The sequence below is a fragment of the Idiotropiscis lumnitzeri genome, chromosome 20 (genome assembly GCF_059441095.1).
Source record: "Idiotropiscis lumnitzeri isolate Australia: NSW breed Sydney's pygmy pipehorse chromosome 20, RoL_Ilum_1.0, whole genome shotgun sequence".
Lineage (NCBI taxonomy): Eukaryota > Metazoa > Chordata > Actinopteri > Syngnathiformes > Syngnathidae > Idiotropiscis > Idiotropiscis lumnitzeri.
The window spans coordinates 2697805-2841983 of NC_142410.1; the positions used below are offsets into that span (position 1 = coordinate 2697805).

Here is a 144179-nt window from a genome sequence, read left to right on the forward strand (position 1 = left end):
TGCAGAACTTCAGATTTCAACGCATTGACCATTGAGTCAATGTTGAAAAGCGTACAAAACAATTTTGGGCTGGTTCTCAAAAGAGCACCAGAGGTTTTTCACTGGTGCTCATATTTTTCCTGACCCACCAACCTCACTGGATGAACATGAAGCCACACATGACTCAAAATTAATTTTCCTAATGACATACCCCGTACGCTGCCACATTTTTGCAGAGTGTACATAATCACTGTGACATGTTCCGTGCTCAGTGTGCTGTAACAGGCCACTGTTAATTTTGGACTTGTTTCCTGATCTATTCTGCTCAAGAAAAATGCCAAATAGCGCAGTAAAGTACTCCAAACCCATCTCAAGTTTATTACAGTGGTGAGTGTGACCAGTTAAAATTCCACAAACACAAATTGGTTATGATTCATTCACTGATTTTGGTTTGTAACATCAGTGAGAAGGCAAAAAAAAAAAGATAATTAATTCCTTAAGTAAAAGGTGTTGCAAATTATTCTTATAATTTAGCTGTACATAAGAGAAAAAAAATAACTAATCAATGAATCGTTCCTGTGTAAAGGTCCGATCACCTCATTGGCAAAAGCGACGTACCCTGAAGCTGCTGGAAGATGGCGTCACAATTTGGTGCCAGTCCCGCAAAACTTTCAGCCGCGCCAAGGAGCAACAATCCTGTAAGTGGTTTGCATTTTTACTCCCTACTTCTGTTGAGACATGTGTTGGCATGCTATTAAAAAAATACAAACAAAAAACATATTTTTTTCAAGTGAAAAGCTGGTGAATTTGTGATGATTTGTCACTGGTAAGACACACAGCATTGTGTCCATAGTGATGGGAAAATGAAGCTTCATGAAGCACTTGTGATATTTTTTATCCTTTAGATAGTGCACTTGGTTTAAAGATGAAGTCTAATGCAATGGAAATTTATTACGTTTCCACTACATCTTTAAACCAAAAATGCCAAATAGAGGAGTTAAAAATGAGTATTAAAAAAGTACTTCATGAAGCTTCATTTGTCCATCACTAATTTGTCTGTATTTATAAAGAAAAGAAAAGGAAAAGTTGTTAAATAAACAGCCCTTAAAAGCTTCAGGGGAAAAAAGAAAAACAAACAATATTCCAAGCACAAAACATTCCTGACAGATAGAAATTTGAGTCAGTAATAATTCTGAAAATTCAGTACAAATATATATATTATTATCAACATTATTGGACTGACATCTCTTCTTATTCCTGCCACTGTTTTATTTCAAGGCTATTTTAACATTATTTATCATTATAGTTATTGTCCGCTTGCTGTGCCTGCAGTTTATGTTGGCTGTAGTGTTTTAGGTGTCTGTCGTCATCTTTTGTTGTGACAGAATGTATGCTAATGCAGCAATGTTGCAAACTTCAAGACAAATTATCCTTTACGATTAAAAAAAAAAAAAGAAGAAAATCCTGAACTTTTCAAGTAGCCCATGTCGACTCGTTCTGTGAATTCTTTAAATTTAGCTTTTCACATGGTGTCTATTTTAGTTCCGTGTAATTGGTACTTTCTTCATTTCTCCTTAGCTGACTGAAGGGCAAGGGCGGTGTCTTTATTATAGAGTCTCCAAGTTGTATTTAAAATGTTCAATGTCAGCTGATTCCCCCCCAAGAAAATGTTCAAACATTGAGGTCAAACATTGAGATTAGAGGGCATGCCGTCACTTCTGCTCTTATAACCCGCTTCGTGCTCTATAGTTACTCAACAGCTGAAATACCAGGTTCGCTTCACTCGACTATGGGAGGTCTAAAATTGTTACAAGGCCTGATGTAGATAGAGCTTTGAGGGTGCGCTGTTTACTATATAAAGTGCACTCCACAATTACCGGCAACCCTGGTAAAGAGTCGTTAAAGATAAGTCTTAAATGTGTTTATTTTTTTAATTGCAGAAGAATACAACTGACTATTATAAAAATGGTTCACAGAATCAAGGAGCTATAGAGGACAGTGCAGAGTAGAGGATCCAGGTTGCTGGATGATTTTGAGACTCTTTCTGTATAATCTATATTGAGAAACAGTCTAGCAGAAGATGAATTGCTGTTCTTTGGCTAAAGGGATTGTTGAAAGTATTAACACCAGGAGTGCTAATAATTATGGCAGATATGATTTAATCTAAAATAAGTATTGCTTCATACTTTGCCCCCACTAAAGGAATACACTTTATTGATTTGTTTTCTTTCTTAGTTGTTTTTTTTCACATTTTTTAACAAAATTCAAAATATGCAAGCAAAAAGAGTATCAAATGTGCAGGTGATGTAGAAACCCCTTACGGGTTTATAAAAATCCCACTCAAGGAAATGGAATAAAATGTAAACAAAATTACAATAACAATAAAAATACAAACAATATAGTGTAAAAATCAACAAACATGAATCTACCCATTTAAAATATTATTGAAACGTTAAGAGAACAACAAAAAAAATAGATCACTTAACAGGTTACAAGAAAATAAGTTTCTTCATCACTGAATCTCTATGACATCAAAAAGCTTCCTTGAGTTTCATCCAATATTTAGATAAAAATAAAGAAACGGATAATAAAATGCAAATTTGCATTCCATAATGTATTATAATGAAAAGTGCCCCCGAGATGTATGATACATTGGAAGGTAATACTTGAATAATGATTTTCTTGAGAATTACAAAGGAAAAATGCTTGAAAACTTCGTGGCATGGTTGGATTTTCCTCTGGTTTAAATTTCCTATATGAATAAAAAAATGCATTTATTTATTATTCTAATTATTTATTATTAAAATAAGAAAGCATCTTATCCCAATTATGATGGGCACAGATTTTCCCTCAAAAGTAGATTAAGATTGTTCAAAGATCGACCTGGACAATGTGACGGAGCAGCTCCGTCAATAAGGACAGCACAGCACAGCATGGTCCCCGGAGACACAATTGCGCACACGCATGCACCGCACATTCCCATACTGATGCATTCAATTCCATCCCGTGTAATACATACGCACCCACCTGGCACCACATCAATACCACGTCAGTCACAGTTTTAATAGAGCGACCGAGGGTGCACACTTGGTAGTTTTATTATGAATGGAAGCATACATGGACACACACGCACGCACGCACATTCAATTGAACACTCACCAGTCACGAGACGCGGCAGAAAACAGACACGACATAGAGGAAGACCAAACAGCGGGGGAGCTTCCGCGTTTCTTAAATATGTTTGTTTCGCGCGACAATTATGTCAGCTGATGCCCAAGGGGAGGGGCGAATCGTATACGTATATATATATTTTTTTTTTATTTAATTTTTTTTTAAGCATTTTTTAAGGTGTGCCACTACTTCGCACCTATATATAAATATATATAGGTGCGAAGTATATATATATATATATATATATATATATATATATATATATACACACACACGTTTTTTTTTGTTTTTTTTTTAAGGTGCGACGCTACTTCGCGGATTTTCAGTTTTCGCGGGTGGTCTCGGTCCCCATTAACCGCGATAACCGGGGGTTCACTGTATATAGTAAGTTGTTTGGAAAGAGAGGAATGAGAGGTGCTGCAGTGCAGGTAGTACTGGAGAGCGAGACAGTGACGCATTTTGCAACGTAGCTGATATGGTAGTTGTGGTTGAACTCCATTCAGTGGTTTTGTAAATATATAGATAGACACCCTTATTTTTGTAAATTACTATATTGTCACTTTTTGGGTTTTTGGACTTTTGGGGGACTTTTCTCTGTGTTGCACTTTGGAAGGGCTGCACAATAAACATCACTGTTGCACATATTCTGGCTACGCCATTTGTTTTGGAGGAGGTCGAAAAGGAACCCGCGACAGACAAGTTCAGAAAATCCTTAAAAATTGTTTCAAAAAATGTTGAATAGAAAGCATAAGCAGGTGAATCACAACCTTAAGAGAGTGGCGTGATTTAAGAAAAAAAATGGAAACCACATGTTTCCGAGTGTTGCAGGTTGAGTTGAGCGACAAATTAAAAAAAAAAAAAAATAACAACAAAAAATATTAATTTCGTCCATCTAATCACAGGTGTCAAACTCAACGCCCGGGGGCCAGATCTGGCCCGCAACCATATTTTATGTGGCCACAAAGGGAAAATAATGTGCGTCAACTTCCTGTTTTTAGCTCATTTTCTTCACTTTTACAACATTGAGATATGACATATTGCCATTTATTTATTACCAATCCTCCCCTTTTAAAATAAATTGAAGAATTGTTGAACTTTACTTACTGGCTTCTGATTTCAAAATTGGCTTTCCATCACTTGGTTGTGTGTATGTAATAACGTAAGGTTATCAAACATTTATACGGGTCCACAGTCGTAACGGCCCTCTGAGGGAAACCGTAGTAACTATGATGTGGCCGTCCACAAAAATTAGTTTGACACCTCTGAAGTGCTAAAATGTTTTCAGTTATTAATCTTATGCCACACAAGCTGACACAAGTTGGATAATTGCACAACAATACAGAGAAGTGAATTGTATAGGTACATAGTTATGATTATGGATATTACTAATCCAGGAAGGAATATACCAACAACAACACACCTGTAATTATTAATTAATAACTATTTAAACGCCCCAAAAAAAAGAAAAAACCTCAAGGCATGTGGGGTAGTGGATACGCCGTTAAACTAAACAAGCAGTTTATATTTTGAGCCTCATCAAAACACAATGAACAACAAAACTGAGAATCACAGATTTTTAAGTTCTTCCAATAATTGAACAGTTGAGATGTCACAAAAAGCTTTGCGCAACTTGATACTGATGATTTACTCACACAGCATGATCCTGAGGAAGAGTAAAAATAATGAGATAAGATGATGCCAAGCAGGGAGTTACTCTATCTGAGCATGTAATGATTTCTCTGATGGTAGCAAAGATATAGAATTTCTAGCAACTATTCATTGTTTTTCATCTTTTTTCATCCCCCTCACTCACACAGTCTCCATCACGGAGGTGGAGTGCGTATATGAGGGATGCCATTCGGAAACATTGCGGCAGATGCTTGGCGCAGTTCCTGAAGGCCGGTGTCTGACGGTGGTCTTTAAAGGTCCCCGAAAGAATCTGGATCTTCTCTGCCAGAACCATGAAGAAGCTTTTCATTGGACCCGCGGCATCCGGACACTGCAGGAAAGAATTGCCAACATGACCCAGAAGGAGAAACTTGATCAATATCCTTTGCTAAATCTTTTATTGGAACTCATTAGAATGTGGTGAGAACATTCTTTCTGGTTGGTGTGCATCACATATACATTAGTGATAATTACCACATTTACATGCACACATTTAAAAACCTGAAAGGAAAAATTCTTCATGAACACACCTCAATCGGAATATTCAAGAACAGGGGTGGGCAAACTTTTTGATTGTCGGGCCACAATGGGTTCTAAAATTTGAATGAGGGGCCGGACCAGGAGAAAATGGATGGAATGTTTTGGTAAACTCACCTCATCTGAGAAAAAAAAATACATTTAATTTTTAATGAGAATGAACAAAAGCATTACACCAAAATATATGTCTTTGACACCCCACAGAATTTAGAAAATAAAACATTAAAAAGGTTTTTTCACTTAATGTTTTTAAAGTTCGGTGGGCCGGATTAAAACGTTTAATGGGCCGCATGTGGCCCCGGGCCATAGTTTGCCCGCGCCTGTTCGAGACCATTCCGATCAAGGTTATATTCCGAAGGAGAAGGGTGGTGGTATATCTTGATTTTATCCCATCCAAGAGCATGAAAACACTTTTTCAAAAATGTCAAAACAAACTGGTTTTACTAAATTCGCCGGTGATGTCAGTTTTTGTTATTTTGGTCGTTTTTGTGCGCAAGACTGAACTGAAAAGTGTGGTCTGGAGGTTACATTGCACAGCTCCATTAAAGTTCAATTAACGAAACAAGACAAACTGGAAAATTACACAAAATAACGCTTACGGTTAAAGTAGAAATGGACAGAGTGAACTCGCGACGTTTTTTTCCCTATTTCCGGTATATTCGGTCAATCTGCACATGTCAAAACAGTTCGTTCTGATAGGAAGTGTGATGCATGAACATGCAAATTCTAATTGGATCGGTATTTTTAGTTTTCATGACAACAGTGCATCTGATCATAATTTTAATCCACACTCTCATTGGATTAAAGAAATTTTGTCCATGTAGATGTTGCCAATGTTTGTTAGTTTGGTTTCAACACAACCCTTCCAAATATCGACGCTGGGCACTTGACCCCGCCCTCCGGCTGCGATCTTAGCATCGTTACGGCCTCAACCCTGCGGCCTTATTCTTAAAAATTGTCGGCCCCTGACTCCAGGTTTTTCAAATATCATCTGCTGTGTAAAAAATAATCTGCCTAGAATGTGACAACTTCCTTGATCATAAATGTCACCTGGATTCATGCTTACCTGAGTCGCGCTGATCGGAATCATGACGATAAGATGAGCTACGATGAAGTGCAGACATTGCTACAAATGATCAATATTGACTTGAGTGACCAATATGCTCGTGAACTTTTCCAGGTGCGTATTATTATTTCACATCAAATATATTCTTAACACAGATCATGAAAGGTTGTATATATATCTTACTGTCAAACGATTCTTGGACAGAAGTGTGACCACTCAGCCGATGGCCGATTGGACCATGAGGAAATTGAAGTTTTCTGCAGAGAGTTGTTGCGGAGACCTGAGCTGGATTCCGTCTTTATGAGCTATTCTTCCAATGGGTGTGTCCTATCGACGGCAGATTTGAGGGATTTCCTTCACGATCAGGGGGAGGATTCATCATTCACACATGCCCAAAGCCTCGTAATCACCTATGAACTTAATGAATGGGGTATGCTGCCTAACATAAAATTCATATAATATGCGTTCATTAACACTCCCGTCAATTTGAGCCATTATTATTACACCGAACAACAGCAGATTTTAAAATGTGATGGCTTTATGTGTCCCTAAACGATTTTTGAAACAAATTTAAAAAATATATTTTTTTTTCCTAGCATAAAAACACTAATTTGAGTTAGTTGTTTTTAGGTATGCGAGTGACAAGGCACTCGTTTCCACCATCAACTGGTTGCGAGTCTGGTTTAGTTATGGCGACTCATTTTAGATTTGACAATTTCCAAATTACTTTTTCATGTGGCAAAAATACTTAATAATACCACCAGATGGTTAGGGTCAGAAAGTGCTGGAACTAGCGTAGGCTAGATTATTTATTTATTTTTTTTTATGTAGTTAATAAATCTATAAGATTAATGCAAGCAGATAATAAAATACACATTCACTTTACTTTATTCATATAGCGCATTTCACAACAGCAGGAGCTGTAACAAAGTGCTTTTCACATGGTGTAATATAGATTAGCCTGAGCGAAAGTTTGTAATTGTAAACACTTGCAGTTTTATAGAACTAAATAGTTATTGATATTTATCTGTTTCCAAAATATTGTGAGATATAATTAGCATGATCAGTGTCTTTATATAAATGAATATCATCAAAAATAACACATAACTACTGCTGTCAAATTTTTAACTAAATCGCAAAAAAAAAAATCCGTAATTAATTGCGATTAATCACATTTTTCTATTACTATTTTTTGGAAAGCTTTTAACGGGTATTTACTTAAATAATCTTTTAGTTAATGTAAAATCACCAAATATGAAGTGTATTTTAAATCAAAAACTGTTCTAATAGTTTTTTTTATCCTTGAATACGATCTAAACAGTCATCTTTAAAGGCATTTTTCTAGGAAAAAATTCTCCAAACTTATATACAATTATTTCTGCTTCAAGCACCACATGTGCAAAATATGTACAGCTAACATGGTACCGTGTTTGAATTTGGCTTTGCAAATTATTTTTGGAAAGTAAATAAATACAATACAATACAACTTAACTGAGTTCAAATATTTAATCACGTGATTTTTTTATATTAATCTTGAATAAATGCTTTAATTTTGACAACCCTAATAATGTCATTTTACTGAAGTTATTTGAGCAAATTTGTGACTTCAGACGTCCAATTAATTAGTACGCAGGAAGTAGCTTGCCGTTTCAAAAACTGTCAAAACCACCATACATCCCCGGCGCATTTCCAGTTGAACTATAAAAATTAAAATAGAATTGATCAAATCGCGTTGATAAATGAATTCTCTGTTGCCGTGTTTTGTTTTGTTTTTGTCTTTTGCCCAACACAGCTCAGAGGAACCATTTGATGACACCTAATGGTTTCACCATGTACATGCTGTCCAAAGAGAATTCCGTGTTTGACCCGGAACACGGTCGGGTTTATCAAAACATGAACCAACCACTGGCACACTACTTCATTTCCTCTTCCCACAATACATACTTGACAAAGGATCAGCTGACTGGAGAGAGTGGCGTCGAGCCATATATCCGGTAAGAATGAAAAGGAATCCATTGTCCTCTGAAAGTGTATTTATAGTGCCATAAAAGATAAAATAATTTTTTTTGCACATCACACATGTTGGCTTTTAAACTGGTCATCTTCTTCTTTGGCCCAGAGGCCAGAATATCCATGATTTCCAAAACAAAAATGTGGACTCGTCAGACCACAGCACACTTTTTCACTGTGTGTCAGATGAGCTTGTGCCTGGGTGTTATCGATATAGAGGGATGCCACTTGAAATAACCTTATTCTTCAAAATTGTGTTAACGTCGGTCTTAATAGGTCAGAGCTGGTGATTTTCAAGGGGAAACTATCCGAAGTAGTGACTTTTTAAAGACTTAAGAAATCGCTCCTCCAGCCAACTCTATGGTGTGCCGGCTCAGCCGGTACTACAAAGGATAACGTTTATGCATTAGACCAGATTTAACCAGAGGTGACCATTTTTAACGCAGATTTGTCAAGATACTCTGAGTCTTTTGATTATATTTTGATGAAATCCCTGAATTCCTAACAATTGCTCACTGACAAAAGTTGTTAATATCTTATCAAATTTTGTGAACCTCGCCCGAGTCTCGCTTGTGAACAACTGTGCCTAGTCGTAATGCTCATTTTGATGCCAGTCATGACACTGCCATGTTTCCAAACAACCTGTTCACCTGTGGAATATTCCAAACGTGTTTTTTGAGCATTTCCCAATATTCAGATTTTGCTAAACTGCAGGGTAAAATCTAAAGTCACATTTCATCATTTAGACACATTCGTAAGTAAGTGATGTGTTTTGTTTTAGAGCCCTGAATCATGGTTGTCGCTGTGTGGAGTTGGACTGTTGGGACGGTGACAAAGGACAGCCAGTCATCTACCATGGATACACACTCACCTCCAAAGTGCCCTTTGTCGAAGTTATCGAGACAATCAATGAGTATGCATTTAAGGTAAGGACAAAATGCATTTCCAGTCAGGATAAACAATGCTGGTGCTAACCTGTTGCCCTCCCCGGTGAACATTTTTTTTCTCCTCTCCCGCCTTGAGCATGTGAAGCTTGTTGTGTCAATGATTTGGGTAGATACATTAGATTGCTATCCGTCCATTCTCAACACTACTCATCCTGTTCAGGGTTGCTGGAGCCTGTCACATCTGTATTCGAGCGAAGCAAAAACACCCCAGCTCTGTCGTACAAGATGGTTGTGATATGTACATGGTCTCGAACTATCAAGCCATCATAGCTTAAACTGAAATGTATCCTTGTGGACATTGGTCAATGTTCAATTCATGTAATGTTGCATTTTACACTATTCAACAATGTTTTTTTTCTGTGCCCCGCTCTCTTTTCTGATCTCTGATTTCCCACTTTGCTAAATCATTGTGTAGGCATCGTCATACCCTCTGATCCTTTCCTTGGAGAACCACTGCTCTGTGGAACAACAGGCAGTGATGGCTCGACTCCTGCAGAGCATCCTTGGAGACAAACTGCTTACCAAGCCCATCCGCGGCCTCTATTCCAACACACTGCCTTCACCGGAAGTATGTTATGTAACAAAAAAAGGCCAGGTTGAAAATACAGTGCTATTGATTTAAACGAAGCTGGAGCCTCACTTTTAAGTTTTTGTAAATTCCAGGTGTTATTCCCAGAAACAGTGTTTCAACTACCTTTCTTTCAACAAGAACATAATCCAATAAATGATTAGACAGTAAAATATAATACTGTGGTTAAGATAATTACAGTACAGTCGTTCAACTAGATAAGCACACTGGCAGCCTTCAGTGAAGTCCGATAGTCCGACTTGAATAAATACCCCTCTTAATACCATCCTTTATGACACCTCGGCTGGACAAATAATATACAGAAACACACATATGTACTACTGAGTGTTAAACGACCTAGCTCCTCTTGAAAGGTCTGTCTTGAAAATGGCCTCGCAAGTGTATCTGCAATTAAATTCACACGTTTCCCCCCTTCGGCCATTGTGGTATAAAAAGCAAGAATATATTTTCGATTTTCGAACGGCCGCCAGTTATGACTTTCTGTTGTGTTGATTCCGCATAGCTCTGCCCCCTTACAAGTGAGTATCCAATCACAGAATGCGATCGCACCTCAACGTGACGCCAGCGAGAAGCCCTTACGATTATCAACTTGTGATCTGATTGGCTATTGCAACTGTCTATCAACTGTAAAAGCCCCCTTGAGACACAGTACAGACGCCCACACAACTGTATTCGGAAGGCCTCGGAGGAATAGTGCGTGCTAATGGTATTATGAAATCTGCCTAACACAATTAGCTAGCTGAATTCTGATTGGATAAAAACTCTAATGTAAAATTTCAACACCAGGATATAATAATACATCAATATGAAGATGATGATTATGATTTCTTGATTATGTTAGGTCAGTAGAGAAGGATCTTGACCGCCCACCCACCACTGATTACGCATTCATTAAACACATGAATTGGCCTTTTGAAATGTATTTTCCGAAGTTGTTTTGAAAATAATAATTTTCGAGTGATTTTAATAGTAAAATTTCTCACAATTATTTGATTTATTTTATTTTATTTTTTTGTTAGCGCTTTATAACAATGTGACAAGATTTCTCGAAAATGTCGAAATATCACTTTTTGGGGCCTCTGTGATGGAACAGCAAACCACCCACTTGAATTTAACCTGGGCATATAAATTCCTGTTCAAAATATGAAACACAAGGGTTGGACACATTGTTCCTGTGGGTACTGTGGGGGTAAGATGGGGTTGTGTGTACTGTTTGCAGGATCTTAAGGGTAAAATCCTGCTTAAGGCAAAGAAAGAGAACACTGCAGAAGAATGCACGTCAAGCTCGTCAGACCTCAGCTCATCAGACGATGAAGCCAACCAATCTGAGCGAAGTACCCATAAAAAGAAAAAAGATGACAAGGTCTAAAGATGCCATTGTTTTTGTCTTGGTGACAATGAATTGGGAGTGACCAATTTGCTTGTTGTGACTCTAGCCAGTGGTGTCTCAGATGAGTCCAGACCTGTCAGAATTGGTCGTGTACACCCGCAGTGTCCACTTTAAAAGCTTTCAACACGCTGCCAAAGCACCACCAAGCCACATGTCGTCATTTTCTGAAAGTGAAGCCCTCAGACATGTCAAAGACTCAGGTATTGTATACATTATGTATTGAAAGTTACTTACTTGTGTAACAATTTAAACACCTACAGAAGATTTGTAACAGGTACTTTATCTTGGCTGAGCATCTTTCCAAAATCATGTTTTCTTTATTATTTAATTCATTAACATGTACACATTATCAATACTAGCATGGTATGTTGCGTGGCAACCTAGTTAACTCTCAAATTAACTTATTCACTGACAGCCTCGGTAAGATGAATGTACTTTTTGGCTTCAATACCCCGTCAATGCCAGTAAATGAGTTAAGTTACCTTCAGACTTCACCGAATCACGCCTCTTTGGTCGTTGCGTACATGTTTTCAGGTTACGAATGGTCAGTGTCTTGCAAGTTTGCAAGAAATGTGCATAAAAGACATCACGGCGTGTGTTTTGCATTGTACAAGGGCCCCGCCTCCTTCAAAATGGTGGCTCCCCTGGTAGTGATGCCAATGATGACGCACCGTGCATAAGTGCTGAGCGCCAACGGGTGAATATGGACTAAATATGCATGCAGTAGTGTTAGTATGAACATTTTTAGTTATTTAAGCAGAAAATACCCAATGTTGTATGCGCAAGTAAAACTTTTTCTTTTTTAATTTTCTCGATTACTGTCAAACAGAAAATAAATGCACAAACAGGGTGTTAAGTAATTTTCCAGGACCGCTGGAAAATGGAATCAGGACTCTTTAAACGCAGACACAGGAGGATGGATTTTGCAAAGATATTTATTTTTACAAAAAGACAATATATATAATAATACGCAAGACCGAAGAAGTGCAACAAAAAACGTTGGTGGAAAAACTCACACCAGGGGAATAACGACGGGAACGAAAAATGCTTGCAAAAGGCAAGGAACAAAAGAGAACAAAAATCGCTTGCCGCAGAAGGGCAAGGAAAGCCAATTAACGAGCAAGCTCAACCGAGAAGATCAATAAACGAAAAGAGAAAAACACTTACAATGAACGCGAACAAAGTACTCGGGATGCAATAGCGAGGTGTCTAGTAGGGATGGGTCCAGCGACACTGAGGCGTCGATGCGTGCGCCGAGCTTCCAGGGCAAACCCTGTGTCGGTGCGCGTACTGCTTTAAGAAAGTCACGTGACCACTACCGGAAACGTGTCGACAAAGCGGTCGCGCGCCAAACTGTGTTTATAAGGAAGCGCATCTGTCAACAGGATGCACGCTCAAAACAAGCATCAAGTTATTGGCGCGTTACTCTGCGTTAAATATCCGCAAGATGGGAGACGTCACTGGTAAACGCAAGTTTTCTGCCGTGTGCGCACTCAGACGTGCAGCGCCATATGTCAGCAGGACACGTTGCACGTACGGAAACCCGCTCTTATACTGGAAGTCCATGGAGGCAACGTTCCCTCACCTATTTATATTGGCCACACAGGTGTTGTGCACACCGGCCTCTTCAGTGCCTTGTGAGAGGATCTTCTCAAAGGCGGGGGAAATTGCCTAAAAAAAAAAAAAGAAATAGACTGAATAACAAAACGCTGGAGAAACAATTTTTTTTTAAAATAAAAATCTTTAATTACAATGAGTCCATTGTCATTCACAACACTTTTACTTAGGCATTCAGACAGATTTTCATTAATTTATCAACTGCGTCTCGAATATCAAAGATTTTTTTATGAAAGTATGTATATGTAAAAATAATGTGAATGCAAATGCCTAATCAATGGAATTGGATAAAAATAGTTTGACAGATCAGTGTCAGACAACCCTGTCAAATGTTTCCTGCAAGTCCACCAGGTGTCAGTATTTAGCAACACAGTGTCAACACAGTGTGTCACTGTGTCGAAACGATACAGGATGCCTCATCTACCCATCACTAGTGTCTAGTAATTCACAACTTGGAACCATGAGCAAGAGGAATCTTCCGACGCTGAGTTGTCAGCGTGGAGTGCTTAGAATAGATAGTGCAGTAATCAATGACTTGACAAGTGACAGGTGGGCGCGTCTCTCCAGCCATGACGACATGAACAGGAACAAGGCGCTGGAGGGAAACGCCCCCACTCCAGCTGGGCAAAAATAAAACAAAAACATGACAGGACAAAACGGACCATGACACAAGGGAAGTGGCTTTGTGCATGAAATCAAATGAAGAAGCATGAAAAATCTTACATTGTAAATGTAAGGCGACTTTATGTGAGGGCTAGCAAATTAAAAAAACAAAATCTGCAAATCATTGTAATCCAAATGTAAAGTTCATTTTTTAGTTCCTGGATCTCGATAAGTCTATTGATTTAATTCAGTGTTTTATTGCAATAAAAGTCATTGTGAGTGAGTTATTCATAACCGGGAAATACGCCGATGAATTTGGATGGCGATGCTTTGTTGCTCTTGGAAATTAAAACTCAATTGTTTTTAAAGACTCATTCCACACTTTTTACTCAAGACTATGAATGCTGTCATATTGCGCAAAAACGCAAAAGGGTAAGATGTATCATCCCCAAAGGATATGAATTCACAGCGTTCTGTGAAAAAAATCCCATTGGGAAAAAATAAATGCTTGCAGAATAACATATCGCTGCTGTCCTGTGAAAAACGCGTCCATTTAAAATTATTTTTTACAAAATTGGACATAAGTGGTTAGTAATTGTGCTAATATGATATAAACAATATTTACTTGAATTAAAAAGATATTGGAAAACAGTACATAATGCAGTGGGGAAAAAAAAGTTTATTTGTGGTTTACATATTTGGTGCTTTGTCGCAGTGAAGTGAAAACACTTGTCCGTGGTGTTTCTTTCAATTTGTATATCTGACTTGATGGATTGTGTTTCTTTTTTTGTTCCCCTCCAGGGATGCATTTTGTGCGTCACAACAGCCACCAACTTAGCAGGGTCTACCCCTCAGGACAGCGACTACAATCTTCCAACTATAACCCTCAGGAAATGTGGAATGGAGGCTGCCAGCTTGGTAGGACCTCTAAAAATTCAGTCGATCAAACCAGTCAAAGCATTCAAGATATTAAAGCATTCTGAGGTCTTATGTTTATATTTTTGTTTCAGGCTTGTATTAAACACACCCAAAGCTAAATAAACCCATGTCCCAGTGTTTGGTTTAAAAAAGTTTTCTTGACAGCGAAATCAAACGCTGTTATGTTGTTTTCTTCCCAGTGGCTCTTAATTTCCAAACTCCTGGGGAACAGATGGATCTAAATAGAGGCAAGTTCTTGCAGAATGGTCAATGTGGCTACATTCTGAAGCCTCCTTTCATGTGCCAGCCAAACACCACCTTTAATCCAGAGAATGTTGGTGGAGGTCCTGGCCATGCACCTGTTCTCTTCACTGTTAAGGTGAGAAAAGAATCATACCAGCTGTGAGTGCCAGTCAAAGCACATTTTTACAGCGCCCGTCATAAATTCATCATAAAGTGATTTAATTACCGTTTTAAAGCAGGAGGGGTCAAACAATAAGTACCTTATTCCACAGATTAATTAGTTTATTAATTATTTCAGGTTATTTCCGCACAGCAGCTCCCTAAGCAAGAGAGGAACAAGCCTTCAGCCATTGTGGATCCTCAGGTTTGGGTTGAGACACATGGTGTTCCAATTGATAACAACAAGAAGAAAAGCCCCCACATCCAAAATAATGGTATGTAATTGAGAAATATGCTCATTACTGAGGGTGGGCTCAATGGGTCGGCATTAGTGCTACTGCAATATAGTGGTTTAGATCCTATTTGGCAGCCAAGCCTTAGTTGCTGGTGTGCCACAAGATTCAATCTTGGGGTCCCTGCTTTTCTCATTGGAGTGGGCGGCTGAGGCTTAGGAGGTAAAACGGGTTGTCCAGTAACCGACGGGTAGCCTGTTAAAATTCCGCTGTGTCCTTGGGCAAGACAATTCACACACCTTGCCTTCAATGTCACTCACATTGATGTTTGACTTGGGGTGTATGTTTGGTGGTGGTCGGAGGGACTGCATACAGGCAGTTATGCTTCCATCCGTTACTTTTAGTTTACCACCAATCGAGCAGAAAGTTGTGAGTGCATGAATAATGTATTCATTGTGAGTGTCTTTGGGTGTCCAGAAAAGTGTTATATAAATTTGATGCATTATTTTTTTTTATTATTATTATTATTATTGTTGTTGTTGTTTGTTGCCCCTGAGTTCCATCTTAAGAATGCATGATATTTCCAGTCACTGCTATGCTTATGACAGTCAAATCTATGTCTTGCTCACCAAAATGAACACATTTTGTTAAGGCCATTTATGTCTGGTTTGGAGTAAAGCAAAGCTTTGAAACTTAATGAACGTCAATGAAAAGAAAAAAGATGTTATGGTATGTGGTCCCTATGGCCCTTGTACAGCTCATCCTGTTGACTTGGGACCCCTGGTGTATTATCTAAAGCAGGCGTCGGCAAACTACAGCCCGGGGGCACATGCGGCCCGTTAAATGTTTTAATCCGGCCCACCGAATTTGAAAAAAATTAAATGAATAAACCTTGTTAGTGTTTTATTTTCTAAATACTGTGGTGTGTCAAAGACATATATTTTGTTGTAATGCTTTTGTTCACTTTCATTTAAAATTAAATGTTTTTCTTTTCCTCAGAAAAGGCGCGGTTACTAAAACACTCCATCCATCTGCTCCTGGTCCCCTCAGTCAAATTTTAGAACCCATTGCGGCCCGCGAATCACAAAGTTTGCCCACCCCTGATCTAAAGCCAACAATCTCAAATTTGCATTTTAAATTGAACTGGCAAATTGGCACTGTTAAATTCTGTTTGTTTTATTTTAGGCAACTGGCTAAAGTAAGGCCTTTTCTTTAAAACTGCTCTTCGAAAGAGTAATACATACCATCAGTACATCCTGGCTGGATTATTGTAATGCACTTTATTTTGTAGTCAGACGGTCCTCCATCAAACATCTCCAGTTGGTTCAAAATATTGCTGCACTCCTCCTGACTTTAGCTCGTAGGAGGGTGCACATAACTACAATTATGGCCTCCCTTCACTGGCTCCCTGTAAAGTTCATTTTTAAGATTCTTATGTCTTTAAATCTTTTGATGGTCCCACACCACTCTCTGTCCATCTGTAAATATCACCTTAATGCACTTTTTTTTTTATTCTTAGGGCTTACACTCGAGAAGCAGATTTCAAATTGTTTCGTAAATGTGTGTACATGGATGTGAGTTTATCTGTCATTCTTCTATCATTGTTTCAGGTTTTAACCCACAATGGGACTGCACCTTTAATTTTACCATTCATGCTCCTACCCTGGCTCTTGTTCGCTTTGTGGTCGAAGATCATGATTATACTTCAAGCAATGACTTTCTGGGACAATACACACTGCCTTTTACAAGTCTCCGCACAGGTACAGTAATGTGTGCAAGTACTCACTTTTCAGCGACAAGTGTGCGTTCATTGAGGTCAACTGTCATTTGGACCAAGAATGGGACGTAATGTCATCTCCTACCAGGAGTGTTTAGCATTCCAGATCTTTGCACCCAAGAAAAACAGCATTATGGGCAGCGAATATCCCTTGGCGATCACGTACTTACACAGAGCACAACATAAGAAGACAGCCTCTTCTGATCGTAAAAAAAAAAAAAAATGCCTCATGTACATAGTCTGATCAACGTGCATGAAAACCGTTTTTAACGCGCGTTCGCCTCACGTCCATGGCTACGTTTATTTTCTTGAATCCGATTTGAATTCAGAATAAACCTATGATCAGATGCAACTGTTTTCATGGACACTAAAATCCGATTTGTACTTACGTGTTCATGCGTTACACTTTCAATCGGAACAAATTATTTTGACATTAGATTGACCAATATACCGGAAATAGCAGAAGAGCATGTCAACAAAACATCTGTCCATTTCTACTTTAACCAAAGTGTTATTTTGCGTATATGTCCCATTTGTGCTGTTACGTCGAGATAATACTTCCTAATTGAGCTGCAAATGTAGGAGTTCAGTTTTACGCACGCCACGTCTTTCGCGCGCTCTGCTTCTATGAGTAACCGGGAACAACAGAATTGCGTATACTGCCATCACAGACATCCAATGTGAAATAAACCATTTTCATTTTAAATGGGCATTTACACTTATTATACCAAATATAGCAGGGGTGGGTAAACATTTTGATTGGTGGGCCACAATGGGTGCTAAAATTTGGAGCAGATGGATGGAGTGTTTTGGTAACCTCACCTCATGAAAGAAAAAAAAATACATTTAATTTTAAATGAAAATGAACAGAAGCATTACAACAAAATATTTGCCTCTGACATACCACACTATTTACACAACAGTTTATTCATTTAATTTTTTTCAAGTTTGGCGGGCCGGAATAAAACGTTTAACAGGCCGCGCCTGAAGTATAGGGTTCATATTAGACATTTTTTTTGTACAATTACTTTTAAATTAAATAAAAGAGTTGCGTCTCCTAACATGCAATACTTTGGCTTTTACAGGTTATCGCCATGTCCGACTGCTCAAGCAGGATGGCTCCAGCCTTTCCCCCTCCTCACTCTTCATCCATGTCAAGATCAGTGACAGTCAGAATAGCCATTCCAAGTCATCCAAATGACCGCCCTGAACATCTCATGCGAATAAGAGCTAATTCCATTCGTACCTCATTGAAGCATCAAAACAGGAATTGTATCGCTTTTAAAGCAGCACAGTAATTGGTCAGAAGTTATATTAGAGGTACTTTGGAAAACATACAAAACGGGGGGCGTTCGTTAGAGTTCGTCCATTAAATTGAAGCACTTTCTTTAGTATAATACAAAATTAATATAAATACTATAATTAAAAAAAAACTAAAAAGCTTTGAACTGCTTATATATATATATATAAATATATATATATATATATATATATATATATAATATATATATATATATATATATATATAAATATATATATATATATATATATATATATATAAATATATATATATATATATATATATATATATATATATATATATATATATATATATATATATATATATATATATATATATATATATATATATATATATATATATATATATATATATATATATATATATATATATATATATATATATATATATATATATATATATATATATATATATATATATATATATATATATATATATATATATATATATATATATATATATATATATATATATATATATATATATATATATATATATATATATATATATATATATATATATATATATATATATATATATATATATCCATCCATCCATCCATCATCTATACCGCTTCTCCTCACTAGGGTCGCGGGGGGTGCTGGAGCCTATCCCAACTAGCTTCGGGCAGTAGGCGGGGGACACCCTGAACTGCTTGCCAGCCAATTGCAGGGCACACAGAGACGAACAACCATCCGCGCTCACACTCATACCTAGGGGCAAATTAGAGTGTTCAATCGGCCTGCCATGCATGTTTTTGGAATGTGGGAGGAAACCGGAGTACCCGGAGGAAACCCACGCAGGCACAGGGCGAACATGCAAACTCCACAAGGATGGCCGGGATCGAACCCACGCCCGATGCTGTCTCTCACTATTAGGCCATCGTGCTAACCAGTCCGACACCGTGCCGCCCCGGACTCCGTCCAGGCCGCCCTTTATGACCGATTCTGTTCAGAACTTTTATGGAAAGAATTTCTATGTGCAGCTGAGGCATTGAGGGGTTCCGGTTTGGTGGCTTCAGTATTGCGTCTCTGTTTTTTACAGATGACGTGGTACTAATCGCTTCTTCAAGCTGTGCTCTCCAACTCTCACTGGAGCGGTTCGCAGCCGAGTGTGAAGTTGGGATGAAAATCAGTACCTCCATATCTGAGACCATGGTCCTTAGTCAGAAATGGGTGGAGTGTCCTCCGCAGGTCGGGATGGGATTGTGCCCCTAGCGGAGGAGTTCAAGTATCTTGTGATCTGCTGTGATGTGGACCCTGTATCGGTCTGTCGTGGTGAAGAAGGAGCTGAGCCAAAAGGCAAAGCTCTTGATTTACATTCCATCCCTCACCTATGGTCACTAGCTGTTGGTCATAACTGAAAGAATAAGATCCAAGATACAAGCAGCCAAAATGCATTTCCTCCGCACGGTGTTGGGGCACTCTTTTAGAGATAGCATGCTGGTCATCCGAGAGGAGACTCAGAATCGAGCCGCTGCTCCTCGACGTTGAGTGGAGCCAGATGAGGTGGCTCGGGCATCTGATTAGGATGCCCCTCCCGGTAAGGTGTTACGGGCATGCCCCGAGGACAACCCAGGACACGCTGGAGAGACTATTCCTTCCTGCTGGCCTGGTAACGCCTGGTGATCACTCTGGAAGAGTTGGAAGACGTGCTTGGGGAGAGCGATGTCTGGGTTCCCTGCTAAAACTGCGATGCAACCCCGGAGGAGAGGTGGATAATGGATTGCTGGAAAAATGTTGAGAGTCTTGACTTGAGAGAGAGATCTCGTATTCTAAGATGTTTATATGTTATGTGTATGTAGAAGTAGAGATAGGGTTTAGTTATTTTGATCCTTTTCTTTTTTTAAACACTTCTGTATTTTTCATAGTAGTTATGAATAAAACATTAAGTATAAATTTTGAATTATTGAGATGTAAAAAATGTTTGTTTGTTTCGGCACTTTTGGATAATTTAACATACCCTGAGCGAAAATAACCCGGGGACAATGGTTAGTGTTAATATTTGCTTGAATGCTTGGAAACAAACAAAAAAAAAACTTACTGCTTGTGATTCTGTTAAAAATATATATAGTAGCCTCCATAGTATTTATTCAAGGAGATCAACTGTCCTTTTAAAATTAATATGAACATTTGTGGGAATTAAGTCTAATATTTTATTACAAATGCAATTATTTTTTAAGGACTTTGGACTGAAATTCACTGTTTCCTTTAAAATATTAACTTTATGCTGTGCAATATGTTCCGAGATGTCAGTATTATTTCAATTTTCCAGTAATTTTCTTTGTGGTCGTGTTAAAACCTGCATGGTTGAAAGTCTAATGTTGAGTATTTATTAACCATGACACAGACAATTCAAACTGGACACCACGGATGTCAAAATGTTAATAATTAAAATATCAATCATATTTACCGTTTTTTGGGGTGTAGTTATTTTTGTGTTGCTGTCCAAAAAAGAATGGTCTATTGTCTCCTGTTTTCACAAAAATCTTTTTCTACTCACGCGTAACCTGGAAATTTGTTTGCGACCACCAGAGGTAAATAGCTGTAATCAAGGAACAAAATGTGTTGAAATGTCAATATGTTGAGGGTTAAGTAAGTTATGACATTTTAAAGGCTTCAAAAAGCAGGTAAAAATGTTAGCAACGTTATAATTTTCTTTTCGCAGGGTACAAATTTGATGCAACTTCATCTGCGTCTCCCCAAATACCTTAAAATTATGTAATAAACCTGTTATAGCTAGTGTTCAACAATTTTTGGGCGGTCAAAGATGAGTTATAATAATAATAAATAGATTTGGAAGTGCCTTTCAGGACACTGTACAGAGTAAAATACAAAGTAAAAACACAAATAGGTGTAAAAACATCAACACATGAAACAAACTCAATAAAATACATAATGCACTAAATATTGAAATGCCCTGAGAAAATCATGAAATTTAAAACATGCCGACAGAGGCGATTCCACTGTATATCAAAACTAAAAAAATAAGCGGAAAAAAACATATTTTAAGCAAGCTCGAGCTAATTATTCTGAGACGAGTACTAAACAGACCTGTGCGACGGCAATCACACGGAAATTACCTTAACAAAAAATGGCGGAAACAAGACAGTTGTCACAGGCTTGCACTTTTAAGGGAACCATGTTTTTTGTTGTTTTTTTGTTCTATATGAATAGAATATACAATATATGTAGTAACTGTTAACCTCGTTTGCCCAAATTATGGTCTTTTTTTACCCAAAATCGACGCAAATGCTACATCCACACTTCGGCTGTAATTTTTAGGAAATTGTGGCCAATTTAAAGCTGTAAAAATAGTTTGAAAACAAATACAAACACAGATACACTGCCACTCATGAACACAACATATGTTTGGGTAGTGTTACAGAAGTACAGCAAAACTACTTGAGTTCCCTCGTTCTGCTGAAGTTGTGTGGCGCAATTGTCACCACTATTTAACCTCTTGGTGTTTGCGTGTTTTTTAGACAATAATGAGTGGAAATAGTAAGGTTCACTGAATTAAGGTATTTTTTTTTCATTCAAAATCGAGCCGTGTGATGCTTTGTTGCAGAAGGACCCTTGATTGTGAAATTATTTGACCATATTTGGACATACGAGGTTTCCACCGAAAAGCGACCAGATTGCAAAAGTAGCATTAGCTATTCATGCCGTATGTAGCCGGTCCCGATAAGAAAGGAGGGCGAAAAGGTCCCTATCTTTGACATCAGCACTTGACCAGAATAAAATCTTTAGCTGACAAAAAGTGGCTGTGTCAAAGGAAGTTTTTCCATCAACAGGCCAGCAATGGCTCAGCAGCAACACCTGAGAGTTGCTGGGACAGACCCCATTCTCAAAGAAATTACACAACAATTTTGGCTTCATACAGCATTTGTGCTTCAATTGAAAGCCTAGTGATCGGCATCCTGCCTCCGTCCACATTATGTGACTGCTAAATCCAAAAATAAAGCCATTTATTTGCAATGCCATTCAGCTTTAGTTAATTAGTTTATTATTATTTTATTTGAATCCATCTGGCATTTGGGTCGCTGGTGACGTACTGTCGCCGCCTTCTTCAGGACGGCTTTACGATCCAAAATGTTCATTACTAATCTGATAGTTTCTTATGAAACTAAACAAACCCTCCTTGAACAGCGCACAAGTGTAGCCAATGATAGCCTTGAAGTTGACCACAACCAGCCGTTACTTCTTTCAAAAAAGAGGCAATTTCCTCCAAGTTTTTGTGTTTCTTTCTTCTGGACGGGCGCAGTTTTCAGCATATCCTTTTCAAAGTGACAAAAGGAAGAATTTCTATTTTTTTTTTCAATTCTGTAAAGGAAGAAAGGTTAATATTGATTTCTTACAAGAGACTGTCTTCAAAAAAGAGAATATTTTGGTCGACAGACTACACATAATTAGGGGAATCTTTTTTTTTTAATCATGGCACGGCAAAGTCAGCAGGGGTCGCTATGTTAGTGTACAACTTGTCGAGTGAAGTTCTGTCCTGCTCAGCTGACGCCGTTAAAAGAACACTTGTCATCAATGTCCATAAAACGTGTTATGTATGTTAGTTGGGTATATAATGATGCTGAATTTTACTCCAACTAATATTTCTAAATTGATTCCAAAAACATTTTGCACACGAGATTATTTTCTTACCTTTATAAAGAGATTCTCTTAATGTGTTTATTGGTGCATTTATTCCTTAAAATATAAATACAATTTATATCGAGATTATTCAAAATCACTGGTTACTTCTTTTGTTTCTTATACCACTGGGAATGGAATTTATTACAGAGTAAAATTCTTTACATTTACCAGGGAACGCGTTTTCCATTAAAAAAATCTGTATAATTAAGGAGCTGACCATTACAATTCAATAAGTCCTTCACGAAAATAATGTTTTTATCAATTCAATTTTGTAAATTTGTGATTTGTTCGTTTTAAGAATACATTAATTATACCAAATAATAGAGCTATGTGGGGAAACGTTACGTGAGTTACATATTTACCATAATAACAACGCTTGTTGATAAAATGTTGACATTTCGACGGATAGTTTCGAAACATTATAGCTGCATGAAAATAAGAACCACAGACCTCCTAAATTATTAAATATACTTTATGGCAGGGGGGCGGCACGGTGGCCGACTGGTTAGCACGATGGCCTCACAGTGAGAGCTCACAGTGAGAGCTCACAGTGAGAGCTCACAGTGAGAGCTCTCACAGTGAGAGCTCACACAGTGAGAGCTCTCACAGTGAGAGCTCACACAGTGAGAGCTCACAGTGAGAGCTCACAGTGAGAGCTCACAGTGAGCGCTCACAGTGAGAGCTCACAGTGAGAGCTCACAGTGAGAGCTCACAGTGAGAGCTCACAGTGAGAGCTCACAGTGAGAGCTCACAGTGAGAGCTCACAGTGAGAGCTCACAGTGAGAGCTCACAGTGAGAGCTCACAGTGAGAGCTCACAGTGAGAGACAGCACCAGTCGTGAGTTTGATCCCAGCTCCGGCCGTCCTGTTTGCATGTTCTCCCCGTGCCTGCGTGGGTTTCCCCCGGGTACTCCGGTTTCCTCGCACATTCCAAAAACGTGCATGGCAGGATGATTGGACACTCTAAATTGCCCCTAGGTATGAGTGTGAGTGCGGATGGTTGTTCGTCTCTGTGTGCCCTGCAATTGGCTGGCAACCAGTTCAGGGTGTCCCCCGCCTACTGCCCAAAGATAGCTGCGATAGGCTCCAGCGCCCCCCGTGACCCTAGTGAGGAGAAGCGGTATAGATAATGGTTGGATATGGCAGGGGTGTCAAACTCATTGGACGGGACACATCGTAGTTATGGTTTCCCTCAGAGGGCTGTTATGACTATAAACCCATATAAACGTATGATCACCTTACGTTATCACATACACACAAAAAATTGATGGAAAGACAGTTTTGAAATCAGAAGCCAGTAAGTAATTGTTTGTGAAACAATTCTTTAATTTATTTTAAAAGGGGACGGCTGGTAACAAATAAATGTCAATATCTCAGAGCACAATGTTGTTAAAAGTGAAGAAAATGTGCTCAAAACTGTAAGGAGACGCACATGGTTTGCCCTTCGGGAGCCACATAAAAAGAGGTCGCGGCCAAGATTGGCCCCCTGGCCTTGGGTTTGACACTAATGCTATATGGGATAAAATACCATATTGATCCTGGAGTTTTTATATATTCTTTCAACCATTTCACTTTAAATGTATAATTAAAGTCTATACAATCCAAACAGTTCATATCCACCTTCAAAATTCGGCGCTGATAGCAGGGTCTTCTTTAAAGTTTCATAGAAAATTTTTCGCTTACACGTGGCCAGTGACGTCAGTTGCCTACAGCAAATCACGTTTCAATACGCGCGTCACAATATTATTGTACTTCCTGGATATCCTGGACTTACTTTGAAGTCTCTACATAATTTGTCCCCTCCCACTTCTAAAACTAACTTCAACTAGATGGCTACTCCGGTACCAAGTTTGGGTCAGCTTATTTCAGAGGCCACTTGTTTGTTCAAACAAATGTTTGGCGATGAGGCTCCTAAATTTGCAGCGTGTGCTCCCGGAAGAGTCAACCTGATCGGGGAGCACACGGACTACAACCAAGGCTACGTACTTCCAATGGTAAAAGATTTCGTAGCTACTACCTTAATGACAGGGACCGAAATTATTGTGTGACCAAAATTGCGTGTGTGGGCCAGGCATTACCCCTGGTCACTGTGGTGGTTGGAAGTGCTTCATCTGATTCAGAGGCTGTTATTGTCACTGCGAGCGAGCACGCCGATGAGCCAAAGAAGGTAAACTTGAAATTGCCAAAGAAGGGATTCCCATTTTCTGCCGAGCTGCCAAATGAGGGATTCGCACTGTCTCCAGGGTTACCACACTGGGCCAACTATGTTAGAGGCGTTATACATCACTACAGAGGTAAAATACACACACAAAAACCTATAGGGCCAATTCACGGAAAAATCTTTAACATTCTGGCCTCTCAATAGCACCACTCCTCGCTCTTCAAAACATTGAACGCGACCAGACCAGAAAGTTGTTCTCTCGCCGCTGTGCGTGTACTAAATGTGATCGGGCTGTCCATATATGATTTGTGACACCTGCACGATGTGAGTCGCGCATGCGCAAAGGTTCGACTATAGTGATCGCTAACTACGGCAACTTCACTAGGACAAAACATGTATTGTAATGATTTTTCTATGAGCCGTGCAACTAAACTCAGTAATCCATGCACCCATCCAATTGATTTACAGTGAAACCTCGGTTATCGCGGTTAATGGGGACCGAGACCACCCGCGAAAACTGAAAAGCCGCGAAGTAGCGGCGCACCTTCAAAAATGCTTAAAAAAAAAGTGCGAAGTAGCGGCGCACCTTCAAAAATGCTTAAAAAAAAAAACAAATAAAATAAAATAAAATATTATAATTCATGTTATAACAAAAAAAAAAATTATTATTAAAACTTATTTTTTTATTCCCCAGCCATTATTTTTGTATTTATTCAATTACTTCTTTTTGTATTTATTTAATTACTTCGACTTTTACCTGCTGGTACGCCGTCCGGTGTGCCCTGTGAAATGAAAGGTGGCATTCTTCATTTATTTATTTATTCATTTATTCATTCATAACTGACAGCCTCACGCTCCGCTCATGCCCGGGCAGAAGTTGTTCCTCTTCGGCTTAACTACCACGCACGCCGGCCGGTCTCCTCCGGAGCTCTCGCACGGTCCCGAACGGAGCGAAATGTCGCCCCGCTAGTGCCCGGGCGGAAGTTGTTCCTCTTCGGCTTAACTGCCACGCACGCCGGCCGGTCTCCTCCGGAGCTCTCGCACGGTCCCGAACGGAGCGAAATGTCGCCCCGCTAGTGCCCGGGCGGAAGTTGTTCCTCTTCGGCTTAACTGCCACGCACGCCGGCCGGTCTCCTCCGGAGCTCTCGCACGGTCCCGAACGGAGCGAAATGTCGCCCCGCTAGTGCCCGGGCGGAAGTTGTTCCTCTTCGGCTTAACTGCCACGCACGCCGGCCGGTCTCCTCCGGAGCTCTCGCACGATCCCGAACGGAGCGAAATGTCGCCCCGCTAGTGCCCGGGCGGAAGGTGTTCCTCTTCGGCTTAACGGACACGCACGCTGGCCGGAGCTCTGGTACGGTCCGAACCGCGCGAAACGTCGCCCCAAATCGTGCCCGGGGGAACGTGCTCTTCTTCGTCCACTCTCCTCTTCGCCCACGCTCTTCTTCGGCGCACGCCGGCCGTCTAACCGCTCCAGCGCCCCGTCGTGCCGCTCGGCGAAACTACAATGCCCCCGAATATTTTTTAGACCCGCGAAGCACTGAACCCGCGAAAGGTGAACCGCGAAGTAGCGAGGGTTCACTGTATATTTTAATCAATATCAAGCAGAATTAAACAAGACACTTCTCAATGAAACATGAAAAATACAAAACCGAGCAAAAATCTATATTTTGGTGCACATACAATTCCAAAATTAGACGTTTTAAGTTAATTTGCTCAAATATTTGTTCCGAAAATCATTGCAAGAGTAAATTTAAAAACCAAAAACGCACATTAAAGAGCATCAAGGAGCGTAAATCGAGTGCCGTTTGATGTATCATCTGCGGAAGTCCTGAAGTTCCTCGATGGTGCACAGGGTTCAAGCTTTTCTCAATTCCAAGAGCAACCGGGGCATTAAAAAAACACAGAAAGAACCTGTAGCTGCAAACTTTTAATTAGACTGGAATGGGTTGGGGGAGCGGACATTTTTTTTTAATAAGGCTGGAGGGTCGATGGCCTGCCTTTCATGAGTATTGTATTTTTTTATGCTGCCAAGGCCACAAAACAATATTCCCTTACATGTTTCCATCGCGGTGATAAGCTTTGTTGCCAAGATTCACCCCTCACAAAGCATCGCCCAGCCTGACTCATTCATTTTCCTTTTTGCTTTGCATTGACCATATATGGATGGATTTGGGCGTGGAGAGGGCTGTATCCGTGTTCAGGTTTCCAAGTACTGTGACTTGTCAAGGGGAAATGATTACCCCGGAGCATAATCACAGAGACAGAACTGGAAAAAAAATAGAGGAAAATAAAGTCGCAGTCATCACAGAAACCGAAAATGTTCAAAATACAGAAGGGATTGACACACTCATAATAGGCTCCACTTGTGTTCTTATGACAGAATCTTTGACCCTCTTCTTCTTTTTAGCTCACCCTCTCCCAGGTTTCAGTGCTGTTGTGGTCTCCAGTGTGACCCTGGGAGCAGGTCTCTCGAGCTCGGCCTCTTTGGAAGTGGCGTTTTACACATTTCTGCAGCAACTCAAGCCAGGTCAGAGGTCAACAGTCACACTATATTAACAAATATTAAGATGATGCTGTTTTTGTTCAGTGTTCTCAAAAGGTTTTTAAAATCAACACAGCACAATGCAACCTCATATAATCGCAAAGAACCAGTGGCGCAAAAAGTATGTATGTGGCATATGTGGCGCATAGGGGCGCCACGCTAAAAGGGGCGCCAAAGCGATGAGAGGAAAATCATTTTTGAGTGGCCGTTTTATGTATTAAACAGCTGTTTGTTCACGGGTATGGTTTGACCTAATCACTAATACTAATAGAGGCATGTCACTGATAGGCGCCCCTTCTGCTCCGTGACTGAGACCGGCATTTACAATGTCAAAATGTGCAAAAACTGTGATGTGTGTTGACAATCCTAAGGTGATGATAAGGTCCAATGTACAACCTTTTGATATGGATGGACTGAGACATATGTCGAGTGAAATTAATCCCCTTAAGAACATTTATAAAAATCAACTGCAAAGGAGTCTGATGGATTATTGACAAGTTAAAGTCATCTAAATACAGGACTAAGCTACATTTGTGAAGGATAATGGACAGGATTTGTGATAAATAATAAACAGTGCTGAGGAGGCCTTTGAACATACATGCAGAGGATTGTAGAATATGTCACAGGAACTTTTTTTTTTTTACTATTCAGTATGCTCTAATTTTTCATTAGATGATAGAGACAAAGTATCCAAAGCAATTGCATGTCAGCAGGCGGAGCACACTCATGCTGGTGTGCCTTGTGGCATCATGGATCAGCTTGTGTCAGTTCTTGGGATGGAAGGGCACGCGTTGCTTATTGACTGCAGGTATGGTACATTTCAGGCGCACTCTTCAAGCACAAACACCTCTAGATTTGATAAATTTTCACCTGCAAGATTAATATATGTTGATTGAACTGTAATAGAATGTTCTCACAAATTGCACAAGTGGACAAAATTATTGATGCCCCTCTGTTAAAGGAATTATCCAGCACAGATGGCCCATTTTTCACTTACAAGCTCAGTTTATATATTTTTTAATCAGCAAGCTAAAATTAGTTATCATTTTCTTTTTTTATCCATTAATTTTGGAGAAATTAGGAAATAAGTGACGACTTGAAAAAAAAGCCTACTTTCATGAAGAATATGGCCACGCCCCCCTCCGCTATTTTTGCCTCGCCAGGAGAACATTGGTTCAATGTGAGCGCGATTACTGTCTCGGTGTGCGTGTCAGTCACGACAACTGGGAACGGGTCTTTGCATCGCTCGAGGAAGCAAAAAATAAAGCTCAACAAAAAAAGCTTAACAAAATATGAGCCTTGTTTAGGTCTAAATTGCTAAAAGTAGCAAAAATCCAAATTCTTCTGGATGACCTACAATTACCACAGTGCAAAAAAAATCATTCTAAATTTACTCAAATTGATTTTTTTTAAGCAAAAAATATAAATAAATCTGCCAAGAGTGTAAGCACAATTTGCTTGGCTACAATTTTTAAAACTAGTCTATATATCTAGCCCCATTCAGATAGTAATAGGTCTTAAAACTAGAAAATAAATTGTCAAAAGATTAGCAGATGGACTATTGTACAACTTTGTGTATTACTACTCATGGTTAAAACACAATTGAGACCCATTGTCATTTGCAGGTCACTGGAGTCCTTTCCCGTCCCATTGACAATTCCAGGTCTTGCCTTTCTCATCACCAACTCCAATGTGAAACATTCTTTGGCAAATAGCGAGTATGCCTTGAGACGTGCACAGTGTGAGAAGGCTGCCTCCATCTTGGGGAAACCCAGTTTAAGAGACGTAACCATGAATGACCTGGAAGGTTTGAATAACAATTTGATTATCTTTTTCCAAACTATTCTTGTCAGCTCTTTATATAGTCAAGTCATCATCATTCTTTGTTCCGATCTTTTCTGCTTTCCTCATTCCTTATATACTTTTTTCTAGTGGTGGTGTATATGGGACTGTTAGGGTTCTTCCATGACAGATACTGCATATTTTAGGATTGATCCAATGGCAAGTAAATACAGGCGCAGTATCGAAAATACTAATACCCTGAGCTGGGCAGTTCATCCAGGGGGCGTAACAGTCCGGTCCGGAATGATGGCCATCTTCGGGGCTGGGGTGGCAAATTTGAAAAAAGTGTTCAATTAACAAAGGACGGAGGTTGATTTTAGTCCGGCCCACGAATCGGCCCTCAGGCGTGTGATGAACCAACTCGCAAAATGGGCAAACAACAAAAATTGCCTCAGAATGCATCAAAAGCATCACTACCAACTGTTTGTGTATGAAGAGACGTGAGACAGCAGTGTACGTTCAAGCGTGCCTGTATTTCCTTATTCTGATATCACATAACCCGCGCCACTCACCTGCTACTGGGGCATACCATTACAAGCGCAACAATACCTCAACCGTACATACTTACTTGCTTTGGGCACGTTGGAGAAGAAGAAGACAAATAATAAGAAGGAGACGAATAAGACCGTAATACGCCCTTAATAACGTAAGCGGATTTGAATACTAAATTAGCCTGCTAATGATGTTTAAACCTCTGCTGTTAGCATCTCTCGACTGGCGGCGTCACGCACGTACGTTTTTTTCGACAATTTTTATGAGTAAGGCCAAAGGGTCGAGACCGAAACCGTTCCGAGATAGCGGCCGGAAGGCGAGGGACTAAACGACAAAAAAGGGTCAAGTGCCCAGCTCTGGTCATACCAATACTTTACTCAATTCAACTTTTTTCATAGTGCTCTTAAAAGCAACCACCGTCGCATACAAAGTGTGTACACGGAGCAAAAATTAGACATACAACAGGAAACAACATAAAATCAGTGAACACAATAAAACACTAACACTATGCTGAGTCGCTTACTGACTCAAAAGCGGAAGAATAAAAATGTCTTTTAAGACAGTTTTTATAGCTGGGCAGAGACAGGCCTCGCTGAACATTAGGCGGGAGGTCATTTCAAACAGAGGGATTGCCAAATTGAAATATATTTCATATTACTAGTTAGTTGCAGGGCGGCACGGAGAATGACTGGTTGACCTTCCTTTGTGGAGTTTGCATGTTCTCCCCATGCCTGCGTGGATTTTCTGTGAGTACTCCGGTTTCCTCCCACATCCCAAAAACATGCATGAACATTCTAAATCAGGCGTGTCCAAACTTGGACCTCAAGAGCCACTGTCCTGTCTGTTTTCCATCTCAGCTATATCAATAGCATAAAACTGTGAGGACTGGCAGTGATTAAGTTAATACCATGCGAGCTACCAACCCACTTGGCGAGCTACTGGTTGATTGCAATCAACGTGATGGGTACCCCTGATCTACAATGTAGCATTTTCTCTATTGTAGTCCGTGTCAAATTGTTGTAAGGAACCAGCACCAAATGTGGCTTTTCTTCTCGTAGAAAGGCATCATGTGTACTATTTTTTTTATTTTTGTTTCTTTTAATTTTTTTTTACAGATAGGCTCCATCAGGAAGTTCAGTTTGGAAAGAACGAAAACTATCCCATATCACTTGTTCCTTCCCGGCACAGTAAGAAGCTAACATTGTCTTCCCACTTCATTTCAGAGTCAAGGGATCGACTGGATGAAGTTACCTATCGTAGAGCATCTCATGTTATTGGGGAGATTCACAGGACTGTTAAAGGTGCAGAATATTTGAAGAATGGTGCCTATCAAGACTTTGGCAAAGTCATGGTGGAAAGCCACAATTCGCTCAGGTACTGTGAAATAAACCTTGTTGCTGTCCCTGTAAAATGCTTACAAAATGTGTTCCCGGACCTCCGACTCGACATCCATTGCCTGAAATGATGTTCTTCAATAAAGAATAATTGTGATTACTTTATGGCTTTTTCCTTTTTGTCAGAGATTTATATGAAGTGAGCTGTAAGGACCTGGATGATCTGGTGTCTGCTGCCATGGAGGTGGAGGGCGTGTTTGGCAGCAGGATGACAGGAGGCGGATTTGGAGGTTGCACAATAACTTTGCTGAAGGCCGAGGTCATTGACACGACGATACTTCACATACAGGTAAATAATGCATATTTTGAACATGTCAAAAAATCAATTAAAAAAATCAAATTAAAATGGAAATAAGAACATAACAAACATACAGTGTATATACAAACACCTATGTATGTATCTCCTGCTAACAAACGTCTGAGTTAACTATTTTTATTCATAGCAGCCTGCAGGAAGGTTTGCAAACACATATAATTTTTAACTAGTTTTAAACAAGTTCATTGTTGGGCTCTCCTGGGCCACACTTTGTGTGAACCACCCACTTATAATTTCATCTGTACTTAAGGGTGAAATAGTGAAGCTTGCAGTCAACCTTTTTGGTAGCGCACGCACCGCTGGCTGGATCCATTTATTTCATGAGAGGTCTCTAGCTGCAGGCCAGACGGTCGTTGACGCCACCTCATGGTTTTGAACCCCAGAGAGTGAGGACAGACAGTTCTTTCAGCGGGCCGGTATGCACAAATACGGAGTACCAGCACTTCTCAGTTGTGGCCTCAAGCATAATGGGACTTTTCACGACATATTGGGACATCACATGAGCTTACAATAGCCTCTCTTTTTCTATTTCTGTCTTGCGCTTTGTGATAGTCATTCTCCTGTGCTTTTGCTACACTGTATTGAATTTCTGTAAATTACGGTAAATTTACTACAGGATCGTACCGTGTTTTTTTTTTTTTTTTATAGTCATAGACGTGGACTGGCTACTCTATTCGTCAATACAATTGACCAATACCCCGAACTGCTGGTCAATCGCGATCGACGCAGTGGACACATGCAATAATGCAGTAATTATGACATAATGTCAGTAAACTGTATGTATCTAATTATATTGTATGGTAAATATGAATTTTTAATCACCTATATACAGACATTATATTGCACTACCATAAAGAATGTCTGTAATTATAGTAGCATAAATTTAAAAAAAATAGAACTCATTCAAGTAAGGCTGTGGTTCAAAGTACATCCTAAAAAATGTTGTTTTTCAAGTGCCACCATGGTGACAATCGTCAAAATACAGTAACGTAATGGGCCTAAGTTTTCAGAAAAATGAGGCACAGGTTTCATTCCTAAAATGTAAACCTTATTACGGTATGCATATACAGTATGTTCCACCATTTGTTGTTGCACAGGGATGAATTGTTGGTCATCACTTTCAGAATTAGTAGGAAAGGCTTCTGAAGCTTTCCTCTGTAAATATTAAAGCTGTTGGTATAGAGGGGTAGTACTTCAAGCGCATGCGCAGAAGGTACTTTGCAGTTGCCGCCATGCCACCGTCGGCTTCCTGTGGTGTGTGTACTGCTGTCACCTTTCCGTCCTGATGTGCCGACGTCAAGGCAGACGCAACGGTCCGCCAAATTGGCCAACGTCGGATTGGTGTGTCGTGACCTTTAAGGGTTTGGTTCAACAGGGGGTGGATTTTTTTTCTATGTCATATCTATAAATTACAATGCATGGTAATATTTGTATAGCACAATCTTTGTTTAGATAGATAAAATTTCAAAACAAAACAAAATTAAGAAATCTCAAAACCTAGAAAAAATTATTCTTGTTTAAATCAGCATCAAAAGTAAAGTATGTCACATTAATGCGTCTCTGATTAGAATTTACCATTGAACAGTGAAGCGATACGGTGAACGACTGGTTAGCACATCCGCCTCACAATTTGGTGGTGTAGGGTTCGATTCCGGTTCCAGCCTTCCTGTGTGGAGTTTGCACGTTCTCCCCCACCCATATGGCTTTTCTCCGAGTGCTCCAGTTTCCTCCCACATTCCAAAGAGTAGGTTAATGGGACATTTTAAATTCACCCTAGGTGCGAGTGTGTGTGCGAGTGGTTGTCCGTCTGTTTGTTCAGGGTGTAACCCCGCCTACTGCCCAAAGACAGCTGGGATAGGCTCCAGCACGCCCGCGACCCTTGTGAGGAAAAGCAGCTCAGGATGGATTTTGAGCAGTGTCATTGTAGAACACACTATTCTGAGTCTTGAAAAATCTGTCAAAATTCTCTTGAATTGCCAGCACTCAGCGTGCTGTGATTAGTAGAATTTTCAGGCATTAAATGTGTCAAATACAAAACAAATATGATAATCTAACTGGCTTGGTCAAAATGAACCTTTCAAAGGTTGCGGTGTGAAAGGAAATTAGCCCCAGCGTGTAACCACCATACATCCATGTTTTCTATCTGGAGATAGTCTCTTAATGGAGATTTATTTCATGAGCACAGCTGAATCTCTATGTTTATGTGAAATTGTAATACAGTACCTCACTGCTTTGAGATGCTCATCATGTGTTCTGTTGTGTGTATGTGTGTTTGCGTGTGTGTACGTGTATGCATGCCCTTTCTGTTCCTCTAGGAGCGATACAGTGGAACGCCAACTTTCTATGTTGCAACTCCTTCAGAGGGTGCCCGTGCTCTCCAGGTGTCCTGAATTCTGCCAATGCATAGAAACACCTTTTAATTTACTTCTAATGCGTCCTTTTTTTGTTCCATCAATCTATCCCATTAAAACTCAGTGGAGCTTTTCATGCCACTGTATTTTAAATAGCAATGTGACAACTAGCTGTAATTTTTATGGAATTATTCTAAAAGATATGATTTCATCAGTAAAGCTAATACCATAGCTGAATTTGTGTATTTCTTGTTCAAATATATGCGCGAGTAGGGACGATGAGTCATAGTGTCTTTCATGCCTTGGGCGACTGCACGCAATAATTGATGCAGGCAGTTATTGGTGGGTGCCCTCACATCAGAGACATTGCCATTTGTCTATAGATCACCAATATGCATGTTCTATCTCACTTGCTCTGCGCATGCTGACGTTCAAAAGTCTAATAAACAGTGTTGTACCAAAATATGAATGAGGAAGATTTGTGGGGAAAAAATGCTCATTTGATGATTAAAAATGTGAAATTAGGTGTAAACAGGATAAGCCCAATAGGAAAGATTCTGCTATAAGGCTATCACACCGTTGGCTAATATGTCAACCATTTTCCAAAATGGCCACCTGAAATTTCAAATTTCTAAATATGTGAACATTTACCTGATGGTAGTCTATACAATGTTGACAAAGGTGTAGTAAGCTAAGTGCCTTTAAGGACACTAGATCCCACAGAACCATGTATTATGTTGCCTCAGAGACAAATGTGATTCCTCTTGCGTGTAGGGGTGACATATGGCCATTACCACACCTAATACAGAGTATTTTGATCTTTTATTCCAGCCATAGATCAATATAGTTCCATGCAATGCCGAGTTGTAAACAGCACCATTTGTTTTATTGGGACGTGTGTAAAAAGGAAGGCAGGCCACCAGGCACCTCATCGGGACTCCAGGATCGGTCAACAGGGCAGAAAATTGTCTGCTTGGTGCTCCAGACGAACCAGGTGGCCATAAAAGACGGCCAGGCATATAAAAAGCTACTTGGTCCCAGGCCCATCTTTACCAATGGGCTTGCCTGGACTAGCCAGGGCACATAATGGACCTATCAGAACCCCCCTCAAAAAAAAAAAAAAAATCTAAATTTGTTGATTTTTTTTTACCAATCATTTTACATTCTTGGCATGAGTTGCCCAACCCACAGGTGTGCGAGAGGGCTTGACAGAACAAAAATACATAAATTGAGCTTGTTATTGAAAATGGGCCATCTTGGGTCTTTTTTCCTTTAACGTCAATGAATTTTCTTTAATTCAACGGCATCGATGTCCCCTAAATGCTTTTATTTTGAAATTGACTCTCGCACAACGTTCTTAGCGCCTTACCGTAATTCATCATATAAACTGATTTTTATAAAACTAAGCGAAGCATGATTCCAATTTTAAGTGGCGTTACCGCAATGACAGGAAGTGCTCCTCTTGCAACAACCCTGCCACGTCTCTGCAGCAGCAGACGGGATGGGCGGTGGGGGGCGAGAGGAAGACAGAGAGAGGGAGTGACGGAGGAAATAGCGAGGAGAGGAAGAAAATAGGAACCTCAACACCGTGCAATGCCAGGCAGCTCCGGCTTGATGTCTTGAAGCAGCTAGGAGGATCTCGTCGAAGTCCTCATTGTTTGGATCGTGCTCTTCATCCATGCTAAGCTCAGGCACAATGGACGAATTCGTTACCGAGGAAGAAGAGCCTTGGTACGACCAGCGGGACTTGGAGCAGGGTAAGATCCTCCTTCTTGTCCGCAGCATCCCAACAGGAAGCCGGCCGGTGGCATCTCTCCCTGGCACCCGCATTATAAAGACTCCATCTCATGCGCACGACTGGAATGGAATTTTAGAAATGGGATCTTTCTTGGCAAATTTAAAAAAAAATTGTCGACTTGAGTCTTAAACATGTCTTGATGGCAGGTAGAGTGTGTGTGTTTCTCTTTATCCACACAACAAAGCACCGAACGTCTGCCAAGTAGAGCATTTGCTGACCTGGAAGTGGTCAGTCTTATTATATTGTGTTATTTTTTTATATATAGAGTTAGATCAAATTAACTAAACAAAAAACTACTCATGGTCTCGTAACCAGTGAAGTGATTGCATTTTGCTTAATTGTGAACCTGTTTAGCCGATTGGTCAGGGTTGTAAAGTATAATGCATGTTTTCCATGCAAATGCATCCACTATTCTGGAAAGAGGCGCACAATATTTGCTCTGGTTTTTTGGGGGGAGGGTGTGCATTTTTCGTATTTAAAAATGCACCCAAAATAAAAAATAAAAAAATGTTTTGTATGACTGCTCTTGAAGGCTAGGCCAGGCAGCTTTATTTATATATGATACAATACAAATAAATTTATATAGCACATTTCACAATACCACATTTCATTCCAACCTCGTGCTACACATATTTAAAATACAACATTTAAAGGCAAATAATTTAAGGCGCGTAAAAAAAAAAGTACAATGAACTTTATTTGGTGTACTTAATAATGATACTAGTACTACTGTTGGAGTCGAGTCACCGTGGAAATGAGAAGTAGTTAGTAAATTAAAAAGCCAAACCTTCTCCAATGCGTGTTCGTTTTTTTGTGCTCAAGAAGAAAAGGGTCAAATAAAGACTCAACAACTGATTAGATATTTAGTTTCTTCAATTTCTGGAGTTCAGGAAATAGTACAAAGACAGATATCTGGGCAGCTTTTTCTTAATCTCACGAGAAAACTGCACTCGGGCGAGCACAGTCGAAAAATGCAGCAATTTCAGCCCAGCTTCAGTTTTTATAGGAGTTTTTTATGTCAAGGGTAATGTAGGTTGAATCGGTCGTCCTCGCTCCCTCCCACGGCACGGGTCCACGTCCAAGGGAAGGTTTTCCCCAGGTTAGTCATCGTCTGGATAGTTGATGATGGTCGATTCCCATCTGGTCCCGTAGACTGGCACGCCAAGGCTGGCCTTCTCCGGCGGGCCGTCCCTCCGCTGGCATTCTTCTGTAATCTTGTCGGTGTGCATGTGTGTGTGTGTGCAAGTGTATGTGTGTGTATGTGCTTGTGCTTGTGTATGTGCACGTGTATGTGCAGGTGTATGTATATGTCTGTGTGTGTGTATGCGTATGTGCATGTGCTCCGATCTCCAATTGTTATGTCTTTCGGAATGTGTTTTTCTTTTGATAGCGTCTGTGTGAGTCCTCCAGTGCCCAATTTGGTATGTTTGCATCCCTACAGCCAATGTGGAGGATGTGCTTCGTCATATTTGTCCATGAAGTGCTGTGAGTGTGAGTGCAGGTCATGGAAATGCTACATGTGCAAGTTTCTCTTACTACTGAAGATTTCAATAACGTTCACTCATTTAAACTAAGTAATATAAATTTAGCATATGAGAATAATCTAATAAATCAGTAAACATCAGGCCTACAATCCCAGTCATTCTTGTGACCCGTGCTTCTAGTTTCATTTGATAAATGCTTCTTGTTTCATCAATGTTTAAAATATTCAGTAAATATGAACCTGCTAACATTAATTATCGACATTCTGTCCCGCATGTGTTTAAAATAATGCCAGTAATCGTAATAGAATCCTTCACTACTACTACTAAGAATAATAATAATAACGTGGACTCCTGCTCGCCATGACAACTAGTCAACCCATTTTTACTCAATGTTTTCAGATGCAATGATTCATTTTTTGCACAGATTTTCCTCTAGCTTACCAGGTCTTCATAATTATGAACATAGTATAACAATTATATTTAGAAATATTTTTAATGTTTGGATTCAGCAACAGGTGTATTTTTTTTTTTATCAAACGCCATAGCTATAAATTACAGTGCATGACGTGGAAGCTTTCATAGGTCACACTTTAAAACAAATTAAAAAAAAAGAAAATATCTGAAAAAACAGATGTGCTACAAAAATACATTGGACTCATGAAGCCATCTCTGATTCAAATTTGCTGTTGAACATTGAGAATGTGTCATGCTGTGATGCTGAACTCCACTTACCTAATTTGTAGTCTCTCTTTAATGCTCAGTCACTGTGCCAAGTCATCAGAATAATATATTCCTGAAGGTGAACTAGTGCTGATGCAGAGACTGTGCAATAGGCTCATGCACTGCACAAAAATGACTTTATCAGCAGATGCCAAAAATCCTCACATTGGATAGAATGGCTGTGTCCTATGAGAGTCTTGGTGATGGAATCAAGCCATTGGCAGTTATGTCAAGCGTATGAAATGAAGACAAAAGACTATAGGAAATGAATTATGACTATTTTCATATAAATTGTAAATTATAGATCTGTGCATTCAATAATGTTTGGGCATCAGAGAAGGCGTTGAAGGCCCTGCCTGCATGCCACTGTGATATATTTGTAGTTATTTAGTGCTATTCAAGAGTATAATGGCTCAGCTTTCCAATGTCACACAACCCAAACTCAGAAAACTGGTCAGCCGTGATTGGTCGTTACCTAAGCCCTGAGCAACTGTGATGTCATTTTCAGTCGACAGAAAAGTTGCAACATGGACGCTACCTGACGTGGATTTTGCTGCTTAATTCATATTCCATCCATCTATTATTTGAACTGCTTATCCTCACAAGGGTTGTGCAACAGATCAATATAATATCAATCAGAATGTCGTTTTTTGACTAGTGGGGTCGTGTAGCGCACATTATTTAAAAGGAACACTTTTTACTTGACTTCCCCTTTAAATATTGTTACTCTAAGTTCTTTTGGGAATTTTGGAAATCTACCTTTGTTTTTTCTGTGTTGCATCTGAATGTCGTCAACTGTTCTGTTTGTAATTGTGGCTTTGCTCACGTGAAGCACATTTAGTTGCCCTCTGTATGAAATATTCTCTATAAAAAAGCTGCCTTACCTTGTCAAATGCTAAAGTATGACCAAAACCACTTATCAGTTGTTGTTGTGAAGTGCGGAGAGGTCTGTTTCAAATTTAGTTGGAGAGTGAAACTTGGTAAAGGTGCTTGCTGATCAGTATTTCATCCCGATTAACCCGCGCCTCGATCATCAGATTTAATCTTTTTTCAACTTTCTCGAATAGATCCATGTTTTTTGCTAGGTGGATAATGTTTGTAATCTGAATCCACTGGTTCCTTTTTACATAGTGTCTCTCCAAGAAAGCATTAAAGCGTCTAATAGTTTGATTCTCTCAAGTAGCCAAATGAGCAAATAATACCTAACTGAATTAAAAGCTTTTGTGTGAATTTCTCAGCTGTCAAACTTGGAATGGTGTGAGCTCGTGGAATTCCTGATGTTGTCGTGGCTCATGTTACAGCTCTTAAAACAGGAAAACAACAAAGTGTTAGACTTGTCATCAGCATGCATCTTTGTTTGGGCCTATTGTGTTGTTTTTTTTTTTCCAAGAATCTCCTCTGGCTGCATTTCAGGAAGCAAATGCTTGGCTATTGTACGAGCTGAGAATGGACTTTGGTTTAAATCAAATGAGAGGCCTCCCAGGTTCTTTCAGTGCTTTAAGTGCTAACATTGAGCAAGCACGGATTAGGGCCGATATACAGAATTACTCGTCACCTATCGCACAAAATGAATGTGTGTCTTGTTATGCACATTCCAGTCCCTTGGGTGTGTGCCAAAGTAATAGTGTCTTTGGAAGTAATCAACATGGAATGGAAACATTCGTTATGTGCCGTATTATTTTTATTGAGATATTCAATCACGGGAATTAGCAAAAACATGCAGGAAATGAATACTTTAAGCATGATGCAATAATGTGTGACGTTTTGAGCTGCATTGGCTTACGCTCCAGGCTTGTCTGGAGCAAACACACGTGTGTGCGTGTGTGTGTGTGCGCGTGTGGCAATCGATTGTAATGTTTTCTAACGCTATTATGAGTATTGATTTGTCTTCTATCTCTTTGGCCTTTTCTCTAGTCACTTATGCTTAAAGCTGTTTGCCTCCCTGGCGGCTAAAAAGGAATTACAAATGGGGAGATGCTAAAAGTGCTTTGTTTGTTTGGTTTAGACCTTATTTGGTTGACTTGGTCTTGGTTCTAGAAAATGTGAAGCAGCTTTTTATTTTTCATTTTGTGTATTTAAAAAATAAATAAAAGCAAATGTCGAGAAATAATCAGATTTTAAACCTGTCAAAGTAGTCCTGAATTTATATGTGAATTCTGTCAAATGTTGATTTGCTGCTATGCTACGAAAATAAATTAATTTAAGTCTGTAATATTGATTAAAACAAAACCGCAGTCGCGAAAATGCTCTTTTTCGGGCTGTGTTGGGATAAGCAGAACATAAGTGCAGTCTCATGTGGTAGTTTGAAAGACCTCTCGGTGAGATCAGAGTCGCCACATCATTGCCTTTCAGATTATGACCTGACTTTGTACTTTTTAATGGGTTGTATACAAATAGACTGGAATGTCTACCCACCCTTCTAATGTGAAATTCAACAAGCCAAGCTGCCCATTGATGAAAATGTGAGTGAGTCATAATTCACAATAATCACAACCACACCTAACACCGACATGCTTGGCAAAGCCATTTTCACACAGATTAGCGTTAGCTTAAAGCATTAGCTTCTGATAAGTGGTGAAGTTGTCGAGAATGTGGTGGCGTGTGTTTGTGTTTTGAGGGGTCTTTCACAGGTGCTACCATTGGTCATAGTCACTAAATCTATACTTCTCATTGTGCCAGTAGTATGGAGCTCAAATGGGGTGATTTCAGCAATGTAATAAACACAATGTGAAAAGTGTGCTATAATCTTTGGGGTAGTTTCATCAAACCAAAATACACCCATTTAAATTATGAAAAAAACAATGCATGCTGTCAACGACAGCTGCAGTTCATCAAAATTTAGCTGCCGCAGTGTTTTTTCTCTCCCTGGGAGTTTAATGCCTTCAGTTTTTTTTAACCTAACCCTTTTTGTCACTTTCATATCCCATCTTTTTTCACGACCTGAATTTCTCATCTTTCTATTAATACGCCATCATCTCATGCTTCATCTCGCTTGTCCTCTCTCACCTTCTGTGCCCTTTCTGGGTGCATGCATTATTTATTCAACATCTTCTTAATCTTTTCCATTTATAGACCTCCACCTGGCTGCAGAGCTGGGAAAGACCTTGCTGGAAAGGAACAAGGAACTGGAGGATTCGCTGCAGCAGATGTACATTACCAATGAAGAGCAAGTGCACGAAATTGAGGTAGGAGAGTGTGGTATTATTGAGTGCTTTCCTCTCAACTGACTTAGTTTATATTTATTAGATTATTGTTTTATTTATTGATATTAGATTTAATTGTCTTTAGTTCACAAGTTAAACTGATGAATGCAAAAATTGGGGAACAAAAGGCGCTACCAAACATGTAGGGAAAAAAAAACTATGATGAAATATGAAACGCTAACAAAATCACCACAAAAAGAACGGAAATGCCATGATGGCGCTTCACAGAGAAGATGTCAAAGCTTTTAGGAACCGGGATAAAAAATGTAAATGGTGTAAAAACTGCAGCAAAGGCAGAATGCAAACAGCATCCAACATCATCATCATCTTTTTCTCCTTGTGATTTTTTTGCGGATGGCAAAATACGTAATGGTGCATTTCCGAGTGTGGACCAGAATATTTAACACTTACATGTACTAAATAAATAAAATCCGGCATCTTGCAGTGCTTAGGACTAGGACCTGATTGACAATAGCTCCCAGGTGCATGCCTCTGTGCTCACTTTGCCCCCTAAGGGAAACAAGAAAAACAGGTAAAAGCCAGCTGGGAACAACAAACATAACACAAATCAGATACATAACATACTGCGAGAACAACCCTCCTCCACATGTTACTTTATAGTTAATACGGGGCAGTGATTTAATTTAATGCATTGATGACTTTACTGCAGACGGGACTGGGCATTTATTTGAGAGCAGTCTTTTTTTTTGTGTATGGGTAGCGCTAGACTTGCCGCTGCCTGCTCAAAGAATTTTTATGCATGTGGGATAGAATTCAGTTCAGCCACAAGTTGCATAGAAAAATTATTGATGGATGGATAGTCCATAGACAAAGTCAGTTTTATTTTTATGGCATCGTTTTACATCACAAAATATCGCTTATTAAGTGCAGCGGAGTAAGTATTTGCCATTTTGGTTACACTTCTGGAAGGAAAATAGAGTCCAGAAGAAGCCTGTTTCAAGTGGGTAGAAAGAGAGTCAGGTTAATGACATTCACTGTCAGGGATATTCAACGTTGGGGTGAAATTTATGGATGAACCTAAAATGTATTATAACTTCTACAGGTGAACTTAGTTTAACCTCCCCTAAACCTTGCAATACATTATATATGTCTAATTGTTAAATGTTTTAGTGCTTTTTTCACAACTCGAGCAAGGAGATAAATGGCAAATTAGACAACATTAATTGATCCATGAACCTATACATATACCAATAATGCCCATCATCACAGGGCCAGGAATCTGACACGCACAAAAAAATCCCCAATGAATATACGTTAATAACTTTAACTGTTCTGTACTTTAATCAACTGTTGATGAACGTGTTTATTGTACAGTACCTGTCAAAACAGCTGGAAGTCCTTCGAGACATGAATGAACAGCATGCCAAAGTGTACGAGCAACTGGATGGTACTGCAAGAGAGCTTGAACACACCAACCAAACACTCGTGATTGACAGCAAGGCCTCACAGCAAAAGATAGAGAGGTATAATCTTCGCACTGCTCAAACGTTTCGCGGTTCTACTTTAAAATCAATTTAATCTTGTCTTTTGGATCAGGTTAACGGGGACAATTGAGACGTTGCAGAATCAGGTGGAGTCCCTTTCAGGTCAGGTGGAACAGTTGCGCTCTGTGGAACAGCTCAGAGTCAAAAGGGAGAAGAGGGAACGACGCAAGACTATCCACTCCTTCCCTTGTTTGAGGGAACTTTGCACAGCACCCAGGTATGGAGAGCTCGCTGCTGTCTGGTGAGCAATGACAAAGGAGTTAAACAAAAATAGACAAGTTTAAACAGGGGTGGGCAAAAATTAAAGAAGATAGGATATTGTACAATTTATTCCTGACAACACAAAAATGCTAATGTCCCTACTATACATCCACTCCCCATTCGAGCGGACATTTTTCTTGCCAGTATAATATGAGCAAAGATCCAAGATACTGTATACTGGTTGATAAAAGGAGTATTTTTGTGAGTTTTTTTTTTTAGAATAGCCTTTTGGGCTACTCATGGTCCTTGGGGGCTAACGAGCACCCGCTGGCACCAGGCATAATCTTTAAGGACAATGCACATTAATATATCAACAAAAAGTCATCCGCATAAGTAGGCTGCATTTAGTTGGCTAAATGTCTCTCGTCATCCTTCCTCCTCTGTGTGTGGTGTATGTAACTGCTTACCCCTTCCTTCTCTGCTCAGATGGGAAGGAGGAAAAAAAAAAACGATACATCTCTGCAAAGCCAATCATATTGCAGTGCAACATGCCCTGCTTAGAAGTCCTGGATTACCAGTGACGGGCAGTTTTCGCATTTATTATACCTTGACTTTTTATAACCCTGGTAAACCACCAAACCGACTCACGGGCATATATTCTTTATCCTCAGCGAAGAATACCTAATAATACTGCTGTACTGAGAAGCCAAGAGAGGAACTGAGACTTTAGTACAGTACAATATATTCCGTCTGTCAGTCTTATACTGTCCCCAAGTGGTCATGACTCACACGCCACGTTCTAAGCAACACAATGAGAATGTTTCAGATTTTATCCATCCATTATCTAAGCCGCTTATCCTCATGAGGGATGCGTGGGTGCTGGACCCTATCCCAGCTGTCTTCAGGCAGTAGGCAGGGTACACCCTGGACTGGTTCCCTATTGCAGGGCACAGATAGACGAACAACCATATGCGCTCCCACTCACACATAGAGCCAATTTAGAGTTTCCAATCAACCTACCACGCATGTTTTTGGAATGTGAGAGGAAACCGGTGTACCCGAAGAAAACCCACACAGGCACGGGGAGAACATGCAAACTCCACACAGGAAGGCGGGAGCTGGAATCGAACCCTGCACCTGTGCACTGTGATGCCATCTTGCTAACCAGTCGCCCCACCGCGCCGCCCCCTTCTGATTCCAGTGTATTTAATTATGCCATTACTGGGTGTTTTTCCCAAGTATAGAGTGCAAGTTTTCATTAAAAACACATTACATCTTTATTTTGTGGGGGAGCTGGAGTGGATTAATAGCATTCCCATTAATTTCAACGTGGAATGATTATCCTCACTGTTCCATAACAGTATCTCCCTAAAAATCGGCACATGAAATATTTACTTGTTTAATTTCACACTTGATAGGTAGAAAGCCACTCCAAAGACTCAATTGTTTCTATGCAAGCAATTCTCCCTAATATCTCGCCTTCATGGCTTGTTTTTATAATTGTGTCAGGTACGAGGATGAGTTTGTGGTGGGCAGGGCTGAAAGTTTTACTTTGGAGCCTAAGCGTCAGCCATTCGAGGAGGAGAACAAGCATCTGAGAGAGGCGGTGTCAGCTCTGCGAGCGGCTATGCGGACAGAGCGGGGCCGCCGAGAGGGTGTCGAGAAGGAATGTAACCTGCTCCTTGCAGACTTCTCACGCCTGCAAACACGTGTGCAGGTGAGTGTTGTGCTATTTGTTTGATGTTACCACAAGCCACGATCTTAATTATGTTATTTTGCAATTTCTATCCAAGGATGCAGAGAGTTGCCAGGCAAGGGTGTGGGAGTTGGAAGTGGAGCTGCAGGAGTTGCAGCAGCTTCGCCGCACCCGAACTTTCCTTCTTGGAAACGAGGATGACGGCGTAGCCCTGACCCAGACTGTCCTCAATAGCACCCCGGAGACCGATACCTTCCTAGAGGGAGAAGTTGCCGATACAGGAGGTGGTGTTCGGGAGGAGGCGGAGGGGGGCAAAGGTGTGGACGGGGAGGCTCTGCCTGAGTCAAACCCCGTGAGGAAAAGCTGTAGCGACACGGCACTCAACGCCATAGTCGCCCGGGATGCATCCGGCCGCAGGAGAGGAAGCTATGCACTTCACGCCAACAGCGTGAGGAAGAGAGGGATGTCCATCCTCAGGGAGGTGGATGAGCAGTACCACGCATTACTGGAAAAATATGAGGAGCTCTTGGGAAAATGCAGGCGCCACGAGGAAAGCCTTTGCCATGCGGGCGTCCAGACGTCCCGACCGGTTTCCCGAGACCCTTCCATGAAAGACTGTGCTATGGGCCACGCCCCTGCACCTCCACCCACCCCTACCCAGTCCCCCTCCACCCCAGAAGCCATCGAGATGATCGGCAAGCAAGTGGAGGCGGTGGATAAACGTCTGGGGCAGAACGCTCCAGAGTACAAGGCTCTCTTCAAGGAGATATTCTCTCGGATCCAGAAGACCAAGATGGATATTAAAGCTTCCAAATCTACAAAGTCCAGCAAATCTAGCAAATCAGGCAAATCTAGTAAATAGTGACGTGTCTAGCTATAGAGGACGGTTGTAGTACAGTATCAGTGTTTAGTGCTTCTGCGCTGTGAAACATACACGAACCACCAACTGTAGTACACTGTCATACTCATCCATGCATTATCTAAATCGCTTGTCCTCATTCGGCTTGCAGGTGATGGAGCCTATCCCAGCTTGCTTTCAGGTCAGACCCTGGATAGAATGCCACTCAATCGCAGGGCACATACAAACCAACAACAAATCAAACTCACATTAGCACCTATAGACAATTTATAGTCATCCATCAAAGGGGAAGTCAAATAAAAAAAATCTTTACAGTAAGATGTTCTATACGCCTTCACTAGTCTAAGCACAGTATTGTGATTAATATTGCGTTTGTGGAATATGAATTAAGACGAAACATCCATCTGTTTTTAATCCATCTCAGGGGGCTGCCATTTTGCCTTATCCAGTGCCAAAGGACCAAGGTTATTTCAGGAATAGTGTTTGAGTACTCAAGGTAGAAAAGTAAAACGCATAACAAAAAAACTATAACTAAAACTAAAATTGACAAACTAAATGTTTTTGAAAAAAGTACAAACATAAAAAATAACAAAGCCTCCCTTAGAACTAATTAAAACTAACGAAATAAAAATTCCAAAGCTATCATAACCCTGCTAAGGATTCAGCTGGCGAATGTCACATGACCTAACCCAGAAAACAAGTGAGCTGGGTATTTGAGCCCTTAGGCAAGGTGATGTAATTTTCTATCAACAGCAAGTGTCGTTACAAATCAAAACGGCCGTCACCTGAGATGGATAAAAAAAAATGGGTGGATTTTTCTGCGTCATTCATATTTCCACATGCACAATATTATTTCGAATACTCGCGTTTGAACGAATGGGGGTCCTTAGAACATATTGTCAAGACCATTTTTGACGTCCCTTCCCCTTTACGATAACGTGCATGCGCTTAGAGAAAACCCATGCACGGTGTGAAAAATATGCGAACTCCACACAGGAAGGGCGCCGAAATTAGAAACCAGAACCTCAGAACTTTGAGGTTAGTCCAATAGTCCACCATGCCTGATGTCAGGACTCATTACAAACAGATTTCTATTTAAATATGATGACAAAATATGAATATGCGCAGTGCAGTATATATTATCTATAAGGAAAAAAACCTAGAATCACACTTTAGTCTTACAATGAGAATACCAACAAGTAGAGTGAAAACTGCCACCAAGGCGGAACAGTCCTACTTTGAATCTAATAGTGACACACTTTGTTATTGTTAGCAGATGACTGAAATGATACAATGACGGAGACGCATCAGAATTGGAATCGGACAATAGGACGATTTGCATTCTGTTCCCATAGTCACTCAAGTGGCAAAACAGGGGTAATCCTCTCTCTGCATTTAATCCGAATTTGCACGGAAAAATGAACGTGTCTTGCTCGTGCGTAACTCTGCAAAAGTTGTGTGTAATCCTTCCACGAACAAAACAACAATGGCGATTCAAACAATACTTCTCAACCAAAATTGAGTGTCCTAAATTTTTTTTTGCATAATCATGCCAACTAATGAATCTAAAACATCCCTGGCGAAGTTTAAATTATGAAACGGGAATAAACTGTATTGAACAAACATGCACATTCGCTTTTACTACTCTACTATATGATGCTGTCTTTATTGGATTACGGACAGTACAGGGGGACCTCGTTTTACTTAATTTCTTAATTTGTCTGTCATTCACCTACATTAATGACGTAGTACAGTTATGACAGTGAGTATTTGTTTGGAAGCCACTTCATAAGAAATAAAACAATCAAATGAACTGAGCATGCCTTCTGGTGTCGTGTGACGACGTATCCTTACGCCGCGCGCTGTTCATAACCTCAAAATGTCCACACAAACCGAGGCTCCCCCATATTCCATAGTACACTAGAACATGAATGCTCACCACTATATACTATAACTGACGTGAATACACTTGGAAATATTAGTCATATGTTAAACCATGTTGTATTTGAAACAATGAAATCTATTAATATTTCTGGAAAAAATTACTTCAAGTTGAGCCTACGGTGCTAGTTTTCACATTCCTTTTTTTTTAAAGGTATGAATAAGCTTTTTTGTTCTCAATTATGGCGTCATACCTTGCTTACCTTCAGTAGGAGTTGGATGTGAATAATGTGACACGATCAGAATGCTTAAAGTGTGTGACGTTCTTGCTGTTGACCCCATACGTACTGCGCAGGTTGGTAGTGGTAATGTGACTTTTGGATTGTCCCATCAGGGTTCCCACACATAGTCACTCACATTAAGAATAATCTTTTGACATTATTTCATTCCATCAACCTATGTAATAATAAGCATGTTGAAGCCAGGGCTTTGTCTATCACTTTCAGCCTACCTGACTAACTAACCTTAAAAAAACTTTTTACGTTATTAAATGCCTTTTTGGAGCTCATGATTGCCTATGTATATTATAAAGCTTTACTATAATGAATGTTTTTACCATGTTGAACACAAAACCAAGCTTCAAAACATGCTCAGGCACATTTGACACCCACAATATGAAGTTGTGAAGGACAGTTTTTTTTTTTCCTTAATTCTGGTGATAAAATCAGGGATTATGAAAATCCCCCAGTAAATAAAACGGGATAACTGTGATGTATCAAGTGCATTTAAAGCAAACTGTTAACCCTGTTACAATTCATCTAAGCGAAATATCAATGCCTAATTGCCAGCTTTTTTCTGTGTTTCTGTTTCATCTTTTGCAATTTGGAATCGTCTCGTGCCTCTTTGTGTGCTTGTGGGAGTGGAGGTGTACCTCTGTTTTTATTTGAACTACTACAATGTCATACCATATATAAATTGCTTTATATTTACTACCCATTTCATTATGTGTTGTATTGTTATTATTGATACTCATTGTAGATTCATCTTGTCAACTTAATACCACTGTCTCAACAAAGAACTATGATAATAAAGCCTTACACTGCATTAATTGTTAAGTTGCTGGAATTGGTATTTGCATGTTTTAAGAAGAAAAAAAACATGTCATACATAACCATCCTTTTATCAAGGGGGTCACTTTTGACCTCATTTGTGATTGACATCATTTTCTTTGTGTTTTGTAAGTCAAATGACCTTTATCCAGCAATTGGGTACACTAAAATAACTGTAAATTAAATAATTATCTATTTCAGTCCGTCCTGCACTGTCCTGTCCTGTGTACATTGTTGTTGTATGTGCTGGATTTTTTTAGGTCAGTTTAAGATGTATGAACACAAAAGTAAAACACCCTTATGGTTATTCAGGTAGTCAACACAAACAACAATGATACATAAATTTGGGTTAAAAAAATCTTTATTATTTTCTAGAGGTTTAAACAGCTACGGGATCAAACTAACCTAAAGCAATAGTTACAAGTCTGCAAAAAAAATAGGTGATGTTATTTTAGTTAATCCAGTAGTATTAAATTAGTCTATTTTAAATTATCACCAGAAAAAAAAACTTCATTTTCGATTTTTCAATTAAATTTGTCCATTTTAAATCAATTTTCACCAGAAAAAAAACGTTTCTATTCATTCAAGGATGAAAACGTTAGGAAACTCAAAAAATGAATGTTATTAAAATAATAAAATACATGAAATCGATCATTTGAAAAATATATTAATAAATTGAAAAAATAATTTTGGCAATTCAATACACATCTTTAAAATGTCATTCCACTGTTTGGGAGGAAAAAATTGTACTCAATTGAAACGAATTAGGTCCACGTTTCGAAGTTGACGTGGACGCTCAGAGACCTCATTTAGCATTCGGCATTAGCACATGTCCTTGCACATGTTTCTTCATTTTTTTAATCGTTTTGCAAAGCCGTATGATTCGGCTTCAATCTGACCACTGGACAAACCACGCCAAGATGTTTTCTCGATGCGAGTTGTGTTATGCAAGCCGCTCAAATATATTTGGTTAATGAATGCGACGTAAATTCGCCCTGCGCACTGGTATAGTTCACCCATTCATATTCTCAACCACATAACTATCAGTCTCCTGGTTGCGTGGGCCGGAGAATAAATACTAAGTGCCGGAGAATAAATACTAAGTACATAATGAGCCTTACATTCAACGGCTTACGAGGACCGCGTGGCCTAATGGATAAGGCGTCTGACTTCGGATCAGAAGATTGAGGGTTCGAGTCCCTTCGTGGTCGATCCTTTTTGGCTCATTGGAAACTCATATTGATTAATATTATTCATATATACAAATAAGATAGAAACGATACAATACATTATTAAAAGACAGACAAATACATCTATAGGTCGTTTGATTCGCCTCTGTTTGTGTTGGCAGAGTGGTACTATGCAGCAGTATAGTGTCCAACTATTTTCAGGATCACCATACCAGAATTGCTGTGAATTTAATACAAAGCAAAAAAGATTCAGGGAAACATTACTTAACAAACATACATGCAACCAAGTAGCAATACATTTGAGAGCACATCTTTAACAGTTTACATCTTCATACTTATCTAGTCCTACCACTTAGTTCAGGCCGGGTAGCACTGGACCCCTGAAATCTGATTTTACCCCCTAGGTGCCACCCCAGATGATTGACATATCGCATATTACTTTTACATTTTTTATTTGAGATTTCCTTCATAATTTTGCATCGAGAGCAACTTCCAAGAAATTTTATTTTTTTTACTCTTTCTAATTCAATAGAGTCAACTGTGATTTTGACATGGTGTTTAATTTTACTAGTTTCAAAGATTATAAACGTCATATTTAAATGCAAAGATAGTTTATTTGCATTAAAAACATTTTTTAAAACAATTTTAATTCATTTTCCGCAGCATTCAAAGCTGCTCGAGATTTTCACCGGAAGAATATAATATTGTGTCATCAGCAAATAGAACATTTTAAAATATTTTAGAGTAACAGTAGATATCAAGGATATATAGTGTAACGTCCGAGTTTAGGGGCGTTCTCAGATCACCACGCTAAAGCCTACAATAGTATGAACAATTTGGTAAAGACCTTTGGGGAACCCCATGAGTTATCTTCAACTGGTTCGATCGAGTTTATGTTGTTTAATTGCACATACTCATCTCTTATCATCTAGGTAATTTTATCCATTTGTATGCCAAACCTCTTATTATGTATCTCTCTAGTTTCCCCATTAATATATACAAATCTATAAAAAAATCCAATAGTAGATTGTTTTTTTATATTCTGGTAGCAAATTGTTTTTTATATTGTGGTAGCAATTTCTTCCACAAATTCCATTACTGGAAGTGGATCTTTTTTTCTCTGAAACCATATCCGTTGTCACTTCCGACTCTGTCAAAAAAAAAAGTTCCTGAATTTTTGAGAACTGTGGCTGCGCTGAATTGGTCTGTTAGTTGTGAATAGATGTTTGTCTCCACTTTTATATATAGGAATAACTTTTGATGTTTTTGATGGGAAGCAGCCAGTTTTGAAGAACAGGTTGCAGATGTGTGTAAATGGTTGCACAATGTATTCTTTGATAGAACGTTTCTTGCGAAACCCGTTTTCCGTCATCATCTTTATATTAGTAAATACGACCTACCTACAAAACTTTCATAACAGAGTCCTAACAGTTCCTAACCAAATCCTAACACTTCCTAACCAAGTCCTAACACTTTCCTAACGTGAGTTCCTAACACGGAGGATTTCCGGCAAAGAGGGGTAAAAGAGCCAATCATCTTTCGACTTCCTGACTTGGGGGCGGAGCAGATGAACCAATCATGGCCCTTTGTTTAACTTGGGCGCGGGGCAAATGAACCAATCATGGCCCTTTGTTTAACTTGGGGGCGGGAGGATGAACCAATGACGGCTTGTCTCATCGCGCTACTCTCCACAATCGCTTCCTTGAATGGAAGCTCCGCAGAGCAACCCTCGAAGACCAAGAGCGAGGGAGAAGTCACATAAGAAGCGGCAGAGGAAGACCACTTTATAATTGCAGCAGATATTCATAAAAAGCATGCAAATATACAAAGTATATACGAACACTTAGATCCCACAACATATACAATTGTAAGGAAACACTCCTAATGTCTGCTCATGGTACAGAGGGGTGATAAAAGTACTGTAATGGTAAAAGTACTGCAATGATAAACAAATACTGCAATGATAAAAGTATTGAAACAGTAAAAGTACTGCAATGATAGAAAATACTGCAACGATAAAAGTACTGAAACAGTAAAAGTACTGCAACGATAAAAACAATGATTTATTTATTTTAAAAATGTTTATATTTTGTAAGTTTTTGCTTTCCCTATATAAGTTTATATATACTGTTCATGTTTCGCTTTTTTATCATTTATTTATTTATTTTCTAATTTTTTATATTATTTAATTTTTGCTCTCTTCTCTATACTAGTTTGTATATATTGTTAATAAAGATTAAGATGTCCTTTAATAGTCCCACAATGGGGAAATTTGCAGTGTTACAGCAGCAAAGATATAGATCACACAGAGGCGGCGGCGTAATGTAGCCGTTAATGTATAACATTAGAAATTAGAAATTAGAAATCCCTTTATTGTCATTGTACTCAAGTGTGCAACGAGATTAGAGGGCTCCCCTCTCCAGTGCAATACAACAATAATACAGACAAATATATAAATTAGATAAATAAATAAGAGAGTGCAATGGAATTTAGTACTGAATAGTGTATATAAAAACACATCACAATGCTGTTCTGCAAGGTAAGGGTGCTCTCATGTGTGCGTGAGAGTTCAGAATGGTGATGGCTCTCGGAAAGAAACTGTTCCTCAGTCTATTGGTCCTCGATTTGATGCATCTGTAGCGCCTGCCAGAGGGCATCAGGTCGAACAGGTGGGAGTTTGGGTGGGTATTGTCTTTGACGATGTTGAGAGCCCTTCTGAGGCACCGGGCGGTGTAGATGTCCGACAGTGAGGGGAGAGGGCAGCCAATAATCCTTTGCGCTGTTTTGACCGTCCTCTGGAGCCTCACCCTGTCCGCCTCAGTGCAGCCGCTGTACCAGGTGGAGACACAGTACGTCAGCAGGCTCTCGATGGACGAGTGGTAGAAGGCTAGCAGCAGCTTCCTGTCCAGGTTGAATTTCCTGAGGACTCTCAGAAAGTGCAGACGCTGGCGGACCTTCTTTACCACTGCTGTGGTGTTGTGAGTCCAAGAAAGGTCGTCGGAGATCTGTACTCCCAGGAACTTGAACGTGTGGACCCTTAGCAGCAGACGTTCATAAAAAGCATGCAAATATACACAGTATATACGTATACATACAAATCCATGGTACAGAGGGGTGATAAAAGTACTGTAATGGTAAAAGTACTGCAATGATAAACAAATACTGCAATGACAGAAAATACTGCAATGATAAAAGTACTGAAACAGTAAAGGTACTGCAATGATAGAAAATACTGCAACGATAAAAACAATGATTTATTTATTTTATAATTGTTTATATTTTGTAAGTTTTTGCTTTCTCTATATAAGTTTATTTATACTGTTAATGTTTTCCTTTTTTATTATTTATTTTAAAATTGCTTTCCTATATAAGTTTATATATACTGTTCATGTTTCGCTTTTTTATCATTTATTTATTTTATAATTTTTTATATTTTTTAAGTTTTTGCTTTCTCTATATAAGTTTATATATACTGTTAATGTTTCCCTTTTTTGTTAGTTATTTATTTATTTATTTTATAATAGTTTATATTTTCTAAGTTTTTGCTTTCTCTATACAACTTTATATATACTGTTAACGTTTCCCTGTTTTATTATTTATTTATTTATTTAGTTTATAATTGTTTATTGTATATACTGTTAATGTTTCCCTTTTTTATTATTTATTTATTTATTTAGTTTATAATTGTTTATATTTTGTAAGTCTTTGCTTTTTTCTGCATAAGTTTATATATACTGTTAATGTTTCCCTTTTTTATTATTTATTTATTTATTTATTCCTCCACAAAAATATGAATATGGTTAGTTACAGTGTTTATTTGCCCAGACTTTTTTATGCTAGAAGTAAGGATTTAATAACATTGTGTGATTATAAGTGATGCCAGGAGTGACGTTAACAAGCCTAGCGTATTTTTTGATAGGGTCAAGTTGAGAATGAAAAGTTAGGTGGAGAAGATTTGGAAGATCTTTTTAAAGAGAACCAAGTCAGGAAAAGATGAGGCAGGCAGACAGCCAGAATTCAGATCTGATAGCAGATCCCTTCCTGGGATGAATAAAGAGGAGAGATGATCCACACAGCCCATCACCAGGTTAGAGCAGAGAAGCAGTCACATGCTCACTTCAGTAGTCATTTGAAGTTACATGCTTCCTTGATTTTCGATATTTCTAGGTCTATACTAGTATGGAAATAATTGTGTGGAAATATTTTTGTCTTAATAGTTATCTGGTTTATCTTAAGATGTTTGGATTAATTATTTTGCATACACCACCGATCTACAATCTTCTGAAAATTATTTTGTGAAATACTAATTACAATATTCAATACATACATACAAATACAGAATAATTATAACAAATGATTTGCCAGATGAATTGCATAATCTATTCACATGATACACATCGTATTACTCAAATGTCACAAAAACATTTATGTCTTTAATACTGAGAAGTCTGGGAATTAGAGTCTGGAAATTTTAAATGTATAGGAACCCTTGTTTTTTTATTTTTTCAATATCATTTTAAGTGTTGGTTTCTGATGTGTGTTGTTTTTTAATGGTGTTTGTATGTTTATTTTGCTTACACTAATATTTTAATACAATATAGTTCCATTGTGGGAGGACACAGCAGACAAATGCCGCAGCTCCCTTCCTGGGAGTAGTCCAGAGAGAGAATGTACAATACAGCACAGCCCATCATCACCAGGTCAGAGCATAGACACAAACAGTCACATGCTCAGTAATTAAGTTTAGTTTTAGATATTTTGAAATCTTGGTTACTGATTAGTGTTGTTGTTTAATGGTGGTTGCATTTTTATTTTGATTATACTATACAATGTAGTTCCATCAGAGGAGGATACGGATGCCTCTGAGGTTGAGACTGTCTATGAGCAACGAGAGCCAGACCAAGAGCCAGCTGTCCCCACGATAAATTTTGCTCAGACGAGAGGACCCGGTCGTAGTCGATTTACCTGAAACTTGCTACTTAGCTGCAGTTATTGTCTACCTTCTGGATACATTAACTAGGAATGTGTTGGTCCATTTTCATGATTTTTGTAAAAATTTGTTATTACTAATGCATAATTGAATAATTATTGACAAATTGTTTTCCATTTTCAACATTGTTAATAAATTGCAAATTATATTTATGTAAATCTCATCTCTTGTGTCCTTAGTATGTACATTTCAACATTTGACACTCCGATTGCAATTGATAAGTCGAGAAACAATTTGTTATGGGCTGTGGATCCACTGCAAACAAAGGTCCCACTATAGAACAAATATTTAAATATCAGATTAACATGTTAATTAAACGTATGTATTATTCATATTTATACTTGATTTACATAACTTTTTAGCACCACAAGTGATTTGCACCTTTTCAATTCATTGTAATAGTTATTTCATAAATTAACACCATTAACTGAGACATACATTTGCTTTATGTTAGTGTTCTAATTTTTTAACTTTTAGTCACTTGTGTCCCTTGGGTTATAATTGCAACATTCTTTGATTTCAAACAGGTTCTGAATATTGTGTCAGAGTTGGTTATTTTATGCTTTATGCATTATTTCTGCGGTTTCAAATTTCACTAAATTATACAATTTGAGGGTGTTTAATCTGATGAATAATGGATGAGTTGATTCTCCATAACTTGAATGCTTGATGATTCATACAGGTCTTTTTTAAGTTTCTAGCTGTGTATTTTTTTTAATTTGTTTGCCCATATCTCCACACAATAGGTCAGGTATACCAGTAATAATGTACACTATAATACTTATGAGTCGTTTATTAAGAAATCCTTGGCTTTATAAAGGATACCTATAGTTTTTGATATTTTACTTTTACATTTTTTATTTCAGATTTCCTTCATAATTTTGCATCAAGAGCAACTTCCAAGAAATTTTATTTTTTTTACTCTTTCTAATTCAATAGAGTCAACTGTGATTTTGACATGGTGTTTAATTTTACTAGTTTCAAAGATTATAAACGTCATATTTAAATGCAAAGATAGTTTATTTGCATTAAAAACATTTTTTTAAACAATTTTAATTCATTTTCCGCAGCATTCAAAGCTGCTCGAGATTTTCACCGGAAGAATATAATATTGTGTCATCAGCAAATAGAACATTTTAAAATATTTTAGAGTAACAGTAGATATCAAGGATATATAGTGCAACGTCCGAGTTTAGGGGCGTTCTAAGATCACCACGCTAAAGCCTACAATAGTATGAACAATTTGGTAAAGACCTTTGGGGAACCCCATGAGTTATCTTCAACTGGTTCGAGTTTATGTTGTTTAATTGCACATACTCATCTCTATCATCTAGGTAATTTTATCCATTTGTATGCCAAACCTCTTATTATGTATCTCTCTAGTTTCCCCATTAATATATACAAAAGCTTTAAGTCTATAAAAAAATCCAATAGTAGATTGTTTTTTTATATTCTGGTAGCAAATTGTTTTTTATATTGTGGTAGCAATTTCTTCCACAAATTCCATTACTGGAAGTGGATCTTTTTTTCTCTGAAACCATATCCGTCTGTCAAAAAAAAATGTTCCTGAATTTTTGAGAACTGTGGCTGCGCTGAATTGGTCTGTTAGTTGTGAATAGATGTTTGTCTCCACTTTTATATATAGGAATAACTTTTGATGTTTTTGATGGGAAGCAGCCAGTTTTGAAGAACAGGTTGCAGATGTGTGTAAATGGTTGCACAATGTATTCTTTTTCTCGCGAATAGAACGTTTCTTGCGAAACCCGTTTTCCGTCATCATCTTTATATTAGACAATACGGCCCACGTTGCACAACAGCAGAGTGGCGCAGCGGAAGCGTGCTGGGCCCATAACCCAGAGGTCGATGGATCGAAACCATCCTCTGCTATTTTCGTTTTTTTTCTTTCTTTTTAAAAGAAGAAAACGTTGAGACGATTCAGGTGGAATTGATGGTTTTTTGAACGAGGAACTACTCTTATTGTGCTGTAGTTGTGCCGGATAACATATTTGAGAAATGTTTAAATGTCGCACACTGCAGTATAATACCCACACGGTATTGCATTCCAAACAGTCATGGACCTGCTATGCTACATTCTGCTCCCGTTGGTAAATGTTAGGCTAATGTCTAGCGTTAACAAGCCATCACGTGTGCAACAATTGGCGGGTGCACGTCTATTTCACATTACTAGTTACCGGCATTTGAGTTATACGTTTACTTTCAATATTACAATCTGCGTTGAGTAATAAATTTGTTTTTTTTTTAATCGGGGATAATTGATTTGATTATGATTGAACTTGAAATGAGTATCTTCAACTATATAAAGTGGGGTATAAAGTTAAATATTTTGCCTCTATGGTGGGAGCTCACTTCTTTCGATTAATATTTTTATCAATAGCAAGATTTATTTTTAAATATTAATATTTAAACTGATATTTGGTCCAGTAAATAATCCCAGACTATGCACCTTAAATAAAATGATTAAAATACTCAAATTAATTCAGATTTACGGGAAAGTTAAAATTGCCAATGTGTTCCTCTTAATAATCACGCAATGTATTTTATTTCTTAAGTACACTTGATCATTTGTCGAACAAATAGTGATAGAAAACCTGATAATTGGTCTACAAAACAGATAAGATTGATAGGTTACTCGATAGGTGAGTCCATCTTTTTTTTAACCTTTTTCATGACAACAAAATTAGAATGAAAGTTCAGTTAATTGAAATTCTTTTTTACCTCATCGAAACAAATGTTTGAGGTGAAATAAGTGACGAATGGATATAATAAACAAGCACATCAGACGCTTACTTAGTGACGCGTAATGTAGTTTGTCCGAATGGAGTTGACGATGATTTGTATTTTGCTATCTCACAACCAAGCAGAGTGATTATTTTGCATTCTGCAATTGATGGCACATTCATACAAAATATATCTAAAAAAAACCATGACTCTTGCTTGTTCGCAATTTTAATTGCTGCTTTACTTCTGGTTGTTATTGTTTACAAGTTAGAACTCAGTAACTGTAATAATATAAAAAACATGAGTAACTTATTACTTTGTACTGCCGAAATGTAATATATTAGTGATGCATTACTTTTGTAATGCATTACCTTCCATAAGTAGGAATGCATTTGTTTATTCCAGTGCAGTATTTACATTGAGGTTCCGTCGCACTTTTTTTTTTTATTACCATTATGAAATAATCTGTTAAATCTGTTTAGATATTCATGGGTCATAGAATGCTATAGCAGTGAATAAAACAATTTTATTACAAAAAAAATAGAATAAATACATTAAACAGTGACATTTGAAAGCAGGCTGGAACATTAATCAAATTCCAGTCGCCTGCTCTGCTTGGTCGCAGAATGGATCTTCTTCTGTCTGATTCTCTCCTTGTTTCTCTTGTCTAGCCTGAAAAACATTTTCCCCATCTAAGCGCCTTGATGGGCATAATCACAAAAGAAAGACAACGACAGTATTTCCCAAAACAGTGACTGGCTTTTAGTCGCGGTCTAAAGGGTGATCATAACCATTACGATCAGAGGATACACACACAGCAACAGCAAGTGCTGTTGTACACAAATATATGACGAAGACCCGAATGCCAGAGGTGGTTAGTCACGAGTTACATTTACTTAAATTTACTTGATTAAGTTTTGGGAAATGGTGTACTTCTAGGAGTAATTTTAAATCACTATACTTTTTACTCTTGCTTGAGTAGATTTGTGAAGAAGAAACTGTTCTCTTACTTCCCAACATCAGGCTACATTGGACTTGTTACTTAAATCCCCTCCGCGTATGTACGTGTCTGTCTTCTCTCTCAGCAAAAGGTGCATTTACCATATTTTGTGTTTTCAGAGAGACACCTCCGCCAGGCTCTTCCAAGTGACGGTGTTTCACCAATAAAACGTAGCCGTAACGCCGCAGTCTTGTGAGTCATCACGTGATCATAATCAACTTCCGCAGCGGGAAAGAGTAGTTTTCGGAATGAACGGATCCAAAATGTCACACATACATATACATATATATACACATACACATATATATATATATATATATATGTATGTGTATGTGTATGTGTATATATATATATATATATATATATATATATATATATATATACATATACATACATACACACATATATATATTTATATATATATATATATATATGCCGACTATGCGGACACAGAGGAGGAACACCACTGGCCTCACATCAAAGATGTGCCATGTTCCGCTTGAAAATGGTACAAAACACAAGCTACACTATGCAATGTCTACTTTGTTTGCCTAAACAAACAGACATTTCAACGTTCTATAACCCAACATCAAACTTGAGGAAACCATTAGCTATATTCGTTTTTTCGTCTTCGGTTCAATCCGACCATCCTGTGTGGAGTTTGCATGTTCTCCCCGTGCCTGCGTGGGTTTTCTCCGGGTACTCTGGTTTCCTCCCACATTCCAAAACATGCATGGCAGATTGATTGAACACTCTAAATTGCCCCTAGGTATGAGTGTGAGCGCGGATTGTTGTTCGTCTCTGTGTGCCCTTCGATTGGCTGGCAACCAGTTCAGGGTGTCCCCCGCCTACTGCCCGAAGATAGCTGGGATAGGCTCCAGCGCGCCACCATTTATTAAAGTACTTGAATTTACCTTAAGATTTTAAGATATATTATTATTACATTACATTTATTCTTTTGATTGGATGGGCTATAATTTGCCTGTATTTTTGTATTTTTGTTTGATTGAATCATTGTTTAAAAAAAATATATAATTAGCCGGTGCTACAGTTACTGAGTACTTGAGCAGTTTTTTCACCAAGTACTTTCTTACTTTTACTCAAGTAATTATTTGGATGACAACTTTTTACTGCTAATTAAGTCATATTATACTGAAGTAATAGCACTTTTACTTGAGTACAATTGTTGCCTACTCTTCCCACCTCTGCTTAATACAACACAAAATAATATATACCACTATTTGTATTTTAACACGAATAATACAGTGAGGAGATATTAGAGAGGGAACGTAAAAATAATAAACTGAAATAAGGTGGTTGCACATGTTTTTGGCGCAGATGACACCGCTCATCATCAAAAGAAAACTATACCTGCAGTGAAGCAATTGTGGTATGGGGTTGTTTAACTAAGGCATTAATCACGGTGGCGGAAATTGTCACGAACACATTTTTGGGAGTTGTATGGGTACATGGGTATAGGTCTCATTAATGGTGGAAAACGTTTTCAAGAGTCACCCTGAGATGCTAAATTACAAAGCATATGCTGTCTTTATTAATCTTCCAAAACAGTCAATAACATTTACACTTAAGTTGTAACACAGTGTATTAAAAAAAAATAAAAAAACACGGGCCACACCTGAGGAAATATGATGTAAAATTGTTACCTAGATTTCCATAGGGCAATATCTTCTGGACTGGCCTCATGTGGCTTCTTGCGAGCTTCAGCAATGATGGATGAGACCTTCCGAATGCAGTCATTGAAGTTCCTGTGCTGGCTCCTACTCAACTCTGAGGTCACCATCAACTCGCCAGCCTTGTTGATTTGATTTTTGTTCTGTAATGCAAAGCACAAATGTTGTAATGTACACATTAGTTAGTTACAGGTTCACCATAAATATGCAGGGCACTTAACCCTTTTTTGCCGGTCAGTCAGCGGCCGCTATCTTGGTACCCATCCAGCCTCGACCCTCTGGCCTTATTCAGAAAAGTTGTCGGCCCACGAACCCTTAAGTGGGTTAGCGGTTTGACTTCCCCACTGTTCTCTCGGTCTGTGGTATTGAACCCCCCCTCTTGTAATGGTATGCCCCAGTAGCAGGTGGGAGGCGTGAGTTATGTGACGTCAGAATAAGGAAATACAGGCATGCTTCGATGCACACTGCTGTCTCGAGTCTCTTCATATACAAACAGTTGGTAGTGGCGCTTTTGACGTGTTCTGAGGGAATTTTTGTCGTTTGCCCATTTAGCAAGTAGGAGGGTGGATTCATGGGCCAGGCTAAAATCAACCTCTGTTAATCGAACCCCCTTTTTTTTTTTTTATTTGCTACCCCTAGCTCCAAAAATGGGCGTCTGGCCGGGCCGGAGGATCGGACCGTTTCGCTCCCAGGACGGACTGCCCAACTCTGTTAATATGAAAATATAGAGCAACGACCCAAGTAACAGTTTTTGTTTTTTTAGCTTACCCTTTCAATGATTTTCTGTCGCACATCTTCTGGGATCCAGTCTGCAGTTAATACATGGAATCTAATCTCTGTTTTCGTGTTAACTGTGGGTTTAAATTGGCATTGTCAACTAAGAACACACACAAAAAAATGCCAGCGTTCTCAGTTTGAATACCTTTATTGACATGCTGACCACCCGGACCACTGCTTCGACTGTAAGACACGGTCAGACGGTCTAAGAGCGTTAAAAAGTGTTAAGACAATGTAGATCTCATGGCTTTGTAATTTGGTTGGAAAATATTTACCTACTGGAACGTGTACTTGTACATCCTGAAAAATAGTTAAACATAGAATCGTTTGATTTGGCATAATTAAACGTAACAACCGTGTACATATTAGTTGAATACAAGCACCATTTCAATGCAACAAGCTATTTGACTAACCTGCTCGTTATCTGGCCCTCGGTTTGCATAACCAGCGTTCGGCTGCAGACTGCTGTTCAGTTGAGTAGTCTGAACACACTTAAGCTTTGCTGGCTGCGGAATTAACATTAAACGAGCTCGTACATTCGCGCAAATAGACATACAGCGTTTGGTCATGTGTGCCGCCATGATGTCTTGACGTCACTGGAAATGACGAAATTAGGCAGGAGCGAGACGATCGACCCATTCCCACATCGGTCTAGTTATACAATTTGTATTTAAACATTGATATGCATTGCATTAATACTAATAAGTGCAAATTAAATATATGTTACAAAAATTAAAACATCAGGTTCCACCGAGATTTGAACTCGGATCGCTGGATTCAGAGTCCAGAGTGCTAACCATTACACCATGGAACCATGCGTCATACGCAGTAGAAACATGATTATCTAAAAGTTAAAAATGCTTGCTACGTTAAATGTTTTGGAAAATGAGGGTTCGAGGCAAACAACAAACACACAATGAAGGAGACAGTGCTTCATGACTAAGTACAATAGTGATTGTGCGTGAACAAAAGTAGAGAAGCGGAACTAACAAACGACGCTATGTTGCACATGGTTACTACATCCGGGTGGACACAGGCTGTGGGCAAAACAAGTCTGTTTATTTTACAATTAGTTACCTCGAATTTCCGAGAAACAAATGCGTTGGCCGTACACCGCAATCGCATTTTCGTAAGACGTCAAAACTAACCGTTTTGTAATCATTATCTTGAAATGTGTTTATTTTTAGTTTTTGTTGCTAACATTAGAAGATAAGAAGCTAGTCACGTAACATCATCAATTCCTCTGACCTCCATTAAGTATCTTAATGACATGACTTAATGTCATTGAGGCACACCGTTCGTATTTAGCCTGCATCGAAATGATTCGCGAACATTTTAGCCACCAGGGTAAACACTCGAGACTCTTATCTTGTACAGTCTAAAATGGCGTGTCGAGACAGGAATCTTATGCTAGTGTTGCAACGTAGGAAAAGGTACAATGTAGCAACACTGATTTGCTTTCAGGAAGTGGAGTCATGAATGACCCTAAGCGCCCGTTAAAAAGATTTTGTTGCAGTCTATTACTCCTAGTCAACATTTTTTCGTTTTGATCCCAAAATGCCTGGAATGGTGGTTTTTGGTCGTCGGTGGGGAATCGCTAGTGATGATCTTGTTTTCCCTGGAGCCTTCGAACTATTCATCCGCGTACTTTGGTATGTGTGAATCTAGATTTCGTCAAATCAACATTTCTGTTGCATAGTTAACACGTTTTTCCCTTTACTTACACCCCCCTTTATGTATTGTTCTTTTCATTTAGGTGGATTGGCACCATCATCTTGTACTCTTATCACAAGGGTCATTTTGATTGCAACGGGAAAGGTGTCCTTCACATCTATCTGATTGGAATCTTAGTGGTGCTGGCACTCATTATTCTGTCGCTATGTGCCATTGTATATGTCAGTGCTCAAGGTAAACCTCAAACCATAAGAATAACTTCATCTGCTGTTGAAGTACACTTTTATAGTTAATGCGGCAGTGCAGTGGAGTGGTTTCTCCAATGACTTAAAACACGTGCATGCTTTGTTACTTTGTTGAATGTGAGTGTCAATTATTGTTCCATGTATTTGCCCTGTGAATTACTGGCGACTAGTCCAGCTTCGACCTCCACCTCTTGCCTAAAGTTTTAACACTTGACCTCAATGAGGACAAGCGGTGCAGAAAATGAATAGATGGACAATAATGAGAAGTTAGTCTTAGCAAGATGTATCCTGGGTAGTTTGTAAATTTCCTAATGGAAGTGCTGTAAAAGGCTCATAAAACCACTTGAAACTGCACATTCAAAGGTTAGAGAGCACAGTTATCTGAGGGTTTCAACTGACTCTAAGCCACGTGTTAAGTAACGGTGGTTCCGTTCAATGACTTTCTTAATAGTAGTCTTACAACACCCAAATCCAGCTGTTAGTTTACCTCACCTTTTCTGCTGTTTAGTTAATTCAATGAATGTCAATAATTCTTGTGGTTTCAGGTACCATAACAAACCCTGGGTCACGACGCGCCATGCCTACACTGGTGTACCTGCGAGCTCTTCTTTACGTCCCAGAGCTGGTGTGGGCCTGTCTGGGGGCCGTGTGGGTGTCTGATGATGGCAAAGGTTGTGACCCGGCAACCGTGGGGGCTGTCATCGCAGCAGTGGTTGCCAGGTAATATAAGATAATAATACTTCTACATTTGTGCGCTTCACCCAATTGTGTTTGAAAAGTTGTTTTGATACAGCATTTCTCCTTTTACAGTTGGATCATCCTGCTCTTCACGGCTCTGGGAGTAATATTCGTCTTTGACCCACTGGGCAACCCTCGTCCATCTGCTGCTGCCATGGAGCCCCTGGGAGTGCGACACTTAGAGAGCAGCGGGGGAACTCAATTCCTTTCCACAGCGCGCTCGCTCGCTATCAAGGTGTGGGAGAGCAGGCTCCGACTTTTGTGCTGTTGCCTGCCGCAGGACGAAAGCAACAGAGCGGCATTCTCCAGCATCTCGCAGCTCGTCAGTGGCTTCTTCTCTGTGAGTCTCTTCCTTCGCGTCTATGAGCCCTTCCATCCTGAGAGAGCAAATTTTAGGGAGGTGATATAAAATGAGGGGAATCTGCAACAAGCAAATGGGGTGAAGCCAAAAGCTGTTTATCTTTCACATCTCTAGTGATTGATTGCTCATGACCGGACAAATAATATGACTGATGAATGAGAGACACACGAGGAAAAATTAGAATTAAAGAGAGAGAGAAAGAGTCATCCCAAGGCACTTAAGTCATAATCAGCTACTGTCAATCTTACTGTTTTTTTTATAAAGAATATTTTTTGTAATTATGACTTTACATGCATTAGCATATTTTGGGGCCTCAGAATACTCAACTTTTTTGTCATTCCCGACACTCGCGCGGTAAAACTACAAGATAATTTCGCTCTGTGTGCTTGACCAGGCGAGACGTCACACTGCAAGTCTGTCTCTAAACTGAACTTGCCCAATCGTCGCGTGCTTCTGTCAAATTCCGTTCTCCGCTAGGAAAAGGGGAAAAAAGAGACAATGAACATGCTCTTGGATGGTGGAAAGAGGGCAATATGGACTGTCGAAAAAAGAACTTAAGTTAACAAACATGTTTAAATGCAACGTATACTCTCCAATATTCTCTCTCGACTGACAATTCCTTTTTTCTGAATTTTGATTGTTTGTATACGTGCGCCAAGCCCAGTCTCTCGTCAGAAGTAGAAAACCCAAACCACTTCCAAACAAGTGACGATGCTACTCCTGGGAACAAATGTTTCCCCCGTTTGAGCACAAGCCATGCTCTATTGTTGCGCTACTGTAATTAGAATAACTTTGGGATGGAAACAAGTGGGAGGGCGGAAGGACTCCAACAACAACTAACAAAAAGGCTAAAGGTGGGAAGCTTAATTTTATTATTTTTAAATCATAATGTAAATTAATTTTAAAATATATCTGTATGTCGCCCACACCTAACACAAATATGAAACTATGAAATGAAAACCAGATATATGGCAGCATGCCTTCTTGTGCCACCTGATTTGAAGACGGATTCTTTCGCTGCACGCTGTTTGTAACATTTAATTGTCATATTTCATTTCATGTGTTGCAGGACACAGACTTGGTTCCCAGTGACATTGCTGCCGGTTTGGCTTTGCTTCATCAAGAACAGGACAAGATGGAGAGAAGCAGAGATCCTGATGTCACCATTGATCACAGTCCATCCTCTCCCATTGTAAGTACCGTTCACCCCAAGCAGATTGGATCCAAATAACTTCTGGAATGACGTTGTTCAGTTGCGCTTGTGTTAAGCATCTACGTTTTGCAATGTTGATGTTGAAAATTGGAAGGAAGAAGATCTGGAATTAGAGTTGGAGAAAGCCGTTCAATGTATGCACTTTGCTGCTGCAGCCTATGGCTGGCCTTTGTACATTTACTCCAACCTTCTCACCGGGCCCTGCAGACTTAGTGGAGACTGGTATGATTTGGTTGTATTTTTAGTCAAATCAAAAGGCTCTACTAGATTATTTAGTATATAAAACAAATATATTTTTGTGTCAGCTGTCGAAGCCGTGCTGCAGAGAATGACATTGTCGGGGGAGACCACCTTGGCTGTCATTTTTCTTCCATCCTGCAAAGCACCGGATTGCATTACAGAGACTTCATTCATGTCAGCTTCCACAATCAGGTAGTTTCCCTTCATCATTTTGAGGACGACGTGAACAAATGTTAATACACTTCAGTTTTTTAAAATCTTTTGTTCATTTTGGCATTTAAACATATGTGATTTAGATATATGAGATCCCCTTCTTTGTGGCTCTGGATCATAAGCGGGAGTCTATTGTTGTGGCTGTCAGAGGAACACTGTCGTTGAAGGTGAGTTGTGCCACGTGACCGCTGTTGACTATCTTTGGTGGATGATATACAAAGTCGTGTACTTTTTTTGAGATGTTAAGCGTAGAACATCTTTTAAAGCTGGAATCGCTTTGAATGGGAAGTCAATCCCAAAATGTTATTTATGTTCGATGCAGGCCCAAAGGTCAAAACATGACATTCTGATTAATATTGCGTTTGTGGATTACGAGTTAAACAGTAAAGGCCACCTTTTTCGGCCATTTCAGGGGGCGGCCATCTTACCACTTGCTGTTGACTGAACATGACATAACAGTTGTCCCAGAGCTCAGGTAATTACCAAACATGGCTCAGCTTTAAAAAAAAAACAAGTGAACCATGATTGGTGGTTACCTCAGCCCAGAGCAACTGTGATGTCATTTTCAGTTGACAGAAAGTGACAGTTTTGCTTGCTTAACTCATATTCCACGAACGCAATATTAATCAGAATGCTATTTTAGCCTAGTGAAGGTGCATATAACATTTTATTGCAAATGTTTTTGGGGGGTTGACCTCCCCTCTAAAATTGTGGGTGGGAGGGCGAACACACGTCACCTTTCGCATTAGATACGAGGCTTCTTTCTCATCATGTTGTCGTAGCTCTGGTCTCCATTTGAACAGATGACCTTATACTATAAAAATAGCGCTCACAAGGTTGAAATGTCAATCATGCATAAATAGAAGTAGGAACTGAAAGTGTGTGCATGGTTGCGTTTTTGCAGATGACTGAATGAAGCAGATACAATTTTGACTTTATTATTGATTTAGGCAGAGATAGGAGTTCGGAACTGTCCGAACCTCTGCCGTTAGCCTCTCTCCCACGGCGTTATGCACGGGTGCTTTTTATTCTTATGTTTTATTTTTTTGGTGTGGTGGACGTACTAGTGAATAATTTCAATAAATCACCCCTCCTGATGTTTCCTTCACGGTTTACGTGTGATGAGTGTGTCGTGAGTGTAGGCACTTCAAAATGACTCACGGGTGAATAGGAGAATATGACCCAATGTGCATTTCCATGTTTCTGCCCTAAAGGATGTCCTGACAGATCTTTCTGCTGAATGTGAGAACTTGCCCATTGATGGCGTGACTGGAGCCTGCTACGCTCACAAGGCATGTTCCCAATACAGACAACTTCTTTCTCTTGTTTCACAGTTTTTGAATGCATTCTTCTTGCTGGTTCTTGCAGGGCATCAGCCAGGCTGCGTCTTACATTCACAGGAAACTGGTCAACGACGGAATCCTGAACCAAGCATTCACGATTGCACCAGTAAGTTGAGTGCTTTGAAAATATATTTCCCATCCTCCTAGATTTCTCACATACAGCATATTACAATCACTTGCCTTTGTTTTTTGTGTTTTTTAAAATTATTTTCCCCATGTTTTTATGAATACTTTTTCTGAAAAAATTCAAAAAAATACTCAATAAACCAAAAAAAAACCCACACCCTCCAAAAAAAAAAATCACTTGGAAAAACAGGACGTTATTTCCAAGTAAATTCACTACCCTTCCATACTAACAATTGTAGGAAATACAAAGTACTGTTTCCAAATGATACATTTGATCAATTTTTATTTTGCAAGAGAGAATAAAAAAATAACATGTTTTTTTGTTGTCTTGCATGAGTACAAACTGGTCATTACTGGTCACAGCCTGGGCGCGGGCGCAGCTGCAGTGCTTGCCATCCTATTGCGCAACTCCTTCCCCACCCTTAAGTGCTACGCCTTTTCTCCACCAGGGGGACTCTTGAGGTAAGGAGCCTTTGAGATTCCTTGGTACTGAAATGAATTGTGGAAGTATGAAGCAGCATTAGTGCCATCCTGAAAGGAAAAGAAAAAAAGTGTGCCTTTTGTCATTAAGTTCCAAGCATACGCGTAGGTGCACTACATGGATATTTATAATTATTAGATTGGCAGTTGGACCGTGACTTTGTTTTCAGAATCTGAATCATACTTGTCAAGTATGATAAAAACACACAAGGGATTTTAACCATTTGGTTCAAGCCCTAGTACTACAGAAAGTTAATTTTTCCTATAAAATGGAAAATTCGTTTCACCTCATACATTCCACATGTACACAAAATATTGGACTAATCTGGAGTGGCCTTCTGTGTGCTTTGATCCAAATCCTTTTGAATGTATTTTAAAGGAGTTGCAACAACCATAGTAGATTGCTCAGGAGAAAATCATTTTTGTCCAGGCAATTTCCAGTTAATTTTTATAATACTGCAATCAAACCAAAAAAACAAACAATGACTGACTTTCAGTAGGTCTCATTTTTCAGTAAAATGATTACTTTTGTCAGCTTCACGTTATTAGAATTAGAATTAGAATTAGAAATCCCTTTATTGTCATTGTACTCAAGAGTGCAACGAGATTAGAGAGCTCCCCTCTCCAGTGCAATACAACAATAATACAGACAAATATATAAATTAGATAAATAAGAGAGTGCAATGGAAAATTACTGTGAAACTGGCGGGAGTTTTGTTCTTTAAAGGATTTTGTTCATGTGTGTATACATTGTTAAACGCTGCACAGGTAAATATTACTGACAGCGTAATGCAGTTATCACAGAAGAAAGAAGAATGTTACTTCTATTTTTATTATTATTCTTACGAGTAAAACTAAAACACATTAAAATTTAATTTCTGGTCAGGAACACTAATAAATGTTGCTCGTTGTTCTGTATTCATTTCATGTACAGCAAAGCCTTAGCTGATTACTCCAAGGACTTTGTGGTCTCTGTTGTACTGGGAAAAGACCTAGTTCCACGGTAAGTATTTCACCACCACAAGTACTTTGATGAGTTAGTCCTGTTTTGCAAATGTACTTCATAATTATTTTGATGAACTGTGCATCACAGATGGTAAAATAGGCTTGTGTGTTATAGTTTTCCAAAATGGCTTAAATGAATGTTCTGTGGTGTACAGACTTTTTTAGACTCATGTGTAATGCAGGCTATATTTAGCACTGCTCTGCTATCACATGCGTAGAGACAAAGACACATTACAAGCTGAGCTTTTCTGTGCCTTTCTTATAATTGTCTCTCCTGTTATTACTGTATTTTGAAGTTATATTGTCTGTTCCCTATAGGTTGAGCATTCCAAATATGGAGGATCTGAAAAGAAAAATTCTCAAGATAGTCTCAAATTGCAATAAACCCAAAGTAAGGAGCACTTCAAGTATTAATAATACAGTACTTATTATTGATTGTGCCTCGTTGTCATCTGTGCGTTTGTGTGCATGCGTCGCAGTACCGCATTCTTTTGCAGGGATGCTGGTATGAACTGTTTGGTGGAGACCCAGATGACTTTCCCTCTGAAATGGAGAACAGGAGAGAAGAGGAGCTTAGTCTGCCTCTGCTTGGTGAAGAATCACTTTTGGTCCGCCACTCATCATCCTATCATAGCCTGGCGTCAGACGACTCCCCTCTCCATACTGTGCCACACATGCCTCTCTTCCTACCCGGACGTGTTCTACACGTTATAGAAGATGGGCCCACACGCAGGTTTGTCCCTACAGATTTGTTTTTTTTTCATTTGTCACACACACAAAAAAGGCACTCATTAATTTGGTTAACATGTATTTGACATACATGATCAAGAAAAAATGTACCTTAATAAAAGTTTAAAAACAAATAGTTTCTTAAAGATGAAATACAAAAAGATTGTGCTAAAAGGTTAAACACATCTAACATTAGAGGGAGTGTTTATTTTGTTTACCAGCAGAGGGAGCCTCCTTTCAACAAGTACTTTGAGAATCACTAATATACACAATTGCCTCTGCAATTGGTTGTTAAATATATTAACACAAAATTGAATTTGGAATCACAATTTGTAATAAAAACACTTCTTGATAATTCATCCAAAAAACCTGTAAATAAGTAATTGAGTGTGCCTTGCACACGCAAACTGAATTGCGTGCCATTCGTAAGCTATAAATTTGTCTTTGCCCTTGTAAAAGGAATACCTTCTGCGTATAGTTCAAATAGACCTTGATTATAAATAGTTTTATCCTGCAAAGTATTGTATTTTGCCTGCATTTATTTATTCTTAAGCAACATTAGAAATATTTCCCTCTTCTCCCAGATCTTGTATATCCCAGGTCCGATACCGTGCCGAGTGGTCGCATGAAATGGCGTTCAAGAGTATTTTGATCAGCCCCAGGATGCTCGTAGATCACATGCCGGACGCTGTGCTCCGAGCCCTCAAGAGGCTGACCAGCGACAAGACGTACTCGCTCTGCCCGTCCTCCTCAAACCACAACCAGCACAACGCTGTCTGAATGTACTACACAAGCAGGCCTGTCTTGAATACTTAACAAAATCCAAACAAAATAATTTGTAAATAAGGCGTTTGGCTTCCTCCATGCTCATTCTATGTCTATCCTGTTCCTATACCTATATTTTGTTGCACTTTTACCTACAGACCTGTGGAAACGCCATTGTAGTTGCAATACGACAGGAAAATATTTGAAGAAAGGCACATTGGATTTATTTAAATTTTTTTTTTTTTCACTTTTAATTAGTTTACAGAAATGTTTCAGCTCTAAAATTTGTATTACTGTGTGAGTCTTAATGGCATGATCTCTTGAATGTGCTTTGTGTACAATAATTCACACGTTTGTACTGTACATATCCTGTTATGTCTATTTGTGTGTATGTTGCTACTGGACACTGCCCTTAGCCTAACACTGAAAGTGACCACTTGTCTTCCTTGTTGGTTGGAATGATCAAGGATGACCATATAATTGGGATCACCTTTTGTCTGGTGTAAATGTCGCGTCTTTATACAGTAATTCTGTTTTCCTGTTTTGAGAAGTCAGGGTGAACAGTGCCTATGCTCTACAGGGGAAAAGAGTCAGAAAAAAAGAGGGCTGCTCAGGATTTCTCCAAATACAGTAGAAGAAAGTAAAAGACTGCAATCAAATCTGTGCAAACAGACATGCCATGGATTTTTCCCCTCCCAAAAAGGCAGTACAGTATTAAGGTTTGAATCATCCGATGCATTTTCCTTCCAAATGTTTCGCATTGAATTACATAATGCAAATAAAAGCTTTCGTGGAATGTATTGACAGCTTCTTACTGCGTGCCATTAAGGTTCTCTTAAATCGCACGAGGAACGTAATGATTTGAAATGCAGGTAATGACAAAATTCGAAAATTTAGAAACTCCCTAAAAATTTAAGCCTGTGAGTCAATGGGTGGAGGCACAAATCATCAAGAAATGTTTCCACAATACTTGAGGATTAGTTGCAATTCTGACTCCGTCCTCCCAGCCCGCTTTCAAATGACGTCACGGCGAGTGTTCAGCGTCCTCGGAAATTCAAACTTCTCCCATTTGTACTCAAACTCGAGTATAAATCAGTCTGTATCTGGACTCGGGTTTTCTGTGGAGCTAATTCCAAATTTTCTTAAATGATAATGTGAACAAAAAGTTGAAATTTCTCATTTAATCGGATTTACATGCGCATAAGGTGTGCTCAGTTACAATTTAGCATGGATATAAAGAATCAGTAATTAAAGCATAATAATCAAACACACTTATGCCCGCATTACTGATTGTTATAATCGTAATTAAAACGTAATGTGCGGTCTATACATGCTACATGCTGGCATAATTAACTACGTTCTTGTCTTTCCGATTTCTCCCAAATGCAGCAGCAGGAGCCCATCTGTTGGACAGTGAAACTAATCAGGAGCCAAGTAAAGTCTTTTCAGGACTGCTAACAACAAGGCTAGCAAAGCTCTTCAAGTCAACTCTGCAGAGAAGCTTGGAGAAGCCAAGCATTATTAACGCCAAGGACATACTGTTTTTCTTACGTCATAGCACTGAACTCTTGAGCTATGCGTTAGAAACAAGGTCGAGGTGTTTCGAGTGTACAAGCCAGGCGAACAGGCTCCGGACGTCAATCCGAACTCGCGGCTAGCTCGCTCACATTAGCCGGGTGGAGAAGTGCGAGTGACGGCAAGAAAATGGAGTTGGACGACGTCGTCCTCTACCAGGACGACTCCTGCAACTCGAGCATGATGTCCGAGCGGGTCTCCGGTTTGGCTAGTTCCATATATCGCGAGTTCGAGCGGCTCATCGCGAAGTACGACGAGGACGTGGTGAAGGAGCTGATGCCGCTTGTCGTCGCCGTGCTGGAGAACTTGGACTCGGTGTTTGCTGTCAACCAGGAACACGAAGTGGAGCTCGAGCTGCTGAAGGAGGACAACGAGCAACTTGTCACCCAGTACGAACGAGAGAAGTCGCTCAGAAAGCACATTGAAGAGGTGCGTTTACGTCGCACACGCTCTGATTTCCCACCACAATTTGCACAAAGTGCCATTGGGTTAGAGGAGATAGGCAGTTAATCCAGCTAAGTGTCTAAATTAATTTTACTTTTGCACTGCACTCTAAATCAGTTTTAGCGATGATTTATGGAAAATAATCTTAAACAGAGCCAGAAATCGACACCCGTATTTAATTGAACAAGTATAACTCTACTGGCAGCTTTTGCTACTTGTGTTACCTGTTGCACCAGAATTTCGGATTTTTCATTATAGTTTTTTGTTTTCGTTTTAATTTTTCCTTCAATGAAAGAAATTATTTTCAATTAGTTTTTAGAGGGTTCACGAAGTTTTATTAGACCCCCCCAAAAAACAATTGTTTTAGTTGAGTTTTTATTAGTTTTAGTATTATTATTTTTTAATTATATGGGGTATTTCTCAAGTGAAAGATTAGGGACACAGCCACTCCCACCTTACTCTGTAAAAGCTTCACTGTAATTATAGTATTTTATCTATGTTATTATTTAATTGTCTTAATCTTATTCCATTCCATGTTGTCACAACATAGCATTTTATATACAATCATGGCAATGATGCAATAAATCAAATCTTTAAAAAAAAGCATTGCCTAGTGCGTTACTACTTGGTACAGATGTTAACAGGGGGGATCAGACATGGAGTTAAGGGTGCTTTGCCTCCCATAACTGCCACCGTTACTTTGTATAGATGAACCGATTATCAGTGCAGATATTCAAAATTTTGTCTTATATCGGCATCAGGATTTTTTTTCTAATATGTCGTGTTCTGTAAAGCGAACAGCTGGTCACTTGCTGGTATCCACAGTGATCTTTGTAAGCAAAGAGCTTGTGCGACAGCCATTGTTTCTGTCTGTTCACCATTCTTAGACAATTTTCTCTGTATTTACAGTACGATTCACCTGCAGGGGTTTTAATCTGCCTTTATATCATCTGAAGTTATTGTTAATGGGTTTCTTGGATTTTGTTACTACTTTCAGTTGGGATTTCAGTGTTGTTGATGTTCACCTATTTTCCCCAGAGCTCATAATCTTTTGCAAATAACTCAACTTGAAAATAGTTTTTTTTTTCTCTTTTTTACCCAGTAAAGATGTGCAAGCCCGTGTGCGAGTTACCTTATGGCCAAACACTTTCTCAAACGATTGAAAATTAATATATTAGTGAAGGCTCATGTCAAGACACAATCCTATTTTGCGTCTTGTAACAACCGCACATGTAGTTTTGCGTCTTTAAGCATTTTGAAGCGGCCATACACGGTTTAGAAGCTTTGAAGTGTTAGTGTGAGAAGTTTGTCACACTTGACGCCACTTGAAATGAAATGTTCACTAGGGCTGGGCGATATGACCTCAAATCAATATCGCGAGAAATCGAGCAATTTTACCTCGATAACGATAAATGCACGATAAATTCCCCCGTGGACTAAAATCTAAATAAATGCAGGAATTGCATATTGACTGTTTTTTTTATTATCCAACTGGTACACTTTACTTTCAATGAAAAATAAAAGTACAAAAATAATTTGTATGAACATTCCAAATAGCTTGCTTTGCATGACTTGAACAATGTCACAAAGAAAAAGGGTACCTTCTGCAAATAGATTGCGCCAAGATGCTCTCATGATGTAAATAATGGCAAATAAAAAAATGCTAAATAAAATGAAAGAAAATGTCAATGCAAGCCAAATAAACAAGTGTGCATCATCGGGGAAAATGTGCCGTCTCGAGTACTCTGGTGCGCAGTCGCCACTTGTCGTCTATGTAATGCCCAGTCAGGCTCAATCAGGGATCCATGTTGCGACCCGACCACAAGTCGGATGTAGATGCAAAATGCTTGACATGTCTAAGCTCCCGGCCCGATGTAGTCCATATCGGGAAATACGGCTTTCATGAAGCGTTTAAATCCTGTGCGCGCCACTGTAACTAGAGGAGCTTTATCTTTAGCTATGTGCTAGGCTATCGCGTCCACCTCTGAGACGTTCCCTCGTATGGTGTCGCCTCCGTTCATGGGCTGTTGTCACTTGTCGAACCTTGCTTCTCACTTTGAACATTCAGCACAGCATGGTTGTGTTGTGGGTGGTGAAAAAGCTTCTGGATTTGAATCGCCAGCTACGACAGCGACGTCTGTTTTCTTTCTCGATCAGACGGGTGGAGTCACGTGACTAGAGGCGCTGTAGCGGTCTTAAAGGGGCATGAACATTGCCGCAGACAGAAAGGGCTTTTCTTTTTTATTCACCGAATTTACCGACATGGGCAAAATGATTTCGGTCATTGTACTAAATTTCGGTAACGGTAAATTTTCGGTTTATCGCCCAGCCCTAATGTTCACCACTGTGGTCTAGTCTCTAATCGTATTTATCACATAAAATCTCTTTGTGGCATTCATGGGTTGTTTGTCTTTGTGTGCCCTGCGATTGGCTGGCCACCAGTTCAGGGTGTACCCAGCCTACTGCCCGAAGATAGCTGGGATATGCTCCAGCACCCCCTGCGACACCAGTGAGGAGAAGCGCCTTAGAAAATGAATGGATGGACAATGACACACCTTCATTTGCAGTTTAGCAATCTTTACAGTGTGTCTCATTTTGTATCTGAGGATGTTTGTATTTACTGTTTTTCATCTGTAATGTATGGTTTGATGTTGTTGTTTTTTTGTGTTTTTTTTATTGAGAAAAAACGTTGTGTTCCATTTTTCACACTGAAGAATGGAAAACGGCAATTCACTAGAGTGCAAATTTAATGCATGTTACAGTATATTATCAACTAGCTGACTGCTGTTTTGTTGCAAGATCTTGTGGCTTTACCACTTAAGTGAATTCCTTATAGTCATGCAAATGTTTTGCATTGACTTCTTCCTAAGAAATACAGAAAGGGCACACAGGTGTTGTGTCGAAGCCATGGCAGCAAAAGGCACACTGAGAACTTGTTGACCCACTGTGCTTTCTTTGTGTTTTGTTTCCTGGCCAATCAGCACTTGATACTTCACCATTCTCCAACACCGCCTTTTGTTATGTATATGAAGACACCTATTAAGTTAAATGTAAGGCTTCAGGGTTCATGATGCAACATTAAGTTGCGCAAACTTGCCTTACTTGCAACTCTCACACAATTGTAAAAAGACATTAGCCACAAATTGTATTTACTAAAAAGAAAGAGCGAGATTAAGGATATAAGATCTCGCAGTCGGTTTTATGAGTCGCGTGGTTGGGCGTAGACTTTCGATTAACATTGAGAGTTCTAACATTTGCCATTCAGGTACAAAGCGGTATGACAAGTTCTGGTTGGTCTTTACTTGTGCAAATAGAATCGTCCAAAACAAGTTGGTGGAGCTCTCTAAATTCAATATGCAGAATTATCCAATTAGGACTTTTCTGGACATCTGGGGCAACGCAACTTGGACACAACAGGCCTTCTTGCACCCTTCATGTGCTGCTTTTTTTTTTTTTTTCTTTAAATCTGCTTTGTGTCGCGGAACTCGATCAGTGGTCTCAAGTGTCCTTCAAACTTCTCATGCCATAGTTGGTTTCACAACTAACCATCCACCTCAGATACCATTTTGTTTTATTGAACATGCCCAAAACAAATCAGGACAGGAATTTATATTATGAAAGAAAAGAACAACATAAGAAAGGCAGCAGAATGTTTCTTTTTTTCATATCAGTCCCACCCTAAAATCTGAGTGCATAATTTTTGTGAAGCATTCTATATGAAATTGTTTATTCTAATTGTCCTCTATGTTTATTTGATAGATTTAGCGCTCTTATGCTAGTTTCAGACCTGACAAAAACATCAACGCGCGCCGCATGTTTCACTTGCTTTTGTCCACCGTCGAACTACACCGGGTTGCTTTGAACAGAGGACGGGTTCCTCCAACAGATGAAAAAAAAAAAGTTTGAACATCGCAAGTCCATCTGGTCACCAGTGGTTGTGTTACTACTTTGGCTAATGCTAAATGATAGCTTGGTTTACAGTATAACAGCTGTAAACAAGTCAATCCAACCTTTTTTGCTTCAGTGAAAATGCCCCCAGTGAATAGCATACGGTTGTACCAATCATTCTGGGAGAAGCACCTCATGCACATTCCCAAAATTAACCCAAAACTGTGAGCACAAATTTGTGAACCAAACCGAACTGTAGATGTGATTTCAATATCACTGTTTCGTTCCTTCTTTATGCACGACACAGTGCTCTTGTTCACGTCATAATTGTGAGAGACTGAGGTGCAAACGTTTCCCTTCCTTGTGCTTAAAATTCCACATTTTCCATCCACTGTTTGAAGGGACATGGACTCTACTTATGAGTTTCTCAAGGGATCTACATTTATTATGGTTTATGTGCAATTTGTCAGAGACACACAGCTATGCTTTAGTTAGCCACCAGACGCTTGCTCACTCCCCCCTCTGCTCCTTCACTCACTGTGAAGCACATTCATCTTAAATAAACTAGATGTTTTTTGAAGAAATAAATCTCTTTTCACCTAAATTCTGTTTTCTCAGATATCTGTGCTTGTACTTGGACGAATACCATTCACAATCTTGTGCACTTAGAACGTTATAACAATGGTGTTATTTTAACCCCTCACACTGCTCTTAATCCTCTTTGGCCCTCATGTTTGGGTATCCCACACACTAATCGTCAAACATTTCTCACAAACCCTGATCCACTGCTGGTAGGGGTTATTGCACTTAATCTATATAGTATTTTTCCAAACCCTTTGTACTTAATCGCAGGAAAACCATCTTGCTTGTTCGGGTGGTAAAAACCATTGCGGGTATAGACTTTGCATGGCCTTTAATGCCTTTTTCCATTTGTGTTTCCGACACACCCTAGTATATTTCTAGTTGTTGGAACGGGACTGCCTGATTGCTGTTGAATGACAGGTGTAGCAGGTCACAAAGGAGTGTTGTGATCATTTGTCTTGTCATAACATGTTTCCGAAGCTTGAAGGTCAACCTTGGGCCAGTGGATGTCGGGTAAGATTGACAGGCCCACGCCATCTTTGGTTCTTTTGGCGTCTGTGTGAAATATCTCATGCCTGGGAAAGTTGATCTCACATTAGTCTAACTTTAACTTTAGTTATTTTCCCGTGACATGGAAGTAACGGAAGGGGTGGGCTTTTCAGGGTGGGATTTAAAGTTTTTTATTTATGTTTTTATTGATTTCTCCAAAACAAATCAATATAATGCAAGCTAATATAATTTTCCTGATAAAATAAATACAGGGACCGGATGATCCCTTTAATGTTTGAACAAACATGCCGGACCGATGCCAGCAAAATACTATACCTACTTAAGATGTAGTCAACACAAGTTGTGCGTTTATGGCAGTGCAATTCCATATTTTAGGGATGGGCAACTTGCGGCTCACGGGCTGTATGTTGGCTTCGTCCACATTTTGTCCTGCCCCTCAATTACATAAAAAATAAAAATAAATAATAACAATAATCGTAATCCAAAGTAGCAACTTTCCACCTATGATAAAGCTTTGTAATTGTTGTAATTATCATAGAATTAGATCATAATGGGGCATTATATTTTGGTGTTCGGATATAGTCGAGCAGGGGGCACGTTGAATGACTGGTTAACACGTCTATCTCACAGTTCAGAGGTGTAGGGTTGTTTGTATTTGTGTGCCGTTCAGGGTGTACTCTGCCTACTGTCCGAAGAGAGCTGACATAGGCCCCAGCACGCCCGCCGTGACCCTCGTGAGGAGAAACAGATTGGATAATGGATGGATTGATATCCTACTGAAAATTTGAATCAACTAATTGAGTAATCGGATAAAATTGACAAATATATATTTTGAAGTTGGCCTTCTTACTTCGTTGGCAGCGTATTACTGTTCATGTGTAGCATGAACAATTGTTGCTGTGGATAGCTTGACTTCTTTTTGACAGTGTACACATGAATAGCGGGTATTTTTTTAACCGAGGTACTCAAATTACTTGAGAATCTGTTCTATCCCCTAATCGTAATTATCGAAAATGTTGAAAATATAAACAAGAGGTTGCGGATATGGATGATGGCAAATGCCAAACAGGCCTTTTTTGCATTGCTTGTTGAAATCCCATTTTTGTTTGCTGGTCTGTATAAAAAAAAAAAAGCACCAATGGCTCTTAATCTTGTGGCACTATCGCCGTGTAGTGTAAAAGAGGCTAACGAAACACCTTCAGAGGAGTTGTGATGAAAATAAGCTGCCACCACAAGAACAAATCAAAGGGAGCAAGTAGCACAACTCTGTTACTAATCTCCTCATTAAGGGGGCAAGTGACATTCTACCAAATAATCATATTAATTTCATGCAACATTCGCATTATTCAAGACAAATCCGGCTTGTCACTGCTCCAAGCCAAGAGGACTAACTTCAGTTCGAGGTTTATCTTAATAGCGGAGGAAAAGGCATGGCAGGAAATCCTTCAGACAAACAAGGACTTCCCTTATTCTTTTGTCCAGTCGGATTGTCTGCTGACCTGCAAGAGACAGTCAGCTAGTCCAGTGTGCAAAAGCACGGATCATATTTAATATGATATATAGTTCAGTTTTCTAAATATCCTACTTAAACTACACACAAATAAATCATTGTTCTGTAAAATGCTGTTCAACATACCTTGTATTGTAGGTGACTGTCGACAGCTTTGCCGGGTTAGCAGGCTCCACATTGTGATGTTGGATATATTTAGACTCCTTTGTATTCTACTACACTTGGTTGATTTGTGATTGTCTGATCGTTCATGGAAAGCTTTGGAAGCTCATTTGTGAAAGTAAAGAAAAACAAACAAAATTGAGGTTTTACATTCCTAAACAACCTTTGTTTGTCACTAAAACAACATTGCTAAAATAATATGTTATGATGACGCAAGCATTTTTTGCTTTCCTTTGATTTGCTGAAAAATATTCAGCTGTGTAGCCACTGTTTTTGAGAACAGCTTCTCATCGTTTTGAACCAACTACTGGTATTTATGAAGTGCTATTCAAGCTTCATTGATTTAGCAGACACTATTTTTTTAACAGCCTAATATGATCTTCCATTTCTTGTTTTACTCACTTATTTTAACACACTGCACCATGATAATGAGGTTAATTTTTCATGACTTGGTTCATTTTTGTGCAGATTTGCTACTGTTTGCAGTCCACTGTGTGGTCTTGTGACTGGACATGTCATGCTGTGACAAATATGTTTGACTATTTTCCCAGTAGAAATTGTAATTGTACAGCTTGAAATCACGGTGTAGCTCAGCGACTTATGCTTCACTTGTGTTCCAGGATGGGAAATGTGAAAGATCTCATCTTACACAATTCAATTGATTAACTAGTCTACTCTGAACGCTATACATTTTCAAAATATATTTGATTTTTATGTTTTTCTTTAATGCCTTAAGTCAGAAATGAGCAGGATGTGACATTCTTACAGTATGTAACTTTTGGGGGTTGCAAAAAAAAAAAAAAAAAATCACCATGCCGTCACGAGTTAGTCATCTTTTAAAAAGCTTATCTTAGGCATGCTACCAGAAGGCAGTTTCCCCTGTACTCACAGGACTGAATTTCTTCTGTTAGGATGTGTGCCCTGTCGCGGTGTTCCCAGAAGACCCCAGCAGCAACCAAGACATTTGCAGAAACAAAGCGAGTTCATTTCAGTCTGTCAATTGCGCGCCGATACAGTGGTGCCCTGTGTGTTTGGTTGCATTCATGCACTTGCGCTCAAGCCACATGTGTTAGTGTATTGGAACTCGGGGACAAAAGGAGCATTATGCATCCTATGTTGGACGAAGAGTGCATGACAGTAAACGGGGAAACATTCTCTGGAGCGTTGTCTTATGTGCAATCGTACATTCTTTGTCATATGATCAGCTGCAGGGTGAGAGCAATATTCAGAGTTTTGCTTTATAGTGCTGAACGCCGAATTGGGTTAGGGTTGCAGTTAATTGTTTTGTGTTTATGGCCCTGAAGTGCTTTTCGTAAGATTATATGCAGTAATTATGACCTTGCTGGATTAGCACACGCTAGTGATTGAATATGGGGCATCTTGATTGTCATTCAAATTCTGGTTATATAGGAATGGAATTCCACCGTAGACTCTGGACTCCCAGTTAGTGCTGAAACATTTCTCTGTATTTTATGAGGGAATATAATTTTTTTTTAATACATACAGTGCATTTATTGGATTATACATGAATGTTCATCAAATATGAGCACTCATTCTGTAGTTTTCCCAATACTATGTTGGAATTAGTCGCCAAATAGATGCAAATTACAAACCGTCATATGCTCGCTTCTCTTTGCAGATACAATGAACCCCCGTGTGTTGTGGCGGGTATTTTCCATCAAGACACACCTGCGATAGGTGAAAATCAGTGATGAAGATAGTCCACATTAAAAACAATTTTCTTGCCCCACGTAATCTCGTGACGGGAATCAATTATATGAGTGCCCTTGAGTATGTACGAAGCCTCCGAGTCTACTCATCTCTTTGAAACAATGCGCCTTTCCGCAATATGGCCGCCTGTATAGCTGTATTTTAAATGTATTTTTTATGAATATTTTGGGAAAACCTTTGAAGCACTGATGCCGCAAAACATGAAGTAGCGAGAGAACACTGTAGTGTCGATGAAGGGAACAATATGATATTCTCTCAAAAAGAGGATGCTTGTGGCAGGGTACTCTTGTGATCCTCAATAGTTTGCCTCCCCTGGGTCAAAGCTTCATGTGAATAGTAGCCCGCATCACAAGACTGCATGATGGCAAGCAACATGCGTGAACTGAATTACCGCAGGTCTGTCCAGCACAACTTTCAAGATTCACTTGTTACTTGAAAACTGTTAGAATTATCTTGCAATGAATACCTACTGTAGTGTCTCACTTTTCTGATTTAGATACAAAATTCACATGATTCATTAACCTACAATATAAAGACATTCTGAGAATGGATTGCATGGCGGTGAATGATTTATTAAACAGATTAATTGTGGGAATGGGTTCCCCCTTAGATCCGATTATTAAATTGAAGTACTTTTTTCTTACCTTAAAAATGCGTTGTAAATTGGAGCAACAATGACACACAAATTATGTGAAAACACTCAGGGTAGGCCAAAAGATACGTTTAAAGTAGCCCAAGTCTTCCTTACTGCTACAAAGCAAGAGCTGAGAGAATGACCGGCAGGTTAGCCATTGTGACTCTTCCCAATGACGTATGTTCAAATAGTGTTGTTAAGATGGCTCCCCACTGGTTTAATAAAGTCAAAGTGTTGTTTCTACATGAGAGAAGTGACGCAAAGTACCCATCAACTAGTAGCTGCGTGGCCTGCTCAATTTAATCTGTACATGGCAAGAAATAACCTTGTAAATGTATTGAGATAAAGCAAATGCACTTTAACAGATAATTGTTAGAAATGATCTTTCACTTCATAAATATATCGAATATTCACATTGAACATTAAAATATATTGGTTAAAAAAATGGAACAAAAAATGACTTGGGCTCTGTTAAAAAAATACAATTCAACAAATATTAAAATGTCTTTCTCATCCTCGTCATCTCCTTCACCCTGCAAATATATCAGCTTTGTGTTCAGAGCATGCCCAGATTTCACCCGAGGTACATTTGTGATTAAATTGAGAGAAGATTGCAGTACAGTATTCATACTTTCAAAGGGTTGTTTTAAGCAGACTGGACGCTATTTTCTGAATTTTCTCAATTCTGACTCCTTTGGTTCTGGGTGAGTTAATGATGCATCACGCAAACACATTTTTTGATTTGACTACTGGGTTATGCGTCTTGTGGAGTTCACACTCGACTGAGTGCCTTTCCATTTATTTGTAATGTTGTTATAATTAAGAATTTTATCAAGATTATTTTTGAACGTGCTCGCAGTCACACATGCAAACACACGCCAAAAACAAACAGGACCTCACTACGTAGCTGTGTTTTTTCGACAAAAGAACCAGCATAATCCACGGTATGTGTTATGTCGACAGGTTAGATGACATTGAAAACAGAAAATAGGTCCATTTTCTCACTCCTAAATTCACATGGGCACACGCTCTCTCATGCTGTGGTTACACACCTAATTTTCACAGTGGTTGTGCAACATGACAACAAAAACCATAACCTTGCCACTGCTTAATCTTTAATAGAGAAATAAACTAACAGAAATTTCACTCAACGGGACAGCATTTTACTTCTATCGCGATCTTAAAGTATCAAGTTGCATATTTTTTATTGCCTGCTCCCCACATATGAGAACTGAACAAACCACGCATGCACATTTTTCAAAAGGGCTTTTTTCTGTGGCAGCACCGTTTTCCAGTCGTTCGTATCTATCTTACAGATTTTGGTTCTGGGTTTGAATCTTGCTGCCGGTGTCGGTACTAGATGTGGACGGGTTGTTAGATGTGGTCCAGGTCCTTCGGTGGCTGCGCGCCTGCTGATGATGTCACACTTTAATCACGTATTTCTCAAATATATATCTTTGCCTTTGTGTTTTTTTTTGTTTACCCTTGGCTGTTCTATTTGCATATTTTGATTGGCTAAAAAACCCCCAAAAAAACAGTATTACTATCACAATGGCGCGGCAGCTCCTTCGTCACTTCCGCCTATTCCTCAAGAAGCCGCTGCTGCAACAGCAGTGGAACGTTTACGTTTCGCCTGGCGAACTTGCAAAAATGCAGTGGTTCATTCCGGCTGCAAGATTGTTTGTAATGTCTGTATATAAGTGTGAAATATTACATAATAAAAAATGTCCATGTTTTCTCTCCGACCCTTAACCAGTATGATTCCCACAGTACATTTTTATTTATTATTATTATTTAGTAACTCAGAACATACAAACACCATACATGACCAAAATATATTTTAACGTGTGACATCTTCAGCAGGCGCAAAGGCTACCAAAGGACCCCATAAACATCTGGCAAGCCAACCACCATCTAGTACCGACACTCGCTTTACTATCAGGTGTTTACATGTTGTACCTCGGCTTGCATGAGTTTTATCCAGGTACCCTGACTTCCTCTCACGTGCCAAAATCATGCACGTGAGGTTTATTGAAGACACAAAATTGTAGGTGTAAATGTGTGTTTGTTTCTTTGTATGTTCCCTGGCTGCTGACCAGTCCGCAGAAATAAGCTCGAGCTCACCTGCGAACCAAATGGGAAGAAAAATGATAGCAAATTTATGGATGGATAGACTTTGTCTGACCAAAAACAAATTCATAGTGCTTTTATCGACATTAGTGCTCTACTAATTGTTTTCTTCTTCATCTGCAGAGATACATTGCAAATGAAGACTCCTTGGATGGGGAGCGAAAGGATCTCCAGGGTCGAGTGTCAACTCTGGAGTCACACTCGCGTCAGCTGGAGTTAAAAATAAGAAACTATGCCGATCAAAGTGAGTGTATTGTATTGGAAGTGGTGTAATGCACAAACAATCTCAATTGTTGAGAGCTTTTAAATGTTGTCACTATTGTAGGTTGGTGCTTCGCAGGCACGATGAGCGACTGGCGATGTTTTTGAACACTGGAGAAATTCTTTTGGCAACTAGGACACCATGAATTGTAACAACAATATTCTGGGTAAAACAAACAAGTAACAAGTAACAGACGGAAATAAGAGACAGATTTAGAACTCGAGCTTAATTATTAACTAATTTTTCCACTCACAAAACACTACGCCAGACCACTTAGAAAAACAAGATGGGACAAGTTATAGAGTTAAGTTTCCAAACATCACAAACATGGAGATAATCTTCCCAGGCCGTCAAGCAAAAGCCCTCATGATGTGTGCATGACTGCCTTGTTGACCGCGCGTGACCGTTTGTTTGTTCCTACTAGGCAGCGTAGCGGTTTTATAACGTAGGGAAACTGTCTGAAGTCGCTGTATCATTTTGCTGCGCGTATTGCAACGTGGCACTTCTCTTTTTGCCGTTTGTGTCACATTGGGAGTTTCACTTGTTATATATTCTTTTTGCTGGCACAATTGGGAGCAATGTGTGCTAAATAAGCATGCTGTTGGAGCACACTCCAATCAGTGCTCTTTAAGCAAAAAGTCTTTGGCCCTCACTTTAGCAAATCAAGGTACTTTCCTCCGCACTTAGTTGGATTTTGCTGGATTTAGTTCAATGATGAAGCCTTTTTTTCCCACAATTTGAAGCAGTTGCCAGGTGTCTGAAGAAAAGTTCTTTGACATGCGATATTACATTCAGACAATTCTGTATTTTAACATTGGTTAAAAACACTTAAAGAATTACAGTATAGTACAATTAATATCCACTTGTTATATTCTGGTACATATCACAGCGTTTTGGAGGGCTGGTCTGTGGCAAGCAAATCAAACGCAGAGAACGGCTTCCGTTACCATGATGACTCAGGCAGACCTCCAGCAGGCTTCGAGCAGCTACTCAGTGTTGCCAACTTAGTGACTTTGTGGCGACAGTCCTCAGCAACTTTTCCGATCTCTATATAACTATTAAAAAAGCAAGTAGCTAGCACCCAACTCTGGCAAATTTAACCATAAAGACTCATGTAGCTATTGTATTCCAGACATCCACATATTTGTACACAATCATCAATCAATTTTCCAGCATGTGTACACTTTAAGTTCCTTATTTTGTTTCGATTGCATTTGTTTAGTATGAATTCCACATTTTCATAGAATTGTGTGTGATATCTCCTTGCAGGTCTTTTAAGAGTTATAATTAGTACAAACAGATAAGCATTATTGATCTTGTAAGGCAGTGGTTCTCTAATGGGGGGTATGCATACCTCTGGGCAGTGCTACTCAATTATTTTATGTTACGCCCCCGAGCAAGAAGAAAAGAATTTGCAACCCACTTTCCGCCACAACTATGAATAATAGCATTTTGTTGCAAAACAAACCTACACTGTAGAGTTATTACTCGCTGCGCACAATGGGCAATGATAGTGCCACTGCCAACTACTGGAGTGGATGTGCAATTACACTTTATTGCACAAAAAAAAAAAAAAAAGCATGTTCCCCGGGTCACAGGAACCCCCTCAGCATCGCACCTCGCCCCCCCCCAGAGGGGCCCGTCCCACTATTTGAGAAGCACTTCTCTAGGGGTACTTGAAGGAACTCCGGGGGGTATGCTAGATTTTAAATAAAAGAAACAAACTTTGGAAAACCCTTTCAAAATAATTAGTTAATTAATTAAACGTTTCAGGACAATATAAGGTCATAAATCATTTTTTTTCAGTAGATTATTCAATTTCATTATTTTAAAAACCCAGATTCTTCTCCAAACGAGAACCATTCGACCAAACCTGTCATGTGCCACCTTTCAATCACTTGTAGACGCAAACATTGGAGTCGCGATTGAAATGTAAATCTTCCGAATGAAAACGGAGGCACAAGTGTAAAAGAAGGCCAAAGCAGAATGCTCAAAATTCCGGTTGTATGGTAAAGATTATATTTTATTTGGATTTACACCTACAAGTTGCAACAAACCCGATGCACAGTTTTTCTTTTTTGGAGAGAAACCTGCGCCATTCAAGATATGATGCGGAAGCCTCTTATGTGGTGACACTGATGGTATGGGTAGTCTTTTTTTAACCCAAAAATGCTTTGCGCTGGTTCAGGTTTACTTGGCTGAAAAAGTACACAGGAGGTGCATCACTGAAAAAAGGTTGAGAACCACTGTTGGAAGAATAGTATTGGAGAGCCCCCTTCAGGTCATGAGCTTTCAATGCAGCAGGCAATTTTGCCACAATGACTTTAACTTTCACACTTCTTTCCCTTCTTTTTATGAACTGTAAAATCACATGCACTTTGGTTTCTAAAAATGTTGTCTTTTTTACTTAGTCATCAGATTTGAGGAGAGAGAAGCAGAGCTCAAGAAGGAGTACAATTCTCTTCACCAGAGACACACGGAGGTATTTTGTTTCATAAGATTAGCACAAAAGTGTGTCTTAATACACTTGTAGTTACAATCCAACAGCATTGGTATTTTTATTTGTCATTGCATTCAAATTAGTTGTAATGTACTCATATGTACCTTATCTACAAAATCTAACATTTCAAGTATGTCACCTTTTAACAAATGATCATATTGATGATGAAAACTCTTTTTATTTGACTTTACCTTGCAGATGATCCACAGCTACATGGAGCACTTGGAGCGAACTAAACATCAGCATACAGTAACAGTAGAGCCCTCAGATTCGGGCACAGGCACAACTGTTAGAATGCGGTAGGTCACCTCTTCACATTTTGTCAGTATGCTCCTAACACAAATAGCAAATGAAACAGATCATGCATTTCTCATGTCATTTGTAAATATTCAATATATGCTCTCATATAGTCTTGTACATAGAGTATTTTAACGATTGCGATCGATCGATTTGTCCTGGAAAAATATGTGATGGGCAATGATGATCAAAGCCTTTCATTGCCAATCACAAAATATGATCACCCACAGCCTATAATTTGCAGCCACGAGAGACCAGACTGCGTGCAATGTCGCGGTCCCTGTCCCTATACACTCAAATAAACATGTCTGCCGTGTGCACTTTGAAGGCATTTTTGTTTTTTTGACTTTTTACCCGATTTAGTCTGTTGAGACTCCAGATTATTTCAATTTGCTAAAGATCGTGTTACCAAAAGATGGTAAATGTAAGTTTTTTAGCTTTTTCTTTTTGACCGGATATTTTCTGCATTGAGCTAGGGTTTTTTATTTATTCTCTTGAGAAAGTAAATATGTTTTTGTCTAAATTAAGACGATTATATGGTTCCTTGGGCGGCACTGTAGGTGACTGGTTAGCACGTCCGCCTCACAGTACAGAGGTGAAGGGTTCGAGTCATCTCTGGCCTTCCTCCACATATATGGTGTTTTCATGGATTTTTGTTTATATTTAAGTTACTTAAATGTCACCTGTTAGTCCGTAATGACAGATATCGTCAAATTTTACTACTGGAGCAATCAGAATGAGAGAAGGTGTTGACTACAGCAGTCAGAATTGGAAGAAAATAGAATTTATACTTCTTAGGCATTCTGAAGACCCAACTATTTGACTTCAAGTATTTAACATTCAAAATGTATCAAAATTATGACAGACATTTTCCAGCGGAGTCACAGTGCAATTGTTTTTTATTTCGGAAATACTACACCAATCTTGATCACTACATTGAGAAATATAAAATTAAGGTTAGAAGATAGATTGATAGCTGATTGAGTTATGTGAGATGGATTGTAGCAGTCAGTATTTCCACTGTGTCTATACTAATCTGCTTTCATGAAATAATGGACCTTGTGGTTGCTGCTCATTTAGAGAGCAGTGCCCGCGATCCTCTGCAATTACCCAAGTGAAAATATCTTTAGAACTGTAACTGACATAACGTCAACATTACATTGACTTAAAAATTCTCACCCCGAAACATTGGCTTGTATGCTATAAGTAACACTTTAATAACATTTATCAAAAGTAAGAAATAGGCTGCTGGACAGACTGCCATTAGTACCAAATTGAGTTGACTCACGTTGATTAATTCAAATGGATTCATTCTTGATTAAATGAGTTTTAAATTTGTCCTTTCACCCTTTGATGCAGATTTACATAGACAAAAATAGATATTTTCATCATGACGTCAAACCTGCTTCAAAGTGGCACTTGATTGGGTTTTCCTCGACCCCACCCAACAAACCCTTCTATGTCATTTGATCAAGGCTTAGCGATTAAAAAAGCTGGGTAAAAGGCATGTCTGGTAATAGTCTAATTTTCTAACACTGTCGAGTGAACACGTGAAGTGTAGTTTGAAAAGAAGTTCATATATATATATATATATATATATATATATATATATATATATATATATATATATATATATTAGTGCAGTCAAGTGATTAATTTTTTTGAACTAATTAATCACAAAAAATTCCATGATTAATCGCGATTAATCACATTTTTCAAATATTTTTTGCGAAGCTTGTAACTTGCATAATATCTTGGAATTGATGCAAAATCACTAAATATGAAAATATGAAGTATATTTAATTCAAAGACTGTTCTAATAGCTTTCTTCAGGCATTTTTCTTGGAGACATTTCTAAAAACTGCCCACAAGCGCCACACTCCAGCAGTGTTGGTTTGCAAGGCCCAGTGGTAACTTGAACAGTGTTTTGTTCTGAGACTTGCTAAAGATGTACAGCTAATATGGGGCAATATTTGCAAGTATGCAAATTATTTTTGAAGTAAATCAAACGGAGTTAATTGAGTTAAAATATTTAACTGAGTTAAAAACTTTTGTATTAATCACCTGAGTTAATGCTTTAATTTTGACAGCCCTAATATATATATATATACCGCAGCCCGAAGCGAGGCATATGGAGCAAGCTGCCTCAGCATCTGACACAGACAGGGCGATGTAGTGAGGGGGCGAGAGTGAGAGAGCATTCTGCACTGCACAGTGCCTGCTGTGTCACATCTCGGCAAAGGACAGGAAGAGGTTAGAGCAACAAAATCAGATTGACCAAAAGAAGACAGTGGCGGAGTTAACCAGCCTCTCTTTGCCCTCCATGGATGATTTTCTTCTCTCGTCTCCTTCCGCTGCTCTGCTTTGCTCAGTTGCTGCTCCTGAATTTATATTATTGTTAAAGCTGCCTGCTCCCATTCACGGTCTCCCTCACAACTGAGCTTTTCTGCTGCTGTTAGGCTCTAAAGCTATACAACAGCTTACTGTATTTTCTTCTTAGTCCACACACGGATAATTCTATTCTGCGGTACCCATAGCTGTGTTTCACACCGTCGTCTCCTCCGAAAATTTTGGCACCAGTGAGTAGCGGGGCCATGAGCCCCAGGCGTATGCTGCTTTTTGTTTTTGGCTTTGTTGGGGGAGCGGTGGTCATCAACTCTGCGATACTGGTGTCTCTATCAGTGTTGCTGCTGGTTCACTACTCTGTCGCTACTGGCGGCTTACCTGCCCTGCCATCTTTTCCCTCCATTCAGCGTCCCGGCAGGTACATTCATGTGTTTAGGACTAACTTAAGTGGAATATTGTGTCTTTCCTGCTAGCCACTCACTTTAATGTTAACAGTTGAAGTCTCTTTGAATGCTGACCAGGCACTGTGTTGTTGTCCAATAGGCGCTAATATGTAGTTGAAGAGGGCACACAAAAAGTAGGCCAAAAAAGCTTGAATGAGAAAATGTATATATTATTCAGACTTGTTGTCAAATAACACTGGTCAAAAAATCTTTACCAAATGTTTTAAACAGAGATGCAAGTTAACTTTTGGGGGGACAAAATGGTTGCCCTTCACCAACCACTGCACTTGACCGATACAGAGTATTTTGGGGTCGCTTGGGTCAAGATTAATGCCCTGCAAGTGACCTTTTCTGCACTCTATGGCGCTGTTTCCATTGTATTTTCGATACTACCTTTCCTCACTGGTGCTTTTTATCGAAGCGACCATTGTTCTCCTGTACGGTCTCCATCATACCTATTCACTGAAAGTGAAAGCCAGCACTGTGTTCTGACAATGTTGTGTGGGTGTTGCAATCACCTGTTTAGTCCTTTTCAAATGTGAATTGTTGCTTACATGCTAATCCTTAAGATGTAGTGCATTTTATTTCGGGATGTCATTTTTTTTTTAATCATTCACTAGTAATTGAATTGTACACCTTAAGGTTCTTTGTACTCCAGCCTGTTGGTTCTAGGGAACAAGTTGTTTTAACCATGTGGTTGTGAGTTTTCTTGCCCTCATCTGAATTAGTGTTGTGTTTTTCCTTGTTGCCATTGTGCATCTAGGAAGGATCGTCCCATCTCCATGGGCATCTTTCAGGTCCCAGGGATTGATGGCATGAGCACTGACCTCCACAGGGACCCCGTGGATGTCCAGGCTGAACCTTGGAGATTCAATAACCTCAGCCATCCAAGGTCTAACACCAGTCTCAAGGTTTGTAACGTGAATTACATATGTATAAATTGTGGCTGGCTTTTTATTTTTTAAATGATGATTTCTAATTAAGTAAAATTCAAATGTGAGGTTGTAGCCCTTCCCACATCATCCTTAGTTCACTTAAGTGAGACCTCTAAACACAAGTCTTTACAGTGCTGTTTTAAAAAGTATTTCAGAGTGTCTCGAATTGTGAACAGCTTGTGTTGTAACTGGGTGGCCTGGAGCCCAGTAAGTGGAGGAAACGGTGCCATTCAGGGAGTGAGGGAATAACAGAGGGTGTTCACATTGTTGCTGTTAGAAACCAGCAAGCTAGTTGACATCATCAATATTAATGACTTGCTTACACCAACCGTCTGTAACTTTATGAGCAACACATTTAAATGTATTTTATCCAAAATTGAGGAGTTACAAAAATGTCAATGCTCAATTCGGATTAAAGGACACACAGAGCGTTTAAATAAACAATGTTTGTTACTGTGGTTGGATATGGAAGTGTACTACATCATGCTGAGAATTAGGGATGGAAAAATGAAGCGTCATGAAGCCCTTGTGATCATTTTTTACTCTTGGGTTTGACACTCTTGGTTTAAGATTGCTGTGGAAATGCAATGAGTTTCCATTGCACTTGACTAAACCAAGTGCGACATCTAGAGGAGTAAAAAATATCACAAGCGATTCATTTTCTCATCACTACTGAGAATAATTTGTCATAATTTGGTTATCTCAATTAATCTACGTAACACAATCACAACATAGGACACAACTAATTGTAAAATGCAGTGCAGTTCTACACCAAAAATACTCCAGTGTTCATAAACATATTGTTAATACAGAGTTTTGTAGATGCTGTTTTAGCTTTCAAATATGCAAAACCTTTATGGACAGGCACATCAGAAATATAAGTTGTGAGATTCTATTGTCCGTGGGAACCGTACTTAGCGTAATTAATCCCCCACCCCTTTCCATCAGCAAAGTTGCTATTTATAGTACTAAAGCTGCTGATGTTCAATGATTAAAACTAGAGAGTTGGAACATGTGCATGCATCAAATGGCTGCTAAGAGCTGTGGAAACCGTGGTGTTGAAAATTTTTGACAGCGTCTGCATATCAGTTGGACTCATTGATACAATACAGTTCTGCCATGTGATCACTTAGAAACGCATTCTTCTGTCCAGCTTGTTTTTTTTCCTTTTCCAATGATTTACCTAATGATATGAAGGACTATTCCTCAGTTGAACCACTCAACTCTTTACGAGAGTTTGTTGCTGTATGTGAACTTAACCTGGCTCTATCATTCTTCAGTTTGATGTCCGAAGTGGAAGGTTCAAATTACAGAATCGGAAGTCTGATCAGGTAGACCAATTTACAGCCAAAGTGTGTGCGTGTGCAGTGGAAAAACATTGAGGGTGCAAACGTGTGATTTACTCAAACTAACCTACAATACTTGGATTGAAGGAACAAGTATAGACATTAGTTCAGAAACTAACTACATTATGGTTGACAGTCCTTCAATAAACGTTGTGTCATGCTGTACATAAGTGGATGATTTCTCTGCTACGTGTGACTAGTTCGCAAATGCGCTATTACTAATTTCTCCACGTGACAAAAATCATTCATAGTCAATTACAGGGGGTGCTTTATGACGTTCCTGACATACGAAGTTTCAAGATTATTGCATGCACTAAAGTGGTTTATTAAATACAGTACCTCGTCACGTGGCACAAGACGACATGCCCACTGACTGCTAAACTTACTGTTTTTTCATTTGCTATTTTTTTTCTCTTTCATTTTTGTTTGCACATGTGTATTTACCACTGAGTTTATTGTGAGTTAGTGAGCTTACTACTGTGTTACTACGTAGGTTAGTGTGTGTAGTTTAAATTTGGTCATGTTGCCGCTATAAGTCCGAAATCCATCAGAATCCATAGACCCCTGTAATTGATATACCGTATTTTTACGCGCTGCATCAAAGGGCGCAACACCAGCTGAGGGTGCGATTTCCGTATTTAATGCATATACTAGGCGCGCCGCACTACAAGGCGCAAGCTCGCGCTAGCTCAGCTCGCACTAGCTATAGCCAGCTCACCAGGATTCAATCCCTTAATGGATCTCTGCCAGAGGTATCACCCCAAGTCAATGACACATGTCCTGAAACTATAAGGAATCGCTGCCAATACCACTGACTCTAACCAATAAGAGGTGTCATGGCAATACGTCTACTAGACAACGTCAGGGGAGGGACTTCACTGGTCACCACACTCCTTAGAGTCACGGTTTCAAATCAAAACCAAAAAAACTCAGCATACAAGCAAACAATGAAACAAAGAAATAAGACTAACACAAAACATGTATCTCTCATGCCATCTATATACCCAAAAGAAATAAAAATAACACAAAAAGATTATAGCAATGGCTTCTTGGGAGCCACTCAGACTCAGCCAATCACATGGCTGTTTAGAGAGACGTGCATGTTGTGCTTTGCGCTTTTTGCAGTCTGTTGTCTAAACCTGGGACGTTTCTTGCTTGCAATAACATAAATGATAAGACAGACTACAACATTGTGGACAGCTGCCCTTTTGTCCAGATTTCTCCTACACCATCACCCAAACACCATAGTCACATATTGTATAAGTCATGGTCAATTTGAAGCATAGATGACTCAGACTTTGACCAGCTGGGTGTGCTAACATGCACTCCGAACAGCCCAATGAGTGAAAGGGTTGACGGTCGAGAGTGATGCTCAGTCCATATAATGGGCGTGTCGCTTTACAAGGGGCCTCGTTTGTTTTGGGGAAGATTTGGCACTTTAAAGTACGCCCTATGGTCCGGAAAATACGGTATGCCTATCCTCTGAATCAACATTGTTGTACAAATGAGAATGGGTTCTGTGTACTTTACCATCCCATCCACTTTAGGATGAACTGGCCAACACGAGCTACGAGGGATCGAAATCCAACACTCCAGCTACGCAGGGAAGTGTCTCCAATCATGTGTCCTCATCATCACAAGGAGCAACATACAAAACCAGCACTCCTGCGTCTCAGATGGGTAGTTTGACAACAAACGCCATCTCATCCACGAAAAGCGGTGACTGTCAAACTTCAGCACCAACATCGCCTCATGGTGCCATGCGTAGCGATACAAGTTCTTCACCCAGCTCAGTGAGTGCTTCTGGGTCTCCTGTTACCTTGACTGTTGCAAAGGAATCTGTAGCTACACCTCAAGAACATGGTGGCCTCAACAAGAATCTGGACTGCAACATTGGGAAATCAAACAACAGTAAGAATATTTCAGCCGTGCAAGGTCGACTAGGACAGGAGGATGAGGAAGCCGCAACCATTGCTCTTGAAGGCAACGGTCAGCAATGCAACAACACACGAAGACACATTTTGTCAATGCTTAACTAACGCTTTTGTTTCTCTGCTGCCTGCATTAGATGGCAAAAACAACCTGGAAAAGTCTGAGGTGTTGGCGATTATAGAGTCCACTCCTGAGTTGGACATGGACCTTGGTGGCTGCCAAGGAACAAGGTATAGGACAGCTGTATGACTCATATAAAATAAATAAAATAGCCTATTATTTATTTATTCTTTAACTTGCTAAGCGAATTGAGAATAGTTTTTCATTCAAAATCTACAATTATATATAGTATACTTTATAGAGCTATGATCATTACAAAAAAAAAAACATTTATACAAATTTGTAAGGCAGGCAGCACAGTGTTCAGTACCTGTGCCTCACAATTCTGAGGTTCAGGGCAGGCCTTAGGGCACTTGGGCTTCCTCCAACCTTCCAAAAAAAAATATACAAGTTAGGTTAGTTGAAGACTCTAAATTGTCTATTGTAGGTAAATGGATAGCATATAGTTGGTTGTTTGAACGTGCCCCATGATTGGCTAATGACAAAAATGGGCAACTAATTTCCAAACAGTACATCCATCCATCCATTATCTGTACTGCTTCTCCTCACGAGGGGTACTGGAGCCTATCCCAGCTATCATCGGGCAGTAGGCAGGGCACACCCTGAACTGGTTGCCAGCCAATCGCAGGGACACATAGAAGAACAACCATCCGCGCTCACACTCATACCTAGTGCCAATTTAGAGTGTTCAATCAACTTGCCATGCATGTTTTTGAAATGTGGGTGGTAACCGGAGTACCTGGAGGAAACCCACGCAGACACGGGGAGAACATGCAAACTCCACACAGGAAGGCCGCAGCCGGAATCGAACCCACGAACTCTGCTCTGTGAAGCCATCGTGCTAACCAATCTTCCACCGTGCGCATCCAAACATTATTTGGCAATTTTAAACAAACTTATAAGGATTCATTAAAATTACATTATCTACACATTAATGTTATTTAATATTATTATTTAATCAACATTCAGAAAAATCATGTCTACAAAATGCAAAATTTTCTTTACATTTTTAAAGTGTGTTGACTATTTTGAGCACCAAGTGCCAACTCACATTATCCAACCTGGTCAGGACTCTCAGATGACTAGATGGATCTATAGATAGACACCTGTCAGTCCTCAAAGGGGAGGTCAAGCCCAAAAAAATATTTCTATAAAATGTTTAATGTTCCTCCACTATTCTCAACATGGCATTCAGATTAATAATGCGTTTACAGAATATGAGTCAAGCAGCAAAATGAAAATGACATCACACTTGCTCAGGGCTCAGGCCACGACCAATCACGGCTCACCTGTTATTTTTAAACTGAGCCATGATTTGTCGTTATCTGAGCCTTGAGCAACTGTGATGTCATTTTCACTTGACAGAAGTGACAATATGGCTAAAAACGGGTGGATTTTACTGCTTAACTCATATTCCACAAATATTAATCAAAATGCCATGTTTCGACGAGTGGGCCTGCACAGAACATTTTGTTGTAAAGAACATTTTTGCGTTGGCTTTTAAAGTTGTTTCCCGAGGCACACACACACTTACGCAGAACAAGCATGTATTCTTTGCAGATGCTGAAGCATCAATGTTTGTGAAACACTCTGTGCCATAATTGTATTCATCACAAAAAAAAGATGTATAGAGACCTCAAAAACTAAAAAAAAAATTATATTCGCAAACAAATATATTTTGAGGCAGATGGATTGAATGGTAGATAATGGTATGTACCCTTTTTTACCATGTTTGTTTATTTGATTATTTTTTTAAATTTTATTTGCCCAGCACACCCACTAAAGGCGGCATAGAGAATCTAGCGTTCGACCGGAACACTGACTCTCTGTTTGAGGAGCTGTCCTCTGCGGGAAATGACTACATTGGAGATGTTGATGAAGGAGCAGACCTGTTAGGTAATTCACCAGTTTTATTCAGTGTATTTGGCTACCATTGCAGTTCTCTCCTCCTATCATTTTCATGAGTTGTCTTTCGCTGGCTGCTGGGCTGTATCGACCTGACAGATGAGTTTTCTGGTGTGTATCAATTAAGAATAAAAAAAATAGTTTTCCCCCTTTCTTCTTTAATAGTCTCTTCAGCTTTAGTTAGTTATACGTTTGTGATTACAGTGGTGAAATTGTGTTTTTAGACTAGTGGTAGTGATAATCTGATTAATAATCTTTCTAATTCTAATGCACCACCATCACTGCATGAATCTCAGACTTCAATTTTTTAGGTAAGCCTGAGTCAAATACAGTTGTCAGAAGATTTTGTTCATATATTTTATCATGATTTTTTTCTTTTTAACTAAATACATAAAGTACAGTATATATCAATGTGATTTTTAGGTATGGGTCGTGAAGTCGAACATCTCATCCAGGAGAATGCACAACTTCTGGAAACAAAGTTAGTACAGAGAATCTGTTTAATAGTTTTTGGTGTAATTTATGTTTTCCCTATTGACTTTTGCTGCTAGGTATTCTGAAATAGACGAAGCTTATCTAGGTGGACAAACCTCAAATATTACTGTACAGCAATGGTCACCAAACCTTTTGAAAGGTATTTCTTTGGGACTGATTGGTGCAAAGGAATGCCACTTTTGAAAAAACACATTTGGTCAATTTACAAATAATTTTATTTTATTAAATAACAATGACTGATACTCATCTAATTTGAATATGAAGACACTGATCGTGTTTGATTTCTCAGAATATTTATCGCGGTATGAAACTGATTTCTATCAATATGCAGTACTATATTTCTATAAATCTCTGCCGATGATCTTCGACAAAATTCCTAGAAAATCACAACGTCCCATCTCTGCTGAGTTATGCAATTGAACGATGCCTACAGGCGACTTGTGTGTTCCTTGGGGGCTACCTGGTACCCTTGGGCACCATGTTGGTGACGTCTTGCTTTACAGTAACGACCAAAGGGTGTTGAAAGAAAATCCTGCTTCCACCTTTGTTTTCAGAAACGCCCTCAATGTGGTAAAAAATGACTTGATTGCGCGAATGGATGAGCTGGCCTGCGAGAAGGAGGTCCTACAAGGGGAGTTTGACGCCGTCACTCAGGCCAAGATCAGACTAGAGGAGAAGAACAAAGATTTAGAAGACGAACTGAAGAAGTGTGTGATTTTTTAAATTTCATATTTGGAGCTTGCTTCACAATGAACAATTGATGTTCAAAACTTTTCCTCTTTAGAGTTCGAGCTGAACTTGGGTACAGCAAACACAATTCTAAGACTGACAATGAGGATGATGTGAGTTCTACAGCAATCTATTCTCCAGCATGTCTGCATGTGTGGGACTGCTGGATTAAGAGAAGAAACCACAGATGAACTAAATGGAACTGACTTGTGTTATATATGTATCTCTGTATTTCCATATTTAACGCACAAACATTGATGTTGGTTGCACAGAGTGATGTGCCCACTGCACAGAGGAAACGTTTCACCAGGGTGGAAATGGCCAGAGTCCTGATGGAGAGGAACCAGTATAAGGAGAGGCTGATGGAGCTGCAAGAGGCTGTCAGATGGACAGAGATGATCCGGTAAGATTAGAATCATATCAGAGAATATGATGATATCAGCATCATCGTATTAAAGCATATAAAGCAGACTGTCATACTGAGTTGGTCTGTTTTTGTACAACACTAATATTTATCGAGATAAATTATTCAGAATTAAAATCACTTTTGGTGACTGTTTTAAACCAATTTTTTTAAGTGCACTAAAGAATCAGATGATTCACAGAAAAACACCAAGAATATCACTCAACTAACACACTATTCAACGCGCTGAATCTATGTTCACATATTTTCTGTTTACATCTCCAATGCATTTTATGTTTTACAACCTTAGCTGTTGAAGTATAATTTTAACAGCATAAAAATCAAATAAATTGCTTGTGTTGAAACATGGTTATTTTTTTGGACTCTCAGGGCATCAAGGGAAAACCCCGCAATTCCAGAGAAGAAGAAATCCAGCCTCTGGCAGTTGTGAGTTCCTCCCATTTGTGTTTGCTCGAATACCAGTCATTGTCTTTTGTTGATGTTCTTTATGTTGGTTTCACTTTGTATTACATGTTGTATGGGGGTTTCTCCAGGATGTAGGTAAATCTGTGACTTGCATTGAAGTGCAAATCCTGGTTTCTGCTGTGTTCATCATCATGTATAAAAATCTCAACAGAAGAGAAGCCTCTCTTGGAGCAGTGAATCCAGCCAAGGCTTTCTTTTGCAGTGGTGCTTTAAATCTTGTTTAAAACTAGTCAAGAGAACTATCATGATAGCGTAATCATAATACATGAGTGAGTGGCTGAAGTCTTAATGTAGGCTCTTCTTTGTTGGGTTATTGCAGGCATGAGTTTGGTTTGTTGTGGCGTTGTGCATATTTTAGCACAGCTATGATACAGAGGAACCCATAGAAGCGGACTGACTTCTGATGATCTCACTATTTGTCCTTCCTGTTGTGTATTCCTCTATAATCTGCCTGATGTCGTGTGTCTGTGTCTAGGCGGTATGTTTGGGGGTTGTTGTAGGTCATAATGTCTGAGTTAACATGAAAGGCATTAAGGTTCAACGTTTGAGCTTTCGAGCACTAACAGTTTGTAACAAGCTAACAGCACAAAATGCTATTTCAATGTAAATCTTGTAAATCTCTCTCTAAAAGCTTGAGTAGTTTAAGGTGACAGGATGTCACACGTCCTGTATGAGTTTGTGATTGCAATCTAAACTTCTGTTCGGCTGCATGCATGTTAGATGAGTGCATGTGAGCTCTTGCTTGTGATTCGGGGATACGATGCGCTCTGTTCAGGCGTAGAGACTTTGTTGTCTATTCAGCGGCTGTGTTCTCTGTGCTGAGGGTACCAAGGTGTGAGTGTGTGTGAGTGGGTGTGTCCTATGCACATGTACATTTAATCTGTTATGGCTTTGTAGTGGGAGTTAATTTTATAACCAGCTCGCATAATAAAATGCTATTTTTATGTGGGCTACGTGAGACAAAGGCAGCTTTAACAATTTAGGCTGAAGGGAATGTGTTTTTGTTCAGTGTTGCTTTGTGCCTTCACTAAATGTCCAATTCATCGCACACACCTAACCATGCACCCCATGCTCCCCTGTTTTATTGCTGCGCACATTTCTTTCTGCTTGTATAAGCATTACAGCATAGTGGTAATTTGACATATTAATGTTTGTCTTAGTAATTGTTACCTTTATGAAGGGTGGCATGCAATCAACTTGTCATCGCCCTTTAATTGCTCAAACCCTCCCTCTGCTGGAGCGACTGCTTGTGTCCATCCCTCTATATGTTTGTCTGTGTGCTCTCCCTTTCCTTCCCCTGCCCTCCTCCCTGCCCTTACAACTCCAGTTTCAGCCGTTTGTTCAGTTCATCGGGCGGCGCCTCCAAGAAACCTGCCGGCGAAGCCCCAGTCAATGTCAAGTACAACGCGCCCACCTCGCAGATTCAACCGTCTGTCAAGAAGAGGAGCAGCGCCTTGCAACAGCTGCCCAGCGACAAGAGCAAAGCCTTTGATTTTCTCAATGAGGAGTAAGTCTGTCAGGAGTGGTTGATTATTTATTTATTTACATTTGACACAATTCACCTAGTTGTGAGATTTTCCAAAAAGAGATTTGTAAGAGAGCTGATGATATATAACACAGGTTGGCAGTGGATAGCATGGTGTCCAGGCGAGAACAGAAGCGGGCACAATATCAGCAGGTTAAGGCCCACGTCCAGAAAGAAGAAGAGGGTAGAATGCAGGCTTATGGCTGGAGCCTCCCCAAGAAGCACAAAGTAAGTAGAAAGGTTGTGTCTGCCTTTCATTCAGATCACGATAGATTCTGAACCTGCCACTTGATTTAAAACATGTTTATTTCGTCTCACAGAATAATGGTGGTCAAGAGAAGATGAAGGACCTACCTGTTCCGGTCTTCCTTAGACCTTTGGATGAGAAAGATGCCTCGATGAAAGTATGTTCCTCTAGTTTTGCTATTGTACGCTGTGTTGTAGCTTGACAGCTACAGCTGTACAAGCGTTGCACCTTTTCCTTTTCATGCATCTAAGTAAGGCAAATTCTAAATAGTTTATCATACTTGGAGGTATTTCTAAGACGTAATTCCACTCTACTCCACCACAGCAATAATGAACAGTGTTAAATTCAAATCTCTGTGACAGAGAGTTCGGCTGTTTAGAAAATGTGTAAATTATATGATAAAGTAGTAAAAATGCTCACGTCTCTTCAGCAGATCACAGAACAAAATAAAGAATGGACTTGCTGTATTTTTATTTGAGTGAATGCGTGTGTCTGTGCTTCAGCTATGGTGTGCTGCTGGCGTTCATTTATCTGGAGGTAAAACCAGAGATGGGGGTTCCATCGTGGGAGCCAGTGTGTTTTACAGCAATGCTTCAGGACCAGAGAGCCCCAAAAAGAAAATAGGATCTCAGAGCAGCCTGGAAAAACTGGATCAAGAACTCAAGGTCAAAGTCTTCTAGTTGTTGATTGCATTTACCATCTTAACAAGAACTACGTACGTTGAAACATGCTCACTTCTTTTGCTTTATATCAAAAGGAACAGCAAAAAGAACTGCGCCAACACGATGAGTTGTCATCATTGGTGTGGATTTGTACCAGCACCCAGTCGACTACTAAAGCTGTTGTCATTGATGCCAATCAGCCCGGAATCATCCTGGACAGCTTCTTTGTGTGTAATGCACATGTCCTTTGTATCACCAGTGTTCCAGGTCTGTCTCTTAGTATTGAAATGGTGTGTTTTTGTAAAGTTCGGGAAATTAGCAAGCTTCTGCCCCACTAAACAAAAATAAATAAAAAAAAAAACTACTCCGTGTCACGTAGTTCATCATAACATCTTATTCTTGTCGCGGCCCATGGATTGCCTACTCCTTTGTATGTTACATGTGGTCACTGTGACATATTTTCAATTCACTAACAAATGTGAATCTCCTGCGTCAAATGCTCAAATGATTCTCTTAGATTTTATTTTTCCAGATTGGCCCACAACCACAATTTTTTTTTCAGGTGCAAGAGAGACAGACTATCCAGCAGGTGAGGAACTAACCTTGAGTTCAGAGTCTGCACCAGTCGAAAAGACCTGTTTGTCGGAGAGCAGTAGGAGCACAGCAGGCAGTGATGGCGTGCTTGGAGGCATAACTGTTGTCGGCTGTACAGCTGAGGGAGCAACAGCTGTCCCTCAGACAGCAGACAGTGCAGGCAAGGAAAATGGAGAGTTGGGTAAGTGATTTCAGCATTTTTATTGCCAAATCTCCTTTACTAACTGTGGAACTGTTGTAGATGTCACTGAGGAGAGTGGAAGATCTGCTAGTCAGAAAGAAGTATACAGTGAACATGTCTTCACTGATCCTTTGGGGCTGCAGCAGGCAACGGAGGCTTCCACCAACTACTCCCAAAGGTAAATAGTAATACGGTGAATAACCCTAAATGCGTGTCCATTAACGTTATTGTAGAAGTGATGCAACAGTCTTCTTTTCACTGTCTTCTGATGGTTGATTTAACCATTTAGATAATCAATACATCTACACTCTATGCGTGATTAACAACAACCCCAGACTTCTGGCACCCACCAACATTGCACCGTGCCTAACCTGTACTGCAAACTGACCACAAAAAGCAATGGAAGCAGATTAGTCTGACAAACAGTGGATCTGCTGCTCTGATTTTAGACAGAATTTAGTGAATGTCCTTCAGTAATCCTCTGTCAGTCCTTCTTCATTTTCTATTGTTAGGACCTCTCTACCTTGCATTTGCAGACCTAGTGAAGCACACACATCTAAAGAGACACTTCACATATGTACGCCATTTACAGTCGTAAAAAGTTCAGAGTTTGTCTTGACCTTAAAAGTGATTTTAAAAATATTATAGCTGGTCGCCATGTTCATTAAACCCATCACTACATAACCATCACGTTTGTAATATTTGTACTCGACTGCACAATGATGTACACGTAAAGGAATGAAGCAATTTTGTTTCCAGCTAATGCTATGAAATAAGTCTACAGAGTGATGTGAAAGATGCAGCGGATGGTCTATTAATGACACAAAATACACTTTGGAGACCGAGTAGACCAGCAAATGCTGCAGACAGCACCATGTCTTCCATGTTGTTTGCTCGCTACACGTGTATTGACAAAACTGTAAATGATGTCCTCTTACCTTACACCTGCACGAACATTAGAGTGCTGCTTTGCTCCAGTGTCTCAGCGGCATAATTTACGAGCACAGATTCGACTCGCATTTGAGACATAACACTCACAATACTGCTGGCGTTGGTGGTCTACAAAAGTTTGAAAGAAAGCAGATCTTCTCTTGGCAGTTAGTCATCTCCCACTTCTTGCTCGTTAAAAACACCCGGCTTGGTGTCTGTTTGTAATGTCATCTGTGTGGCGTGTCCCCGCTCAAATTGTAAACAATGGCTCTTTTCCCAAATGTTTATTGCACACGCGCGCTTGCCTGTTCTTGTGCACAGTATTGTAAAAATGGTGGATTAACATGCCATTGTTCAGCTTTTTCCTGGTTGACCCCTCACAAATTTTTACTCTGCTTTATGTTACTGTTTTTCTGTGTGTGCTCTTTGTTCTCCAGTGTGTGTTCATTGTCCAACACTAAATTCCACTGTGGGTCTCGTTGGACCAATCATGGACGTACCCGAGTGTTGAAAATGTTGCTATGAAAGAAATATATCAATATAGAGGGGCAGTTTTCAGCTCATAGGCTTTTTTCCAGGCTAAACTAATTAATTACTACCAATGAAGCCACACGCGTAAAATGATTGAAGCCTTGCTTTAACTCATTCACGACCAGCCCAGTAAAAAAAAAAAATGGATTTTGACGTATTTATCCGTCAATGGTATTGAATGAGTTAAGTAACATTTTGTTGTCAATTGTCAAAATGAATGTTGTCAACTTATATATATGTGAATTTTCTGCCATTCTTATTCATATCCACTGACACTGTATTGCAGAGTATTTTTTAGCTACTTATGGTTACAGTAATACAATTTGACTTTTAAATGCATGAAGACCCAAAGGGGCAGATCCTCGGCTTTCTACAATTTATTTCAAAGGTTGAATAGCCTGCTGTGCTGAGATACCGTGTCAAGAAGTGGAGTTGTAGCGGACCACTTAGGGTGACATTTGACAGTCTGAGTGTGATTGATCTTGATTTCCCTTGGTTAGTAGAGAGTGTGACCTTGGTAAAGATGGCATGACTTCAAACTCCACTGCTGAGGAGCAGGATCTGATGAGAGAAGAAGCTCAGAAGATGAGTAGCGTCCTGCCCACCATGTGGCTTGGGGCACAGAACGGATGGTGAGAATCAATTATGTTCACCTCATATTTTGTTTTGTGAGCAGAAATTCAACGAGTGTGATTATTGTATTTCTCCAGTGTGTACGTCCACTCTTCTGTGGCGCAGTGGAAGAAGTGTCTCCATTCTGTGAAACTGAAAGACTCTGTACTTGGCATAGTGTAAGTTAATTTGGATAGTGGCGACTAATATCCAAAAAGATCTGCCAGCCTGACTTTTAACTGGTTGTTTTTCTGTTACAGACACGTGAAAGGGCGTGTCCTTGTTGGGCTCTCTGACGGGACGTTAGCCATCTTCCACCGTGGAACTGGTGAGTGGACATAAATTTCAATTGCTCAAATCGATGTAAAGTTAAACGTTTTCCCTCATTCTTTTTATATTCCAGATGGTCAGTGGGATCTGACCAACTACCACCTGCTCGACTTGGGGAAACCTCACTACTCCATCCGCTGTATGACTGCGGTACATGACAAGGTGTGGTGTGGTTTCAGAAATAAGATCTATGTGGTGCAGCCCAAAGCTATGAAGATTGAGGTAAAGTAACATTCAAGTTCCATTTCTGGTTATTGAATCTCTTCAAACCTTGGGAAGAAAGAACATTTCTTTCGTCATACTTCCACACTGCCTGCATTACTTTTCTTTTAGCAAAATGTGACCTCTAATGAATTTGGACAAAAAGAAAGATATTACAGAACACATTCATGATGCTAACTATTTTACGAAAGCATATTGATTACTGTATTTTTTTGAAAATCAGGAGTGTATGCTGCGCTGTTCAAAGAATGCATAAATGAGGAAGAAAAAAACTGACTATAATTTTCATCTTAAATGTATCTTACAAAAAACAAAGCTGGCACGCAAAATTCATATTGCCTAGTTGTGTGGACGGCTGCGAAAAAGTTTTGGTTGAATTTAAACTTCCGCTTCAAACTACAGAAACGTTTCTCTTTTTAGTTTAAAATGTCTTATACTTGAACTAAAAGTTGTCGAACCCTGCGTCGCATTGTGGGCAAAGGAAGAATCCCGGTCAGTTATAGCATTGTCTGATGCTATAAATAATAAATCTGCCGGATCAGAATTATCTGATTGGATCATCATAAATCATTTAATGTTGTCGCATGCACTCCATTTCAGAAGTTGGCGGTATTGCACCTAAAGTATTTTCCAACTGCCAAAAGAAAGTAGAAGATGACGAACAAATGAAAGGAGAATTACGAAGAAATAAAAGGATGAAAAACAAGACATGGAAGAATACTCAGAACGAGAAGATAATGAAGAAATCTAGCTTGCAAGTTTAGCATTTGCGATGATGCGGGATTCTAGTTAATGTCAACCATTTTAAACTAAAAACAAAAACATTTCTATAAATAGAAGTGGAGGTTTCACGTCCAACAGTAACTCGTTTACTGCTGTCAACGCAATTACGGAATGGGGAATCAAGTCCAAGCTTAAATGTTAATATATACTCCAAAGTATAAGTTGCAGGACTAGCCAAACTGTGAAAAAAGTGTAACTTCTAGACAGACAAATATGGTATAATTGGACACCACACCTGATTATGGACGTTTATTTGACCCTGCAGAAGTCATTTGATGCACACCCCCGTAAGGAGAGCCAGGTGCGTCAGTTGGCATGGGATGGTGACGGCATTTGGGTGTCCATCAGGCTAGACTCCACACTCAGGCTCTTCCACGCCCACACTTTCCAGCACCTACAGGATGTGGACATTGAGCCTTATGTCAGCAAGATGTTGGGTTGGTACATTATTTTACATGAATTATGTGTCCATAATGGCGTCTATTACAATGATTTAAATACTTTTTCAGGTACAGGGAAACTGGGCTTCTCATTCGTGCGCATCACGACTCTCATGGTGTCGTGTAACCGTCTGTGGATTGGTACTGGAAATGGCGTCATCATTTCGATCCCTCTAGTTGAGAGTGAGTGTTAAATTTAGTGCGATGTTCAGTGCATGGTGTCCACAAAACACTCTGATTTCATGAGATGTAAACCAGCTCAGATTTATTAGATTTATAAATGGATAGATGATAGATGGGAGGAGTTTGGCAAGGCTATGGAAAACGACTCCTGGACAGCTTTGAGGAAATTCAGGCTTTTTACTTTTTCCTTCAAAATATTTTCCAGGACTATTTCATCTGTTGCAGTACTTTTCAAGTTATCACAACAAACACTAAGAAATTCCAGACCCAAAAATTGTTATTTAGTGTTATTTATTGTTACTTTGTGTTATTTTCCTCAACGCTACCTTATATTTTGTACATTTGACCAGATTGCATCGTTACGAAATATCATACCAAAAAAAATAAATAAATAACGCCCCTCCCCCCTCACAGCTGTGTATCGATTGTCATCGCTCACTCCAAAAGAGCCATTCAAAAGAACCTTGTGTTAATTTTTGCAGATAATAAGCTAACTAAGGGAGCAGGTAACCACCCAGGGAGTGGGATTCGCGTCTACGGTGATGACAGCAGTGACAAAGTCGCAGCAGGGACATTTGTTCCATACTGCTCCATGGCCCACGCCCAGCTCTGTTTCCATGGACACCGCGATGCTGTCATGTTCTTCACCGCCGTCCCAGGTATGCAGAGAGGTAGCACTAACATATCGTTCAAAGGTCAGTATTGTAGCCCCGACCTAACCATAGCATTCACGGTGACAAGCTAGCAGGTGCAACAACAATGGCAAGATGACCCTTCCGTCCCCACGTAATTTGACGAAATGTGTTATTTTATAATTGTGTATCAAACATGTAGCCCTTTGCATTAATCAGTATTCAAAAAGTAGCTCTGTTTAAAAAAAAAAAAAAAACAGGGTAACCCCTGTCATCCATTGTTTTTATGTGATTTATTTTAAGTTCAACATTCCAAATTATTATAGGGTGTAATAAATATAACGTGAAGAAACAAAACAGTTAAGATAATTAAAAAAAAAAAAGATTATCGTGCAAGACAACCAGGAAAAATGGAGTCCCAACAATTTACCAGCAGTTGTTTGTTGATGTGTCTGTCAGGTCATGCCCTTCCATCTACATCCAGCTGTGGCGATGACAAGACGTCAGATGGCCCATCTCAAGATGGAACCAAATCTATGTTGGTGATGAGTGGAGGAGAAGGCTATATAGACTTCAGGATGGGTGAGTTTGCTGCCTGCCTATGGCTTCAAGCCAAAGTCAATATACTGTTTTTCTTTGCAAAATTAAACACTGCAGTCTGATTTATTTGAGTTTGGAATATGAATTAAGCAGACAAATCCACCCATCCAAAATGTCAGCCTTCTGAGATGGATGAAAATGGGTGGATTTTTCTGCTTATTTCATATTCTCATACAAAATTGCAAAGACAATTTTATATTTGACTTTTGCTTTAATATTTTGGAAAGTTCTTTTTCTTTTTTTTTTTTGGAGTGCCCATCAACTGTGACATAAATCTTTTTTTAGCTTCCTCTTTCTGAAAATGTGTCTTTGAGCTATACTTAGTTCACTACCACCCCACTACTAGGCCACAGTGTGGCTAATTTACAAAATATGACAAAACCATGAGACAGTTAGTTGTGCGTTGAGACAAGTTTGAATCATTCCATGACCATGCTTGTTACTCAAAACACTTATATCCCAAATCATGTTTTCCCATGGAAATGCCTTTCAGCTGTTGTGGCCTTCCCCTCTCAACAAAACATCAGATTGTTGCAGTGTATTTGATTAAGGAAAAATAGATCCATAACATAGTACTTTAGAAAAACATAGTTATGACTTAAATAGAATGAAAAGGGATAAAAAGTTTCTGTCACATTGCATCAAATAAATGCCATTTCACTTTATGTGCCCACCTTGGCCACCGGGGGCAGTATAAGACAGACAGACAGACAGACAGATATGCCCCATACTGTTCAGTGAGGCGTTAGAAAGAAATCTCACTAGAGCTCTGTGCAGTCCTTGTCTCTTTGCAGTAGGAGGACATGTTGATGCAGGGTATGGCCTGCCTAGAATACAGTGGGAATCATAATGATATCTCAGTGCTTCTCAGAGTCCATCAGTATGGTGCAACTATTAATCGTTTGATGTATAGAATATGGCTGTGGGTACTGTTATGTTTTATGTCTGTCTACCTCTGGTTGCTGAATCATGTGTGTTTAACTCATCACTTAAAGCAGCCTTGGGCAAACTACGGCTCGGGGGCCACATGCAAGCCCGTTAAACGTTTTAATCCAGCCCGCCGAATTTGAAAAAAATTAAATGACTAAACCTTGTTAATGTTTTATTTTCTAATGACTGTGTTTTTTTCAAATGCATATATATTGTTGTAATGCTTTTGTTCACTTTCATTTCAAATTAAATGTATTTTTTTTATCCGATGAGATGAGGTTACCAAAACACTCCATCCATCTGCTCCTGGTCCTCTGTCAAATTTTAGAACCCATTGTGGCCCGCCAATCAAAAAGTTTGCCCACTCCTGACTTAAAGGCATACAGCACTGGAACATAGACGCTAATGTTAGCATTAATCCAACAAGGCATTTAGTAAGACCTCTGGGAATGTTATTAAATTGTGAATAAAAATGTCCGATATGTCGTCTGCTTTAAAGCTTCCAGTTCTTGTAGAAGATGACATGAAATCTTTTTGTGTACCAGGGGACGAGGAGGGGGAAGCGGCTGAAGGGGAGGATGCCCCAATGAAACTTAAATCCCCCCTCTCTATAGCTGAGCGCAGCCACCTCATCGTCTGGCAGGTCCTGCACAACGACAACTGAGCGCTATCCTTGTCTCCCTCAGACCTGCCTCAAGCACTTTGTTTTCAAAGCCAAACAGTAAGAAGTTGTTGTTTCAGTTATTTGGCCCAACTTTTTCACCAGTTAATACTGAAACGTGAGTTATTTATTCAGCCCATCTATTTTACTCATCAATCATAAACCCCTGCATAAACCAGTAATTTTATAACAACTGGTCTAAAGCGAGTCATACTGGCTGTGTGTTTTTTTTTTTAAATAGTGTACAGCCAATAATGGACAGCAGGAAAAAAACTGACAAACTCAATGGAGGTTTTGGGGGTTCATTCATTTGAATGCTTTTAAATAGTTTCATGTCTAAAAATGTGATGAAATGTGTTTCTACCCCCCCCCCCCCCAAACCGCCCCTTTCGAGACCTGGATTATTACACTATAGTAACGGGGTTGTCCTCTATATTTAAATATGCAACACAGTAGAGGCAGCATCCAGTTTGTGCCTTTTGTGTGACATTCTAGTCATCGAATCGAAAACGTGTTCTGACGTATCAACGTGGATATTTTACATGAACTGCTGTGCTGGGGACTAGTCTAACCAAATAAGTGGCAGAAGATAAAAGGATGGACTTGGTCGATGGTTCTTGACTATCAGAAGAGATGTTTCAAAATACTTTAACTCCGACAGCTGGAAATGATCAAGAAACATGCTTGCAAAGGAACATGAAATAGAAAAATGATGATCAGCAATGATGTTGGACGGTTCTACCAAGTTATAAATTTGTGTTTGATGTTTTTTTTAATTTGTTTTTTAACAGAGTTTAAATAAGAACTCGTATAGCATATGCTATCGCTTTGCTTCATTTCCCTTCTTTGCAATGCTGAGACCTAAAAAAAAATGTAAACAGTCCTCCAGCTGCCTTGGGCTTTTCCCAGCATATATTTATTTTTGGCTTGAAAGAATGTCACGTTTGCTACCAAAGGATTATTAATCAAAGCTCGGCATAATCTGAATTAACAATCGTTTCTCATCAGAATGTGGCGCCTTTTGGTAACAGAAGTCAACAGCTGTTTTGCAAACATGCATCTATTTTATAAGCAGGTGTAAATAAGATGTATTTTCGGACTGCAATGTTTGGAAATTGTGGTGGAATATTTTCATAGTGTGAGAGAAGACAAAATTGAGTGGATCCAACGCAGCATTTACAGCGGTATGAACATTTTCTGCACATTTTTTTTTCGAATGAACTTTTTAATGTTTTCTTTTATGGAGGTGGTGGTCTAATGACAGCAAAACAGTTTTTCTGGCCTCTGCACTTCAATACTGCAATGGTTTGTGTTTTTTTTTTGTTTTGTATTTAACAGTATAATATAAGGTCTGTCTTCAGTGCGCATCAGTGCTTGTGTGTACAGTATGTGTTCTCTTTGAGAGAAAAGAGAAATGTAATTGCAGTCTAGCCATTACAGTATTTATTTTAATGATTGAGCCTTTGCAATTCCGAATGTATCTTTGTACGTTAAATATGAATTATCTAGTATGTATGAAACATGAAAATGACTCGGGTTTTTGCCGTTGAAAAGTAGTAGATAAGGGGAGAGTTTACTGAACTATGCAAAAATATCTGCAGGAAGATGAGTGATTTGTGGTGTTTCCCCAGCAATAGGTTTTCTAAAAATGGGCAAAAAAAAAAACTCAACGAATTTTATCCATCCACGTTCTGATACTGAGCACTTTGTCAAGACACTCTTCATCCCTGCTTTAATGTAAGTAAAGTGATTGTCAGAAACTTGCCAGGGACTCTTCCAAGTTTGCAGTACACTCATACACAAATGTACTCCTACATCTCTCGCCTTATTTTTATCAATCAGTTAAAGAATATTTTGTGGGCAGAATGAGTGGCATTGGTGTTTTCTCCCTTTACTGGGGTGGTTTCAGAACAAAACACCTATGAACTAGTCCCCCAATAGTATTTATTTACTATTTTTAGTTTATGTTATAAGCATGTGGATTTTGGCTGTCAGGGTAAAATCTCCCAAACGTTTCTGCATCAAGCTGTACTCGTATCAACTGTTCAATTGGATCATTATAGCTTAAATTTTCTTATTCCATTCGTGGTCATGGATCAGTTACTATGTTTTTATGATGACAATACTTAAAAAAATATTCCCCTAGCTACGCAATGAGCCTTTCCAAAAGGGCCTTTCACAGTTTTGAAACGGTAATAATCATTGAATAATAAAAATATTTTATGGTTCAATTGTCTGATTATGATTTGTCAGATTTGCAATTGTATGATATATGCAGTAAACAATCAACAAAAACAAATGGAATCCAACCGGAATTTTCAATATATTTATGTCAAGAGGCAAGAGTAGGACTCAAACGCAGAGACAAAGAATGAGGGATTGTAAACTGAAGGTTTATTGGAGTGTCCAGTGAGGTGTTGGGAGAGAGGGGTTCGGGGTAAGTAGTTTTCTGGTGTGGAGCTCCTAGTAGATTGTAGGCAGGCAGGCAGGGAGGTCGGTCGGTCGGATGGCTGTGCGTGGTCCAAGGGAATCAACGGAGTCGAAATGTGATCTGAGGTTGGGGAAAAGGTAAGGTAAATTTACTTTTGTACAAGATAGGTTGCTCAAAGATCGAAAAGCTTGAAGGCTACAAACTTCATATACTGAGTAGACAATCTAGCGATGTCTGGGTGTCTTAAATAGGGGCATCAGTGATTGGCTAAATTGGAGCCAGCTGCCGACATCTCCAACTTGCAAGGTTCCAAAACACGCACACACGTCAGGGTGCTAGAAAATGACGAAAGTGTTGCAGTGTTTCGTTTTCAAAAGAAGGGACATTGGTTGTGCATATGAATTCTGGCATGATTTCCTTTTATTGTTATTATTTTAGAAAATATTTTCTCCACTGGTGTGGACTCCTTTTGGAAAAAAATATGAATTATGCCCTTTCCCCCTCTTTCCTTTAAAATACATTTTCAACGTGTAACTGATACATACTGTAGATACTTTTAGAATATATCTAGAAAGTAGTGTCAATGCAAAAAAAAACAAGGTTGATCATAGCGCTTGACACCCACACTGATTATCCGTGGCATCACCCGCCTTAATGAATCATGACTGAGTAAACGCATCATACTTACAGCATTTGTTGACATTCCAAATAGATTAAGTGTGTGGTATTTTGTTCCATGAGACATGCAACTTGCGGTACTTTTATTACGATTTATGTCGTTCAAATTAATTTGTTGTCCCACAAGATGGCGATGTTGGTATAGGAACGTACGGTACCAACACGTAGGTGTATTGTCGTCTTGTGGTTATCCTGCACATTGCATCTGTTGGCTAAATATATGGCCCAGAAAGCAGGATAACACCCAAAATGGTCAATTTTTTCACTAACAAGCTCAGTCTATACATTTTTTGATCAGGAAACTGAAATTGGTTATTGTATTTTTATCTGTTCATTTTGGTGAAATTAGGAAATAAGTGAGAATTAGAAAAAACGTCTACTTTTAATGAGTAACATGTCCACGCCCCTCCCCTCTCTCCCCGTGGTATTGCAGCTTAATTTTAAGGGAACCGGTTGCAGATTTTGGAAATCGTTTTGGTTTCATTGCTTATAACCTCCAAAAACGATTCAATTGTCACCAAAATTCAGGTGAATACCCCTACCAATGACCACTTCAATATATTGAAAGGATTAACCAATCCGTGGCTGATTCATAAGAGAATGAGGAAATGTGGAAGTGAGCAGAAGTTCATAGATTATGCTGTTAAAACACGGCACACTGCTTCTTTGCTGATCACGGTGAGGACGCACAACATAAAAGCACCAGTCGGGATATTTACAGACACTGAAGTGGGTATGGACATGCACTTTTATTTGGATAAAGATTGGCTCCAGTTTTTCGACTGTATGCAACTATAACGCACAGTTTTATTCTTTAGAACGTAACAGCTCCCGGCTACGCATACGCCACTCAATGGAACGTTCCAATACGGATACACCCGGCCCACTCGCTGGAATTTTTTGCTGGCTGAATATTGATGCTCCTGAAGCGGCCCCACCAAGACCACTTCCAGAGTTCATCGATGAGGAGTGAATCTGAAGAAGCTAATTTGTTGCGCTAACATTGTTTGTTTAGCGACCAAAAGCTAATTGTTGCCCTGAGCAGTGCTGTTAATTTTAACACCACCGAAGAACTACTATAACGGTGAAGAACAAATCAGGAAAAACGGTTGCTGTTAGTCTCAACCACGCCGAGACAACCAACATTGCGTTCACTCAAATCAGTTGGGAATCGGTCTCTCCTCTCTCCCTTCTTTCCTCCCGCCTTCCGCCATCCGCCCCACTGTTGCCTTCACAGCCTCCCCAGAGAAGAGGAAACCACAGAACCCGTGAACTATTTACAAAGTCGCTACAGTACTTTTTTTTACCGTGCGGGTTGGGAGGCGTATACGTCGATGCCTCCTCACATGTAACAAAATATTAAAGTAGCAAATTAAAATATTCTGGGTTTGTGTGCACACTCTTGCTCTTGTCCGCTTCAGCCTTTGTAAATGTAGAAGAGACCGCCGCGGTATTTTTGATTTTGTGGAGGTGATCACATGCGCTCAAGTTTGATGTCAATAAATCCAAACTATTGTCCAGATTTCTTTTATAATTTCACAGGTTGAAGTGGACTAGAGTAGTAATGCGCATTTGCATTTTGGTGACGACCGGTCGCCGTTTCAGACAACAGAACTGACAATTCGAACAATATTAATTACAAGCCGAGCTCCAAAAGGGGACGCGCCAATTTGTCGTAACCCCCCCCCCCCCCCCCCCCCCCCCCACCACGAAAAAACAAAACAAATCAGAGGCTTTCAGGGGGGAGCGGTTTTAGGACTGATTTCATTTTTACATACAAACCTATTGTATAAGTGCCAATGTTAACGTCAGTGAAGATTCCCTTTAAAGACCCAGTGTGAAGTAGACCTCGCCAACCATCTTTTGAGTAATACTAACAGCTCAAACTATTCTAAGGGTTACTTATATTAGTTTTTTTTCCCAACGCAACCCACCCAGATTGATATTAGACCCATAGCAATGCACTCAACAACAAAAATATGTCATTTCAAGAGTGCCCAGTCGCCAGTCCGCCATTGTACTGCGGTGTTGATTGTCCGGTTAACTGCGCGTTGTCATTGTTCTCCGGTGAAATGCCTCAACGCTTTGGGGCAATGCTTTTTCCAACATTCAAGCAAACAGTTGTTAGTGTGGCCAAAATATTGGAATTAGGCACGTTGTGCCGATCACTCAGGCTTGCATATTTGTAAAATACTTCTCTTTTTCAATATTGAAAGAGCATAAAAGCAAACATCAAATAGACCAGGCATCACAAATGGCGGACCGCGGGATGATTCGGACCGGACCCATGGCCAATCTATGATGATTTTTTTTCAGGGCGCATTCGCAAACGTTGGCGCTGCAATTCTATGAAATACGGAAAAGCCAATCAAATATTTTGTTTACGATCCACTGCCAATTGCGCAGCAGACCGGAAGAGAGTGCTGCTGACAGTATGCCTTGATAAAAAGTTAGCAAGGTCGATGCGTGTCGTTTTAAATGAATTGACGGAGAAATTTAGCTTCGTTCTGGCTGCAGCCAATTCAAAGCCAGTGTGCATCATATGCTCCGAAACCGTCGCAACATTGCGAAGCGCCACTGCGAAACAAAGCACCGCCCTTTTGTGCACAGTTATCCGCTGAAGTTTGAGGTGAGCGCAGGCAAAAACATCGAACTTCGAGTGCAGTATAACAGATTTTTACATTTTCCTTTACAGCCCAGCGGCATGCAAATGAATGTTCACTAAAAGTATCATGGATTTTGGGGAAACATAAAAAAAACATTCAGTGATGGGGAAGTTGTGAAGGAGTGCTTAAATGTGGTTGCACAAACTTTATTTAAAGGAAAACACAAAACCCAGATGTGTGAAATAATCTACCAAATCCCAATGGCCCCGACTCCGTTCCAACCCAGATTTAAGTCACTGGCAGGGCAGTCACAAACTCATTTTTCTCATTAAGAGAAGTTAAAAAAATATTCAAAAGAAAAAGTGGTGTCAAAGCTCATTTTGAATTAGTTTTTCATGAGGACAGCCATTTTTATTGATTGTGTACTGAACATGTTGACCTGGTTTACTCGGATAATTAGGCTTTCCGTTTTTTTTAGGATGATAACGCTTTGATTAAAAAAAAAAAGCTAAAAGATGTTAACTCAATGCTTAGCACTTGATATATTTCTGCAGGAGATATTTTACAGTTTTTCTCTGGAAGTGGCACCCTTAAATTCCTGGAGCCACATTTTCTTGAATGTCAAATAAACGCCTTATATTTGTTTGACTGGCAAATGTGTTTAATGGGAACATTGCTAAATATTTAGTATATAAGTGCGCTCTGTTGAAATTAAATATTGAAACTATATAAAAATGTGAACATAGGCTAGACATTTCGGGAAGTTGGACTTTGGTTCGGACCTTTTAATTGGAAGAAATTTTCGTCGTGGACTTCTGTGACTTTTAATTGAATACCTCTGGAATAGACCAATACACCACACTCACAATTGCACACATTTGATTCCCAGTCCCTCAGCAGCAGAGAGCCTGAGGCAGTGTTTAATTTGTAAAAGCTTCATTTTATTTATTTATTCCCATGGTTGAGATTATATTTTGAAGTCCTGCACTTCAACCGGTCATGACCAACCGAGTTTCAATGTTCGGTTCATTGTTATTTAATATGGCCTCCTTGGAACGACTGTCCTGCACCTGGGAGGGGCAAGCCTACTTTTATATGGAAAGCAACAAATGTGTTGTTAAAGCAAGCTGTCCAAAAATTAATTAGATTTTGTTTTACTAAAATGAAATTTCTGCATGTGTTCATTTTTTTTCTTATGTGATTATGTGAGAATAGTGGCTGGCGTCTGATTTTACCTCAGGTTATAGCTATATTCCAAATGAGGTCCACAAGCAAACGTGATGTCACAGAGGCTCAACCCACATCTTCATGCATTTGTCTACAAAGTTTATATTTACCATAGTGCTTATTTTATTCATACATAGCTAGGGCTGTCTAAGATCACAATTGGAAGAGATTCGGGGGTCAGATTGCGCAGGAGTTCCCAATGATGTACACACATGCAGCCATATGGTGCATTCAGGGTACTTTCGCACAATCTGGAATTTGGGCACACACAGTGCCATGTGTCGTGTTAATCGTTTTTCTTCAATTCAAATGGTTTTTAAAATCAAGAGAAGCCACAATTAAATTAATTGCCCTCTTACCCAAAGTCAGCTAGTACTGGTTCCAGCCCACCTGCGCCCCTAATGAGGATATGTAGTGTAGAAAATTGATGATGGTGTGAAATAACATGACTATTATTAGAAACTGCCTGTTCCAGTATGGTAAAAAAACAAACCTTTGAGTGTGTTGGTAAACTTGAAGGCTGTCACGATGAATTAACATTTGCCTCCTTCTCTCTCCTTGTCTCTTGCTCACCCGTCAGTCTGTCAGTGTCACCTTTTCTTTCTTCCTTGAAAAAGAAAGGCGAGGTGAAAGGATAATAAACTGCCTTTGTCCCTAATGTCAAATCAATGGCTGCAAAGATGCTAGCATAAAAAAGTTGAGAGGAAAAGAGAATGCATTTTGAGATCCAGAGCTCAAGGGTGAGATGAGTCAAACACCTCCTTCCCTCCTTTTACATCCAAATTCCCACTTGGTCTCTTTGTGGTCCAAGATGGCTTGTAGACACACATCTGCTCAGTCCCTCCCATCCACTGTTCTTGCACTTTTGTTCCAGTTTCCATCCAAGCCACCATGTGCGCACTGTAACACTAAAGAGGCTCACTCAAGCTGCCAGCTGCCGCAAATGAATCATCATTCGTTGAAAGGCCGAATAAAATTGAATAATACGCCGCAAACGCACATTATTACATCATCCGAGCTTCTTTTGTTCAGTAAAAATGAGTCCTCGAGCTTTCACTTTCTGCCAATGTACCCTGAATATCTTTCTATTATGTCTAATCCTTGGGGACAGGATTCAGCTGTAAATTATGTACCACACACACAACAATGCACCATATCACAGCAAATGTCCTCACTAACATTGAAAGCTGTTGAGGTAAGGCGATAAGTGTACGGGCGAGTGCCAAATTGCTGGCAGACTGCACTTTTGCAAAGTCATTCATGCACTGACTGACGAATCAGAATTGGAAGCTATTGCCATGGCGAGGCGTTCTCTGATGGAGTGTGGTGACTGGTGATCGCTAGCACACATGACCACTGGCTTAGGAGTGGTTAAAGGTGGAAAATACTTTCTGAGAAAATGCATGCTGTAAATCTGTGGTGAGCAAACCTTTGTGTTCAGGGGCTATATTTGATTTTCATTGGTAGATGAGGTTAAAAAAAAACACACTTAAAATGGCTGGCTAAAAGTGTGAGATATGTGAGCTGACGATCATAAGTATCTCCACTCCAAAGTATTTACTTTTCTGTGGGTGATAACTTGTTGTCTACACTAATAATAACAATGCACTGGGGCTAGGGGGCGCTATAGCTCCATCAAAAATCTGTGCAGCCCTGGGAAAGCCCCCCAGTAGATTCATATCGCGGTATTAATTCACATAAGGGTATATATATATCGCAATATCCCAATCTAAAATTAATGCTTAAAAATATTTACATTTAATAATAGATTAATATATTATTATTTTCTGGATAGGTTTATTATTATAGCGCGTTAGAGAACCTAAATTGATAAATTAATAATGAAACAAATATTAAATTGGATAACATTTAGTATGAAAATCTGAAATAATCAAAATATAATAAAATTAAAAGTTAGTAATCCTTGGTGCAAAATAGTGCCAAAAAATATAATACATCAGATATTTTAAATGAAAACACACAAACATATTTAGGTCGTTTTCCACTTTCTATATCGCATTTAAGGAACTTCTATAACACACTGAGCAGTGAGAGTGAGTGAGGGAGTGAGTGAGTGAGTGAGAGAGAGAGAGAGAGAGAGAGAGAAATAGTGAGAGAGAGGCGGAGAGAGAGATTGCGTTTTCTATATTCAGGCAAATTCTTGCCTTAAATTGAATATACCAGTTCTAATGCTCACCTCTACTCTCCAGCATTGTTTTTAACATTTTTAAATATTTTTTATTCATTTCATAATGTTTATAAACATTACCAAGTTTTCCTTCTTTGCTGTGAGGTGAGGGCTTAGTTGATGAAAAGCTGAGACCTCAGAACAGAACCCTGGAGCACACCTGAAGTGGGAGTTGGATGAAACAAAATTTTGCCAAATTAACTCATCTGTAACAGGATGTAAAACTATTAAACGGGAAACTCGGTTTAGGATTATACCAACATTTTGAGGTTAATGAACTAAAGAAATCACCAGGCACCAGAAATATTCACGAACTTCCTTACTTGCCCTTTTCCAGTAGTAGGTAGTAACTAAATGCAAATACATAATTACTGGCCTTTAGTAGTTTTTTTCTGAACTTAACTGCTTTATTTTGACTTTCCTACTTTGTCTTCCTCACTTTATTTTTATATTGAAAAGAGGATTTTTCATTTTTTCAGTTTTATTGGAAATTCTACTTTTTTTCCCTTTTAGGTCCATTGTAGAGTGGTGCATTCTGCTCTCAATTATTTATTTAATCGTACATCACTTAAAAACTACATTGTGAATTATTGCAATGCTGTTATTACCAGAGATTTTTTTCATTTCATTATAGTTCTTCAATAAATGTTTTTCACAGAAATATTTACTGTAATTACAACTTTACTTCTTCATTACCCCAAGTGATAAACTAATATTGGGTCATTCAAGATTACATACAAAAACTGATGATTCCCTGGACTACTGTTTTAACTTTTTTTTTTTTATTAATGAGAAATAAATGCTTTGGCATTCAAGAAAACCCATTTATGTTAAATCACATAATAGTCATGTCACCCATGATAAAAATATTGAACAGAATAATTATTGATGACCAAACTTCTTAAACTAACATAAATCACAAGGTACTTTTACTACAACTCCGAATAAATCAGCAAACTCACAATAATGCTGACAAGGTTGCTTCTTGGGTTAACTGTGCCTGCAGGCAACCTATGTGGACTCCTGCTCCTGCTGCATAATAAAAGTGAAGTCCGTGATGGAGACGGAGATTGTTGCTGTGACGACGTAGAAGAGACATATGGCTCTTTCCGAGAGTCCTTGGGGTGCCAGGATGACAGGAAGTGCTAGCTGTGCATGAACATGGAAGCAAGTTCAAGAGAAAAAATAGAAATGTGAAGTATCCTCCTGACACATAGTGGGTGCAGATTCATGGTCAAAGCTCAAAGTAAAATGTCTCAAATAATACATCAAGGTTAATATTGCCTGGTTCTAAAACACAACTATAGCTCAGTTCACGTAAGTTAAAATAAGTTTTGTTTCTTAGGGTTCTGTCATGGGGTGATAGTGAAAAGATAATATATAATATAATAATACACATTTTCAAGCAGGATTTACAGTACGTGAAGTAAGAAGACTCCCATTTAGCCTTGGACTTTTACGTTTTAAGTTGCTTCTGGCACATCGTGCAACTCTAGACTCTCCAGCCAATGATGGGGAGGAGAGCAGCTGAGGGCAACATCAAACATTCATGAGATAGAAAGAACAACTGTCAAGGACCAATGGAAACAGAAAAAAGGCAGTGATGCTAACACATGTAAATTGGACTACTATGCATGAGGTGTGTGCTAATATTTTTCATGCTATTATTTGTCTGCAGCAGGCGCCTGCTTCAATCTAAGTGAACACAACCACCTTTAAAGTACTTAGAAAAGATATTACAGTCTATTGGCTGAAAATCAACCCTCATCTAAAACTAAAAAAACTGCTGCTGTGATTCTGTTGATTGTGTTTGATGAGTCAGAAAACATTAACTTGCATGGAAATGAGAGGTAGCAGTTTCCACGGAGACGAGACTTCACTGTGTGTGTGCAAAAAAACAAAAAAAACATTACAACTTGACCTTCCCTGCAGCTCCCGTCATGTCTACTCAGGATGGGTTGCAGTTTGAGGGCAGACAGGCAAATATATATATATACAGTAGAGAGTTAGAAGAGCACACGAAATGCTGACATATGACAAGGAAAAGGAAAATCACAGCTTAAATACTGGCATGTTTTGTCCACGGAAAACAAAGATTTTGCAGAAACACATTTTCTTCTGTTGTTTGAGACCTCACTCATCCCAGTGGTCATTAATTATGTCCAAACAGACACGGCATGCAAGTTACATTAAAAACAAATGCAGTGCCGAGTATTTTTAACGAGGAAGAAGTGGGCGATGAGTAATGTGAGTGGTACCTGTGCTGGTAAATCAATTAACCGGACTAAAGCAGCATTCTGATCTACATATTAATGACAGCATTGTCCATGTGTGTTGTGAGTGAACGACATGACAGACATGGTACTGTCTTCCACACTTCCTGGTCTACTCGTTCTCCAAAGTGTATTTTGTGTGATCAAAAAACATGTGGCACTGTTCTTCGACATAAAAAAAAATGTACATGAAATATAATTAAGTTACGAAATTAACTGTATACAAAATTGTAACTTTTTACTATTGATGGGAAAACGAAGCTTCAGGAAGCATTTGTGCTATTTTGTAGTGACGGGAAAATGAAACTTCATGAAGCATTTGTGATTTTTTTTCACACCTCTAGATGGTTCTCTTTGTTTAAAGATTAAGGCTAGTGCAATGGAAATTTATTCCATTTCCATTCTTAAAAACTGAGATTGCCATCTAGAGGAGTCAAAAGAATGATCATAAGTGCTTCGTGAAGCTTCATTTGTCCATCACTACTATTTTTACTGTTGTAAATGTACATGTGTGAATTTTCCCTTTAACTTTGACAGATGCCAACTAAAAAACAAAATCCAATTTTTTAGAAGCAATATTTAAAAAGCCACATGCAATGTGGTGTTTTATGTGTTAGGTAAAGTATATTTTCTTGCCTCCTGCTCATGTTCATAATTTCTTGCTGGTAGAGTTGAATATTTCTTCAAATAGCTTGTCTGTAGTGTCATTTCCAGTGTGAGGTCTTTGCAAATATTCAGCATGCCTGTCTGAAATAGGCTGCTCCGATCATTTCACAAAGTTTTTGGGAATGATTGTGTCTAACTGATGAACTCTAAATCTAAAAGTCTTTTTGATTTGAACCACAGTGTGTTGCTCTCTCATCAAGAACTTGTATCCAGAGAGGAGGGAAGATTGAGGTCAAGTAGTGTGTGTGTGTGTGTCCACCGGAGAACGTCCTAGAAAGTTAGAACGATTAGCTGTGTTAGTGTCTCTGCTAATACTGGCACATATCTGCCATTGATCCTCATTAGCCCATATGTTCGCAGAAAGGTAAGTGACAAAGCACTGAGCAGATTAAAGCTGTATGTGTTCACCATGAAGCACTGCTTACAGTATTTGCAGTTTGTATGCTGTTTGCGTGTATGATCCGATACAAAATGTATTGAAAAATAAAAGAAGACAGAAGAAAATTTGTTGGTGTTCTGTAGTCTGTGTCTGCTAGCCAATTGTACCTCTGAGTGTGTAATATTAGGAAGGGGTCGAGCAGATGTGCACTCAACATAAACACTAGCATGTCAAACACTTGACAAATTTACACCATCCAAAATTTGATTTCATCTTCTGCTTTAACCAGAAGCAATGAAGTTCAATATGACACATTTCCCGCGACATCCTGTACCGTCACTGACACCTTACTTCCATTTCCAGTTCCCAGAAATCATTTTAAAAATCAACATCTATTGATTGTCAAAAAACAGGTATGGTGGACAGTATGCGAGTTTGTGTTCATGAGCCAGATTGCCAAGTATGGCCATGTTGAGCTCTGGCAGCTCTGGTTTGTTATGGCGGAAGGAGGTTAGCTCACTCCTTCCATCTGTTCGTGCTCAGTGGAGTCTCCATCCTGCTGCACAAGTGGAGTACTTATTAAGCGGCTGGGTTCCCAGGGACGACGGTAATTAAGAGATGTGATGGACTCGGCGGACTGATTCCGCCCTCCTATTGTCTCTCCCTTTAAAGATGTCAGGCGGACTCCTCGCAATGGCCAATTTGCTGTTTATATTACCAGCAGGTTGGAGTAAATAGGACATAACAGATTTGCATTCTCCTTCAGTGACATGTTTTTACGTCGTGGCGTTTTTCATGCCAACACCCCCCCAAAAAAAAATTGTCTCGCAACCCATTTTGGGTTCTGATCCTCCATTTTGAAAACTCACCCCTAGGGAGCGAAAGAAACAGCGAGAACAGAAAGTCAAAAAACATCATCAGTATCATGAAATAAGTTATGTTATCAATACATGAGTACTTTGTGTCGTGGCAATATTTTCAAATTTACTTTTATAAAGTTCATTCACGCCCAAAACAAATTTATGTTTATAGGCGATTCAAATTCATCCATTAGTGTGAGAGGTTGTTTTCGATCCAATACCAAGTGAATTCAGCCGCAATATCGCCACTGCAGATGCTTTTCAATAATTTAGGTTTATTCATCAGTGAATTGCTTGATTTGTATTAATTTGTATGACCTGTAAGTGTTTTTATGATTTTTCCTTTTTGTGGCGTTTCCTTTTTTATTATCAAATATCAAACAGTGGACATAATTAGAACCAAGCTTCGCGGTAAATAGAGCAATAATAAAATTAAAATAATTAAAGAAAACACAAATTTTTCCAGATGAATTGTCATGTCTGGAATTTTTTTTCATGATTAAATAAAGCGCACAACGTTATCACCAGAAAACATAATTTTTTTCCGTTATTGTTCAGAAACTACGATACAAGAATATAATAAAAATTTGCCCGTCATTTCCCTTCTTATCTGGATTTTTCATCGAAATAAACATGATTATTACTCCACAACAAATATTGCACAACATGTAAGAAACATATTTCTTTCAAGTACAATATGTGTTCATCAGGGAATCATGTACAAAAATAAAAGTGCATACATATGTATGTTTGATTGTGGCGGGCTGACCCCAGCCGGCAGCTTAATGGCTCATTTGCACTGCTAAGTCATGTGACGACACAAATCTGAGACTTTGAGATACAAGTGACAGCCTGTCACCTGGTTGCAGCAACCACAACTGTGAATACAAGAGTGAAACTGATACGACTCTATCGATATCAAAAAGGGTATTTGGATCGATCTGCCCTGTACTATTCTTTGTCTATATGTGCTCTGTGATTGGTTTGTCGCCAGTTCAGAGTGTCCCTGCCTCTCACACATCAGGTGGTATAGGCTCCACCCCCTTTACCAAAATAAGCATTAAAGGTATAGAAAATGGATTGGTGCAATAAGTACGACAAAAAAAAAAAAAACACACACACACACACAAGTTGTTTTTGTCATTTATTCCTTGTTGTGTTCAAGATCTTGTGTTCTACCGGAGCAGCCTCATTAAGTTATGCAAAGCAACTTTGGCAAATGGGCCATATGCTGCTTCACTTCTGTCGAGAGTCAAATACACATGCAGCAGTCTGTTCTGGTAAATTTCCACTGCCCTCTGTATTGAACACGAAATGCATATCAGGAAGAAACAACAGCATCTCGAGCTTCGATCTTCCATTGCAGCAAATTTCTCGCGCGCCATTCTGTGCCAGCAGTGACAAGTGAAACTGCACTCTTATGGACTTAACACGCTAATGACCTTGTGGCTTTGAAGTGATCCCATCATAGCGTGTCTGCTCAATGGCCATTGCAATCTGTCTTTGTTTCATACAGAACAGCGGAAAGGAGGGAAAGAGCTTGTGACAGATGTGAAAAAATAGTTGCATTATGTACATAGATGCAGAGGTGGGTAGAGTAGCCAAAAATTGTACTCGAAGTACTGTTACTTCAGTATAATATGACTCAAGTAGGAGTAAAAAGTAGTCATCCAAATTACTTGAGTAAAAGTAAAAAAGTACTTAGTTGAAAAAACTACTCAAGGACTGAGTAAATGTAGGAAAGGCGGATTTATTTTTGCATATTTTAACGATTCAATCAGACAAAAATACTAAATAATCATCTTGAGGCAAATTAAAGTCCATCCAATCAATAGAATAAATTAAATGTTATAAAAGTAGCTTAAAATAATCTTGAGATAAATTCAAGTACTTTAATAAATAATAAAAAATTAATAGTATAACTAAATGAAGTTGTACACAATTTCAAGCCCCTGTACTTAAAAAAACAAAACAAATATAATCTGAAAGGCAAACATTTGCCTATCCACAAGGGGGAAGAAGCTAAAGTGAATTTAGGAAATTTACCGCTACATGTTTCCTAAAGTTTGTTGAGTTCTTGAAGGCTGAAATCTTTGTTTGTTTTGGCAAACAAAGTAGTCATTGCAATGTGTAGCTGGTGTTTCGCACGCTTTTAAGCGGAACATGCTTTTGATGTGAGGCCAGTGGTGTTCCTCCTTTTCTGTGTCCTCATAGTCGGCATTGTTGAGTGACATTTTGGATCCGTTATTCTCGAAAATTACTCTTTCCCGCTGCTGAAATTGAACATGCTCACGTGACGACTCATCACACTGCAGGGCTACGGCTACGTCTGATTGGTGAAACACCGTCAGTTGGAAGAGGCTGGCGGAGGTGACTCTCTGAAAACACAAAATATGGTAAATGCGCCTTTTGCTGAGAGAGAGAGACAGACACGTACGTATGCGGAGGGGATTTAAGTAACGAGTTCAATGTCGCCGAGTAAAAGTACAGTTTCTTCTTCACAAAAATGTAATGGAGTAAATGTAACTCGTTACTACCCACCTCTGCATAGATGTGATATAAAATTATGACACTGCGTCTAAACCCAATAATCTTAAAACTGTATTTGCATTAGTCAGCATATAGGGACTCATTTTATCACCTTATATCACTGAAGTAGCGAGGTGGGAGAAGGTAGAAATATTTTTGGGATATGAGGCAACACTCCCCTATTTCCTCATTTAAGGAGACGTCTTAAAACTTACAACTGTACTTACCTGAGTCAGCGTTTAGGGACTCATTTTATCACCTCATATCACTACAGTAGTGAGGCGGGAGGAGCTAGAAATATTTTGGGGATATGAGGGACTCATTTTATCACCTTATATCACTGAAGTAGCGAGGTGGGAGAAGGTAGAAATATTTTTGGGATATGAGGCAACACTCCTCTATTTCCTCATTTAAGGAGACGTCTTAAAACTTAAATCTGTACTTACCTGAGTCAGCGTTTAGGGACTCATTTTATCACCTCATATCACTACAGTAGTGAGGCGGGAGGAGCTAGAAATATTTTGGGGATATGAGGCAACGTTCCTCTGTCTCCTCTTTTATTGGAAACATCTACTAAAAATGACATCACGTTATTGCCATTCATAATAATTGAACCATCTGGATGGCTGAATTACCACTATGACTACAAATGTTTTATGTTTTAAGTTTGACATGGGATTAAGTTAAAGCCAATGTAAAGACAACAACTGTTTCCCAAAAATTCTTTGCAGATCGATGGACGATGTCAGTTGTCACTCAAGCACTCTCCCCCCGCCCGCACGGTGCACATATATGGCTTTTAATGACGTATAGGTCGGATGTGTGCGTTCATACTGCAGACACATTGCATACATATCCGATTTATCTCCACATACGAAAGAAACCCAGGTTTGATTTGGAAAAAAAATTGGAATTGTACTATTTACTCTGCATGAAAAATATCAGATACGGGCCACATATCGGCAAAACAATCAGAGTGTGAATGATCATAGCCGAAGACATGACAACAGAACTTGATTTTATGCCCAGCAATATAAGGCTTCAAATCGTGCTACAATAGTGAATTCTTCCCCAACTTTTTGCTCTTCTACTTTGATTATGAGTGCAATGAAAAGAAGAGATATAAGCAGTTTCTCGTGCAGATTAGTGGCTGTGCAACTCCAAGATGAATATATATTATTCACCATTTCACAATACATTTTTTAAGAGTAACTGTGACTGTGTGTAAAGTGCAGACTTAATTGGACCTCTTCCTCAGCTTCTCCTGTTCGGTGCTTCTTTACCAAAAACAAAAGAACCTCTGTCCAATACAAAAGCAGGCAGTGCATCCCAGCGCAGACAGACAGCAAATCCCATCAAGACGTGTTGCGCCTCTGTCGAAGGCAGAGAGGGTAAAGGGGACTGGAATGATGAATGCAAAAGAAGATATGAGGCTTGAGAAAAAAGTTACGGGGCAAAAGTGAAATTCACCTTTACCAACATTTCACGTTTCAGTCTGCAATCAGACCTACGACTGCAAACGTGCATTCATTTGAACTATTTCATCTAGAAACTTGTCACCGATGAGTCGTGATAAGACCTACCACAAGCAGCGGTGACAGGGCCACCCCTCACCAAATTGGACCACAAGCAAATTTCTATTTGGAGGCTGCACCACGCTCAAGAGAACTTCAAAACGGAATGAGATAAACCAATCTAAAGTGAACGTGCAATTTTACCTTTTACAGAAGAACACAAAGTCATCAATTAGTCATCATTGTATGACGAATGCCATGCAAATGGGATAACTGATACTTTCGATCATCAAGCCACTAAAGATTTCTTGTAGCAATGATGAGCGGAGGTAAATCTTAATCTAATACTAAGACTAATAAAAATGACTGCCCTCTACAACCTATTATTACAGACTATATTGAAAGTATTTAACTTAATAGATTTACACAAACTGGTCATTTTATTCTTTTCATCCAATGAATGTAAAAGACATTAACAAGGTGATCAATACATTTTAATCAGGACTGCTTGGAGTCGTTGATCTTCAGTCTAAACAGAGACTGGGGACTCCTGGAGATTCCTGCCTAGGCTCGGCCTGACACCGCTAAAAAAAAAACACCAAAACACCGCCCAATTTTTTTTCATAATTTTTAATTTATATTAAACAATAATGACATTTATGAGGGGGGAAAAAGCAAATCCATGGATGTCAAATTTGCATATATGCTGGGGTCCACTTATATATAATTGTTTTTAACATTAGTTGTGTCTTTTTAGTCATCAATACTATTATTAGTCGCACACTAGCGACTGAGTACTGTGTAACTTGAAACACGCTAGAGAAACATCTGAGTTTGTCAGATTTTAACAATAGGAACGGTTAGTTTCTGTTTTGCATGAAAAAAGACGATGGGGAAGCAGTGAGCTCATTGGTCGATATAGGACAGAAATGTCCCATGAGAGGTTGTTTTTGACGACAGCGATGGTTTTCTTGGCCAGAAACCGTTGGCTGCTCAAGGCATTGTGAGTAGGTGTTATGGTCAAGTAGCCACAAGCTATCGCATCACAATTCTCACCTCTTCTCATGCACTGAATGGAGCAAAAACTGCAGGACATTTTTTTTTTTTCTGATACTCCTAACAGTTCAACCTTTCAATTAAGCTCAACGTCAGCACTTCAGCATTCACGCACAATTTCCTCCAGAAGTTGCACAATCTAGTTTCTGACTTAATATTTCTATATGGACACTTGTTAAAGCCGTCATACAAGTATACACATGCAGTTAATGCTGATGTCATCAACATTGTCCACTAGTGGCTTCTAAAAAAAATAAACAAAAAAAACAATACTATAATTTGTGACTAGTATTATGCTTGTAATAAAGAGCTGTTATTCTAGTAAAATAAATGAAACTAAAACTGATTCCAAGCTTGGTGTGAATTTCTGGTGAGTGATGGGTACTAAAATAGCAAACCTGTGGTGATTTTTGGCACCTTTTCTGTTGGGGTGCCAAATGCAGTCATATGTTTTACAGTGCTGACCTTGGATTTGGTGCAATGGGAGCAGCGTACCAGAATAGAAAAGAAATTAAACTTTATTAGCACTGCAATGGAAAAATTCCAGATTTTGAGCAGCAAATTTAGAAGTAACGCACAAGAAAAAATTTGAGTAAATAAAAATCCCCAAATATCTATGCAGATATTTCAATATTCATGCTGTCATGATCCGTGTCGGGCATGGCAGGGTTTTTGTTATTATTTTTACGTTTTCATGTTTTTGTGTTATTGTTTTATTGTTGTCAGCTGAGTGGGGGCGTTCCCCCTCAGCATTCGTCCTCACCTGCCACGCACCTGTTTCACGTGAACCATCACACACCTGATCCCCATCTGCCGCCTAATTACTGGACTATTGAAGCTTCCCATGCCGACAACACAGGGTCGGGTCATTGCCGCTCCTTACGGACTATCACGACCGCGTTTTGTTCTCGTCCCTTGTTCATGTTCATGTTCATGTTCATGTTCATGTTCATGTTCATGTTCATGTTCATGTTCATGTTCATGTTCTCGTTCTCGTTCTCGTTCTCGTTTATGTTCCCCAGTATTTGTCCCTGTCTTTGTTCCTCGCCCTCCGATCCTGCTCGTTTCGTTTTGGTTACCCTTTGTTATCTTGCTCCCGGCCACTTTGTTTTTCCTTGTTTTGATTCCTTTAATAAATTCCCCTTACGCTATCCATTTCCCTGCTTCCTCGCATTTTGGGTCCTACCTCCTCCTCGCCGTACGGCGATCTCGACTCCACCTCCTCCTCGCCGTACGGCGATCCTGACACATGCAATTAGAGCAGCTGCTGTAAGGATATTTATTGCTGGTATGAGGGAGAATCCAAAATCATCACTTTTCAGAAGACCCCAAAAATGGCACGTTTGTTCAATCATTAATATTTCATCATGAAAGAGAGAAAGCCACTTTCAACACTTATGATTGCTCAATAATTTACAAAAAATAACATCAGCACGTGAGCGATAGAGATATATGATAATATGAAATTCATCTGCAGCATTTCACTTTCATTTCTATGAACACACATTATATATATATATATATATATATATATATATATATATATGTGTATATATAATATTCTAAAAAAGCCAAAAAAATATTAAATACATCATAGTATACATTTATACATTGTTTGGTACATTGTTTTTAAATGCATGGTTTTGGAATGGGGAGAAATCCGGCGTATGAACAAGTAGGTTGAATTTTTTTTGCAAAACCATTGTGTAATTACAAGTGAAATGCAAAAAAAACAAACAAACAGGATAAACGAAGGTCATTTCGGTAACTTTTGCGCTCACCATTGAACTCGACACCAGTCACACATGCAAAAAGTACTTGTATTTTATTTTTTTTTTAATTTTTAACCAAGGCGACGATACGTGACTGCTCATATGATGTTTAAATGGAAATACCGTGGATTTGAGACAGGATAATAAAATATTTACTTACTTTAGATGCAGTTATGTAGCCTAGCTCGGAACTAGCTTCCCCGTAATAAAAAACAGCAGAAGGGATGAATTTGGCAGCTGATTCTTTTCTTCGTAAATTTTATTCAAAATGCATAAAGCTAGCACTATCTCCCGTGGTGCAAATGGCAGCGATGATCACATGGTTTGCTCACAATATCGCCGCTACGTCTGTGGTCGTGGTGGCTGTTTATGACAAAAGCATCACTGAGTCTGCAAAGAGGTGATTTGGCCCGCGTGCCAGAAATTGAGGATGTCGGGTGTATACTATATACCGTATAGTATAAATATACACAGAAGTGAATAATAAGAACAACAATACCCAGCAGAAAAAAAAGGGTCAATAAATATTTTTATCAATAGATGAGAATGTTATAAACAACAGCTATAATATCAGCAGGGCAGTGACAGCAACCCATGCAGAGAACATTTTACTAAACTACGCTTACCATTTATGGAGATGTGAATGTGCGAAAAGCAGGAAGACAGCAGAGATATTTTATGTGCTCACCCTACATTGGAGGTTCCAAGTCGCAAGAGAAGGCAACAAAAATCAAAAGAAGAAATTTCGCTCTCGTGGAAATTGAGGTTATCGTGTCAGAGGTGGCGGCAAATTTTTGGAAGCAATTCCTTTGTGTCAATGGTGAAAAAAAGATACCCGGGCCTCCATCACGGCTGTCATTGCAGTGTTACCTGAGGTCTGCACTGTCAGCTGAAAAAAATTGGTTTGAAACTAAGGTTAAAGCAAAGAAAAGGATATCGGACCAAAGGAAAAAAAAAAAAAGAGCGAAACAGGACAAGGACTAGCTGAACTCATTTCATCGGACAAGTGATTGACTGTTATAATAGGAAACTCAGCCATCTCTGGCATAGGTTAACGGAAAAGGGGTGAACGTGATGACATTCTGTCACTTAAAAGGATTTATAACTATCACCACATCCTGAGAGAATGAGATGAGCACCCATTCGCACTCACTTTCACAACTTCACTGAATGAGAATGGAACCTGAACTACGTGCAATGAAGTCTGGCAAATGTAACACGACACTATTGGTCGGAATAAAGATCGAATGGTAAATCGAGAGCTTTGCCTTTTGGCTCAGTCCCTCTACACCACAGAGCAATAGAGAGTCCGCTTCACTGCGGACGCTTCATCTTGTTCCAGTCTTCCCACACTCACGAACAAGACCCTGAGATACTTGAACTATTCCACTTGAAGAAAGCTTTAAATTGGATTTAGCCACTACAGACATGATATTCTCTTTTTGTTGAGGTTTTCATCATAAATATGCATTGCCCTAGCCTGACCAAGTCCCAAAAGTTGTGAGAAAAACAACCCATGCTTGCTTTTGCGAAATGTTTGTATCAAAGTAGCGCAAACAGCACTATCAAATGGGCTGTTTTAGCAGATCGGTTTGATACGTCGCCTTTTTCAATTTAATATGTCACTAATTCTGTGTGGACTCGGGCGGCACGGTGGATGACTGGTTGGCACAATGGCCTCACAGTGCAGAAGTCGTGGGATCGATTCCGGCTCCGGCCATCCTGTGTGGAGTTTGCATGTTCTCCCCGTGCTTGCGTGGGTTTCCTCCGGGTACTCCGGTTTCCTCCCACGTTCCAAAAACATGCATGGCAGGTTGATTGGACACTCTAAATTGCCTCTAGGTATGAGAGTGGTTGCGGATGGTTGTTTATCTTTGTGTGCCCTGCGATTGGCTGGCAACCAATTCAGGTTGTACCTTGCCTACTGCCGGAAGATAGCTCCAGCACCCTCCCGCATCCTCCCGTGACCCTTGTGAGGAGAATCAGAGCAGATCATGGATGGGTATTTCTTCTGCGCGAACTCCGCCCTTACCAAAATACTGCGCAGGTACAGCAGGACGTAAATATGCTATAATTATATAATATGTTCGAAAATTAAGTAAACATGGTTAATTCACTCCCAAGATGTATGTTAGTTTGTGGCAAACATTTTTCTATCGACTGCTTCTGCAATTTGGGACAATACAAATGTGGATTAGCAGGACATCTTTCCTTTCCGGGATCAATACCAAATCCCTCTGGAACAGCAAATAAGTCTGTTTTTGGAATAATTTCCTTTAGGATGTGATAGATTGTGGTCTGAGATGGGCACGTGACCCTTTTTGGATGGTCAGTCTCCTGCCCTCCGACCGCGATCTGGGTCGGCTTCCGGCCTCGACCCGCTGGCCTTATTCACAAAACTTGTCGGCCCCCAACCCTGTTACACGTGGTCGGTTATTCATAGCGCTTTTCTTTGTCTATGAGTACGGATGTGAAAGACTGTGTGTAAAAAAACACGTGGAACAGGAGAGCCTTGGCCAGACCAAATCATTTTGTAAACAGAAACATGTGAATCGAGTGAGCTTTGGCCACATACACCACAACCCGCTCGTTTAAAGCTAGGCTAACAGTTGACCTTCCTAATGACGCATGCAGTTCTACAACAAGGCAGAATTTTTCTTATTTTGATACAGTCTTAGGATGTGCAGCAGATAGATGTTGTCGCTGCAACACTCATGTCAGGGTCCCTTACAATTTTTCTGATGTCACTGCACTATGCCTGTGTAGGTTAGTGTGAAGTTGAGTATGTTTTAAAAATAATCCTAAATAATTTGCATTTTCATCACATTTTCACCAAAATAATCTTATTATCTTTATATAAAGATCTTATTATTTGTACTCTGTACTCGTTCTTATAAAAGCTTTTAGGCTGAATTCTTCGTGTCTTATGTACTTGAAATTGCTTAATTACTCATATTGGGGCTGAATTCTGATATTGACCTTGTTCTACTTTTTACAGCGCTGATTCACTCTGCATTTATCGTGCTAATAGACTTGTAATATGACTCAGGAAGATTTTTAATTTTTTTTTTAAAATCATGTAGGCCAGCGTTAAGTAACAAGCACTAGCCACGCACTAGTGTGGGCAAAACTGCCATTACGACAAGTCATTAGCTTGCAAGCTAAATCCATATGCCATATAACTTCGGACTTACCAAACTTTTATATATTATTTAAAATAGAACATCCATCCATTATCTTTTCCGCTTCTCCTCACAAGGGCCGTGAGGGGTACTGGAGCCTATCCTAGGTGTCTTTGGGCAGTAGGCAGGGTACACCCTGAACTGCTTGCCAGCCAATCACAGGATACACAAAGACTAACAACCATCCGCGCTTACACTCACACCTAGGGGCAATTTAGAGTGTCCAATCAACCGACTATGCATATTATTGGAATGTAGGAGGAAACTGAAGTACCCGGAGAAAACCCACACAGTCACGGGGAGAAATGCAAACTCCACTCAGGAAGGCCAGAGCCGGAATTGCACTGTGAGGCCATCGTGCTAACCAGTCGGCCATGGCCCTAAAATAGAACAATTTAAAAAATATATATATTGGCTATAGCATACACTTCATTAACTTTATATGTGATGCTTAGCTTGAGCTGCAAGAAGCTTTGTCCATGGAATTGGTGTGTGTAGGAATCGCGGCTGGACTACTTCCCCCAGTGACCTGCTATTAACCTATGTGACGTCGCAACAATTTGCATTTTGTTATTGGTGTCCACAGGGGGCAATCCACAGAAGTGATTCATATGCATAGCCAGCAATTTATGTCTAATGAAGCTTTCCACTCATGGGTTTTAAATTAGTGCTCACAGGAAAAAAAAATTCAAACGCACACAATTTTGATTCATACTCACAGGGGAAGAATTCAAACACAAATTACTCCTATTTCACATATGAATCGTTAATCATGCGAATGTCTGTTTAACAGTTATTCTATACTAAGTGCCCCCCACAGAACGTCTTCTCCAAGTCCACAAAACACATATAGACTGGTTGGACAAATTCCAACGCGCCCTTGAGGACTCTGTCGAGGCTGTGGAGCTGCTCCACTGATGCACAGCCTGGATTAAAACCACAGTGGTCCTCCTGAATCTGAGATTCGACTTCCTGATGAACCCTCATCTCCAGCATGCCTGCATAGACTTTCCCAGGAAGACTGAGCAGTGTGATCCTCCTGTAGTTGGGATCACTACCCCAGTTTGCCAATCCAGAGACACTTTCCCCACTGTCAATGAGAGGAACTCCAGATGGATCTAATGTAACCCCAAGCACTGCCACAGAGGGGATTTTTAAGCACCTCAATGCCAGAAATTGATGAGTATGCCTCAGAGACCCTTGACTATGCTTTTTTATGGAAAGGTATGTCATTAGAATTGAGGACGTATTTGTCTCACTGACTCTCAACATCTTGAGTAGAGGTCAGCAATGCCCCATTGCTACCATACACAGTGTGATTGGTGCACTGCTTCCCTCTCCTGAGCCACAGGATGGTAGACAAAAATTTCCGCGAAGTCGTCTGGAAGTTGCTCTGCATGCCCTCCACGAATTCCTCCCATGGCCAAATTTTACCTCGGCAAACATACAAAGATGCATTCCACTAATCAGGTGCTTCATTAGAAAGGTTTGACCATTTTCTACTCTATTCCAACTACAATTGGAAGTGGGTGTAAATTTATCACGGTGGGACTTGAAACTTCTTCTGACATGGGATTCTGCCATACATTCCCAGGAGACTCTCAAAATAATAGGACTTTTCATCTTCGCCCCCCACCATCTCAGCCAACACACCATCAGGTTGTGATCGGTTGATAGCTCCGCCCTTCTCTTATCCTGAGTGTCAATGGGATGCCAACGCAAGTCCAATGACCAGACCGCAAAGTCGATCATTTAGGTTTGGCCCAGGGTGTCCTGGTGCCAAGAGCACAAATGGAAACCTAATGCTTGTATCGAGAGGACTTGAGCCCAAGCTATGTGTGGGGATAAGCCCAACTACATCGTGTCGGAACTTTTCAACCTCACACACCAGCTGTGACTACTTCCCAGCCTTATCCTGAAAGACGGCTTCTGTAGCCAGCGATCCGATCGGCGAAATCTTTCATCTTCACCCACAACCCAGCTCATAACTGCATCTGTACTCTTTGTGCCCTTCCTCACCTGGTGAGTCCCTAGGAAGGTGGAACCGCATTGCCTTGGCTGTGCAAAGATGGATCTTATGGGTGCAGGCCTGGCCCAATGGTGCTCACCATCAAGCCCCACCTCCAAGTCTAACTCCAGAGGAGTGCCCCAGTGACCCATGTCCGTGCAAGGGAATATGTTGTCCATTAACTCTACTCTTCGTCTTTTGTCCGATCCTTCACCTAGGACTCGGTCATGGGAACAAATTCAAACAAGGAACAACAACTAACTGAGTGGGAAGTGAACCAACCCTGCCTGCACCAAAGTCAATTAATAGGCAGGGTATCAGTGGCATCTGGTCCCATTCAAGTGAATGCTCAGAAGGGCTTCTGGGTCTCTTTAAATTGAATGGACATACTACCAGGGGCTTCTGGTTTCCATTTGAGTTAGTGGGCATGCTACTGAGGATGTCTGGTTCCCATTCAGGTGAGAGAATATACTTCCAGAGACAGAAAGATCCCCATTCAAGCGAACGAGCTTGCTACTTGATGCGACTGATTCCAATTCAAGTGAATAGGCATGCTCCCAGGGGTGGCTGGTTCCAATTCAAGTCAATAGGCATACCATGAGGGATTACAGATTCAAATTCAATTGAATGGGCATCCTACCAGTGGTGGCGGGTTCCCATTCAAGTGAACCAATTCAAGTGGATGGGCATGCTACTGGGGAAGGCTCCTTCCCATTCAAGTGAGTAGGCATAGTACCAGGGGTACTTGGTTGCCATTCAAGTGAAAGGACATGCTCCCATGGGCAACTGGTTCTCATTTAAGAAATAGGCAGGATGCCAGGGGCAGCCGGTTCGCTTTCAAATGAATGGGGATTCTACCAGGGATGGTGGGTTCCTATTCGAGTCAATGGGCGTAATACAACGGGCTGCAGATTTCCATACAAGTGCATGAGCATGCTATCAGGGTTGGCTAGTTCCCATTCAAGGTGCTTGGCATACTACCAGGGGTGCCTGGTTCCAATTCCAGTGAGTATACCACTTCACCATTGGCTAATACTTCTCAATGAATTTCAAATATAACAATGTATATGAAATACAATAAAATAATTAAGCCCTAATATACGGTAAAAGGGCTGTCACTTGTATCGCTCTCGTCGACAATTGGTACTCAAAGTTTCACATTGTTACCTCATTTACCTACTGATGACTCCGTATCAGGGGCAACTGGGGGTTGAGTATCTTACTCAAGGACACTTTGACGTTGTCTCACTGGCCTCTGAGCTGGGAGATGACTGACGACTCTACCACTAGGCCATGTCTCCCCAGGTCGAGATACTGATGCGCTGCCTTTGTTAGCCTGCTGGCTAATTTTGCTCACTCAGCAGCACCTCTGCTGATTACAGTCAAGTACTGCACTCTATTTTTGCCTCAGTTTAAGTTTGTTGTGCCTAACTCAAGTAATTCCACCAAATAATCAAGTACAGTAATCCCTTGCCACTTCACACTTCACTTCTCGTGGATTCTGTGTTTTGTGGACTTTTCCAACATAGTCATCAAAAAAAGAAAAAAGAAACAGCCATATTGCGGAAAGATGCGTGACTTAAAAGATTAATTGACTCTGGGGGTCTGAACAATACCCACAAACACTGAAAGAAGGCTCGTGATTGGTTCCCTGCCACATGATCGATTAATGAGAGCGCAAGTGGATTCATCTCATGAACTGATTGACATCTGATCGTCTACCCTTGTTGTATTGGCCTGGCTCGTCATCCACATCAGTAAACAAACAGCACTTTTGAACGTGCTGTTTGGAAACTCATAACATTGAAACATCGGTAAATAAAATAGTTGTTAAAGTTTGTCTTAAAACATTTTACCATAACTAGAATCCCGCTTTGCATTTTATCCGAATATCCTTGTTGATATTACTGTCAAGCATTCACTGAGGCTTCTTCATGTTGTTGTTTTTTTTTTTTTAATTCTAGTTGCTTTCATCAATTGTTTGGCCAAGCCAGAAAAGATAGGAGGCGGAGGATGTGCTTGAAGCAAGACCAAGGCTCTCACTCTCCTGCTTTAAAGCACCTGTTCATATGCTAATTTATTGCTGATACACTGTGTGCTCTAGATTATTAAGCAAATACTTTTTTTGTCGATTTTTTTTTTCACATTTCATGCAATTAATTTCCCGGTGTTTTGGTGTGTTTGGCAACGAGAAGAGGAAGAATTACCCAGTGTGCTTTGCTGTAGTTGCCATTATCATTATTTGTTAACACACCTCTTAATTGTGTTTTTTAAAAGGCATGGCAGCTTATAAGAGTGAAAGTGGTTCTTGTAATACTCCATCTAAACATTATCTTAAACGCTAATGCCCACGAGGGTCGCGGGTGTGCTGAAGCTTATCCCAGCTGTTTTCGGGCAGTAGGCAGGGCACACCCGGAACTGGTTGCCAGCCAATCGCAGGGCACACAAAGACAGACAAGCATTCACTCTCAAAACAACACCTAGGAACAAATTAGCGTGTTCAATTAAACTACTAGGCATGTTTTTGGAATGTGAGAGGAAACCGGAGTACGTGGAGAAAACCCACGCAGGCACGGAGAGAACATGCAAACTCCACACAGGAAGGCCAGACGGAATCGAACCATTCACCTCTGAAATGTGAGACGGATGTGCTAACCAGTTAAATTATTGCCGCTTTTGGTGGTGGTGAATCCGGCTCCTTAGGTATCAAAATGAGTGCTATTAATAATATGCTGGTCTCTTGCAGCTTTACAGAAAAAATGTTATTGAGGAAAGTAATTGTCTGAGTATAGCAAAGGCACACTATTTTTTCATTAGGCTTTTATTCTTGCTTTATAGGCCAGTTCCATGCTATTTATCTAATGGTTCTGTGGGCTGGATGTAATTATATGACAGGCTGGATGTGTGTGTGTTTGCGAGTATGACTCATACTGTATGCTTTATTACACCCTTAGCCACTTCAATTGTGTCTCTCTCAGCATGGACTGGTATGTCGTCTTGCATTAGGATTATTTTTCTGTGAAAGACACAGCACTGCTTTTTATATCATGACAGGAAATGGTTGGGTAGAAAGTCCACAATTTTTCGGAGGTAATTTCAATGCCTTCGGGCATCCTGCAGGGGCCGACCATCTCACTCACCATTATTCCAGGTGAAAACAGTATTCCACCAAATCATTTGTGTATTGGTCGGAATACAGTTTAACGCATGACTGCAAGCCTTTGGAGGATCTTGAATTGAAAGATTTTTTGGGGATGCCAATGACAGAGCAGTTTCAAGCAGGTTTCTCAGTGACTATATAACAGCTATACTTAATTAACACAACGCCTTTGCATGACAAAAACTGTCCTTAAAACGCCTCTGTCCGACAAACCTGTTTGCTCTCTGAGTCACACGCAAATTATTGACCAGTGATAATTTTTTTGATTTTATTGATACAAATGTTGATCAAAGTCAGTGATCTCCCAACATAGAGTTGAAACATTTAATATTATAGCCTGCACTATATAGTTAAATATCTTTATTACGAGTCTACTTTACCAGCTACTGTATGGTCGAAAAGATTGCATTTTCGTTTCCAAGTGTCAGAATCCTAATTATATCAATTACTCCCAGATTAAAAATAAAGGAATTTAAAAGTAATTTAAACTTGAGTAACTGAGTTACTCTCCAATGACAGTAATAACAATGGTCTGGGTTGCTGGATCCTGCATAAAAACTGAGCGAAACAAATCATGCAAGTGACTCACTGCGGTGATCCCTGATTATCGTGGAACGAGTTGAAAGTTGCAACAATAACATCAACTATACTATGCATGATTTATGGGAAAAGTTGCTGTTTAAACTAAACAACAAAGTAAATCTTTTTTTATCTGCCCATTTCTGATCGAGCCATTTTAACTTTGCGCCCCACTGTTACGAATCACTGGGAGTAATTTGCATTGGGGGGGATCAAAATTGTCATCACAGACAACGCGCTTCTGCAATCGTCAAAGCTAACCAATCACAAGTGGCATGCTACTTGTGGGTAGGACACACTAACCAATGCATACCGAATTGGTTAAAAAAAGTGTTGCGTCCCTGTCACACATTCACCGATCCATCCCAAATCTCTTTCCTGGCTTCTCGTGAACGCTCAGGGCTAAGCTAACTTGCTCTGCACAATCTCTGTGTGTGTGCAGTGTAGATCTTTGCCTCTGTGTGAAAATACGTTCCACTTCCAAAAAGTATCAGTCCCACTAAAAGCGGATGAGAAGTCGCTAAGCATGCCACACACCCGGGCAACAAGAGAAAACATGAGAAGATGGAGACGCTAATGCTAATCGCTAAATAATTTGAAATTCAGACTTGTGAAAGAGCGGAGTGCTTAGGTGTATCGTACACTCTTTACAGAAGTCTGGCTAGAACCGCGTTAGGTCGAAGAGCAACCAGCTATGAACAACACATTTGTATTACAATGAACATTTTCTATAATATTGCTCAAGATATGTCTGTACAGTAAGAGGCTCCTGTGGTTTTGCCTCAACCACAAAGTCTAAATTCATTTTCATTACCAGTGAAGGAGAACAATCAACCACTTACTTTTTTAAGTCTAATGAGCTTCATGCCTGGCTGCCCATGCTGGATGAATGCTCCGATTTTTAATAGGAACTGTGGTAAATAGCACTAAAATGGCTGTTAAAGGACACCAAATCATTTGAAAATGCAGGTTTTTAAATCTTCATCCTCAGGGACACACGGCTTTTCATATTTGAGCTTTCTCAAAAGACCTCATTTAGCTGATCAAAATTCAGATTTCATGATGAAGACTGTTGGCGGAGAGAAGATTAAATAAATGGAGAGAGTGTTTCACAACTACTGAGCTAATTTGCCCCAGGCTGCCAAGTTCACACTATTGTCAACATACATAGAAGCCCAAATCATGCATACAGACTCTTATCTGAGGCCACGTTTCAGTTTTTTTTTCTTTTTTCACTGCAGTTTGCATTTCAAGTAGGAGACTGGGGTTGATTATCTCTTCAAAACTAGGACAGGAGTGTGACATAGGAGAGAGCCTTTTTGAGGCGCATGTCTAAGAAGTGTTATTGAGTCTTGCAATAGAGGTGATTGGCAGAAGCAGATTTCTTCCTTTGGATGTTTTGATGAAGTTGATTTAAATATTAATAAATATTGAAAGCTGCTCCTTGGAGACACAGGTTTGAATGATCTCGAATCTGATTTTATTTTTTGTCCTTTACACAATAATAGCCACGTTATTTGCAAATATCTAACAATGAAACAGGTGTTTCTGGGTGGGGTCGTGTAAATGTTTTTTTTACATAATATATATATATATATATATATATATATATATATATATATATACATACAAATTGCTTGCATGGGAAATTTCAAAGTTAAAGAACAATATCCTGTGTTTTCAAATTACTTATCTAATAAGCATAACGTCACTTCTGCTTTCTGTCTCGCCTCCAGCTTCAGCCCTTGTTGGGTCACGCAAAAATCCATGAATATTTCTGGCAATGTCGTTTTAGCTGTGTGTGCGTGCGGGTGTGTGGGGGTGTGTGTGTGCAGTGGAGATCAAGATTTCGTCTGGTCAATGCTACGTATGAAATCCACTGATGTGTTTGCTATCCTGACCACTGTCGATGTAGAAGTTGTATGAAACACACTAAATGAACACAAAAAAAACATAAAGTAGTGAACTACTACATCCTTAGTATGATATGGATAGTATGATAAATACGCAAATCATCAGCTTGGATAGGCTCCAGCTCAGATATGATCCTAATGTGGACAAAAAAATATCTAGAGAAAATGGACGGATGAGAGATTTGATGTTGCTACAAGTGAAGGTCAGCACTTTCGAAAAACAAAGGTGAGCGCCGGTGTACCTAATGTACATTAAAAGTATTGCCACGAAGTTCGGGCACAATCAACATCTGTTATTGGTTCAGAAGGTTTACTTTTGTGATTTGAATATGGACAGACAATTTCATTTGAATATTAGAATGAGAACGGAAAAGGCCAGGCAGATGTGACTGAAGTGATCTTCATTAATGTAATACATATTACATTCCGGCACTGAGTAGTTAGGATAGAATTAAGGTCACATATTGATTTTTAACATCTGAACAGATTTCTTTTTTAAAATCCACAAATAATGGGAGAAATTAAAAACCATAAATAAAACTTTGACTTTTGGGTGCAAATCCTTTGACTTTATTATTGTTTTATTATTGTGTCATTGTCCATTTGTACTGCAAAGTGTGTCTAATGAGTTCCCCAGCATTTGTCTGAATAAGACCAAATAATATTGCCCAAAACATTTCAGACTTCATCCAATTCCTTTTGTCAACAGTCCTAACGTCACTAAATACCAAGGCTATTGGCAGCCATGCATGCCTAAGCCATGAGGTGTTACTGTGTAACATACAACACAATGTCAGCCCAAAAAAATGCTACTGGTCTCTTCGAATTGCCGATCATACCCTTTCACATTATAATCGCACACCTGTTTTTTTTTTTTAATAGTTAGCGATTTTTCATTATACATGTTTTTTATTTCATTTGGACTTTTTTGAATCAATTAGTTTGAAAGAGCAGGTGTGTTAGTGTTTATTACTTTTAGATTTGTTTCAATGGCGTCACTGTCCGGTGAGCATTTTTTTTCATGTTAATATAATAAAAATCGAAAATTAAAAAAAATAATAATAAAAAGAAAAAAAATAGATGTGTTTTTAACAGGGTAGCGATGATCTGGAGTATTTGTTAAGAGCAAGAAAAAAAAAATAAAATAAACTCCTGTTCTCAAACGATTGTTTGACCTTCCTTCTTCTGTACCGACATACAGCAATACCAAAATTATTGACATTTAAAAATGAACCATGAAAGCTCAAGGATAATATTAATCGACGCAGACGACAACAATGAATATTTCTGCTATAATCATAGTTTTCTAAATATGTTGTAGCTTCAGTTAGTTTTCAATATTTTAAAAGTATTTTTGCTTTTTATTTTATTTCATTCACAAAAAAATGTTTTTCAATATAATTTTAGTTATTTTGTCAGTTTTCTTTAACTGCAATTGCTTCTACGCTTACAGCTTTAAAATGTATAATTGTTGACCTCAACCAATTTGCAAGTCAATTGTGGAGATCAAATCCCTACAGGATATTCCTTAGAGACATCTGAAAATGATGCCTGAGGTTATTATCATTGAAAATGGGGTGTTCAAATGTTCAAAATCAGTGATCAACTTCTGGTAATCAGCCAAACTCCGCCCACCCAATTTGTGAGCCACAGAGGGGCTGTAAGCTTTCTGATGCTTTGTTTTAGCTGTGGTGCGTGCATCTCCCAAGCGACCAGAACTGAGACACCATAGCAACTCGAAAACGATCAAAGCAGCCATATCGCATCACTGCCTGCTAATAGACTTTGCACACAGGTATCGTGCACACGGCCTGAGAGAGTTAGCATCCAATGATGAAAAAAAAAAAAAAAAAGCACTGCTGCTGCGAGGATAAAATGAAAGTCGAAACAGCTTTTTCGCCTGCAGTCCATTATCTGGCAGGGCCTCAACAACAGCTGGCTGCATCATTCGGATCTCTTCGTGTGACTCGAGGCTGCTGCCATGATCTCCATCAGATCTGTGGATTTGCAGATTAAAAACACTCTACAGCTCGGGCAGAGCCAACCACCATCCAATCCACTTCCTGTTACAAGGTTGATCTTGGGCCAGATGTGATAACACACCCAGCTGTCAGTTTGTCACGCAAATCTTCACGTTTCAGTGCAAGACAGTAAATGACGCAACATTTCATAAAAGCGGGTTATACATCAAGTGGAGGTAAAAGCACTCAACCTTCTTCCTCGTAATCCTCACGGGAATATAAATGAAGTGACGTGTTCTCTGCTTGTATTGATCATAATTTGTCTTGCTGGCCGGGCTGGGGCAGCCGCGATAATGCCGATTGTCACTTTTCACTGCTGTAAAACCTCGATAGGCCCGCTAGCCGGAGAGATGAAGTTTCAACTCTCCAATGATTAATCAATTTCAATTACCCCTCGTATGATCAATCATATTCTCATTAATGTCCAAAGCACGGATCGCAGCTGTACAAGGGAGATTACAAGTGAGGCTTCCAAATTGAACACTTTTATTGCTCAAGTCCAAGTGAAATATTTTACAGTCTCGTAAGCGGATCAGGAGGCGGTCAAATTGCGATGCGGCATTAACTGCCAGTTGGTGGGAACGGTGCTCTACTATTATTATTAAAAAATTACAAGACACCAAGCATGGAACCATAGCAGGAAAACAATTATCTCGGGTGTTCTTGTACTTTCAATTTCTCTTCCAACTCCACTGTACTACACTGTGCAGATGATAAATAGTCCCCAGTGTTACTTGGTGGAATTCGCCAGTCTTAAAAAGTTTTAAATGGTTTAATACTCCAATCATGCTCAATGTGCTGTTTCATGGGTGACATGAGGCACGCAGTCGTGAGACGCCAGACAGGCACTGCAGTGAAAATTTATCAGTAATATTATGAGCTTGGTTCATATTGCAATTCAGTTTTGTTCAACAGAGCAGGCAGAAACATTCCCGTGTACGAAATATTCTCTATTAATGCCTGATTGATTCCATTTACTCAAATGAACCAGGCATTTTGCAAAACATACCAACTGAAAAATTGCAGTCTTTGCAATGACAGATGACAAACACTGGACTTCACCAAAAGGTCACCGACTTGAAAGTGGGTTAGGATGTTCACCCAGCCTAGTTTGTCACGTCATGCATGGGTTGAAAAACTCTGCATGGGAGAAGTACAGAATGGGGAAGAGATTCCAATGACTTGACTAGTTTTATACAAGCAATTAAAAGTATATTTTCCATTTTCCTACATGTCCCCCTTGATATGACTTTGATGGCATGAGTGTGAAATGTAAAGCAAGTGGTAGGCGCCCAGGATTTTTTCTTTTTGCCTTGGTGTTAAGTGAATAACTGTGGTTCATGATTTACTTAGCAATCATTTTGCTATCAGTTATGATACCGTGAAGTGATTTCGACTGTCAAAGTCCAACAAGTCGTATAAGGCTCCATGAAGAAGGTTTAAAAAAAAAAATCTCTCCAAAAGCTGGCTCTCAAGTGTGTTTTGGGCATTAAATTCCCTTGGTCTTTCATTTTTGACACATCAACATTTGTTTTTATGAAGCCTTGGAGACAGCATAAATTAATATTTATTTTTGTATGTGTGGAACTCACGGTCGTGCCTGTCACTGCACGAAATTAAATGAACACATGTATGGTGATAATGGCATTAGAAATGTCTCATTGTTAAATAAAAAATAATTACATTAGATCAGGTGTGGGCAAACTACGGCCGGGGGGCCACATGTGGCCCGTTAAACGTTTTAATCTGGCCCGCTGAACTTGAAAACAATTAAAAGAATAAACCTTGTTAATGTTTTATTTTCTAAATACTGTGGTTTTTCAAAGACACATATATTGTTGTAATGCTTTTGTTCACTTTAATTTAAAATTAAATGATTTTTTTTTCTCAGATGATGTGAGGTTACCAAAACACTCTATCCATCTGGTCCTGGTCCGGCCTCTGTGTTAAATTTTTGAACCCATTGTGGCCCACCAATCAAAATATTTGCCCACCCCTGCATTAGATGATACTGCACATTTCCAACGGGCAACAAAAAAAGCTCAGTTTGACAGTGCAATATTGTTGGCAGCGTTTTGGAAAGTCATTACCCGTTTGGTATGATGCAGACATGCCAGAAGAGAGTTTCTTGATTATTTTATGGATTTTTATGCAGTATTAAAGCATCATTATGAAGTAGCAGTAGTTGCCTAACTTTCCTTTTTTTTTTCATTGAGATTTGAGCAATATGTGAAAATGCATAGCGGGATTTTGGCAACTGCTAACTTCACCTTGGCATACAGTTCACAGTAATTTCATAAATGTGAAAACCATTATCCTTTAAAGGTTCTCAGCAATCAGATGCAATATTGAACTTCCAGCAATCAGTATGATAGAGTGTAACACACCTGCACCCCTCTCATATCTGAGGCCTTAGAACAGTAATGAGTCACATGACATGTAGGATGGTAAAATGGCGAACTGGGCCCAATCTGGACATTTTCACTGAGGGGTGTACTCACCTTTGTTGCTGGCGGTTTAGACATCAATGGCTCTGTGTTGTTATTTTGACGGGATATTTTGCAGTTACACAAATGGCACACTGACTTTATTTCATTGAAGCCTTGTGTCAAAAAAAAGGTCCTACGTGTGAAGGGGAAAATATAGCACTTAAGAACTCCATTGTCTTAAATGGTCACTTGTGTGTCTCTTGAGAAAAATTACACTGGGGGACAGTATGGAAAAAAAATACATGTGGAGTTTTCATGCTGATTTTTATGCTGATTAATATTTAAATTGGCATGATAATTCCAAAATTGCGGTCAGTTCTTTTTTCTAGCATGTTATTTTTTTCTCCCCTTAGAGCAACCAACCAGATAAGCAAAATTCCACGAATTAATTTTTAAAAGACTTAGCAGTTTATTACAATGTGACTCATCTAAAGCAATTTTGCACCTTGCAGTCACAATTGAGACAGTGCAGTGAGAGGTGTGTGCAGCTCCCAATATGTCAATACTATCCCCAACATAAAGCTTGTAACCACTAGCATACCGTTGTAAGTTCTATTTCGTTTCATTCTATTTTTTGTTTCAAAACGTGTCACTCTTGCATCTTAGTGTTTTAGTTAGATACATACACACACATTTATTTCATTCTGTGGGGTGAGAATGGGGATCCCACAGCTTAAAAATTTGACATGCTAGACAAAAACTGCGGTCAGTTTGGGATTCCGCAACCCAAAATTTGTTAAAAACAGCTGTCAGAGTTAACTCATCAAAAATGTGTTTCCCAGAGTTATGCAAACTCAAAATAATTTATTAAACCATCTTACAAAAGGGAATATAGGAGTTCGAGCCTCTTGTGATATTAAATCGATTAACTTCCTTTCAAAAAAATAAGTACATAAGTAAAGTATAAGCCTAACTAGTGGTTAATGCATATACAATCACTTTATTGGCTTCTTTAGCATCGGGCAAAACAATGATTACTAACAGTTGCTTTATGTAACTTTGTTCCGGCTGTGTGAGGCACAGCTCATTAACATTGTATAGAATTCCTTTGATCCCAACTATAATAGCCAATGCTGTCTCGCAGTAGATGCAGAATAACAATTGCATTCGTTGCTAAACGCACTTCACACTTCACTATACGCACCAATAATTTCACAAAGTTGTGCTTTAACTTTGTTCAGGTACCATATAGCAGCTTTAACAGTCACTGGCTGCTGCAGCTTAATGGGAGCCGTGAGACTGAACATAAAGTTGCAGGCGGTTAACTCTTAATA

General features: G+C 39.4%; 6 protein-coding genes and 2 non-coding genes across 12 annotated transcripts in view; 6 read left to right on the forward strand and 2 right to left on the reverse strand.

Annotated features, from left to right (window-relative positions):
* Positions 1–18377, forward strand: part of plcd3b (phospholipase C, delta 3b) — a 23622-nt gene extending 5245 nt beyond the window's left edge. The window contains exons 3-16 of one of the 2 annotated variants that reach the window (XM_088284159.1): positions 566–677; positions 4968–5196; positions 6406–6535; positions 6626–6851; positions 8214–8415; positions 9213–9357; positions 9794–9946; positions 11187–11330; positions 11404–11557; positions 14379–14495; positions 14696–14874; positions 15037–15172; positions 16741–16890; positions 17993–18377. In XM_088284159.1, coding sequence (XP_088140285.1) covers positions 566–677; positions 4968–5196; positions 6406–6535; positions 6626–6851; positions 8214–8415; positions 9213–9357; positions 9794–9946; positions 11187–11330; positions 11404–11557; positions 14379–14495; positions 14696–14874; positions 15037–15172; positions 16741–16890; positions 17993–18108 — 2193 coding nt within the window. In that variant the 3' untranslated portion in view covers positions 18109–18377. The remainder of the gene's footprint in view (positions 1–565; positions 678–4967; positions 5197–6405; positions 6536–6625; positions 6852–8213; positions 8416–9212; positions 9358–9793; positions 9947–11186; positions 11331–11403; positions 11558–14378; positions 14496–14695; positions 14875–15036; positions 15173–16740; positions 16891–17992) is intronic. The other variant, XM_088284161.1, reaches the window with a different exon arrangement.
* Positions 18378–24603: 6226 nt separating this feature from the next.
* galk1 (galactokinase 1) lies at positions 24604–34434 on the forward strand. Its single transcript, XM_088285311.1, has 8 exons — positions 24604–24867; positions 24945–25167; positions 27442–27561; positions 28249–28384; positions 29202–29383; positions 31134–31284; positions 31431–31593; positions 33936–34434. The coding sequence occupies exons 1-8, from the start codon at positions 24703–24705 to the stop codon at positions 34008–34010; spliced, it is 1215 nt and encodes a 404-aa protein (XP_088141437.1). The 5' UTR covers positions 24604–24702; the 3' UTR covers positions 34011–34434.
* A 995-nt stretch (positions 34435–35429) lies between these two features.
* On the forward strand, positions 35430–48422 carry LOC148317108 (cerebellar degeneration-related protein 2-like). Its single transcript, XM_088285117.1, has 6 exons — positions 35430–35728; positions 41046–41158; positions 42512–42660; positions 42734–42898; positions 44392–44599; positions 44676–48422. The coding sequence occupies exons 1-6, from the start codon at positions 35650–35652 to the stop codon at positions 45438–45440; spliced, it is 1479 nt and encodes a 492-aa protein (XP_088141243.1). The 5' UTR covers positions 35430–35649; the 3' UTR covers positions 45441–48422.
* Positions 48423–49565: 1143 nt separating this feature from the next.
* On the forward strand, positions 49566–49638 carry trnar-ucg (transfer RNA arginine (anticodon UCG)). The gene has a single exon. It is a non-coding gene; the product is annotated as a tRNA-Arg (tRNA).
* Positions 49639–57855: 8217 nt separating this feature from the next.
* mrpl58 (mitochondrial ribosomal protein L58) lies at positions 57856–61563 on the reverse strand. Its single transcript, XM_088284517.1, has 6 exons — positions 61228–61563; positions 61090–61114; positions 60960–61019; positions 60806–60888; positions 60011–60180; positions 57856–58018 (listed from the first exon to the last, which is right to left on the reverse strand). The coding sequence occupies exons 1-6, from the start codon at positions 61393–61395 to the stop codon at positions 57934–57936; spliced, it is 591 nt and encodes a 196-aa protein (XP_088140643.1). The 5' UTR covers positions 61396–61563; the 3' UTR covers positions 57856–57933.
* Positions 61557–61628, reverse strand: trnaq-cug (transfer RNA glutamine (anticodon CUG)). Its single transcript has one exon. It is a non-coding gene; the product is annotated as a tRNA-Gln (tRNA).
* A 205-nt stretch (positions 61629–61833) lies between these two features.
* On the forward strand, positions 61834–70746 carry daglb (diacylglycerol lipase, beta). Of its 2 annotated transcripts, none has more exons than XM_088285134.1 (15): positions 61834–62466; positions 62571–62722; positions 63279–63453; positions 63544–63811; positions 64902–65024; positions 65140–65267; positions 65351–65477; positions 65582–65665; positions 66713–66790; positions 66867–66947; positions 67302–67429; positions 68382–68450; positions 68771–68843; positions 68932–69185; positions 69766–70746. In XM_088285134.1, exons 1-15 carry the CDS (start codon positions 62372–62374, stop codon positions 69959–69961), a joined length of 2031 nt encoding a protein of 676 aa, XP_088141260.1. In that variant the 5' UTR covers positions 61834–62371; the 3' UTR covers positions 69962–70746. The 2 variants fall into 2 exon arrangements, with proteins under 2 accessions (XP_088141260.1, XP_088141261.1); XM_088285135.1 differs by having other exon boundaries at positions 67305–67429.
* Positions 70747–71330: 584 nt separating this feature from the next.
* spag9b (sperm associated antigen 9b) lies at positions 71331–107517 on the forward strand. Of its 3 annotated transcripts, none has more exons than XM_088284084.1 (30): positions 71331–71950; positions 83236–83356; positions 85786–85856; positions 86073–86173; positions 89724–89871; positions 92789–93230; positions 93310–93403; positions 95065–95189; positions 95495–95509; positions 95622–95679; positions 96248–96400; positions 96478–96535; positions 96695–96825; positions 97216–97272; positions 98639–98818; positions 98932–99064; positions 99157–99240; positions 99587–99748; positions 99841–100012; positions 100308–100520; positions 100581–100698; positions 102482–102613; positions 102692–102772; positions 102854–102921; positions 102997–103145; positions 104194–104365; positions 104438–104551; positions 105034–105210; positions 105643–105765; positions 107259–107517. In XM_088284084.1, exons 1-30 carry the CDS (start codon positions 71651–71653, stop codon positions 107375–107377), a joined length of 4071 nt encoding a protein of 1356 aa, XP_088140210.1. In that variant the 5' UTR covers positions 71331–71650; the 3' UTR covers positions 107378–107517. The 3 variants fall into 3 exon arrangements, with proteins under 3 accessions (XP_088140210.1, XP_088140211.1, XP_088140212.1); XM_088284085.1 differs by having other exon boundaries at positions 102485–102613; XM_088284086.1 differs by lacking the exon at positions 95495–95509 and having other exon boundaries at positions 102485–102613.
* The last annotated feature ends 36662 nt before the right edge of the window (positions 107518–144179 follow it).

What these genes read in the sequence shown, in the direction of transcription:
- galk1 (XM_088285311.1), top strand. Translation starts at nt 24,703, where the DNA reads ATGGCTACTCCGGTACCAAGTTTGGGTCAGCTTATTTCAGAGGCCACT. An exon ending in AAGGCTACGTACTTCCAATG is followed by an intron (nt 24,868 to 24,944) that starts GTAAAAGATTTC and finishes TGTGTGGGCCAG; the next exon opens with GCATTACCCCTGGTCACTGT. An exon ending in GAAAGCCACAATTCGCTCAG is followed by an intron (nt 31,285 to 31,430) that starts GTACTGTGAAAT and finishes CCTTTTTGTCAG; the next exon opens with AGATTTATATGAAGTGAGCT.
- LOC148317108 (XM_088285117.1), top strand. Translation starts at nt 35,650, where the DNA reads ATGCTAAGCTCAGGCACAATGGACGAATTCGTTACCGAGGAAGAAGAG. An exon ending in TCACAGCAAAAGATAGAGAG is followed by an intron (nt 42,661 to 42,733) that starts GTATAATCTTCG and finishes CTTTTGGATCAG; the next exon opens with GTTAACGGGGACAATTGAGA. An exon ending in GCCTGCAAACACGTGTGCAG is followed by an intron (nt 44,600 to 44,675) that starts GTGAGTGTTGTG and finishes TTTCTATCCAAG; the next exon opens with GATGCAGAGAGTTGCCAGGC.
- mrpl58 (XM_088284517.1), bottom strand. Translation starts at nt 61,395, where the DNA reads ATGGCGGCACACATGACCAAACGCTGTATGTCTATTTGCGCGAATGTA. An exon ending in GAGGGCCAGATAACGAGCAG is followed by an intron (nt 61,115 to 61,227) that starts GTTAGTCAAATA and finishes ACTATTTTTCAG; the next exon opens with GATGTACAAGTACACGTTCC. An exon ending in ACAAGTACACGTTCCAGTAG is followed by an intron (nt 61,020 to 61,089) that starts GTAAATATTTTC and finishes TAACGCTCTTAG; the next exon opens with ACCGTCTGACCGTGTCTTAC.
- daglb (XM_088285134.1), top strand. Translation starts at nt 62,372, where the DNA reads ATGCCTGGAATGGTGGTTTTTGGTCGTCGGTGGGGAATCGCTAGTGAT. An exon ending in CTATTCATCCGCGTACTTTG is followed by an intron (nt 62,467 to 62,570) that starts GTATGTGTGAAT and finishes CTTTTCATTTAG; the next exon opens with GTGGATTGGCACCATCATCT. An exon ending in TCGTCAGTGGCTTCTTCTCT is followed by an intron (nt 63,812 to 64,901) that starts GTGAGTCTCTTC and finishes CATGTGTTGCAG; the next exon opens with GACACAGACTTGGTTCCCAG.
- spag9b (XM_088284084.1), top strand. Translation starts at nt 71,651, where the DNA reads ATGGAGTTGGACGACGTCGTCCTCTACCAGGACGACTCCTGCAACTCG. An exon ending in TTCACCAGAGACACACGGAG is followed by an intron (nt 85,857 to 86,072) that starts GTATTTTGTTTC and finishes TTTACCTTGCAG; the next exon opens with ATGATCCACAGCTACATGGA. An exon ending in GCCTCCCCAAGAAGCACAAA is followed by an intron (nt 99,065 to 99,156) that starts GTAAGTAGAAAG and finishes TTCGTCTCACAG; the next exon opens with AATAATGGTGGTCAAGAGAA.